This window comes from Adiantum capillus-veneris, chromosome 11 (genome assembly GCF_014529385.1).
Source record: "Adiantum capillus-veneris isolate H3 chromosome 11, ASM1452938v2, whole genome shotgun sequence".
NCBI lineage: Eukaryota > Viridiplantae > Streptophyta > Polypodiopsida > Polypodiales > Pteridaceae > Adiantum > Adiantum capillus-veneris.
This window is the reverse complement of record NC_140941.1, coordinates 139,962,875-140,107,053: the sequence shown is the minus strand read 5'-3', so window position 1 is coordinate 140,107,053 and position 144,179 is coordinate 139,962,875. Positions and strand designations below refer to the sequence as shown.

The window sequence follows — 144,179 nt, the reverse complement described above, 5'->3', positions numbered from 1 at the left end:
TGTGTGTGTGTGTGTGTGTGTGTGTGTGTGTGTGTGTGTGTGTGTGTGCGCGCGTGTGCATATATCATCTGAATTGACAAGTGATTGTGTATATGGGTGCCAAAAAGTCATCAATTTGCGAGGTTGTGGACAATCGAATACAAAGGTAGGGCCCTCCATTTGGGTCAAGGGAGGAAAGAGAGTTAGAGATGAAATGAAATGTTAAACCGTCTTCAAAAAGCGTATGAGACTAATTTTATACAATTCTTATGGATTTTAATCCAATGCCTGGGTATTAAAATAAAATGAAGTACAGTGAAAGACTGAAAACTAAAAACCTACAATTGTCAGATTAAAATCATCAAGCTCATCTTCAGTGCATGTGGGTGCCCGGCATCGAGCGTTGTGCGAGAAAGTATCGCATTGGTTGCTGAAGAGCTTTGTCGATGTCCGATGCTTCCATGCCATCGACCATCGACCAAGAGGGAAAAGAGAAAAAATTGAAATGAAATGTGAACATAAGCATCTTCAATCTGTGTGAATCTAATCCAATGACTGGGAACAAATTAAAATGAAGTAAAGTGAAATCCTGAAAAACTAAAACTAAAAGCCTAAAAATGTTAGTCTAAAATCAACATTATCATTCAGGTTGTCCAAGAAAGTATTGCAGCATTTGTTGAAGAGCTTCGTCAATGTTCGACTCTGTAGGTAGTTGTACTCGGAGGGGAAAAAGAGGGAGAGGGAGAGAGTCTGATGGTTTCTCATACGGTCCCCAAAAGAAGTGAGGATAGTCTCACTGATTGCATCTTCATCTTCTGCTTCACAATTGTCCAGCAATTCGGTACAAAATGAGAGGGCAGTACCGGCCTTAGTACATGTATGATTAAGCAAGGGACGGTGTAAGGCTTCAGTAGGTGCAGTAGATATTGCAGCAGGACAAAGGTCTTGCAGGGCATTTCCGAGTCCCTTACTATCTGCACATGTAACTCCTTGACGTAGTTTTCATTGGCTCGATTTTGTGAGAGAAAGACCTTCACCAAGGCCTCTAAGAGTAAATTCCTTGAATGCAAAGTAATGGGCGCTGCAATGTCGCACTTGCATGAGGCATGGCTGAGAAAAGGCCATTGAAGAGAGTTCTAGCTTGGCAACCATGAATAAAATATATGGTTTGTTTGCCTGGATTAGAGAATTCAAGAATCATAAGGCAATATGGTTCTCAACACCGCCATCATCGGGTTCTGCATCATCAATTGGGGCTTGGTACACACACGAGGAGGAAGCTACTCTATTGTCATCTTTGTCAATAGAGTTAATTGATAGAGTTTTGTTAGCTTTAGCAACCTGCAGCAGTCCACTGCCAGTGCACCATAGTTGATGTCTGGTTTGGCCACATGATAAGTTGAGGGAGATTGGGATCTGTGGGAATGAAGGCAACCCGACATCCATATTGGTACTGTTGAAATCCAAGAGAAACTCTCACTTTACTGAGCTGCAGAGAGAGAGATTGATTGTGTTGTGGACGTAAGGGTGGTTTGTTGGAATGTGGGTGCCACAAGTAAAGAGGGGAGAGAGAGAGAGAGAGAGAGAGAGAGAGAGAGAGAGAGAGAGATGTAGTCATACTGCAGAGATGGCCACTTTTGTGTGTATGGTTTGGTAAACCACAGCCTCACGGGAGTGGGAAAAGAGAGAGAGAGAAAGAAAGAGAGAGAGAGAGAGAGAGAGAGAGAGAGAGAGAGAGAGAGAGAGAGAGAGAGAGAACGAGAGAGAGAGAGAGAGAGAGAGAGAGAGAGAGAGCTACAGTTGAAGAAGCTGCATGCCCTCTGTGGGTGTGTGCACTTGTATACTGTAACAAAACGAGCGAGATAGAGTTGGACTTCCTATGGGGATGTTATCACCGCCTCTTGTGTGGTAGGTTCCCCAGCTGTGCACGCACGTGCGCGCGCGCGCGAGAGAGAGAGAGAGAGAGAGAGAGAGTGTTCACTTGCAGAGATCAGAGATAGATGGAGGGAAGCGCCGGTTGATTGATGACTTAGGGGATTCACTCTCTATAGAAAAGGACATGCCACCTGCGAGTGGAGAGTCTTGGAAAACCCCCTATTTACGACTCATGTGAAGTAGAAATGATCCCCCTTTCTATACTTATACGACATGTAGTTACTAAAATTATTGTACCCCTAACTTATATATAAGGTTTGGTATAGTTTATCACCTTCAAGTTTAAAAAACAAAACTCGATGCCATACTTGTATTCTCTTTATAGGGGCATGTAATTGGGTAACCACGTGTAATTCACTAGCAATAGTTGGCTTGTTTACTATTAAAAAATCCCTTATTTGAATAACTATATGTATCTTATCAATGTCTTCCACTACCCCCAGACACCTCTTATCACCCTTGAAGTATACATTACAACCCCCCTCCCTTATGTTTTAGTAATGAAGGAGAAATTATTAGGGGACTACCCCTAACTTAACTTATAAGCCTATTTAAAATCCCAAACAACCCCCTTCCCTTGCACTTGCATGGTACGAAAATTTTCTCATGATGAATTCCCCAAGATTGATCATATGTGAGAGAGATCTCTTGGTTGATCATGCAATGGTAGAGAGAGAGAGAGAGTGTGTGTTGAGCGACTGTGAGGAGGAGCCCGTCCTCCGTGTGTGATTATTCGGAGGGGTGGTTGCATGCATATATGCCACTCACAGAGAAAGTGTGGGCACTGCTGAGCGATGAGAGAGAGAGAGAGAGAGAGAGTACCCGCTTGTTGATGAGGGAGACCTATAGAGGGTTGGTAAGCCGGGCTTGGTCACAGACTCACAACGTTTGTGGCCAGTGCCGCAGGATGTTACAACTGCAATATGCAGGTCACGCGTTTGCAATGGTTTCACACAAGGGTCCGCATCTTGATGGCCTCAGACACCACTAGGCTGCGCTAGTTGGGATATTGTGTGAAATTGGGACTCTGTGACCTTCAATAATGGCTCAAGTGAAGATCCGCTAATTGATTTGGCATCAATCTCTAGTATGGAATCTCTTTGGAGTTACAACGCACGACCACAATTTGATTCATGTTCTTCCATCTTTCTAACTCATGTGCTAAGCCACAGAAACTCATTTACCGCCTTGTTCTTCCACATATTATATACATAGTTCTACTTACGTGAAAATTGGGTGTATTCTTCTTCATCTTAGCTCCACCTCTTCCTGCACAATGGTTAGAATAAAACCATTTATGTCATCTACTGATTTTCATCAGATTCTGCTCCAAAAATGAAATCTGATGCCTTTAATTCCTGCAGACATATGTATTCAGGCTGCAAATTCAAATCAGCAATCCATTTTCTTATACAAATTGCCCTTGTAAGGTCGAAAAGACCCTTACAGTTCAAAGAAAAACTAGATGTGGCCCCACTCATTTCTTATGAGATTTAAAGGGTTTGACAAAAGAAACCGAGGCTCTGTTGGGGTCATTGCTTTTCTCCTTTTTCCTTTTGGTTTTGATTTATGGTTGGGGTAAGGTCTCTTCCTCTACTTGTGTAATCAAAATGTCCATAGAGGGGTTTGGAGAATGGGACAAATTATCCATAACCAGATTATCCTGACCTTGAAGTTCTTGGACAAAGTTATCTTGATCACCAACTGCATCTACCGCCTCCTTTACAGGGCTTGGGTTATGGAGGAGAGTAGCTTCAATAATAGGTTCACTCTTTGAGGACTCAAAATCTGTGTTCATCCTTCTTGAATTGTGAACTGGACTATCAGGAGGGGAAATATTCTTATTAAGGGGTTGGACCTCATTTTCTTGGTTTGAGGTTGACCGTTCCTTGGAGTTTGCTTGAGTGTTCTGAGAAGATGAGAGATACCCCTCCCCAGGGGGTCTATGCACAAAATATACAATTTACACTTTTATACAATTAATATACATCATAGTTGCAGAAGCATTTGCATAGGGGAGGAGGTCTCAGCACCCGACCAAGCATGGAGTTTAGGCCATGACCCGGACTACATCCAGAGGTACCTAGCGACTAGTGCTACCCCTGAATGGGTGTTATGAATGAAAGAGTACTCAAGAAAAATATAACATTGTGGAGGGTGAATACATGTGTACACCGCGTTGTGGGAAGAGAGAGAGAGAGAGAGAGAGAGAGAGAGAGAGAATATAGTGGAGGGTGAAATAGAGTGCACAGAGACATGAGAAAATGACAACAAAGAATCTTTAAATGCCCCGTCTAAATGAAACAGGCAACCATGTTTTAATGCAATGACAAAATCTAGGTATAACATAACATCAAAAAATTTATGACAAAACAACTAGAAGAGCACCGGACCCTGTGTAGGGATCGACCGGTCCACCCATCCACTTCCGCTTTACTACAGAGAGAGAGAATTTCACTTCCTTGGGAGCGAGCCAGAACACCTCCAACCTACCTGAGCGAGACATATGCTCACGCCGCTTCGCCTCCCTCCATGAACTCGATCTCTGAAAGGATCCCAAGTACCAATAGGTGGTACGGTATCAACACCAACCATACCAGTTTAGGTGCCACGCCTCTTTGATGCCCAGCACTAGGTGTTTAGGAAAAGCCAAGGCAAAATCCCCAATGTGTTAGCCGTGTAGGTCATTCAACCCTCGACGCACTAACCATATAGATGAGCTTAACAAAAAGAAGAAGACCTAGGCAACACCCACGATCCAGCAAATCCCCAGGTCAACGACCCTTTAGTCTAAGTCTAAGCGATGTAGGTGATCCTAGTCTTGTAGCGATGCTGCCATGAGAAACATAACATGTGAGTCCAATCACAATAGCAGTTTCCATATGCACAAACAATCTTTTCCAAGCAGTTAGATTGTACAGGGTCTCTACCGTTACACATCTACCATAAACCATCTAGATCACTTCATGATCCCATTCACAAAATTATAAACCATAATCCAATCACCTCACATGGGTCAGAACTCCACCCAACGTGGGTGAGGCACGACCAATCCTGCATAACCACTTTAGAACATAACATGGCTGCAAAAATTTCGATAGCATTTCAGCAGCATAACCATATCTAGAAAAAAAAACCATGAGCCACACCGGCTTACACCATAGAATATCAACCATAATCCATAAGGGAATCTCAGCCCTTAACCATGACTCATAATCACACTGAACCAACTTCCACACTTGGAGTTTGACATAACCTCTGCAATCAAGCGGAGTCCACACACATATGACCCTTAAGACATGATTCTTTCATGCATAAAAAGAGTCTGACCAACAACTAATCATGATATAAAAATCCAATTTTGACAACATCCAACCATGCAAAATTGATGCATCACATCTACACTTCACCTCCCTAGCACATAGAGCTAGTTTTGACCTAGAAAGGTGGAAAGCAATCATAACGATGCATATGAGGCATCCACATCAATCCATGAGTTCCCATACATCACATGATAACATTCCATCACCATTAACATGATGCAAAACAGCTCCGACCTTTAGGTCAACCATAAACCATAACTTCACACCTATGCAATTTTTCTTTTTTTTGCATTTTTGGGAGTATGCAAATGAAAGTATTTGACCTCAAACCAATGCATCAAGCTCTACACTGATTGCGAGATATACCTAACTTGGTTAGGGCGAAGGAGATTTGGGTCGTTTTCAGCGGATGCGACGTCGTGCTTGGCATTACCTTGGTCGACATATATGCCAAATGTGGTGCAATTCATAAAGCACAAAAAGTGCTTAAGGAGGTTCTTATCCGGGATGTCGTCTCTTGGAATGCACTAACTGCAAAATATGCCCAACTTGGGCAAGGACAAGGAGCTATGTAACCCCTCAATTAGTCAGACATTTGGCACTCAAAACCATGTTGATTTTGTCATGCAACAGCCTTCAAAATAAGTAAGATGGTGCCAACTGCAGAGATCGCAAGGTTAACATAAAGAAATTTCCATATGTTTTGTTGACCCAGCTTTAATAGCTCTACCCATCAACCCCTTTTGCACCCAAGCAGAGCGTAGACTTCACATGTGATGCAAAAATCCAACCTACAGTAACAAGTCCCTTCAACATGGAAAAATCCATGGCCAATAAACTCTAGAGTTCCCATTGTAATGGAATTGATATTTGGTTAGATCGCGTATATATACTTTACACAGAAGGAAGATTTTTTTTAATATATATATACTACTAGCGGGAGCAGGCTATTGGCATACTTACCAAGCATGAGTAGTCAATTGGTGAAATCCAGAGAGGGCAAAGAGGCAATTGGGTAGCAGTTTCCATGAAGGAACCTTTCAATTATATTATTGTTAGCCTATATGCATCTAATTCAATCTCAAAAAGAGCAAGGCAGTGGGTAGAATTAAGTGAGCTCCAAGGTCCTCTTAGGATGATTGGAGATTTCAATATGGTCACTTCTTAAATGACAGGTATAAAGCTTGTGGAAAAACCATTCAAGGCTCTGAAAAAAAATTTGGGATCAACTAGCAGATAGCCAAGCTCTAGTGGATACTTCTGCAGGCACAGGATTTACTTGGTCTAACAAACAAGTGGGTTCTTTCTTCAGATCTACAAGGCTAGATAGAATTTACATGTCGGCCAACCTCATGCAAGATTTCTGGTTGGTGAGTAGCAAAACTGACTCCTCCTTGCTTTTATCTGATCATAAACTTGTGATTTTTGAGCTACAAAAAGAGGTCCATGTATACAAAGCTAGTTGGCCCCACTTGGACAGTACATTATTTAAGTTGGCATCAGTAAAAAAAAAGATAGAGCAGATCTTTAAAAATGCATTCAGTCATCGGTCTAGTTCTTTTTTTTGCTTGGGAAGAGGCTATTAGAAACACTCAGAAGGCTCTTACAGATTTCAAAAGGAAGGCTAAGGAATTAAGGTTTGGCAGAAGGATGATGATAAATCAATAGATCTCTTTGCTAGAGAATCAATCTCCTAATGACATGTCATCTCTTGAGCTTTTGTCCCTAAAAAACCAGCTTAGAAGGGAGGAGCTGCTTGAAGCCCAAGGTGCCCTTGCCTGGACCAGAGAATTTTGGGTTGGCAAAATAGACAGGCCTTGTACTGAAATGTTTGCATTATTAAAAAAGAAAAAATGCAGAGATTTTATTCCTTTATTGAATGTAAGAATGGGAATCGGGCTTCTCCTCAAAAGGAAAACTTGGAGTTTGCAAGGTATTTTTTTTCCAATATCTTCTTTGTATTTCTGCTGAGAAACAAAGCATCACTAACGCCAAATTAAAAATTTCTCAAGTAAGAAAAAAAACAGTCTCGAGAACTGTGGCAAATATGTTGGATTTACCTTCGAGTGAAGGAAAAATCAAAGAAACTATTGGAAAGTTAAAACCTGCTCCTGGTCTAGATGGTGTGCTTAATGAATTTTACTTCTTGTATCAAGATTTTATTACTCCCTATCTTCTAATGGTCTGGCAAGAAGCCCTGGCTAAAGGAACTCTTTCCCCCTTTATCAATGCTGGTGTAAGTAAATGTATTCACAAGAAAGGCTCAAGAGATGACTTGTCAAACTGGAGACCCATCACATGTCTGACCTCTGCCTATAAGATATCTTCCTTGTCCTTAGCTAGAAGACTTAGTCCCTTGATGGATCAGTTTATTCTTAAAGAACAAAAGGTTTTCATCCGAGGCGAATGCATTCTTGATGCTACAATTTCCTGGTGGGAAGGAATTGAGTATGATGAAGAGACAGAACAAGATTTTATTTTTTTCAAAATTGACTTTGTCAAAGCCTATGACAGGATTGCATGGGAATTCATCATACAAAGTCTGTTTGACATGGGTTTGGGGAAAAGTTTTATAAGATTTGTTCACATTCTGTTTGGGAATGCCTCTGCCAAAATCTCTATTAATAGCTCACTGACAGACACCATCTCTCTCCACAAATTAATAAGACAGGGGTACCCTTTGTCTCCACTCTTGTAGGAAATAGCTTCTAATGCTTTAGGTTGGCTCATCAAGGATGCAATTAGTCAAGGAAAACTGGAAGCAATCACAATTGCAAGTGTAGAGGAGCAATTGTGCCTTTATCAACAATTTTTTGATGACACTAATGCACTGGTGAAAAACACCCAACAGTCAGCAGAAAGTTTCTAGTCCTGCCTTAACACTTTCTTTCTTCCTAGTGGATCAATCAGCCATGAAAAAACAGGCTTCCAAGCAGCCTTGTCCAAACATCATAAGTCAAGCAGGATGTAAACCGCTTAAGGATGGGCATTTTCAGATTACTTGGAATTCCTATGGGCTTTAAGGTATCTCTCAACCAGAGATGAGACTGGGTGCTGGAAAAATTCAGGAAAAAGCTTCACTTTTGGCAGAATCATCATCCCACTTTATCTTCAAGGGTCTTTGTACTTAACCATTATTTGTTGTCTTCTTTGGTATTTTTCTTATCCTGCTAGTCTCCTGCTCAATACCAAATCAATAAGGTATTCTCCCTTTCAAAGAGATTCCTTTGGGGAGGATCAAAAGATGTCAATAGAATCCCAAAAGTTTCTTGGTAGGTATGCTGCAGTCTAAAGATCAAGGTGGTCTTGGAATCTTGGATGTTCAGAAGCTTTCTAATAAGCTAGCAAGCAAATGGATCAAGAGGGCAGCAGATTCCAAAGATTTTTGGGCAATTCTTCTCAAAAGAGATACTCAGTCTTTTTACATTCAAGGATACAGCGCTTGGACTGGTTTATCTTTCCAAGAATTGCTAACTTCTAATGTGGATTTTGTCCCTAGAGCTTCTGTTATTTCTTGTAGGTTCTGGAAAGCATGGAATTTGATAAAACAAAAATGGAATCCTCCAACTAGCTGGCTCTGCTCAATTCAATTTTTCATGTAGGAATCAATTTGGTTTGGCAAAGCTGATGTCAAAGGAAATCTTGTTCTAACTAGAAAAGCTCATAAATGCTTTAAAGTGGGTATTAGATGTTGGAAAGATGTACAAAGATGGGCACTTCAGATGGGCTTTATCATGGTATGCAAAGCAATGGTCTTATAAGTTCAAATGCCTTTGGGCATTCACCCTCAACATAAAGCACGGTTGTTTGATGTGGCTGATACTTCATCAAGGCCTCTGGACAGGTTCTTAAGCAAAAAAGCTAGGATTTGCTGATGGCATTTGTCCCAGATGCAAGGAAGTTGAAGAATCTTTGAATCACATGTTCATTCACTGTAAATACAACTCCCACTTTATTTTTCACCTACAAAATGTTTTCAGGGTTGAAAGGGATTGGAGATCCATTTTGCTTGGGGAATGTACTTTCAGTGATGTTCCACTCTGGACCTGTATCAGAGAGGTCTTTCTACACCACATTTGGAAGAAAGAAAGGAATAATGCTAACTTTGGCCATTCCTTCTCCTACTCTGATATCCCCTTGGCCTTTACTTTCAAAGTTACTATGAAGGAGATTCTCAATCAGGTAAAAGAAGCTGCAGATGTCGAGGTATCAACCTTTCAAAAACTTCTCAGATGGTAGAGATGGAGAAAAGTTATTCTTGCCCATTATGATCACACTAGATTGTTTCTTATTTTTAACTACCTCAATGTATGAGTTCAATTAGTCTGGATTCCCCTTTCCATTCCCAAGGGCCTTTTTGTATTTCTTTCCTTTTATTGATTCAGTTTGTTTTCCTTAAAAAAACAAGTGAAAGGGTCATGGTGGCTTTCTAAAACAATAAGAAATGATAAAAGCATTAGGTTGAGTTTATCTAGAATTATATAAGGTAAAGCAATGTTTAGGAATATCTCTTTTTTTATTAAAGGAGTGAGATTCCTCCTTGCAAAGAAGCAAACCTAAAATAATAGTCGAATGTTTGAATTTGCAAGATTTTTTAACTAAGCTCTCACATATTTCACCATTTTTTCCCCTTTACCATGGTTTGCTCATTTAGTGTGTGTGTGTGTGTATAGTGTATGTGTAAAATAAATAAATATATATGTGTGTGTGTGTATGTATCTATACTAAGTATAATGGGGGAAGGGATTCCGGCCCTCCCCCCCTACACGTGGCATAAGCTCTTCATTTCTGGCAGTGTTCCCTGAAGCCCGACGATCGTGCAGCAAGACAGATGGAGAAACAGAGACTGTTTAAGCCTAGGCTAGAGAGAGAGAGAGAGAGAGAGAGAGAGCCTCCAATTGGAATCAATTGGAGAGACTGACTGACTGACTGGCAGCTCGAGAGTCGAGACTTCTCACACCTGCAAGGCTGCACCTATACTCCTCAAAAGTCGTCAGAACGAGAGAGTGAAAGAGCCACAGGCTGAGGCCGCCGGTAGTGCTCTCTGAGGTAGAACGGTAGAGAGAGTTCCGGCCTGAGGCTCTGAGCAGTGCACAGAACAGAGAGAGAGCGGGGATAGATCCGGCAACTGCATGCTTTAGTGTAAAAACCTAAAATTTAGTCATTTAATATAAAACTAAAAGAAATTTAATATACTTTAGTGTAAAAACCTTCAAATTTAGTCATTTTACGTAGGTTTGCCAAGCTTTTAAAAAAAAAAAAATCGAGCAGTGGTCAGGATGCGAACGTAAAGAGAGAGAATGAGAGAGAGTCAATGGTGGCTATCCAGGCTTATGCAAGTTGTGTATGAATGTCGAGAGCCAGGGAGAGAAAACTTGAAGAACAGAGAGAGAGAGAGAGAGAGAGAGAGAGAGAGAGAGAGAGAGAGAGAGAGAGAGAGAGAGAGAGAGAGAGAGAGAGAGAGAGATAGAGATGGATGCACGGGTCTGGCCAATCGCACGGCCTCAGGGTCGAATAGTGTTCGAGAAAAATGTTTCTCAGCTTAATATCGTGCCATTTTCAATTCTAAAAATGCCTGTTGAGGGCAACGGGAAAAGGACAAATTCCACCCCAAGATAGAGAAAAATAACCTAATTTTTTAAAATTTCCTCTTGAAAATTTAAGAAACGGAATTTTGTATGTTTGGAAGAATGGTTTTTCTTTTTTAAAATTTCCTCTTCGCAAATTCAAGAAATGAAATTTTGTATGTTTGGGAAAATAGTTTTTCTCGAACAATAGGCCCTGGCAAGGGGAAAAGGAGAAATTCCACCACAGAATAGAGAAAAATAGTGACGGGCCAGGACAATCGCGGTGCCTCGGGCTCGGGCAGTGTTCAGGAAAAATGTGTCTCAGCTTAATATCATGCCGGTTTCAATTTCAGAACTGTCTGTTGAGGGCAAGGGGAAAAGGAGAAATTCCACCCCAAAATAGATAAAAATAACCTTATTTTTAAAAATTTCCTCTTAGAAAATTCAAGAAAGGGAATTTTGTATGTTTGGCAAAATGGTTTTTCTCGAACAATATTGGGCCCAAGCAAAGGGAAAAGGAGAAATTCCACCTCAAAATAGAGAACAATAGCGTAAAAATTTGAGAAAATAACCTAATTTTTTTAAATTTTTTCTTTGAAAATTCAAGAAAGGAAATTTTGAATGTTTGGGAAAATGGTTTTCCTCGAACACTGGGCCCGGGCAAGGGGAAAAGGAGAAATTCGACCCCAAAATAGAGATTAATAACCTAATTTTTCAAATTTTCCCCTTTGCAAATTCAAGAAAGGGAATTTTGTATGTTTGGGGAAATGGTTTTTCTTGAACATTAGGCCCGGGCAAGGGGAAAAGGAGAAATTCCACCACAAAATGGAGAAAAATAGTGACGGGTCGGGACAATCACATGGCCTCAGGCTCGGGCAGTGTTTGGGAAAAATGTGTCTCAAGTTAATATCGTGTCGTTTTCAATTCCAAAAATGCATGTTGAGGGCAAGGGGAAAAGGAGAAATTCCACCCCAAAATAGAGAAAAATAACCTAATTTCTTAAAATTGCCATTTTCTATGTTTGGGAAAATGGTTTTCCTCGAACACTAGGCCCGGGCATGGAGAAAAGGAGAAATTCCACCCCAAAATAGAGAAAAATAGTGTAGAATTTTGAAAAAATAACCTATTTTTTAAAATTTTCGTCTTCGTAAATTCAAGAAAGGGAATTTAAATGTTGGGGCGAATGGTTTTTCTCAAAAACTGGGCCTAGTGTTATCATTTTCTCAAACATACAAAATTCCCTTTCTTGATTTTGCGAAGAGAAATTTTAAAAAAATAATGTTATTTTCTCAAATTTCCCTTCCCCCATTATACTTAGTATAATGGGGGAAGGGATTCTGGCCCTCTCCCCCCTACACGTGGCGTAAGCTCTTCATTTCTGGCAGTGCTCCCTGAAGCCCGACGGTCGCACAGCAAGACAGATGGAGAAACAGAGACTATTTAAGCCCGAGCTAGAGAGAGAGAGAGAGACTAGGAGCCTCCAATTGGAATCAACTGGAGAGATTGACTGGCTGACTGGTAGCTCGAGAGTCAAGAGTTCTCACACCTGTAAGGCTGCACCTATACTCCCCAAAAGTTAGCAGAACGAGAGAGTGAAAGAGCCAGGCTGAGGCCGTCGGCAGTGCTCTCTCAGGTAGAACAGTAGAGAGAGTTCCGGCCTGAGGCTCTGAGTAGTGCGCAGAACAGAGAGAGAGAGAGAGAGAGAGAGAGAGAGAGAGAGAGAGAGAGAGAGAGAGAGAGAGAGAGAGAGAGAGAGAGAGAGTGGGGATAGATCCGGCAACTGCATGCTCAGGTCCTGCAGGCCCTGAGTGCGAGCCAGAGAGAGAGAGAGAGAGAGAGAGAGAGAGCGCCCGACGAACGGCGAACCTGAGGAGTCATCAGTGCTCAAAAAACCTACGCTTAGTGTAATAGCATCTACAAATTTGAAGGTACGAAAGCCTACAAAATTGAAGGGAAGAAAAACTAGAAAATTAAAAGAAATTTAATATACTTTAGTGTAAAAACCTTCAATTTTAGTAATTTGATGTAGGTTTGCCAAGCTTTTAAAAAAAAGTTTTTTTCGAGCAGTGGTCAGGATCCGAACGTAAAGAGAGAGAATGAGAGAGAGTCAATGGCGGCTATCCAGGCTTATGCCAGTTGTGTACGAATGTCGAGAGCCAAGGAGAGAAAACTTGAAGAACAGCGAGAGAGAGAGAGAGAGAGAGAGAGAGAGAGAGAGAGAGAGAGAGAGAGAGATGGATGTACGAGTCGGGCCAATCACGCGGCCTCAGGATCGAATAGTGTTCGAGAAAAATGTTTCTCAGCTTAATATCGTGTCGTTTTCAATTCTAAAAATGCCTATTGAGGGCAAGGGGAAAAGGAGAAATTCCACCCCAAGATAGAGAAAAATAACCTAATTTTTTAAAATTTCTTCTTCGCAAATTCAAGAAAGGGAATTTTGTATGTTTGGGAGAATGGTTTTTCTTTTTTAAAATTTCCTCTTCACAAATTCAAGAAATGAAATTTTGTATGTTTGGGAAAATGGTTTTTCTGGAACACTGGGCTTGGCAAGGGGAAAAGGAGAAATTCCACCACAAAATAGAGAAAAATAGTGACGGGCTAGGACAATCGCGGGGCCTCAGGCTCGGGAAGTGTTTGGGAAAAATGTGTCTCAACTTAATATCATGCCGGTTTCAATTCCAGAACCGTCTGTTGAGGGCAAGGGGAAAAGGAGAAATTCCACCCAAAAATAGTAAAAATAACCTTATTTTTTAAAATTTCCTCTTAGCAAATTCAAGAAAGGGATTTTGTATGTTTGGCAAAATGGTGTTTCTCGAACAATATTGCGCCCAAGCAAGGGGAAAAGGAGAAATTCCACCTCAAAATAGAGAACAATAGTGTAAAAATTTGAGAAAATAACCTAATTTTTTTAAAATTTTTCTTCGCAAATTCAAGAAAGGGAATTTTGAATGTTTGGGAAAATGGTTTTTCTTGAACACTGGGCCGGGCAAGGGGAAAAGGAGAAATTCCACCCCAAAATAGAGATTAATAACCTAATTTTTAAAGATTCCCCCCCTTTGCAAATTCAAGAAAGGGAATTTTGTATGTTTGGGAAATGGTTTTTCCTTTTTAAAATTTCCTCTTTGCAAATTCATGAAAGGGAATTTTGTATGTTGGAAAAATGGTTTTTCTTGAACACTAGGCCCGGGCAAGGGGAAAAGGAGAAATTCCACCAAAAAATGGAGAAAAGTAGTGACGGGCCGCGACAATCACATGGCCTCAGGCTCGGGCAGTGTTCGGGAAAAATGTGTTTCAAGTTAAGATCGTGCCGTTTTCAATTCCAAAAATGCATGTTAAGGGCAAGGGGAAAAGGAGAAATTCCACCCCAAAATAGAGAAAAATAACCTCATTTCTTAAAATTGCCATTTTCTATGTTTGGGAAAATGGTTTTCCTCGAACACTAGGCCCGGGCAAGGGGAGAAGGAGAAATTCCACCCCAAAATAGAGAAAAATAGTGTAGAATTTTGAAAAAATAACCTATTTTTAAAAAAATTCCTCTTCGTAAATTCAAGAAAGGGAATTTAAATGGTTTTCCTCAAACATTGGGCCCAGTGTTATCATTTTCTCAAACATACAGAATTCCCTTTCTTAAATTTGCGAAGAAATTTTTTAAAAAAATAATGTTATTTTCTCAAATTTCCCTTCCCCCATTATACTAAGTATAATGGGGGAAGGGATTCTGGCCCTCCCCCCCTACACGTGGCGTAAGCTGGGCCAGCGCAAGAAGAAAAGGATAAATTCCACCCCAAAATAGAGAAAAATAGTGTAAAAATTTGAGAAAATAGCATTATTTTTTAAAAATTTCTCTTCGCAAATTCAAGAAAGGGAATTTTGTATGTTTGAGAAAATGATAACAGTGGGCCCGCGCAAGGGGAAAAAATGAAATTCTACCCCAAAATAGAGAAAAATAGTGACGGGTCGGGACAATCACACAGGCTCAGGCCCGGACAATGTTTGGGAAAAATGTGTCTGAGCTTAATATCGTGTCATTTTCAATTCCAAAACGCCTGTTGAGTGCAAGAGGGAAAGGAGAAATTCCACCCCAAAATAGAAAAAAATAACATGATTTTCTAAAAATTCCTTTTTGTAAATTCAAGAAAGGGAATTTTGTATGTTTGGCGAAATGGTTTTTCTTGAACATTGGGCCCGGGCAAGGGAAAAGGAGAAATTCCACCCCAAAATAGAGAGAAATCTATACTATTATAAAAGGGGGAGGGATTCCCCCCCTACACGTGTGTAAGCTCTGCTCTGCTCTCTCTCTCTCTCTCTCTCTCTCTCTCTCTCTCTCTCTCTCTCTCTCTCTTTGACTCGATGATCCTCGCAGTTGTGGGCATCTCGATCTCCCAATCTCAGTGGCCCTGTCAGTCAGTGTACCTATGGTAGAGGTAGACTCTGAAGTCTGTTGTGATGCTCTGCTCATCTGAATGCCACATATGTAGTCCAAAAGAAATCAGTGATCTCCCTCTGTGAGTGTCTCCTACTGTATGGTCTCCGCAAGAGGCTCTCCCTATGTCTGCGCAACTCCAATCAAAATAGCCCAAGGCGTGTCTGATCCTGGTATCTCATTACTTTGGACAGTGGTCCAAAACCCTCTCTGAATAGGTAGTGGAAGCAAGGGGTTTGAGGGTAAAAGGGGCCATGCCGCCGCCGAAGCAGAAATTCCACCCCAAAATGGAGAAAAATAGTGATGGGCCAGGACAATCACATGGCCTCAGGCTCGGGCAGTGTTTGGGAAAAATGTGTTTCATGTCAATATCGTGTCGTTTTCAATTCCAAAAGTGCATGTTGAGGGCAAGGGGAAAAGGAGAAATTCCACCCCAAATAGAGAAAAATAACCTAATTTCTTAAAATTGCCATTCTGTATGTTTGGGAAAATGGTTTTCCTCGAACACTAGGCCCGGGAAAGGGAAAAAGGAGAAATTCCACCCCAAAATAGAGAAAGATAGTGTAGAATTTTGAAAAAATAACCTATTTTTTAAAAATCCTCTTCGTTAAGAATTTGAATGTTTGGGAGAATGGTTTTCCTCAAACACTGGCCCGGGCAAGAAGAAAAGTATAAATTCCACCCCAAAATAGAGAAAAATAGTGTAAAATTTTGAGAAAACAACATTATTTTTTAAAATTATCTCTTCGCAAATTCAAGGGAATTTTGTATGTTTGAGAAAATGGTAACATTGGGCCTGGGCAAGGGGAAAAAATGAAATTCCACCCCAAAATAGAGAAAAATCGTGACGGGTCGGGACAATCACACGGCCTCAGGCCCCGACAGTGTTCGAGAAATATGTGTCTGAGTTTAATATCGTGTCATTTTCAATTCTAAAACACCTCTTGAGGGCAAGACCCCAAAATGGAAAAAAATAACCTAATTCTCTAAAACTTCCTCTTTGCAAATTCAAGAAAGGGAATTTGTATGTTTGGCGAAATGGTTTTTCTTGAACACTAGGCCCGGGCAAGGGGAAAAGGAGAAATTCCACCCCAAAATAGAGAAAAATCTATACTATTATAAAAGGGGGAGGGATCCCCCCCCCCCCACACGTGTGTAAGCTCTGCTCTCTCTCTCTCTCTTCTCTCTCTCTCTCTCTCTCTCTCTTTCATTAAAAACAATAATGAAAGTATGCATAACCCAACTCAACACTAGAGCTTCTTTTGAAAAGCCAAACTTTAGTAGTATCTCTAATACCAACTTTTTCATTTGTATTACGAGTGTTGAGAGAAAGCTAACCAATGAAAATTTTCCCCTTTTTCGTAGCTGGGCTGCAAGTTCTCGTCTCTTTACAATTTTAGTAGTTTCAAATTTCAATTTAGGGAAAATACCCCTCTAACTTTAGGAAATTCTCAAAATACCCCTCAAATTTCAAAAAATTCCCAAAATACCCCTCATATTTTGTCATAAATTCCCAAAATGCTCTTCAAATTTTCCAAAATTCCCAAAATATCCATGGTTGTGTGAGTAAATTTCTCAAAAAATAAATGTTTTTGTAGGTCTTCACAAGAAGAGTGATTGTCTATCGTACAAGATGCTAAAACTACAATTTTGATGCTAAAACTACAATTTGAGTTGTTTACGTAGGCTTTGAAGATGAAGCTTCATTATTTTGAAACATAATTGCCTTTTTTGTGATGGTAATCGGTGACAAATTACATGTTGAGCACTCAAAAACAGATCTCAATTGTCAAAAACGAATGAAGATTAAAAAATCTTGAACAATCCAACCAAAATAGATACAATGATATCTTGAGAATTTCCTCAAATTAGAGGGGTATTTTGGTAATTTTCCCTTCAATTTAAGTGTTTTACATTCCTTTAAGTGGGAAACGGATTTGAAGAATAAGTAATATCACTAAAACTACAAATACAAAGCGGGACCCGGCTCTAAAGGACAGCGGTTGTCGAATAAAATTCAGACACGTAACACTGAAATTAATAAAGCCCGGTTGGGAGTGCTAATGTGCTGGTTAGGCGAATCAAGAGGTGACACGAAGGACATGTAGTTTGTCGTACCACACAAGTCTCCTCGTCTCATCTCTCCTCGCGCGGGCTCCCTCTTTCCTTCCTTCACAAGACATACACACACACAGACGCACGCGCCGCGCACTCTCTTAAAACCGCGCACTCTCTTAAAACAATCTCAGGCAGAGTATATCCGTTCCGCCATTGCTCACACCTTACAGGATTGATTGTTTGCAAATTGAATCTGCCTTGATACTCGTAACTACTTAGAATTTTTCGCATCGCTTACGAAGCCTGCATTCTGAAGCTTCCATTGAATCTCGCCATCTTCAAGAAGGATCGTTTTCGTCAAAGACAAGTCTTTCTTCGCTTTCCAGGTATGCCTGGTCACTCTTACCATGTGTTGGGTAGCACCTTCTAAATATGTGTGCACTCACATGGAATAGATCTTATAATACAGGTCTGCTTTCTTGCTCATTCAATGGACATGAAGACACTGTTCTTTTTGGGTGTGCTCTTCATTCACATGGCCATGACAATGGGAGATTTTTATGACATTACCGTTCAAGGGGAGCCATCTTTGCGCACAAAATGCGAGAGCTGGAGAGTGAATGCTGAGATAGGAAATGCCATTGGCTGGGTTGTCATACCTTCTGGATGCGAGGCCTATGTTAGGAGTTACATGCTTGGAGGTCAATACTTGTCTGATGTGGATTTGATGGTTCAGGAGGCAATGTCGTATGCAAGCAAAGTGCAGCTTGAAGGCGGTGGCAGAGATGCTTGGGTTTTTGACATTGATGATACCGTACTTAGCCACATTTTGTATTACTCAGAACACCATTTTGGGTAATCCTGGCTTTCTCTTCAAGATGATTGTACATGGTGTTTTTGGCGTTTTGAAGAAGTTAACTGACTCATGAAATTGATCATATGTAGAGCCAAACCTTTTAACAGAACATCATGGGTGGAATGGGAAAACTTGTCTGCGGCTCCAGCAATTGAATCCATTGCATTGCTATACAATCAGTTAATTAATGAACATTGGAGTGTATTTTTTCTAACTGGAAGAAGTGAGAAGCGGCGAAATGTAACCGAAGAGAACCTCCAGCGCGCTGGCTTCACAAAGTGGGCAGGGTTATTTCTTAGGTCTGATAATGTTTAACCTTGGTGGTACAGCTTCTTCCATGTTTATTTTCTGATGCATTCTCATTTTATTGCAGGCAGGAGGGTGAGGACACGTTACCAGCAAAGGTGTATAAGTCAGCCAAAAGGCACGAGCTTGAAATGGGAGGCTATCGAATTTGGGGCAACATGGGAGACCAGTGGAGTGATCTAACTGGCTACTCGACAGGGGAACGAGTTTTTAAGGTTGTGAATCCAATGTATTGTATACCCTAGCTGGACGTTTTCTTTGCTTCCACGGAACAACTGGCTACTCGACAGGGGTATGAGTTTTTAAGGTTGCGAATCCAATGCATGTTATACCCTAGCCGGACAGTTTCTCTGGTTTTGTTCCATAAAATGGAAGGCAGGAAGGGTTATGAAACCAAAAATGCAATCTTATGGTGGTAAAAGTCACAAGTTTGCATCTTTGGCTCGAACCAATTTTGAGAAGATTCTTCAAAAGACAGGAAATCCTGGTGTTTTGATCAACAGGATCATACGAAATTGTAACTATCTATTGTACAAACTTTGCCATACCTTTAGCAGTTTCCATGTTAAACTCTCACATGGGAAGCTTCCATCTTGTAACAAAGCGAATCATAAGTATATACACCCTGAAAAAATTGTTAATGCTTTTTGACTGATTGTATTTTTATTTCAGCTCCCTAGTCTCACATTGTAGTTTGCACATTTTTCTTAGCACTTTGCCTTGTTGCTAGGCTAGTGCTGAAAACTGATGTTCTCGATAAGCGAGTGGCATGTTGCAAGGTTCAACTATTATGTGCTCAATTTCAAGACTCGAGTAACATGTTCCTGACAGAGCTGAGGACGCCTTTTTCTTCCGCTTGCAATCTGTACGTGACCATGACACATATACAAAGTAAAGTTTTGGAGCACTGGTGCCATCATATGAGGTTCAATCCCACAGTTTGGCATTCCAGTATGGACTTACAGGAGGAGTTTTATGCACAGGTTTTGGAAAGTGGTGACTCAGATAAATGGATGTGGCTTGCTAAGGTGCGCAAAAGCTGCTTGCTCACTCCAGGGTGATTTTATATGAAATTATTAGCAAAGCTCTCCCAAGCTTGCTAAGTTTGAGTTGAAGTGTTTTTGTAGTCTTTCCAAGGCATTGGTTTAGTGAGTGCTCCTCACATTTCTATTTGATTTCAAGGGAGATCAGCACATAGGGCTACAATGATCAATATCAAGGCTGCTTAGAGACTGACTCGCCACCAGGGACGCTCGCATTGGCTTTAACTTCATTCACATGGTTCGTTGCAAATCCTTTTCACTTTGAGATAGGCCACAGTCCACTGCATAGATTTTGGACTTTATGTTTTGGCAGTAGGGAGAAGCTGGCTTTGTCATGTGTAGCCTTAAACTTCTGAACGTATTTCTTGTTATGTTATCAAGACCCTGGGTAAGGACGGAGGGACTCTTGATAATTTGCTTTCTGCGATTATCGAGACGTAGAAATTGTCACATAGAAAGCGGACCTTATACAGGATGCCTTACCAGAGGTGGACCACTGTTGTAGATTCTACTTGGGTGAGGTGACTTGCTTGGTGCGAGAGGGAGCAAGTGTTATGGGTGTGCCCGGGACACTCAAGGTGACACCTTCACCAAGTGGCCGAGGGTCCGCAACTTAGAGCACACGGATTGGGAGGCTCGCGTCTAGTCGACTTGAGTCCCCTTTGGCGGCTCATGATGGGCTCGTTCAAAAAACAGCCCGAGATCACTTATAGCTCGATGCGTGCGGGAGCCATCTTAGCACCGCGTGTATTTAGATTGAGTGCGAAGGCGTCTTTAGGATCATGTTGAGCGAATGAGGTATTCGGGCTTTGAGCGCATGTCTAAGAGGTGCCTCTAGAACTCGCTCAGGCCACTTTGGACAAACTTGAAAAATCACCGAAAATGTCCCGGCCTAGAGTCATTCTTTACAGATTACCGAGTACAAGAGCACATCTAGGCTATTAAGGACCCTCTACCCTATACTATTAAAGATATTCATATGGATTTAGACATAAAAGGGCTATTTTCGATTTAGAAAAAACACTTTTCTTATTGAAGATTGCTTGTAATATGATTAAATCTATTATTCATAAAGGAGGCCATTTACTGTTAGTAAATACTGATCCTTTATGCAATGAAATAATAACAAAAATGGCAAAAAAAACCAATTAAAATCATATTAATTCTAAATGGATTGGTGGTTTTTTAACTAATTGGGAACATATGAAACATGAGAAATGCTTAAAATCTTCATCCACGCAGCACTCTAGCCCACGTTTGGTCACCCCATTTGCCATCCCTTCAAAATGGCAAACCAAACGACACATAAGTCTACTTTGATAACTGTAACGGTAGCCGTTACCTTTACTTTATCAACGTTTTCTTGTTTTATTAACGCAAGCAAGCAATTCTATTTTTGCTTTCGTTTGCTTTCTCTCTTTTTAGAAAAGCAACAAAAACAACAAGCGTGTTCTTAAGCCATCATGAAAACATAAATAGGGTTAAAAGTTACTTGATGCTAGCTGCAGCTTTATTAGGCTAGGCCGAATCTGTCGACAACTGTCAATCGCTAACGAGGAGCGCCTTGAGCGCGCGTTCATGAATGTGCATAGATGATCTCGAAGAAGAAGTGGAGGTCTTCGTGTGAAGTACTTAAACGTCCAAACGGACATTCCGTACGAGTGTAGTACCGATGAGACTCGCCACGACAGCCCCGAAATTAGGTCTATGGAGTCCCCGTTTGAGGCGGACTCCCCCGATACCTCCACGTTAATAAATGGAGGGGGACACTCCGTTACTAAGCGCTCTCAAACCCAATCACGCGTCCGTAATAGCCAAACGATGAGTTGAGGAAAAAATAAAGGTCAGGACTATACCCCATCGTTTGTCGTCCCCAAACCCAATCCACTATGCGCCCCGCGGCCTCGAGCCGTGGATTGCCAAGATCGGGTGGTCACGTCCCATTGTCACCCCGAGGCCCCCACTTGAGCGGAGCTTAACATACACTCTCCCCTTAGAAAACTCTCGTCCTCGAGAGTAGTATCGGTAGGGCTTGAATCTCCCTGGTTGATGCTTTGAAGGGTGTAGAACGTCGTGCGTCTACTTATTGCAAAAAGTGGTCGCTTGTGAGCAATCTTATTGAGAATGGCAGTGTCTATCTCATAGCAACCGTACTGGTTCAAAGGCAAAAAATTGTGAGTACCGAGTCCGCTTGGCACCTTTGATGGGGCTTGAGGGTAAGAATTTACATAAGGTGGCATAGACCACGTGCTACGTTGATCCATGCCGAGGAACTTGTCTATTCCAGATTCATACATGATGCTGCATTGATGATGCAGCTCTCATCTTTGAGTATGAGAACCAAGTCGCGTTGATTCCCACTACTTCTTTGAAAGCCGTTTTGTATGTCTTCGTGCTTGTTCCTTCCTGAATGGCGACAAATGTCCACTTCGCATTAAGCTGAGTCGATTACATGGGAACGGGAGTAGTGTGCACCAAATAGATTTATTCGCTTCGCGTTCCATGGAGAGTAAGGTACTGTGCCAAATCGAATCCTTAGGCTTGATTGCCGAGGCTATACTCTACCTACTGAAGATTTGGCCTTTGGACTTTCCTTCTTGAAGACTTACTCGAGTGCTCTTGTAGACCTTGAAGTCTTGATCTGAACCTTACCTGCTTGACGAAGTAAGGTATGTTTACGAGTCGTCTTGAGCGCCGACCCACTCCACCAAACCAAATAAATAAAGTCTATCCGATTTTCTCTTTACCATACAAGTCAAGGTTTTCCTGAGAATTGCCGCCTGACGAGGTAACTCCCATTGATTCCTTGAAACTTTGCCATACTTCAGAACTCGGTTGAACCTGAATGTTCGGATCTGAGTCTTGCAAACTTGGAAGCAAGACTTGAAGTAGGTAACTCGTAGAGAAGAAGATGGCCGATCCACTTCTGTCCTTGCTAGCCTGCTTTAAGCTTGTCCTTAATTGAGCCTGAGTGCTCGAATCTGAATGTTTTGCTCTTGAAGAACTTTGACTTGTTCTTCACAAACCTGTCTTCATTGGCCACCGAAAACAAACCTGAAAATCACTCATCTTGGGTCTTCATGCTTTCCCTTGCTTGGATCAGCTGCAATCCTGATGAAGGGTTATTTGTGGTCGAAGAAAAAGGATGTAGGTGGGGGCTCCTCTCTTGAGCCCGATCTGGTTTCACCACATGCCTTTTGTACCTGTAATGGCTCCTGTGTGAGCCGGATGTAGGCATATCTGCTGTCTTTACCTTGGGTGAGCTCCTCTCTGAGCCTGGATATAGGTATCTTTGCTCATTGGATCTATGTCAACCCTTGAGTTGACATAGCCTTGGTTGCCTTTCATCTAATGAAGATGAGTCCACTCTGCTTGGGCTAATATTGGCTTTGGTTCATGAGCAGTGCTATCCTCCGGGACCATCATTACTGGAGGCATTACTCAACCTCCGGCCTTCTTATGAGGGGGCCTTCCTCATGTGGTAATTGCGTTGAGTCGTCTTTATGGGGGGCTATCCCCGAATCTTTGTGCTGAAAAAGATGCATGGCCTACCCGCTCGCGCAGGCCTCCAGCTTCGCTGTTTTGCTCGGTTCCTGCCTCCGAAGTACCCGCCTTCGCTTTGGTGCTCAGTCCACCACACCTGGGTCATCCGGCTTCAATGGATGCATGGTCCATCCACTCACACGTTCCCGGCTTCGCTGTCTGTTTTGCACGGTCTGCGTAAGTCGACAGGTTTAGCAAGCAAGCATACTTTATTCATGTCAAAAAGACTATTAAGGCACACCAAATGACAACTCTCTTCATTTCACAGATTTCCAAATACCATGGATTGGCAACATCCATCGTGTTAGATAGAGATCTTAGAATGACCAGTAATTTTTGGAAAGGTCTCTTTGAAAATCTAGATACAAGATTGAATTTCTCTTCGGCCTATCACCCACAATTAGATGGCCAAAGTGAGATTGCCAATCTTACGATACTCGATCTACTAAAGACTTATGTTATCGAAGTAAATCAACGCTCACAATGAAAAAAGTACTTACGTCTTGTAGAGTATGCGTACAATAATACTGTACATACTTCTAGGAGAAAATCACCTTTTAAAATGATTGAGGGAAGACCAAAAAGTCCCTTGCTACTTAAAGTACATGGGAAGATCTTCGTTTCCGATGAGTATAGCCGTGACCTATAAGAATCTTTTCAAAAGATTAAGGAGGCTATATCCATCTCTCAACAAAGGCAAAAAGTTGTTGTGCTAATAAGCACAAAAGGGACTTAACGTTTAAAGAAAACGATTGGGTCTTACTTAAGTTTCCCAAAGCTCGATTGAGACAAAACGATGGGCAAAAATCCAACGGGCCATCAAAAGTATTATGCTAAATTAGCAAAAAGATACTATGGTCCTTTTCAAATCTTGAAGCCAATCAATGAGATGGCTTATCAACTCAAGTTGCCCAATCATTGGCTCATACACAATGCTTTTCATGTGAGCCTACTTAAGCCATACAAAGGAGAACCACCAAGTGAACCAACTACTGAAGACCCTCCAGAAATTGAAGACCAAGAAGAGGTGCTACAACCCGAAGCTATCCTTCGGCATGAAGACAAGGTACTACGACATGGTAAGAGTATCTTATTAATTTAAAAAATTATCCTTTTGAAGATGCTTAGATGGATGCAAGGAATACAACTTAAGGATAGTATGAACCTTGTCAATGCTTACAATGCTACATTAGAGTAAGAAAATGTACAAATTTCTTTCAAATGACCAATCTTTTTGTCTTATAAGACTAGTTCTGTTTTTATTGTGCACAAATTTAAATAGTATGCATGCTTAGAATCATGTTTATGATGACGACGTCTCTCAAACACCATGTAGAATTTGTCACTCTACTTGGGAGAATGAAATGGACTAAAGAGCAGAACATGCTCGGCAGTTATGTCTCCCAAGCAACAAATGGATTAGTCATCCATCTTCGAATGATGTCGTAGGGTAAAAAGCAATTCTCTATCCGTTAAGAAACATTGACTAAAATGACTATGGCTTTATCTTTTCTACCTCATAGTTGAGGACGACTATGATTTCAAGAGAGAGAGGTAATGTCAAAAAATCTAATATCTAACCAACCCAAATGATTTTCTCATATTAAAATAATCATTTAATGTGGGAGAATAGACAGAAACAAGGATTAGAATATAGACATGTGCTTACAGGTCTATCTCAACATGGGGCCAATGGTAAAGGGGTCCAAATGAGAGATGATATGTCGAAGAGCAAGGCTAGCCAATGGAGCTTAAAAACGTTAGGGTTAGCTTCATTGAAGACCTCACAATGGAAAAAGTACTTACCTCTTGTAGAGTATGTGTACAATAATATTGTACATACTTCTATAGGAAAAGCACCTTTTGAAATGATTGAGGGAAGACCAAAAAGTCCCTTGCTACTTAAAGTACATGGGAAGATCTTCGTTGCCGATGAGTATAGCCGTGACCTACAGGAATCTTTTCAAAATATTAAGGAGGCTATATCCATCTCTCAACAAAGGCAAAAAGTTGAGGCTGATAAGTACAGAGGGGCCTTGAGGTTCAAAGAAAATGATTGGGCCTTACTTAAGTTTCCCAAAGCTCGATTGAGGCAAACGACGGGCAAAAATCCAATGGGCCATCAAACGTATTATACTAAATTAGCAAAAAGATACTATGGTCCTTTTCAAATCTTGAAGCCAATCAATGAGATGGCTTATCAACTCAAGTTGCCTAATCATTGGCTCATACACAATGATTTTCATGTGAGCCTACTTAAGCCCTACAAAGGAGAGCCACCAAGTGAACCAATTATTGAAGACCCTCCAGAAATTGAAGACCAAGAAGAGGTGCTACAATCCGAAGCTATCCTTCGGCATGAAGACAAGGTACTACGACATGGTAAGATTATCCGCCGATAGTATCTTATTAAGTTAAAAATTTATCCTTTTGAAGATACTAGATGGATGCAAGGAATATAGCTTAAGGATAGTATGAACCTTGTTAATGCTTACAATGCTACATTAGAGTAAGAAAATGTACAAATTTCTTTCAAATGACCAACTTTTTTGTCTTATAAGACTAGTTCTGTTTTTATTGTGCATAAATTTGAATAGTATGCATGCTTAGAATCATGTTTGTGATGACGATGTCTCTCAAACACCAGGTAGAATTTGTCACTCTACTTGGGAGAATGAAATGGACTAAAGAGCATAACATGTTTGCGGCAACTATGTCTCTCAAGCAACAAATGGATTAGTCATCCATCTTCGAATGATGTCGTAGGGTAAAAAGTGATCCTCTATCCGTTAAGAAACATTGACTAATGACTATGGATTTATCTCTTCTACCTCATAGTCAAGGACGACTATGATTTCAAGAGAGAGGTAATGTCATAAAATCTAATATCTAACCAACCCAAATGATTTTCTCATATTAAATTGATCATGTAATGTGGGAGAATAGATGGGAACAAGGGTTAGAATATAGACATGTGCTTATGGGTCTATCTCAACTCGGGGCCAATGGTAAAGTGGTCCAAATGAGAGATGATTTGTCAAAGAGAAAGGCCAGCCAATGGAGCTTATAGACCTTAGGGTTAGCTTCATTGAAGACATCCAAATGCTAGTGTTTAAAGTCCTTTGACCTAGGTAAGCTAGGGCTGAGCTTGAGGTGGGAACCCAGTCCAAGCTTGAGGTGCTTGTCGTGCTTGATGACTAAGATGCTTGAGGTGCTTGCCGTGCTTGCCGACTAGGGAGCTTGAGGTGCTTGTGGGAACACTACCCAAGCCAGAGGTGCTTTGTCGTGCTTGCTGACTAAGGTTCTTGTGTTCCAAAAGTCAACAACCTCCCTACTCATGAGGGGGTAAAGCTAGGGGGATGAGAGAGAACACACACACACACACAAGGTAAACCCAAGACTCAAGAGGTAGCAAGAACACATGTCAAGCGCCTATCCATGTTGCCCTCATGGTGTGCCTAAAGCCTATTGGTTGTCCTTCCAAGGGGTCCAATGATAATTTAGTTGATTTAAATAATTATTTTTGTATTTATCAAGTCCTCTCTCTCAAAGGGAAAAGGGGGACACTTGTCCCAAGACTGCCCTTGTTGCTTGATATGCCTCTTGCATGTGATTGGCTAGGCCTGCAAGGGTCCAATGAGCTTCAAGCATGAGCTACAAGGGGGGGTCGACAAAAGCAAGAAGGGGGGCTGCTTGGGGGCTATACTCTCCCACACACACTCTCATTGTGTGAAGTGCAAAGTGCAAGAGCTCCATCTCCTTCTCCAAGCTAGTAGAGAAGTTGAGAGCCTACACCAACACTCTTGGCTATGGAATGCAAATCCAACCAAGAACCATGCTTCAATGCTTAATCTTGCCATCTTCTCCATCTTCATTGCTATGCTATTATGTATGCTACCAAGAATAGTGATGATAAGTGAGGAACTACTTCTTTCTCCTATGGATTATTTCTTCTTCCTCTTCCCTACCCTCGTTCCCTGCTAGCTCTCTCCACCTTTGAAGGTGTTTGAGGCCTTGGGATTGAGTCTTGGGATAGTCACAATGAAGAACTAGTGTACACTGCTCCAATCCAAGATCTTTCACTAGGCGAGCAAGCCAAATAGCTTCTTTGCGTGCCTCACTCAATGCAACATACTTTGCTTTGTGGTAGAAATGGATGTACAATCTTGAAGAACTGATCTCCAAGAAATAGCAGAACTAGCAAATGTGTAAATTTAACCGGTTGTTGATTTACAACTGTCAACACAGTCTACATAATCACTATCTACAAATCCCTGAATGGATGACTCTCCACGACCATAGCATAATTGTCTATATGCAGTGCCACCCAAGTATCTGAGAATCAACACAGTATGCATATTCATTGTCTACAAATCCCTGAATGGATGAGTCTCCACAACCATAGCAAAATTGTCTATCTCCAGTGCCACTCAAGTATCTAAGAATTGACTTGACAGCATCCTAATGCTTTTTGCTAGGGTTAGACATAACTCTACTGACGACTCCCACTGCATCTGCACTGCCAGGTCTTGTATCCACCATGACATACATGAGACTACCACAAGCTGAAGCATAAGGAATCTTATCCATTGCAGCTTTTTCCTCAGCAAATTTGGGATAGTCGTTCTTGCTAGTTTCAAATATGCACACAATGGAGTACTCAAAGCGTTCCCCTTCTGCATTTTGCAACGATTAAGAACCTTGTGCACATAATCTTTTTGAGAAAGGTACAACAACCTCTTCTTATGGTCACGAGTAATGCGCATACCCAAAATGTGATTGGCTTCAGCCAAATCCTTCATGTCAAATTGACTTTTCAGCTTGGTTTCAAGTTAGCAATGTCCTTCTTGGAATGACCAGCAATAAGCATGTCATCTACATAAAGGATAAGCATAAAAAGTTGTCCATTGGGTTGTCTTTTCATGTAAAAGAAATGGATCCTCATTATTGCGCTTATAGCCTAGGGAGCGCATAAACGCATCAAACTTTTGATACCATTGTCTGGATGATTGCTTCAAGCCATAGAGAATTTTTAGAAGCTTACGGACCAAATGTTCCTTGCCCTTTATCACAAACCCTGCAGGTTGCTGCATATAAATCTCTTCCTTGAGATCACCATGTAAGAAATCTGTAGGTGATCAGAACTCGTACTAGCCTGTGTAGTAAGTGGCTTGGGAGTTGTTTGGACAGGAGGTGATACATCGGAAAATGTCACTTTCCAGAATTCAACCTCTTTCACTGGCTATTTATGCATCTTAGTCTCATTAAAGACAACATCATTGCTACGGATCACTGATCGACTTTTTGAATCCCATAAACGATAGCCAAATTGACCATCTACACCATAGCCAATGAAGATGCATTTTGTGGACTTAGTATCTACTTAGCACTCAACTCCTTGGGTACATGTGCATAAGCTTTACAGCCAAATGTGCGAAGTTTTTCATAAGACAATTTATGTCTTGACCATAACTCCAAAGGTACATGAAACTGTAATGAAGCATGTGGTAATCTATTGATCAAATACACGGCTGTGTATAATGCTTCAGCCCAAAACGCTTCAGCATGTGATAGCATAGACATAATCCACTCTTGTATGGTCCTATTCGTTTGTTCCACAACAACACCATTTTGTGCAGGGGTATAAGGAGCTGTAAACTCACGCTTATTCCCCTACTTGAACAGAAGTCTGTAAACTCTTTGGAGACATATTCTCCACCATTTTCTGAGCGCAAAGCTCTATGCTGCCTCTAGATAATGCAAAGCAAGTGTATCGCTCCAAATATAGTGAGCTATAGTTTTGTCCTGAAGGCTATGCTTACATCTTGAAGGCATGTCGCCCAATCCAGTGCTCGAGGAGCTTCCTTTGCGGAGTGTGGGCTCTTGGAATGCAATGATTGCAAGATTTGCTGCATAGGGGTAGGGCTAGAAATCTCTAGCATGTTTTCAACAAATGCGAAGCGAGGCCTCTCTCCACATGCAATGACCTATGCATGCATCTTGAAGGAATGTGGCTCTACGCAAGACGGTGACATGGGCACAAAAATTCACAATTATATTGTTGGTCAGAGGTTGTTGGAAAAAGATATCATGCCGTGTCTTGGTCGAAATGTATGCAAAGCGATGGCCTCTCTCCATGCAATCACGTGCGCATGTATCTCTACGCAAGATGTTGATATGGGCATAATTATATTATCAGAGGCTGTTGAAAATAGATGTTGCACTTGGAATTTTCTTGATCGATATGTATGTCAAATGTGGAGCACTTGAGAAAGCACAAAGTAGCATTAATTTTAACGCAATACAAGGTAGTGTTAGTATTTTGTCCTTGTCCCTCCTCTTGCATTTGTAATATTTCTTCACCATGCAAGAAATGGTCACTTGTCCATTAGTTGTAAGTCTCACCTTTCGTTGTGGCAAGCTACATTTGAACATTGATGCATACAACACTCCATCAACTATTTCTAGTAGCGTGGATGGTTTGGCCTAAAGGTCCACCGCTTGTCCAACCTACACTACATTGTACTATGGAGAATTTGGTTTGAGATTCAAAACTTTCCTGCCTAAATTTTCATTCAAATTTAAAATTTCTCACTTAAATTCAAATTTAACCACCTAAACTTAAAATATCCTGCCCAAATTCAAATTTAGCCACCCAAATTCAAATTTGACTGCCTAAACTTAAAATATCCCACCCAAATTCAAATTCAAGTTTGCTAAAAAAACATATGATTATTCCACCTAAATTCAAAATATCCTACCTAAATTTAAACCATGACTAACTTAATTATCTTGCCTAAATTCAAAGTGGCTAATCTTGAATCACATTTTTGGACCTAAATACAAACATACTAGTTTGTATACATTTCAAGTTATCCCACTTAAAAATTGCTACCATATCAGAGCAAGTTGTATTGAAACAAGGTTCACCACATGTCCAACCTACATACCAAGAAGGATTGAGTGTACAAGGCATTGTTTGGAGGTCCTTAAAGTTCAATGGTTCATCACCTATCCCGCCTATATCCCATAGAGAAATGCGAACATCATGCATCCACCACATGTCTAGCTTAAGCTCTTGAAAGAAAGAAATCCCTAGCCCAGTGAATCATTTTTTTGCATCCCAATAGCATATCATCTTTCTATCCATGTATTGTTTGTTTACTTGTCCTGGTCTCAATTGTTTATGTTGATTAGGTAAATCACCAGACCACATTATTTTGTTGAAAAACAACATTACAATCTAATTTACAAATGGATTAGAGGGAAGGCAACTCAAGAGGGCTCCATCACTTGCAGCAATAATCGATCTCAATGAATCACACAAGTAAGTCATCCGTCCATTCAAGTTTACAAGTACTATAATGTTTTAGTTATCTTTGCTATTTATGTATATACTTATGTCTACTATGTAGGTTAGGTGTAAATGTCTATGAATAGTATGCATGACTATTACAATGAGATAACACACATTTGCAATTTGATTAATATATGCAAGAGGAAAGAGCATGAAGATAGCAAGAGTGATAGATCATGACTGTGTGTTTTTCTAATTTTTGAGAGAGTTAGCAAGCAAGAATGACAGATTTGACTGATTCATCAAGAGCAGAGAGAGAGAGAGAGAGAGAGAGAGAGAGAGAGAGAGAGAGAGAGAGAGAGAGAGAGAGAGAGAGAGAGAGAGGTGTGATAGATCATGACTGTGTATCTTTTGGATTTTTGAAAAAGATAGAGAGCACGGATGACAGATTTGACTATTTTTATGTATGTGTGCAAGATAGAGAAGGAGTCAATTTGGGAGAATATGTGCATTTGTGTGTATTTGTACATGTGAGTCACTTAGGGATGCAAACAACATTCAAAACTCTGGCTCAAAAACTCTGTATTTATGTACACACAAAAGAGTGACAGAGAACCTTTAAGTACACGTGGAGAGAGAGAGAGAGAGAGAGAGAGAGAGAGAGAGAGAGAGAGAGAGAGAGAGAGAGAGAGAGAGAGAGAGAGAGAGATGGGGACCTTTCAAGAGTTCTATTGCTTTGTCCACACTACACGCATTAGCACAAATTTGTACGACAATGGTCTCCTATCCGCGATGACAATTTTGTACCTAGTGTGCAATGATGGCCTCCTACCTGCGTTGTGAGCGGTGTGCATTGTCAATCCCTATGCGCGCACAAATGCTCTACATGCGTGCAATGTCTGTGTGTTTCTTTTGTGTTTTTGTGATCTGTGTGCACACAGTTCTTTGTGTGTAGGGTTTACTTACTAGAATGCCATGTAAGCTACAAAACATATTTTTATAGTAATATTGATATTGATAGCTTTTGTGCTTTCTAGTTTCCTACTGAGACTTTTAAAAATCACAAATCACATTATAATCAACAAAGAACATGATCCAACAGTAAATTAGATAGGATAGGTTTTTTTGTTAAGACATGGAAAATGGCCCTTTTCCAAAGCCCGTAACTCAAATTTTAACAAAAATTTGAAGAGGTTTGTGATAACTTAAAACAGTTGTTTTGAAAAGTTCTACGACCATCGGAGATCAAACTTTTTGATTTTGACTTCCTTTTCTCCAAAATTAGCTCGCAATTTTCAAAAGTCTAGAGAGAAGAAAATACAAGCACTTTTTTGCTTTCACTAAACTTTAGAGCATCAAACGGAGCCCAAAATGAAAAATTCCTTCGACAGTCAAAGATAAAAATTTGTTCTACATAAGGTGGACTATATTTTGTGCATACAAAAAAAAAAAAACTTTCATTAATATGCTCAAAATTGGTACACAAAAGGCGCGCTCAGAGAGGTTTAGAGAGAGAGTATAAAAATTTATAAAAACTATAATTTTTCCATGTGTTTATAATGAGCTAAAAACCAGTTTTAAACATCTACTACATGCACTTTTAAAAAAAGTTTATTATCGAAAACTACCCCCAGGAGGCTCATTCACCAAAACAAATTATTAGTACCGCTTACACACCTTATGTACACATGTTTTTGTGAGTCCAAAAGAAAGTTAAAATCCTTTTGTTGACACCATGTGCTATTTTACATTGACTTTAGTGAACTCCTCGAGTTGAAGTAATTAAAAATACACTCATTGTAGTCGTGTGGTTTTAATATTCATAATTTGTCAATTCACTACATTGTTTTTTAGCAAGAGGATTTGTCTTTTTAAGATCAACCATTGATCCATTCAATCATTTAGAACTTTGTTCCACCACATGTCCAAGCTTAAATCGGACATTCTCTTGATGGGAATTCTTCTCAAAGTCCAATTCTGTGAAATTTTTCTTTTTCTTTTCTTTTTTTCCTTTTCTTGGGGAGAGTTGGGGAAATGGGGACTCTCCAAGCAAATCATTGTCCATGAAATCTAGGTCCAACACGTGTCCAAGCTACATTCTGATATACCAAGGGGCTTTTGATTTCAATATCCATCACTGGTCCAGCCCCTTCTTCAACACTATTTCCATTAGTTTGCCTTAGGCATTGCCATGGAAACTAAGCCCACCACTTGTCCAAGCTACATTTTAATGTACCAAGGGGATTTTGATTTCAATATCCATCATTGGTCTTACCCCTTCTTCAACACTATTTCCAAAAGTTTGCCTTAGGCATTGGCCATTAAAACTAAGTCCACCACTTGGTCTAAGCTACACTCTAATATAGAAAAGGGCTATTGGTTTCAAGGTCCACCACTTGTTCAACCTTGCTTCCATTGTAAGAAACAAGGGCTACTTGTACATTGGCGGGAAGGTGTTCTAGGTTCAAGATCCACCCACCAATTGTCCAACCTTGCTTCCATTGAGAACCAAGGGCTAGACATTAAGAAGTAAAGTCCTCTAGTTGTCTATCTTGGGTATTGGCCATTAAAGCTAGGTTCACCACTTGTCCAAGCTACACTCTAATATAGCAAAGGGGCATTGGTTTCAAGCTCCACTATTTATCAAACCTTGATTCCATTGAAAGAAGCAAGGGCTGCTTGGACATTGATAAGCAAGGGCCTACAATAGCTCAACTCGAGCATTTGCCAATAAAACTAGGTTCACCACTTGTGCAAGCTACACTCAAATATAGCAAGGGTATCTATTGTCAAGAACCACCATGTGGTCCACCACTTTTCCAACCTTGCTTCCATCAAAAGAAGCAAGGGTTACTCGGGCATTGGAAAACAAGGTCCTATAGTAGTTCACCTTGGGCATTGAGCATTCACTAAAAGGTCCACCACTTGTCCAAGGTACACTATAATATAACAAGGGGTTGTGGTTTCCAGATAGACCACTTGTCCAACCTTGCTTCCATTGAAAGAATAAAGGGCTACTTGGACATTGGCATTAAAACTAGGTCCACCACTTGTCCAAGCTATGGTCTAATGAAGAAAGAGGGGTTTTGGTTTCAATATCCACTAGTTGGACCACCACTTGTTCAACATTAGCCTCCATTGCTAGATTTTCATATATTGGTGTACCAATGGTGGTTTAATCACAAGATCTACCACTTGTCCAACCTACCTAGATCTTTTGCATGTTGTAACATGGGAAATTTGAACTTGAGATCCCCCACAACCCAAGCGAAGCCCCATTGATGCATGGATATAAGAAAGACCCACAAATTGGAGAATTGAGAAACACGGTCAACCACTTGTCCAAGCTAAACTTGATTGGGCTCATCACATTGAGACTGGGTGGAGTTATAATGCTTATAACCCTCATGCATTTTGTAAAATGGAAATTATAAGTTTTTTGTTCAAAGCAAATTTATTTATGGCTATGAGCTTGACAAGTCCATCTTTTTCACTTACAGGATGGATTTCGAATCTGGGGAGAAAGTGCATATGATACTTGATGATGAAATTGTTGGTATTGGTTGTGTGTGTAGAACAGATCTAGATTCCACTTGTAGGGGTACAAAGATAGGACAAGGAAATGTATCGATACTAGTGGAGGAATGTTTGAAGGATATGGTTCCACATTTTCCTACAATGGATACTACAACTCTCCATGGTTCATTATGGAGTGTCGTTCAATGGCCTAATCTTCTTTTGCAATCTTTCATAAATTAATGATAATTTAATTGAAAAAAAAAGGCTACAATGGTGATGAACAAGGGAATCATTTTGATCCTCTAGTTCCATATGCAATACTTATAACACGCCCAAAATTTGAAACATTGATTTGAGAATCTTCGAGAAATTAAAGAATCCTATCAAAGGATGACACAATGATGCAGATTGTGAATGAAGGGACCATCTTATATGTATTTCCACATGATTATGTCAACTTTCAAGAACTTGGTATCGATTTTGTGGGTGTGGCTATTGAAAGGGCAAATGCAATCATTGAGAATATGGCTGAAGTGGACAGAATTACTTTGCTAAAGTGGCCCATCAAGCAGACAACCATGTTGAATGGGAGCCCATTACAACGCTTTTTTTCCTATTGATGGCATGCATGCTAGATGTGAGGATGTATCCAATGATGATAATGTTGAAAAAAATCTTGATGGGAGCAACATTGTCCCTTTGTCAAGGAAGAGACAATACACTTTCATCAACATGGCTCAAAAAGTGAGAGTAGCATCAGCTTCTGCCTTTTAACTAGCAACTGACTCAATTCAAAGGATTTCATACATTGATTGTAGTGGACAAAAATGTTGTCAGTTTGCAGACCATGATATGCTGACAAGGTTACGCAAAGAATTTTGGGGTCAGTCTCAGAAAGCACGTACTAACTATATTTATGATGTTCGTTCTGTTTGCTATTGAAAAGATGAGAAAATGTGATATCATTTCATGCTAACTGCCTCTATTGTTTGTTGTAGAGCATGGTATGAGCTACATGGAGTACCAAAGATATCATTTTATTGCTACACAAAATTTTTTAAAATGGTGTGCACCAATATGTGCATGAGAACACATGTACATTGAGAAGAGGACTTCAACAAAATAGTTTAGCAAGAGCATTGCTAAATGATTTTGTGGATAACAACTCTAAGAAGATGCCACATAGAAGTAGAACACTTCTAGATGGCTCAAGAGAGACTCAATTAGTGATTCCATCAACGTACAAACAAGTAGATACTTTAAGGGAAATCAACAAAACACTTGACCAAATGGACTATGATAAGAAGTTATCCCGGTCTTCTTTTTGTAGAATTTGGAACAAAGAATACCCACATGTCACTTTAACAAAGACGAGTGAGTTCTCTAAGTGCAATATTTGTAGTTCAATCAAATCAAGGTTAGAAGCTAAACCTTCTCTTGAAGAGAGATCTCTTCTTGTCAGAGAGAGAGAAATTCACATGGCACAACAAAAGAGCTATAGGATCTTATAGTATGCATGGTGCACATAAGCACAAACTCAACCACAAAAATACGTATGTATAATTCATGATAAGATGGATCAAAAGAATACTGTCATTCCTCAATTACGTATTGCTTCTAAAGGTGTGGATTCAGGATACAATTTGCAGGTGAAATTGATAGGTATGATAACTCATGGACATGGAGAAGGTCATTGCGGACACTTTGTCTATTTTGTTGATGTGTGTGTCTCTACAAGGGGTGTACAAGGGGTGGAGGGTATTGTGTAATCCTTGAGGCTATAGGGAGGCAGATAGCTTGCGTGCATTATTCCCCTCCTCCATCTTTTGATTTCTCTCTGATGTGTTTCAAGTTTGAGAATCAAACCAATTGATCTCCATGGAGATAGTGATTATATTTATAGGTCATGAAGATGCTGAAGAGTGGATTGCAAAATATCAATTGACTTTGATCCATGTACATCGATCGATTCCAAGTGAAGAACAAAAGTTGTCGATGCTGGAGTATGCACTTTGTGGTGGTTTCAGATATGTTCTGCAATATGTGGTAATTGTAATGCCTTTCAAGATGCTTTTTTGCAAAATTATGTTAAATTGGAGAAATGCAGGCGTTTATGGCAACAATTGGAGGGAATTATACATGCATAAGAAGGAGGTATGGCTGAATTTTGGATTTGCTTTGATGCTTTATGGCGGAAGTGGATCAACTCGGTGCTCCACTATAAGGTGATGACTAGAGAGCAGATTTTCTCAGAGGGTACTAATTTCTAGTGAGTCCTTTTGTTTGTACGTCTTTTGTGGGAGCCCTTTGGTAGCAGTCCAATGGAAAGATTTCTTGCTGGCAAGAGAGGAAGTTGCATCTAAGAGCACGTTTAGAAAAGACGACCTATTCCAGGTATGGATAGAATTGATAGCCTTTATATGTCTTCTTGTCAAAGAGAGCATGTTAGAGTGGAGAGCATTGAGGGCCAACAGGATGATAGATTGTGACTAGAGGTCACTCTATTGTGCTAGATACAGGTCTAGACTCTAAAGAGGTGGTTGTTCAACGTGTATGCCAATTCAAGTAGTTTTGGGCCAAAAGGATGGTTTTAATGCTTGCTGGTCGGCATGCATAAAAAGCTGAATGCATTTGGTGATCCTCGATGTGCTCTTTTGGCTCATCTTTACAAATTCCAGTTTGTGAAAGCTATGGGCATGTGAAGATTTCCTAGGGGCCAGTTTTGTTGCCTCCATATCAGCTTTGGGATGCATGCAAAGATGATCGTTTTCAGCTTTCATGTGAAAAATTCAATGGCCTCTGATACACGGAAATAAATTATTATTTTTTAGTGATGCTATGGCTAGCAGCAGGCCGTATGGTACTGGAAAGCCACCTACTAAAGTTAAAGGTGGAGTTTGCATGGAATCGGGAGGACTTTTAATGTGGGGATATAAGGTAGCATGCGTAAAGGTAACAAAGGCTTGGAAGGGAGAATGAACTTGGGCATGCAACTCAATAAATGAAGGGGACGAAGCCAACAAACTAAAAAGGAGTTTATCATCCAAGAAGCGTAGCCCAGTTGGTGAGACCTTTGCGATGTAACCACAAGGTTTGAGGGTTTGAGGCTCACGGGTTGTGTTTTCTCGTGTGTGTGTGTGTGTGTGTGTGTGTGTGTGTGTGTGTGTGTGTGTGTGTGTGTGTGTGTGTGTGTGTGTGTGTGTGTGTGTGTGTGTGTGTGTGTGTGTGTGTGTGTGTGTGTGTCTACAAGGGGTGATGTGTAATCTCTGGGCTATAGAGGGAGAGAGCTTGTGCTTGGTGTGTGTGCATCATTCCCCTCCTATAACGAGAGCGAAAATGAACAAGGTAATATGACATATGGCTACGAAACTTTTTTGCTCTCGACATTTTGTCAAGCATGTTTAATTGGCAAGTAGCTCATCATCTCTAGTTAGAGAAGACTTGATGAGTTTTTACTTACCCATATGGAAGAGTCAGTAACTCCAAACTGTTAGACTACACATACTCTCAGGTGAAGATTTGTTACATAGCTGAAGCCAAATCTGCTTAGTAATGGAGAATGTTAAGGCCATATTGCAAGGACGCCATTCATAAATAATTTAAGACATCCATGCTAAGGTAATTTTATATAGCATGCATATTTAATTCATACAAGTGAAGCATGACTAGCTAGGTCTAATACTCAGAGAAAAGTTTCCTTCCTATATTATATTGCATTTTATACATAGTGACGGCGTGAGTGAACAATTCCATAATGACTCATTATTACATTATGTGGGACGAGGTCTTAAGTAAAGGCACATGTGCACAGAAAGTAATAAACAAACTGTTGTTAGTTTCATTCCCCTAAGAAATTAGTTAAGGAAGTAAGTACATGGGCAATGATAGCCAAAGAAGTACAAGGGCAAGGATAGCCAAGGAAAAAGCAATTTACATCGAGGAAGAATTTTAGAGGGTCCAATAGTTCTCCTCAATCTCAAAAAAATAAAAACCTTTCAAAACATCTTAAGTGCGTAAGTGAAAGGTGAGTTTAGGAACTAAAAAGACCTATGAAAGTGAAAAGTCAAAAGAATAGCTTAGGAAATAAAAAGACCTACATAGGTAGAAAGTCAAAAGACATTTTGTGTCCATATAAAGAGGTGGTGTACTTCAAATTGGTGCATTTGTGCTTTTTGTCTCTTTTATTTTTCCTTTAGCGTTTTCTTCTCTTTAAAATATCCTTGCACTATGTAGGTAGTGATTTTATTTTATTTTGGAAGCCATTAGGAATACCTTACATTAATTTTGGAGAGTCCAATAAGTTGTGGTCCCTGTATGCAAAGTATATTTTATCACAGTAGGCAAGTTTCTAAGGAAACCAAAATAATACAAGCTCAAGACACTACATAGGCCATTGTGATTCTCATGATGATACCATTTCTGTGTTTTGGTCTAGCAGACCAATATTCTTGAAAGAGGAGTTCATTAAACTACATGGATTGCTTTACAATGTCATATGGGACACATTTGTCAAGTATCTAGGGAGTTGAACATGAATTTACATTGGCTTATTAGTTCCTTTATTTTGGTTAAGCAAATTAGGATTTTTGAAAGACGAGTTCAATTAGCTGCATGGATTGCTTTACAATGTGGTATGGGACACATTTGTCCAATATCTATGTAGCTTAATAAAATTTTCCATTGGATTCTTTCTATTTTTCTAGGTCAAGAATCCAAGGATCTTTGAAAGACTAGTTCACTTAGCTGTGTGGATTTCTTTACAGTGTGATATGGGACACATCTGTCAAGTATCTTTGTAGTAGCTGGGCAAGGGCAGTAGCTAAGCTTCCAGGTAATCAGCTATCATGGAGGACAATGCATCTTTTCAAGGAGTGGAGAAAATAGTAACATACTTTCCGTTCCATGGAGAGTCATAGGCTAACGAGTACTCTAGATGCCAAGACCATTACGATCATTAAAAGAATCTTCATATAGAAGAATTTTTTATGTATGACGGGGTTGCTATATTGACTAATATTTTGTCAGTGTCCTCCATATAGCTCTATAGTTTGTAGATATTGCAAGGAGCAATATGAGTTCCAAGTTTGGATCAAAAACCAAGCTAGAAGATGATAAGCTAACCATGTGCTAGAATTTCTTTTCTTTTCTAACTACATCTTCACAAGTGATCATTGAGGACAATGAGTTAAGCTAAGGGGGTGAGAACGTTAGACATCTGGCAGTAAAACCTTGCATATCTACAAAGTCACAAGCAGTGAAAGGTTAGTGAATCTACAAGATCTAGGACCAGCTAGAGTCTTTGGACAAGGCATATTTCTTGAAGATAGATCACTTGAAAGTATGTAAGTAAGATGGATGGCTAGGCATGTTAACTGTGACTGTAGTGCACAATGCCAAAGGTGCCAAGATTAGCCGGATTGCAGCAAGTAGCGAGGAATCTAGCCTATGTCCAAGGGTGCTTATAAGAAGGATATTTAATCCCTTTTGTCACATCTAACAATTAATCATCCACACACACATGCAAAAAAAACACAATACCTTTGTGAGTCTTTTGCACATACAAACAACGATTAGCATGAGCCATACTATACCCAATAGAGACTAGATATGTAACAACCCTCTCATTCTATGCTCTTGGCACTTGTTTCAATCTATATAATGCTTTCTTGTGTGCTTTCATACTTGGATATCAGCTTTGTGGTTGTGCTAGCACCATATATTAATCTCTTCGCAAGTATCCATGCAACACTATATTCTTTACATCCTTTTGAGAAAGCCACTATAAAAATTGCATGAATTGTGTCCATCTTCCCAAGAGGATCAAATTTCTTGTAATCAAATCCCCTATGCTTGTGCATTACAGCTTGTCACCAATATAGCTTTATACCTGCTGATTTGCATCATTATGCTTTACCTTGTACCCCCGCTTATAGCGGCTACTTTCTTGTACTCAAGCTAGTGGACCAAATCCGGGCCATCTCATCATCCATAAATTGCTCCCATTTGAAATTTCTAGAAACGTTCTCAAAACCTGTAAATATTACATCTAGCACAACCTTTACTATGTAGGCAATATGTTGAGCCACATAGCAATCATATGTCGAACCTTTCAAAGGATAACTCACTTCTCTATATCTCTGTTTTGAAGAAGAGGGAAAGAAATGAGCATGACCTTGAAGCCTCCTCAAACACTTCGAAAATCCAAAAATGGAAAAGGATAGCTGAACACTCCTCCCAACCATCCATGTGATAGCATATGGCTCTTAATAACTAGACCATAGGACCCTTGTTAAAGTACTCCCCCCTTAAGAGAGATTTTTTTAATTGAAAAACAAAGTGGATACTTCTCCTTAAGAACACTAGTGATTTGCCAAGTGGCACCTTGTTTTGGTTTTTCTTGCAATAATGAATTCCTGATGGTGCACAAGATGTGTCCACAATTCATGGAAAACCATACTCTATTTATGCTCATGTGGTAAATTAGGAGGGTTAATGAGGTCAATTAAAACGTCTCGATTAAGCACATTGTCATCGTAATGCAAGCATGATTGTAAATGACTTACTACATGAAATACTCAAATGTAATATATGAGTGCCATGTAATGCTCCAATTTATATGTCATTTGTCTAGCATGATTGATTATATTGAATGGACCACAATACCCTAGAGACAACTTATGAGTTGATCTATAGGTAGGAACCCTTAGGAAAACCTCGACATCTTCCATAAAAGTGACTTGATGATGATTCTTGTCAATACTTCTTGTATCTTTCTTGCACTTACTGAACATTTGGTTAATTGAACAAAACTTTATGGTCTTGGGTAAATTCCTTTGACTTGTTGAATTCTTTTAGTTGTGAACCCCACCGTAATTGGTGACGTAGATTGAAAACCAAGAAATAAGCATGAATGGACTAAACCTTTTAGTCACATGCTTGACACTATTTTAAGAAAATTCCAAAGGTAGTGAACATTCTTCTTAATTTGATTATTTCTTACTCATGTATGTCATTAACCTGATTTGTTTGGTCTAACCATCCCTCTCAAGAAGAGAAGAGATCCTCAGATGGAGTTGCATGCCTACACTCTAAAAAATACACCTTAAAACATCACAAACTTTGGAACGCAATCACTTGTACTATGTTATAGAAAACCATATAGCTTGTAAACATTTCCACAAATATTGTGCTTATTTGGGAGCCTTAACTGCTAACTTGGTAGGCCTAAACTTGCGCATCTTAGTTGAATGATCCACTTTTAAGTGAGTAGATATAGACTAAGCAAGATGAGAAGACACAAATGAGTAGTCGTAGGAAACCTTTCTTAAAATATGCAAACTCTATTCAAGTAGATACTACTTTTATCCCAATTTCTCAATTATCAAGTCACTTTGAGTTTAAGAATACAAGCAAATACATGCACAAGAGAGGAGCTCACTCGTGTAGAGAGGGGCATACTACGCCTAATTTTTGTGTCATCTTCTTCATGGTTCTAGCTTTTGGTGCACGTTATCTCTATGTATGAAAAACAGCAAGAACCTACATTGAGGGTGGAGCTCACTCATGCTTGGCAACAACCTAGATCCAATTTATGCACATCAACTCTGTTGTGTTCCTCTCTTTTTGTTGCACAAGATCTCTCTACAACAGCGTACATTGTAAGCAAGCCTACTCATCCTAAGCCTTACGACCAAAGTAAGGGCCAAGGAAAATGAGACACTCTCAAAGACACCATTGACTACCCTTGGTGTACCATTAGCACTATGGGCATAGGAGTCTTCTCCAAATTGGTCTTGCAATAAAGGGAGATTAAAACTCACCACATTAAGATAAAAACAAGTGTTTTTCCACTTGACCATTCACCTTCCTTGTTTCAAATTTCCAAAATGAGTGTTCATAGCCTGAAAGTTCCAAGTCCTCAGGGAAAGCCTTTTCTATTACATTATTTACTATTTTTTTCACCACCTACTTTTCCAACCAAATTCCCTGACCATCACATTCAACACTACACCAGGAATAACAGCCATTTGAGTGATATCAATCCATATTTTCCAAGGAAACTATAGCAATTGCTGCTTGTAAATCCACCCACTGAATAACTTGCATAGTTATTAAGAGAGTAATTAGTTGCCAAGAAGAATTAACTTTGAATTTTTAGAGACTGCTCTCAGCAAGCAACCTACTTCCAGCCCTAATGATAAAGATGAAGGAGTTGCAAAGGTTATATGCACAATCTTTGAGCATCAACAAACTATTAGAGAATCTTAGACCAATTGATGGTAAGAAAAAGGGGGAGCACATTTGTTCCTGGCTTAGTCCGTTTGATGATTACTTCCCTAAGGAAATATATTTTTTGAGCATGAAAAGTGTAAATGTATAGCTAACAACATGCCTATGAGAGCTCCTTTATGGTCATATGTTTTGGGAAATAACATCAAGGCTTCACACACTTTGAATTCATTTCGAAGCTTGATTCAATCTTTAGTTTCATCTCCATGCTTGTCGTGCTTGGATTAATTTTTCTTGGATCCAACATGACACTGTTTCCCACTATCACATAGATTTGGCAAACTTCTTTGGATTGCCGAGCGAGGCTATGAATGACTAATTATAGTGTACAACATCCATGGGGCAACACGTTCGTGTAGAGACCCAATGAGGCAACACTTGATTGTAGAGTTCCAATTAAGGCAATAGATGTCTCCAATTTAGAAGTTTCCCAATGCTTTCATTATATGGTGTATTGCACAGATTGAGAAGACACGGATTCTTCTGTAGACTACCAGCTGAAGCGCACAATTGATCTAGATAGATCACCAATTGATGCAATATGGTGTAGATTACTCACTAAGACAACACAATTTACTTATACCAATTGACGATTGAGATAGCACAATTGAGGATAGTTGCATTCAAACTTGGGTGTAAATAAAATTTAATTAAGGAGTTTTATTTTTTAACCACCTTGAATGATGAGACTTATGATAGAATGTGCGATTGATGTATATTAGAAAATGAGGATATAGGGAGTATAGGGACTCATTGACTTCAAGCAACGTCAATTGCTACATTGAAGACCGAGCTATTTAGCTTTCAATTCACAGGAAATCTCTCTTAATCCATACAAATTCTATTTTTAGTCAAGTAAATATTATTTTTACCCATAGTGAAATGTATCTCTTTAGTTTTAAGCTCACTGAAACTCATGAATACAAGCAAATATGTGCACAGGAGAGGATCTCACTCGTACATGCTAATTTAATTAGATATTAAGGTCTAACCAAAAAATTAACATTATGCCTGCCTATCTTTTAATGTATGCCACAACCTTCAAAAAAGAAAAGGTTCACATTCCCCTTGACATATTTGTTTCTTGCAGAGTAGTTGTCTCTCCTTACATTATGGACTGGTTTTTGAATTTCAATTAAGATATATGCTTTCCTAATATAATGGAAAACACCATCAACTACTATAGAGAAGCAACATATCTCAAGTGGCCAAGGAGATGTTCTCAAGCATTCACTAAGGGAGGGGAAGCTAGGTAGAAACAATCAAGTGGTAACAAAACTAATGTAACGTATAAAGTAGAAGGGAAGAAAGCCCTCATACAATATAATTGTGCATAAGGAGCTCAAGATTTGATATTTGTCCACTTCTATGATCCGGTTATATATTTCCTCTCTCCATAAGAATATTTTGAAGCTGTCCCGGATTTATATTGCATCTTAGGTGTATACTTTTTTATCCCACTTGTTGATATAAAACAGTAGCTAGATTAGTTAGTACATTGAAGATGCTACAAATGTGAGTTGTGAGCTCATGGGGCATCACTATGTTGTTATAGTTGGAAAAAAATACTATAATTGGATTGCTAGATACAAAAAACTCGAGGATTGAATATTACTAGACTTTGAAAGCACCTTGTATATTTACCTTCTTCTAATACTAGTGAAAGTCTTGTACCTATCCTTATGGTAGATAGATACTTTAATTTGGGAGATTGAGATTGAAATGAAAAGGACGCTGGTCTATTGTAGCCCAAAAAAGAAAAAGTTTGAACATAGAAATTTGCATGCTTATTGATGTATATGTCGAAATGTCAAATCTATCCATGAAGAATAGTATGATAAGTGTGTAAATCATCGAACTCCAATAGCATGATGGAGTTCTTTAGTAGGGTTGGTATGCAAGGACCATTGAAGCTTCTTTTGAAACTGTGAACATTAGTGGTCCAAAATATCATATTGTACTTATTAATAATGAAAGCATTATGTAACTAATCATTTCATATCCTTCGACTATGTCATGGGTTATACGTAGTGGACACCATAAATCTATGCAACAATGGATTGAAATCAATGTTGTCCACTAGAGATAAATGCACGTTATATCAACTCAACGTTTATCACTTGTGGAGTTCAAAAAATAGTAGCTTTTCAACCTCAATCTGGTTGAAGGTGCTTGAGCATGAATATTATTTCTAGTTCAGTTCTATTCTTATTTAAAATTTCTCAACGATTTGAAATGTTTAAATTGCTTTATGCTAGAAGTGCTATACATGACAAGGGGAGAGTATTTGTACTTGTTGCGTGTGTGGCAACATGTACACACTGGAAAATCATGCACAAAGATAACGTGCATGAAAGATGATGTGTACATATTAACTTCAATCTACATATGTATGACTACCCAATTCACTCACTTTTGCAATGTATTATTGAACAGCACACATTGTATAGCTGATTCATTATGGCTAATCGACATTTCCACAAAAAAACACCCATTGATAAATTTCCATTCTCACATTAACTTCGTAAATTTACAAGGTTTTCTTACAAAGTTTATGAGAAGGTTGAAAAGAGACCCTACCTGATGATCTGACCAGAACGTGACATTGCATTATTACCCTCAGTGTAGCTCTAAAAATGTCCACAATCAATGCCAAACACGTCCAATCACCTTTTAACAAACAAAGCACGCACGGTCCTTACAACATGAGCTCTCAAAAGTATAATTAAAAATGTCTTACTCAAACACACAGACGAATTTTCTTGCTCATTTATGTGTGTTGACCACCACCTCACTCTCAATTTTTGAACCCAGACAAAAGATTCCGCAAGACCTGTGTATTAATACAGTAGCTCTGTTTTTGCGCCAGGGATACAAATGGCGTAGGTTCAATTTACGGACACACAGAAAATTTTGCCAACCTACTTCTATGGCCGCTTGATGCAAGCTTGGGCAATGCTTGCCACTTAAGACACACTATACAAGCTTGAACAATGCTTGCCACTTAAGACACACTATGCATCCTTTGAGTAGGTATCGGGACAATGTAACTCGATCATAACCCTCCTCCATAAGGTCATAGTGAAATACTTTTGCAACACACACAGAACAAGTTCTAGTTAATTTAGTATCCTACCTGTTCTCTGATAAATTGGTAAATATCGGTCATCTGCCCCGTAACCACGGATGCCTCAGTTACCATAACTTTATTCACACAGTGCGTAAATTTGAAAGGCACGCCTTCTTTTCCAATGGAGACCTCACTTGTCATATCAGCTTCCGAAACTGCAGTCCTTGTTACACGCAATTTGTCACTGCATGCAGGAACCACAGCATGCAGTTTGACTCACTGAGTTTTAATACTTTAAAAAATGTAACAAACAAAAAACCTGAGAGTATATGAACAGAAAATTACATTTCTTTCTCAATTTGCTTGCAGACAAATTCCGTCGAATGTGCAGTTACTTTATCCATTTTGTTGGCAACCACCAAGATGGGAATTCTGTACTTCACAACCAAAGCTTTTGATAAAACATCATATAAATACCTGCAGCAACAGATAAATAACTTGTTCATGAGGGTTCGTTTAAAAAAGGAGCAAGGCTGCAAAAGGCTCAAGGAGACGGTGTCAAGAACATGAAATTTAAGCCCTAGTACAAATAATTACAAGAAACGAGACAAAAGGATACAAAATTCCTGCCTGCCAATGCATGGGTGTGAGTACATGGAAACTTGTGGGTATCTGTGTGTGCACTCATACGCCTGAGTGCATGTGGGAAAGTGCACACGTGCATGGATATACCTTCAAAGGAGAGAAAGCAGCACGAGACTTGAACAATGAAAGACCAAGATGCAACCCATTAGCCTGATTGTGTGTGTGTGTGTGTGTGTGTTTTTCTGATTTTAAACTAATACTTATACACAAAAGAACATAACAATTCAAAAGACAGTTGGCTTTAGACAAGGGACAAGGAGTAGCACAAAAACAACTCAGTCTTTGATTCATTTTTGTACATATATATGAGAATTGAGGTATCATTCTAGTGTTTTTGTACATGGGGTAATCTGAATGATTGTCTACAATGTGGCAAGGGTCAGGTACATCAGTGATGGACAGCAACTAGGCAAAAAAAGGTCCTAAGAAAAGATAAGAGTCCTCACCAGCATCCATGTATCGTTATCCTTGAATACGTATTACAGGTGTCGACAAACCCTATCAGTTGTTATCCATGTCCAACCTTTTTTTTCTAGACTACTATCCAAATGTTTGTGAATGTAAGAGACGCTATGGATATGAATTTTGTTTACTTCTCATTTGCAAATAAAGCCTCTTGCTTAAAGTGTAGGGAGTGTTGAAAGTGCGAAGCAGAAGGTGCCGGTAGGTGCGCGTCGCAATGTAGTGCAGGATTGGGGCAAGAGGCAGGAGGCGGAGTGCAGCAGAGAGGAAGCGCTAAAGATCGAAGCAGGGAGAGAGAGAGAGAGAGCTCACGTTTTTGGGGGAAACTCAATAAGTGAGTTTTGGGTTTTCCCACTTTTTTTTTTTTCCGAGAAAAAGATCCTTCTATTAGTTAATGAAAACTGCCCATTGGGCTACAACCACCTCTGCAAGAGAGGGCTACAACAAACATGATAGGGAGACTCTCCCAATGAAAGAAACAGCATATATACAATGAGGCTAAATCAAGAGATGGGAGGAGGGAAGAGCCATACAGGTGGAAAGTAGTGCCATCTGAGCACCCCCTGGACAGTGGTGTAGAAAGGCCCAGGGCGCCAGAGTCAAATTAAGGCTCGCGGCGCTCCCGCATGCGGTCAGATCTGCCTGTAGTCCCTCAAGCTGTCCTCTGAGAGTATGGATCAGCTCTAGCCAAAAGTCACGAACAGTCTCTGCTGGTGGCACAGAGCGATCCTCAAAGATGCGGAAACAGCGGGCCCGCCAGATGAACCAAAGTGCCAGGCCACTGATGAGCTCCCAACACTCCTCTCTCTCACTGCACCACCCCTGTGGAGTAAGCTCTGTAGCAGGCTGGAGTGTAGGTCGCCCCCCCCTGTATCACTATCATCCTGCTGGTGGAAGATAGCTCAAACTGAAGTGCCGGGCCCGTGAGAGTGGACCAAGCCGCTGCCTCCCAAGTGTACTGTCTAGCCGTGGAGAGAGTAGGCATCAGCCGAAGAACTCGTAGCCACACCTGCTGGGCCGAGGGACAGTCCCAAAGACAGTGACGCTGACTCTCCACCAAATGGTCACAGGCTGCACATGCGGCCGAGAGACCACTGTGCTGCAAGTATATGACGTCCAAGCCGAACAGTGTACTGAAAGAAGGGGACTCTTGGGTGGTCTGCAGAAGAGAAGGGGTCCCTCCATAGCCACTCACCAGGATCCCACTGTACTCGTGTCAGTGGACAACACTCCCAAGCCCATAGCCTCCAGTGTCCAGTCTCAAGAGCTGCTGGGTCACGGTCTATCACGCAAGTCCTCCCACAGATGCCCACAACTCGGATCCTCTGGAAGCAGCACTTTGCTACCCGCGGGGCCTCTACTGCAACTCGTTGTAGTCGTCCCCCACCCTGAAGCTCGAAGAACAGGCCTGGGACAATCTCTGAGCAGGCCCTGACTGAAATGAGAACCTCCAGTCGTGTGAAGGCTCCCATCCACCGGAATACTACTGGCTCGAGAGGCGTGAGCCACTCAGCTGGAACTGACTCTGAGATGTCCTGACACATGCTCTGCACCCCTCTCATGCCCTGTAGCTGGAAACCCTACACCTCTGACAAACCTGTGAACTCTAGCCAGTCACCTAGAGAGCGCGTTGGACCTGCTGCCATGGGACCCCAGGAAACATGAGGCCGACTACCAACCAAGTGGCCTCTCTGAGTGCTAACCATGGGGTTCCAGACAAGGGGCTGCCGTAGGCGCTCCTCCGTGCACGTCGGCTGTCTCTGCTCCAGGCTACGCCGTAAGAGCTGCCAAGATCGAAGCAAACTCACAGCGAAGCGGCCCTCCAGTCTCCTGCTCAAACCAACTCTGCATATCTCTGTAAAGATCCATCTGGTCGAAGGTTGCCAAGGGCCTCCTGACTGAGGCACCCTGGCATGAAGCCTCTGTAGTAATAACTCCTTGCAGGGCTCTGCAGTAATAACTCCTTCCTCGGACTATGAGCTTCCCACGAAGGGCTCTGCTCTGCTGTGCTGGATCAATGATCCCGAGCCCTCCCTGAGAACAAGGAAGCGTGATGACCGGCCAAGCCACCTTGGCTCGGGCTATCTGAGTGTCACATCCTGACGAAAGGAAGTTCCTGATCAGCCTCTCTACCTGGCTGATACAAGAACTCGAGAAGATCCAGCAAGAAGTGATGTACCACATAGTCGCCAACAACACTTGGTTGGCAACTACTACTCTACCAGCCAGAGAAAGTCGTGTTGAGCTCCAATGTAACAGCTTTCTCCTGATGGACAGGAGAAGAGGAGCAATCTGCTGCTCGGGAGACAAGTCCAAACCAACCTGACAACCCAAGTACCGAACTGCAGTCCCTGGGGGAATCCACTTGAAACCCTCTCCTTGCATCCAATCTGGCACAGGAGCACTACCAACCGAGAAAGCCATTGTCTTTTTCCAGTTGATCAGTGCGCCCGATGCACAACAGAAGGTCTCCAAAGCCTGCTCACATCTGTGAAGATTGGCCTCCTGGCCATCTAAGTACAAGGCTGAGTCATCGGCAAACTTAGCGTCCAGTAGCTCATCTCCCCGAATAGGGAATGCCAAGCCCCGTAGACCAACCTGCTGTGACACCAAAAATCTGCTCATCGCCTCCGCATAGAACAGAAAGAGAAAGGGGGCAAGAGGACCTGTCTGACCGAGCGTGTAAGCATGAAGCGCTCACCTCTACCTCCTGCCAAAAGCACCTGACTGTGAGCCTGTCTATACAAAGCTGACACCCCTCTGATCCAAGCATCTCAGAAGCCCATCCTGCGTAGAGTGCCCTCTAGAAAGTCCCAGTCAACTCTGTCGTATGCCTTCTCAAAATCGAGAAGAATAATCACGAGGTCCTCACCACGGAGCCGTGCCAGGGCAGAAGCCTCCCAGAAAGTAAAGATGTTGTCAAGGATACTGCGTTCATTGACAAAACCTGTCTGAGTCCCATGTATAAGGCTCTCTAAAAGTGGCTGAATCCTCAAACTCAGAGCCTTGGCAAGAATTTTGTAGGCTGAGTTGAGGATGGTGATGGGTCGCCACTGTCGAATCTCATCCAAGGAGCCACCCTACTTGGGAATGAGGTAGATCGGGCCCTCACTCATGCTGTCAAGCATCACTCCTGTGTGCAAAATGTATTGAAAAGCACTACAAAGATCTGGTCCAAGCAGGTCCCAGTACTCCAAGAAAAAGCTGGGAGTCAACCCATCCTCACCTGGACAGCTACCACGGGGGAGGGCCCTAAGAGCCGTGTGCAGCTCCTCAAGCTGAAGTGGCATCTCTAGCCTCTGGCGCATCTCCTCTGTCACAAGACATGGCATCTCTGCCCAAACCTGCTCCCTGCATGCATCCTGCCGCTCTGACTGGGGCTCACCAAACAGTAACTCACGGTAAGAGTCAGTAGCAACTGCACGTATATCCTCGGGCTCACAAGCTACTGACCCATCGGGCCTCCTCAACTGACTGACCTTGGTATGCGAGTGCCAAGGTCCCACCGTCTCAAAGAAAGCACCAGTCACTCTGTCACCCACCTGAGTCCACTGAGATGCCTGTCGATGGAAGGCAAACTCATGACGCCTCTCCTCTGTGCTAGCAAGCTCGTGTCGAGACTGTTGTAATTGCTCCTCCAACCATGGACTGTCTGGATGCTGCTCCTGCATCCTCTGTAATGAAGCAATGCCCCGTCTGAGACCCTGCTCCGCCTCTCTCGCTGGAGCCCAGCGAGCCAGAGACTCCTGAAGAAAAAAGTGGCTAATCTGAGCTAGGCCTGAGGCCACTCTGTCTGCAGGAGAATCCTGTCTGTCCATGCCCTCTGTCCAGAGAGCCTCTACCCTCTCTCTGAGTGCTGAGTCCAACAAGACCCGCTCTGGGATGCGAAGCATCGTGCTCCCACTCCTCTGCCTGTCTGCCACTGTGAGGGTCACTGGTGCATGGTCCGAGAAGGAGGTCCCTGCCAGGATGCCCACTGATCCTCCCAAGTCACTGAAGTGGTCACTAGTGTAGAAGCGATCTATCCGCGATAGATTCACTCCTCCCACTCTGCGGTCCGATCTAGAGAAGGCAAGACTGTCTGGGGGCCTCACAAAACCAGAGTGCTGCCATGCATCCGAGACCCTCAAAGTCATACATAACCTCTCCCAAGCTGCCAACTCGACTCCGTGCACAATAGCATGGCTGCCACCAATCCTGTCAAAAGGGTCCTCCAACATGTTCAAGTCCCCTCCTATGCACCAATGATCTGCCTGCGGCAGAGACTCAACAATCTGTGACCAAAACTCTGCACGAGCACTCCCACATTGGGCGCATAGATGTTCAGGAAATCCACAAGGCTACCCTGAACCTGCATAGTAATCCACTGGGCCCTGCCTGGCACAATAATCCCTCTGCCCACAATGGCCTGCTGCAATGAGTCCGCAATAGTCATACATACCCCACCCTGGATGCCTCCAGGTCCAAAAGCAGCTCTCCAAAAGGTCTCATATCATCCACGCAAAATCTGACCACATCGCCGCATGCGGCTCTCACTCATATGGTGCTCCTGAAGCATAAGGAGATCAATCTCTCCTCCCATAAGGCAGCGCTGAAGCTCCTGACACAATCGGCCCCGCTGACGCTGAAACTGGGGCCCACCTAGTCCCTGCACGTTCCATGAGACGATCCTCATGGGGAGCGAGAGAGAACAGATGCTACCGCAGCAGCTAAACGGGCTATCTTCGAGGCAGGCTTGGATGGGGAGTAATCCGCATCCGAGCGTCCTCTAGATAGGCGTGACTGCAGCGAGTGTCTAGCCGAATCCCAAGCAGAACGAGCCGTGCATAAAGCAACCTCCTCTTTCCAGGAGTCCTAATGAATGTATACATAGCAAGGCAAACACTGCGTATCAGCAAAGAAGTACACCACAATGTGCCTACATCCTGCTGAGTCTGGGGGTGTCACCGCAAACTTGGCCAATGGCCACAAAGTCTGCAGCATATCTGTAACTCCAAGTTCTCCCATGTGGTGAGAGAACTCTAGGATCTGTGTATGCAACCATCCCAACACTGAGTCAAGGGTCCACTCTGTCTCGGCCCTGCCACAGAGAGGGAAGGAGAAACCAACCGCTGAGTCCAAGGCCTCTGTCCCCCTAGCGGCAAGGAACAAGGCAGGCTGCCTCGTGGTCTGTTGCGGAGTCGCCGAGAAAACGAGTGAAGCCGTAGTCGAAGAAGTCCCAGCAGCGCCGGATGTCAATGCTCGTCACACCACGAGGGATAGCTGCTAGGGAAGATGTCTGAATCTGCAGAGGGGGCCGTAAGAAAGGCTGACCCTCTCTCGCTAGGCGACTCGTGGCAAAGGCGCTGCCAAGAGATCTCCTAGCTGCCGGAGAAGGCCCTGCCCCCTGGGTTGACTGGGGAACTGGAGTAGGAGGGGGGGGGGAGAAGGAGCTAGGGGGAGCGATGGAGAAGAGGGGCGGGATGGGGCAACAGAGGAAGGGGGGCGAGGTGGAGAGACGACGGGAGCAGAAGGCGGGGGGAAGGATGAGGAAGAGGGGGGGAACTCTGGGGGAGGAGAGGCTGTCGAGGGTGAAGCGGAGGTGGGGGCTGGCGCAGGGATCTCCTCCTGCTCAAGAGGACCAAAGCGGTTCCTCGTGGGAACCCACTGCTGCTGAGTAGGCGCCTGAGGGCCACTCTGAGTGCCAGGTTGACGCTGTGGCCCCTGTCGTCGTCGACCACGGGCCTGCTGCCACCTCTCCTCCGCTGGAGCCCCAGGCTCGGAGGGTGGCTTTGCATGTGTGCGTTGTACCGCTGGCTGTGGCTGCGGGCCAGCCCTGGCAAGCTGGGGCTGAGGCTGTGGTGCAGGTCGCGGCCTCCTCCGTGGACAGGTCTTCGCTAGATGGCCCATCTGTCGACAAGTGAAGCACTGGTTCAGGAGGCCCGAGTACTCCACACTCTGTCTAAACCAACCCCCACTCACCCGAGGCAAAAGGATAACCTTCGGGAGCGTGTGGGTATCTCTGACCAAAACTCGAACTGAGGGAATGCCAGCCGCCGTGGCAGCTACTGATGCTGGTGTACGAGGTGTCTCTAGGAGAGTCCCAATGGCGGAGCCGATCCTGGATAGAAGTGGTAAGTACTCCCTCCATAAACCCAGAAAGCAGACCGAGATGGGGATGTCTGCCTCCTCTACTAGAACATCCGAAGCCGGGTCAAAACCATGCCGCCACTGTCGAAAGTGGACACGTGATGCTCGGATGGCCAGTGGACTCATAGCTATGACCTTGGACGCCATCTCGGAAGTCTCAAACTCGATCTGATAGTAACCCCGTCCGAGAATCTGGACATCCAAGATCTTGCCCACCTCTGCGAGAAGGCGGGCCTGGAGAAGGTCTCGTAGCTCTCCTCTGCTAGGTCGGGTGCCGAGAATCTTGCAGATGACCGAAGTCGCCTGCAATCGCTCTACCTCTGCGGCAAGGCTCGCTTGCTCTGTCGGCGAGAGAGCAAGTCCGATGGTGGGCTCAGCGGGGTCGGGCGAGGGGGCTTCTGACGAGTCTCTCTATGGCGAAGCTGGAGCCTCCATCTGTGTCTACTGCTGTGGCGTAAGAAGACGGCGACACGGGAAGATGCTGCAATAAGGCACACAAAGCACTGCCCCAATGACTGACGCAATGCTGGAGGGGCCGAATTGCAAGGAGCTGTCGGAGTGAAGAAAAAACACGGGCGGGCAACGGACGAGGGGGGGGGGGGAGGGCAGCGGGCTGAGGCGGCTAATGCGGTAATGCTGGCAGTAGCGGGAGGGGATGGCGGGGGCGGCAGTGGCGAAGAGGCAGCACGGGCGGGCAATGGCGGGCAGGCAGCGTGGGACAGGCAGGCAGCGGGGCAGCGGGAGGGGGGGCAGCGGGCAGCGCTGAGGGGGGGAGGGGGAGCGAGGGCAGCGGTCAGCGCTGGGGGGATGGGGGGGGGGGGGGGGGGGGGGCGATGGCACAGCGAGGGGAGCAGCAGCAACGAGCACAGGGTCGTTTTGTTATTTTTTCACCTCAGTGTTTTTTGGAAATCGGAAATATGTTGGTTTTCCCACTCTTATTATAAGTGACTTTAAAAAAATGTGTCCAGGTTTAATATGAACCTGGACAAAGTATAAAAATGTACAAAAAGGAGTTATTTAGACCTTTAACCCAACAACCTCCCACTTAAAGGCATAAATGATGCCTTTAAGTTAACCAACTCCCACCAGCTGTATGCAATGCTCATGTTGAGCCTTAGCAAGACTCTTGGTGAGAACATCTGCAGGGTTATCCTATGTATGGATCTTAGTCAAGGTGACTAGACCATCCTCCAATACTTGTCGTATGAAGTGGTACCGCACATCTATGTGTTTGGTACGTGCATGAAACATGGCATTTTTGGCTAAATAGACAGCACTTTGGCTATCACTACCCAACACGGGTGTATGAGCAGGCATACCAAGTTCTTTTGCAAGTCTGCCCAACCAAATGGCCTCCTTTGAAGCCTCTGTGGCTGAAATATATTCAGCCTCAATAGTACTCAATGCCACAATTTTTTGCAACCTAGAACACCTAAAGACTGCACCACCAGCAATGGCAAATACATATCCACTGGTAGATTTCCTGGTATCCATGTCACCTGCCATGTCTGCATCACAATATCCCTGCAACTTCAAGTCACTTTTTCCATAGCAAACACACTTTGATTGTGTACCTTTCAAATATCTTAGAATGCATTTGACAGCTTCCCAATGCACTTTGCCAGGATTCGACATGTATCGACTAACAACTCCCATTGCATAAGCAATGTTGGGACGAGTGGCAACCATAGCATACATAAGAGAACCACAAGCTGATGCATATGGGATTCCCTTCATTGCTTTCAATGCCACCTCATCCTTTGCTAAGCTTAGTGTATGGAGGTAAAGGTACTCCAAGAGACTTAGCATCAGTCATATTAAATCTGTCAAGTACTTTTGCAATGTACCTTTCTTGAGATGAAAACATCAATTTCAGCTTTCTATCTCTTTTAATACGCATGCCCAAAATATGCTCTCCATCACCCAAATCCTTCATAGCAAATGCTAAATTTAGCTTACATTTCAGAGCATCAAGACTAGTCTTATGTTTCCCGGCAAGCAGCATGTCATCAACATAGAGAACAAGTATGATGGGACTACGATCTTCATCCCTTTTCATATACAAACAATGATCTGCATGGCTGCGTTAAACCCTTGAGACAGCATAAAAGTGTCAAACTTCTTATACCACTGTCGTGATGATTGTCTCAAACCATACAGAGCCCTTTTCAGTTTGCATACAAGTTCCTCACGTGTAGGAACTACAAAATCTTCACTTCATGTATATGTCCTCTTCAATATCACCATGCAAAAACGCTATCTTTACATCCATTTGATTCAATTCAAAATCAAGCACCGCAACGAGAGCAAAAAGGACACGTAAAGTTGTAAGCTTTACAACAGGAGAAAAGATTTCTTGAAAATCAATTCCTTCTTTCTGTGCATATCCTTTTGCAACAAACCTTGCCTTGTACTTCGGTTTTTCATCCACTATCTTAATCTTGTACACCCATTTGTTAGGAAGAGCCTTTCTCCCTTTCGGCAATGGCACAAGATCCCAAGTATCATTTGCATACAAGGATTTCATTTCCTCTTGCATCGCAAGCTTCCACTTACTGCTTGACTCACATGATTTGGCCTCTTTATATGTAAGAGGTTCACCCTCATCTGTCAACATTACATGATCCAAAGAGGGGTTAAATCTCTCCGATCGCCTTCTCAAACGAGTTGACCTGCGTACCCAATGATCTACATTCTCAGGCAACGGTTCTACATCATAAGGCAACTCATTTTCAGCTCTATCATGCTGCTAAAAATCATTTCCAGCCAATTCAGGTGGCTATCCATCCTCATTAGGAGCATCAAAATCATGTCCTACCTCTTCTAACTCTTTCTTGAAATACTTGCAATCGGGTTTCTTGTGACCCTTTCTGCCACATTGATAACAAGTGACATCCTTATCCTTTGTCTTGCTCTTACTTCTATTTTGAGTCTTGTTGCCCGCACACGCTTTTGATTTCTACCTCTTGCATTGTAGGCAAAACTGCTACCTTCCCCACTAGACTTGCGTCTAATCTCTTCATTTGAGAATAGACCCTCTCACACCGTCATACGTGAGGGTGGGACTGTTGCTCAAAGAGACAACCAAGGTTTCCTAAGTATCTGGCAATGTCATAAGCAAGAAAATAGCTTTCAGCTTATCATCAAATTGCCGAAGCCCACTGTCCTGCAACTGACTCAACACACCTGTAAAAGCACTCAAATGCTCAGAAGCTGACTTCGAGTCATCAAGCTGCATATTCACCAACTTTCGTATCAAATGCACCTGGTTCACAAGCGTGGTGTTTACATAATTGGACTTTAGCTTTTGCCATATTGCATAAGCAGAGTCCAAACGCTTGATGTCCGTCAAAATGTCATCATCGATAGCCATTTTGATGTAAACCATAGCCTTCTTATTCAACCTGGCCCACTCTTCGTTAGACAAACCTGGCGGCTTATTCTCTTCCAATGCATCTTCACAATCCTTTAAAAAAAGGATACCTTGTATGCGTTCTTGCCAGAGGTCGAAGCCTTGACAATCGAACCGTTTGATTTCCATCAAACTTTTAGTGTCAGATGCGGAAGAGGAAGAAGCCATTTTAATTCAACCACAAGTGTGTATACAAGAGAGATGCAATAGGCTGAAATTTCAGCAAATACGAGCAATCACAAGACTTTGCATACGATAGACCAAAATTTCTTTACATGAAACTGTCTAAATCTGAAATTTCAGCTGAAAAGTGCAATTTCAAGCACCTATACTCAGCTTTTCACTCAATTTGTACGACAAACATCAAAATTGCTGTTTTGACCTGTTATAACCTGTAAATCACCTGTTTTGACCTAAAAACAGCCTGTTTTGGGCAATTTTGACAGTTTTGGTGACCTTTTCGACTCCAGAAGCAAGGGGCTTCGCGATGGAAGCGAAATTGATCGCGGGAGAGCAATTTTAACTCGCTATCCAGCAGACTGCGCAGGGCTGTTTTGAAACCCTAGGGCTCTGATACAAGTTGAAAGCGAGAAGCAGAAGGTACCGATAGATGCGCGTCGCGATGTAGTGCAGGATTGGGGCAAGAAGCAGGAGGCGGAGTGCAGCAAAGAGAAAGCGCTAGAGATCGAAGCAGGGAGATAGAGAGAGCTCACGCTTTTGGGGAAAACTCAATAAGTGAGTTTTGGGTTTTCCCACTTTTATTATAAGTGACTTTAAAAAAATGTGTCCAGGTTTAATATGAACCTAAACAAAGTATAAAAATGTACAAAAAGGGGTTATTTAGGCCTTTAACCCAACAAGTGTCTCATTTAGTTCTTTTTAGAATTGTTTTCATTAAACTTGAGATCAAAAAGGTCATCAATCCTTTCCGATCCAAGTGAGATTTATAGGTTCTAAATAAGGTTTTTAATAATCCCAATTTTTAGTAAATATATAGATTTATTTACATAAATTAAGTTCTGATCAAAAGGCCACCACCCCATCTAATCCAGTGTTTCATCCCCCCTTTTTTTGTTTTGTTCTCATAGATTATTTTGAAAAATCAAAAAAAAAAGTTTATGTTTACAAAACCAGATTAGATAGCCCAAAATCCTAAGTGCTTCACTATTACTAAATTAGATGCTTTATTTCTTTCAAGACTAATTCTATAGAAATTTAAACAAAAACCGAGCAGTAAAGCTACCCCTCCTTTTTTATACCAAAAATAGCCAGAGTCGGCTCATTACTAGGAAAGAATCAAGTATTTCAACTAGATGCACAATAGGCCGAGTTGGCCATATAACCAAATAAGGTATACCCTGATCATCAATCACAAGGCAACTCGCCCACAGGCCCCCCCCTTTATTTTCCACACTTTCGCCTTCAGTCATCTTTTTTCTTTTTAATAAAAAAATAGCACATTTCTACGGAAAAGGACAGAGTGGAATGCGTCAAGCCAGAGTTTCTCCCATTTCTTATCAAAAACCACAACATGAGAAAAAGCTAAAACATCTTGCTCAATCAATCTCATGCTATCAATCAAATCCAAAAAAATATAATAAAAAACCAGCAATCGTAGCATTTGAACAATAGCCCCTTTTTTTTATTAAAAAAAAAATCATACTAGTTTTACTCAATTAAGCAAAGACAGACAGTTAATCAAGGAGGAAAAAAATCGTAACACCATAAGGAGATTAAAACTACGAATCAGTCAGCAAAGTGATGAGATTAATCATCGAATCATTTAGACAGCAGCAACTCCCAAAAGAACCAAGCACGTTCAGTTACCAACCTGCGAAGCCTCGTCTTGCTCGACCAGCTCCATGCAAGCAAGAAACACTCCACAAGGCAATGTGTTTGATAGCGACGAAATGCCCTCAATCTTTCTTTCACATACATACACCACACAAAAATGGCTAAGTGAGGGGCCTAAGCAACCCTCACATGTATTTACAATAGCTCGAGTGTACTGAATAGAGAATCCCTGCACGATCCGCCTATGAATGGTCCATGGCTCGAGGCAGTCGGTTTACCAAGATCAGATGCTAGGGGTAGTAGGTAGAGGTAGAGAGAGGTATGGATAGGGAGACTCACCCTCAGTAGTGCATCAGAGTTCATGTGTTTGCTACACAGTATGCAGAGGGTCCGAGATGAAGGGGAAAGAGAGAGAAATCGGGGAAACTTACCATGTAGAAGGTAAACAAAACAAATTACCATGCCCGCCTGTAATGAATGCAGTGTAATCCATCATGTCCAACCCATCATACCATGAGAGATCCATATGGGCTAAGTTCCCACGAGGGTTTAAGAGCAAGAAGGGGAAGGGGGGGGGGCGTGTGGTATTTGTAGGGGTGGTGGGTCTGTTGTTCCAACTTAATACCAGCCAGCTTGTTCCACAACTTAGTAGGAAATTAGAGAGTTTTTTCATCCAATACCTAGGAGAGAAAATACATATTTGAGCTGAGAGGGAGTCTCCATTACTAGGCTAACAGTAGGCAAAGCCTCGATTAGGTAAAGGGTTCCAGGGTCCCATAAACTATCCAAAGATAGTGTATCAAGTGAGAGGAAGTGTGCGGATATGGGGTTTAGGCTTGAAAAAACAAATCATAGCAGATAGTGATACGTGTGTGTGTGTGTGTGTGTGTGTGTGTGTGTGTGTGTTGTCACATTGTCTCGCATCTGGCACAATCATCTGCCTCTGAAGGAACGTGTTTTCTTGTGGCGCTGCTTGGTGGGAACTCTACCTGTTGGCAGTGTGTTACATGCTCAACATAGTGCGCCTTGCCACTGCCCCAGATGTCTTGAAGCTGAGGAGATTGTGCCACACTTTCTATGGCGTTGTCGCCACTCCAGAGCCTTCATTCGGCAAATGTTAACTGCTCTTCGGCTGCGTTTTCCTTCCGGCTCTTTTCACAGACGCTTTTGGCTTTTTGGGGTGCTCCAGTCACCGCATTCTCAGTTTGCAGTGTTCTTCACCTGGGTCAGATTTTGGACTCTGTGGGCCATCTGGCACCATAGAAACTCCTTCATGTTCCAAGGCACTTATGTTGACACCTTCCCCTATTTCAAATTATCTCTTGGTCAAGCACTAGATTTTGCTTATGACGCTGGAGACATTACTCTTGATGCCTACAGGATTTACTTTGACTGCTTCTAGCTTTCGGAGCCTCATAGTGCTCTGCTCTTTGTATCCCTTTCTTTTCGTGGGTTTTCCTCGCTTTGAGGTTTCCCACTTGTAAAATAATCAAAGCAGATTTACAAAAAAAAAGGTTGTCACGCACACACACACACACACAGAAGCGAGGCTTACCAGACAATCATAGGTGTAAAAACCCCTCAAGATCGTCATGGGAAACAAATAATTTCCCTAGAAATTTCTCCCTCAAGATCTTCATCGGAAACAAAGATGAGGGTAAATCCTAAGGTTTGAACCAAGAGGAAATGTACATGTGAATGGGGCTAAGATGGAAAACCGGGAGTCGAATATCCAAGAAGGAACCACCTTAATCTGTTAAGAGCTTCGCATCTCTCTGGATTCGTCAAGTTGGTCCCCCTATCTCCCAGGAACATGTGATAGGAAGTGAGGGCTGTTTTATTGCTGTGCCCCGCCTAGTGAGGTAGTTTTCTCATGTCAGAATCTATTTTGCCATGTAAAGCTCAGGGTTTTGGCTCTATCCGATGCCATATAGGCATCCTGCAGGCTGGGAGTATTTTTCCCCAACCTTGCCTATTTTTTTCCCTCAGCTAAATGAGCCTCTGGTGCCCTGTTTCCCTCATTTCCTTTTTTTTGCCCTATTTTACTAGGTAGTGGGACTGCGTGTGTGGGTCGGGCAACCACCTGCTAATGCTCAGGGCTAATCGGGTGTTGTGGGCTGATGCTGGGCAAAAAGCCATGGGTACTGGATGTGTCGGTGAAAAACGCCAGGTGGGACTTGTGCTGCTGGGTACTGGTATTGCAGGTACTCGGATATGAGTGGAGAGGTGACCCCCAGCTGGGTCGAGCATGCTCATGAAAAACCCACAACTTGCTAAAATGCTGCTATATGTCGCTTATAAGTACTTATAAGCGGTGCTTCGTATGCATATACTGTTGACTAATTGCAAAGTGAAACAGGCAAAGAAATCATTATTGACATACAATTTAAGGGCAAATCTATCCCACTTGAATGAGCTTCTGCCATTTTCAAATTAATGAAATCCAGTCTCTTTGTTTACTCCATCTACTTGAATGAAGATGATGAAAATAAGAAATCAAATTTATTAGACTTGGAAAAAGAACAACAAGAATTTTTGCAGGCCCCAAGCTGACTGTTTCTCTAAGGGTTTGACTGGAGAGCTACCTCCTAAGTGACATGAAGATCACACAATTGATTTGATTCCCGGCAGTTCGCAACCAAACCGGCCACCTTACAGAGTGAGCAGAGCCTAGAAGTTATGAACCAAGTGAAAGAACTTCTTGAAAAGGGTCTAATACGACGGAGCACATCACCTTATTGTTCACCAATGCTTCTACTAAAGATGGATCATGGAGATGTGCATTGACTACAGAGCTCTCAATACAATCGCCATCAAAAACAGGTTTCCACTTCCCAGGATCAATGGTATACTTGACAAGCTACAGGGGTCTACTTATTCAACAAAATCGACCTGAAAAGTGGCTATCATCAGATCACGATCGCTCCTCGAGATGTATACAAGACCACGTTCAAGACATCCTTCGGATTGTACGAGTATTTGGTGATGCCTTCTGGTCTCACAAATGCTTCTGGAAGGTTCGATAGGATCATGGACATAATTTTTAGAGAGCACAAGTCATTTGTGGGCACCTTTTTCGACCACAATCATCGTGTTCTCAAAGAGTGAATCGGATCATAGACACCGTCTCTTACAAGTTTTTGAGGCACTATGGCGAGTCGCGACATACATTAGAGGTCAACGGGAAAAAGAGCGCATTTTCCTACCAAAGATACACTTTTTGGGACACATCGTCTCAGTAGAGGGTGAGAACCCATGTGTGTTGCACAAGGGATCACATCCTCTGTAGAAGAAGAATCGTTTTGAGCTCTGATACCACTGTTACAGACTTGGACAATCCAAGCGAGAAATCAAAAGTAACACATGAACATAAACTGCAAAATCATTGAACTTTAAGAGAGAGAGAGAGAGAGAGAGAGAGAGAGAGACTAGCGCCCCTTCTGGTATTTCTTTATTATTATTCTCGCAAAGTACAACTCCTGAGGGTCCAACTCTCTCCAAGACTCTACGTCCATATGCTCTGCGGAGAGGTGACCCCAAGGGCACTTATAAATAGCACAAGGGATGCCCAAGAGAAGAGCCCCAAAAGCACTTGATCCAAAAGCACTACAACCAAAAGCAGCTCGCCAAAAAACACCATGCAAAACTGCCAAATCTGCCAGCAGCGCGATTTGTAAAAATCTGTACAGCCTGCCACGTGGTGCTGTCAGCGCACATCATGAAATTCAGTACAACCTGACACGTAAGCATGTCATTGCGTTTTACGAAAATCTGGCTCAGCGTTCAAGCTTCTGATATTTGGTTTTAGGCCCCTCGAACACTACTCCAAAAGTTGGTAGAGGTTAGGATTAAAATCCCTTACCCCCCTCCCTCTGTTTTAGGCCCCTCGGCCACACTTACGAGGGGCCACACTTACTGGGTTGAGTTATTTGGGGTTTCAGTTTCTTTTGTCCACTCGGCCATTTCTCTTCCAGTTGGGCACGCCATGTATCACTTTGTGACAATCTGCTCAAAGAGCACCACGCAAAACTGTCAAAATCTGCCAACAACGTAAATCGCAAAAATCCGTACAACAATGCCACGTCAGCACTGCCAACGCAAATCACAGAAATCTCCGCCAGAGATCAAGCTTTTGATTTCTAGGGTTTTAAGCCCTCTGCCGGTGCTCCATGAGTTCTTTAAGTTGGTGGGTTAGGTTTTTGAAATCCTAACCCCCTTTTAGGCCTTTCCGCTGCAGCTTCTTTGGTTCTTCTGGTTCAGTTTCCCTTGTCCTCTCGGCCACTTCTTTCCAATTGGGCACGCCATGTCATCACTTTCTGACACGGTGCATGATGCGGTTGACACATCTGGGAATATGTGTCGTTTTCCTCAAGCAGCTGCACAACTCGGTTTGAGCAACAAGCTGGTTGCTTTCCTGCTCATTCTGCCACTGACCAATGGATGTCGTACGTCGAATTGGACTCTATGGGACACACCTTTTGTTGCCATTTCTGTCTGCAACATTTATGCTTCTCTCCTGTCTAAGTATTGGCTTGCTGACCATTGTAATGCGCTAAGGTCTTTGCATAAATTTGATCGATGGAGGAGAAAGGCTCTTATTGTAATTTGGAAGAGCCATTTGCCTCTAAAGAAACATCTGTTTCGATGGCACTGCTTGCCAGGAATTCTCCCTGTTGAAACTCTCTTTAATGCGCCTCACATCAGCTCTTCTTGTTGTGTCAGATCTTCAGCCTGTGATGATACTGTCAGACACCTGCTTTGGGATTGTCGCTTTATGAGGGCCTTCCTTGACCGCATATAAGCTTGTATGCGCCTCCACTTTCCCTCAACAATTTTCCACAAACGTTTCTGGGCTTTTAGCATTCTCCCAACTTCCCTTCAACGATTTGGGGCCTTCCTCACATAGGTCAAATTTTGGTCTCTATGGTCTTTGTGGCGCCAACACAATTTTTGCATGTTCCATCAGCATGATGCGGATTCTTTTCCTTTCTTCAAGAGTTTACTTAAGCAATCCTTACATTTTGCCCTTGATGTTGGGGACATATCCCCAGATATCCTTCAGCTCTCCTATGTATGCTTTTGAGGCCTTCACATTACGGAACACTTCTGTGTTCTTTCTTTTGTATCTGATCTTTCTGATGGGTTTCCCTCACTTTGAGGTTTCCCACTTGTAAAAAAATATGTGTGTGTGTGTGTGTAGCATTTCTAAATCTATATAAATATACGCAAACGAACACCAACTGTTCACAGCCAACAATTCTAGAAAAGTACGGTGGCTTTGCACAGTAATTTATTTGCAGTTGAAAATAAATTATGTACAAGGTAATGAAGATAACAAAATACAGCTCAAGAATCCTTAAACCCAAAGTTTGGGAAATCTTGTATCACACTACGAGATCCACCATTTGTTAAGAACTGGACGTTTTAATCAAGGAAGGTAGCCCTCACCTGCACCCATAGCCACAAGAAAACTATTCGTTAGCACATGACTGTACGCAGGTGATGCAGGGCATCCCAGTTGTTATCCATGTCACCTTTAAAAAAACACATAGTTCTTAACTAGTATATTGTTTATATTTGAAAAAACATTTCTTTGGCATTTTTGCCAATCTAATACAGAAAAGTGAACACTCATAAAGCATCTATGTATGTCAGAATTTCCAAATTTATAAACCTGAGCTCACCCCCTTTTTTTATTTTTATTAAAAAAACATTATTTCTCAAGAAATATTTATGCTTATCATGTCATGTCTGCCTTACTGTAGCCCAAGCCAGATGTAAACTGTTTTTTATATATATATATATATCAAGCCCTAGATGAGTTAGTCCTTAGATGAGACTCAAACCTGTCGAAAAAGAAACGACAAAAGATTCACCAGCAAAGATCAGTTAAAGGGAATTATATGACTTTCCTTATCATACCAAGGCCTTAAAAACCAACTTCTAGAAGCTTTTATGTATATACTGCAAGATGTTAGGTATGAATCAGTTAATATATACTTGAGTGAAATTAGGAAGCCAGTAGATGAAGACCAGCAAATTCTATTGAATAGCTGAGGTTCAAACCAACCAAGACCTTCAAACCTCAGTCACTATGTTGAAGTAATGGTAAGTCACCGAACACTATCACTAAACTTCATAGTATGAGATGTATAAAAGACCAAGTAACTTTGCAACCAGCTTAATCCGGTATGTGTTGCCACACTTTAGCTCCATAGACAATCCGGTATGTGTTGCCACTCTTAATCAATCCAGTATGTGTTGCCACTCTCAGCTTTTTAAAGAATTAGAAAAAGAGCAACCTATCAGAAGCTAGTACTAAGTAAATATAAAATAGTTTTTAGCAGATTCAGTGAGATAGGCATCTGCTCTAAAAAACAATTCGATCTTACTAGTAGGTGATGTAATATGGTAGAACCAGTTAAGTCAATTTGCAAAACCAAAATTTTCTCCTACACGTGGTTATGAGATACTACTTACTACCAACCAAATATCAGACGACAGGACACCATTTCCGAAACCTATATTAAGTGCCCTCAGAATAATCTACAGCTGATTCAATAGAATAGGTACCAGAACTAGAAAGTGAATCAGTCAAGGGACTGTCCTCTTACTGAAAGGACCTCAGCAAAGTTGTGTTACAATAAACCAAAATATCTTTTCAACTTTATAAGATCATTACGGCTCATTTTTTTGTGAATTTCTGGTATATTTTTTTTCTCTGCAGTATCCCTTTCAAGAGTACATTACATCTAATGAGTAGTTTTTTAACAGAACATAACATCATCACCCATATATACAATTCCTTTCCTTTGAGTACCATACAATCCTCTTACCTCAGCAGTCAAACTCCCTTATACCAGGCAGTCTCTCCATTTTTCTTTTTTTATAAAAAAAAAAATTAGATTATTCCTCAGAAAACCAGTTTTATAGCACTTTTTTCGGCAACCAGACATATTACCATCATCATTCAAAAAAAACCAGGTATTTCTCAATTTAACTGAGCCATTCACACTTCTTCCCTTAACAGTAAGAGTCAATTTCCAGAACCAGGTTATATATCTATTCTTTTGTTTATTTTACAAAAACAAACACTATTAGTCAAAAGAGGGTTACAATTTCCTAACTATCCCAGAGCAGACATGTACTCCCACTAAAGTCTCTTCATTCCAAGTCTCTTCATTCCAAAAATTCGGTACCAGTATTTTGAGTTTATTCAGTCTGAGGTCAGCACATGTAAAAATTGTACTCCGACTCTCTTTACTATTACAACAGACATAGGTTTCCAACATTACATGCACACTATTTTTAGCTTATTTTTTTAGATATTTGTGAATTTCTGGCTCTATGTAAAGACCAGCGAGACATACATCAAACAATTGAATAATCCCAGCTAACATTACCTTTTCCAATGCAGTCCGCTCCCTAATCATGCCATTCGACATGCTCAAGTCATATTATTCCATAGCCGACAGTGTCAGACTAATCCCCTCCAAAAAAGATATAGCATACAAAACCAGTTTTTATTTCCCCTTCCTCTGATTTCACGGACCCATACCACATAAGTCAAAGAAAAACCATAACTTTCATCGATGACAAAGCAAGCCAATCTTATATCTCCTCTTACTCCTTTTACACACGAAAGCTCAGTATTCGGAAACGAATTAACTGGTTTTTTTTTTTTTTTTTTAACTTTCTCAAAACAGTCTCAACAAAGCTACACAGTGTTTATAGAAATTCCCTAGAGCAAGACAGAAAATTTCTGTTAACCTGAAGATTAGGAGACGATGACACCTCCACAATGGCTTTCTCCGATTTTTTCGGCATGTTTGAGCCACAGCAACCAGTAGATAGAATACGCACAATTTTGAACTAACACACGCAGAGAAATGATAACAAAGCACGCTGCTATGTGAGTATGATAACTCACCTTAGAAGTCATATTTATATAGTTGATGCTCCTCTGTAGCAGATGGGACAGTTGAGTTGGACAGGTCATGCCCACAATCGAGGAAGTCAGTCCAGGCACGTACACCAATATCCCCCATAGCCTAAGATCCGGAGGCAGAATCCGGAGGTTAAGAGGTAAGATTCCTCAATATCAGCACCTACTGCTCAAGGGAAAAATGGCGGGGAAGACTATCATCGCAGACCATTCCTCAAAAACCTAAGCGGTGGCGTGCAGTAGATGCAAGAAGGACCTCAAGCCACGCTTACAACAAATTAAAGATTTGTACTGTGACCAACACAATGTGAAGCCAAGTTGGACAGTCCACCTCAAACTATGATAACATAAGATAGCATATATTCCCATAGTCAAAGCCCGGTTTTATCCACTAGAAGCGATTATATTCGGTGTCGGGTATTTAAACCCCAGTAGGTATTTTTATCTGCTATCCTAGCCTGACCTTAAGTTTTATCATTTCCTTAGTGTAAAACACCTTTCTACACTATGAGTATATGATATTTTTTGGGAAAACTTTCCAAATCATAATAAGTCTTAGGAGTTAATAAACTGTTTTTATTCTAAATGGTTGTTTAAATAAATTTTAAAAAAACAAATCTCGAGTATCATTTCCAGAGTAAGTGGTTTTTAACTATTTTGTTTTAATTTAAATGCAAAGCCCGGTCAGACAGACTACATCACCCCAAGGTAAAATTAAATAGCAATAGTTCCCATATTCATACCCAGGTCTCTAGACTCATAGCTAGTAAGCTGTATCAGGTCTCGGGTATATATACAGAGTAGGTATTTATACCTGCTATCCATGCCCTATGCTAAGCTTCCGCCCGCACACTAGTGTGAAAAAAACACCTTTTTAAGTGTGAGAGACAACACCATATTAGGCACACTTTCCTATTTCAAAAATGATTTTATTAGAGATGGTTGGTCAAATATAAAACCCCAAGTATAGAGTATCATTTCCAGAGTTTGGCATTCTTCATCTATTTTGCATCCTTGGTGTATTATGGCCTACTGTCATGACCAGGTTTTTTTCATAGCAGCTGCACATCTCTTTATGTCAAATGAATCTATACATCAAGCAACATTACTCCGTTATGAACAGCATCTATTCCCGCAGTTAGGAACTTCTGTTTCCCAAACAAAGTGGTGGACATATCAGGACAGAGTGACCAGAGTGACACTTTGGGGTCGTGAACATTTCAAGAATAATATCCGATTGGCGATGTTTACTTAAGCAGTGGGTCTAGGGCCTAAGTATTATTATATCGAGCATTCCATAAAGCCTGGTTTTTCAGATCGGCTATATCTGCTAGCCCAGTTTCTACCTCCTCAGAAGATTTTCCTATACCGTAGTTATGGTCATCAGCTACGAGGATATTTTAATTGTACTCACCACACTCGGGAGTATGGAGTAGCCTTGGCGACTCGTATCGTGCCTTTGACAGAGAGGCCAAATACTTGCTTCTACTGTGACAGTTGTTTGTGTGATCATGTGATGGGCGGCATAATAGAGATGTAGCTGCAAAGCTCATTAGCTAAGCTTTTTTTTGTCCCGTGACAGCTTTTTTTTTTTTTTTTTTTTTTTGTGTGTCCAGATTGTAATGTATACTTGGTCCTGCAAACCTTCAACCGGCAAAGTCAGAGACTATGGTAGCCGTGAGCAGGGAACCAGAAAAAGAGTCTAAAAGGGGCCACCTAACACCAGTCTACCAATAAAGGATTTACAGACTGTGGGTCCAAATTAGAGCTCCATTCCTAAGACAATTTCCTAAGCCCGCATCCCGGTTTCCCCCAGAAAGGAAAAACCTTATGTATAGGATGTGTGTGTAGCTGTTTAAATCTTAACTAATAAGACATAATTGAATTTTTACATTCAAAAGACAGCTGGCTAAGGAATAATGAATAGATATGTACAAATAAAACTCAGTATCAGAATTATTTAGGTACAATGATTGTAGGAAAGAGATCCTCTTTCAGTAAGACCAGTAGTAAAAGAACTTCCCCGTTCCATAGTGAGTACTTCATTAAAGTAAGGTTGCTTGCCAATGAAAAGAAAACCCTTTAAGATAGAATAGAGTCCTTACCTGCATTTATCCAAACAAAACAACAATTCAGTTAGCCTTGGATGTGTTTTAAAGCTATCAATGGACCATATCAGTTGTTATCCATGTCCATCTTATAGGTTTTAGTTACTTTAGACAAGCTAGGTTATTCATTAGAACTCGTATGTTTAGCAATCTTTTCTTATTACTTCACAAAAGAGTGTTACAGTCTACTTTCTAAATAGTGAAGTCCATTAAGAGTCAAACTATTTCGAGAGCCATAGCTCAGTAGCTATGTAACCATATACTTACCTTCAGAATTAGTAATCCCGTGGTATCAAAGGTACCCCTTTAGACAAAGGGATGTGAAATCCGACTACTTTTTGTCAACCAAAGGTATCAGATGAGGGTGACGACTACCTCGTTTTTTATAACCAATAAGATACCAGTATAACCGGTCAGTAGAGTAGCAAGACTCCTTCTTCTTAATGTGGAACCTCATTTTTTAGAGCAATAGCTTGCAAGCTATACCAAAGCCGAAAAGAAACCAGCCATATACTTACCTTCATCATCCCCAAGATATCCATATGTCATTAGCAACTTTTTAGGAACAGTAGTGTCCCAAGAGATTAAGAACAGTAGCTCGGTTATTATGCCAAGAGCCCAAAGTAGCTGTTTATATACTTACCTTCAGAATTAATAGACCCATGATTTCATTATACCAGCTATTGGCATCCTTTTAAACAAAGAAAGGTAATATCCGACCAAGTTTGTGCAAGGCATCAGTTTATTTTTTCCATACTGTGTAACAATCAAACGAATAACTCTATTTCCCAATGATAAAAAAACCAGTTAAAACTGCAAAAAAACCAATCATTATGCCGGTTTTTGTAAGGTCCTGCAGCGGCTAGAATCAAAGCCTAACGACCAATTGGCCATCACCAAATGTTGCCTCCATTTACACAGTCGGGACAAAAAACCAGTTCCCCGTCAAGCAATATACATATCCAGATGTAGCAGATGTTAAGAACGGCCATCAGGCCAAGCCAAACTATCACACTCATACACACATATACACACATAAACACACATACATATAACAATTTATGCAAGGGTGAGGTCCTGCAGGCGGCTATTTACAGAGCCATTTACACCATTCTGTGACGACCCCCACATTCTATGCAAGCATTCCCTTCAACAGAAAAACCACAAATCGTCTCAAGTCCTAAGCCATTTATGCCATGGCTCAATAGTTTGTCCTTCTTATGTTTATGACTAATAAACAGTGTATAAATCAGATGGCACCAATTACCAACCATGCATAGTATTGCAACAACAAACAAACCAAAACCGAAACTTGTAGTAAGGTAGAACATAACACCTGTGTTGCTTGAGCTGCAAGCTCCATTTCTTTAGCACGTTCAAACAGTGGCGAAAATAAGCAGAAAAAAAGACCTAATCCAAGGCTAAGTGAGGGCCAGAGTATACCCTTACCTCAGTTTATATAGGATGGTGTGCACGCTCCCAGAGCCAATAGGATGAATGCATTCGGCCGCCCTCAACTACGCAATCCTGCAAGTGCCATCGCCTGGGGAGGGCGACAGAGAGTGGACAGGGGCCGCCTACCCCATGTGATGATAGCACTCATTTCTTCACACTTTGTTTAAGCGGGGGTAATGTCCCATTATAAGGCGGTTTTTATTGGCATAGCAAAAAGGTATCACTACTATGTAAAAATGGGGGGTGGGGGTTAAGGAGTTATGACCAATATACTAGTGTGTGTGTGCGCGCGCGCGTGCGTGCGTGTGTGTGTGTGTGTGTAGAAATCCGGGTTACTTTTAGCAAATTCCATGCTACCCCTAGTACGTATGTATAATCCTGCATTTGAAGGGCATTTGGAGTGGTCGATGAGATGAAGGTTGAAGGGTGCTTTAATCAGTTCCCCTTTGTCCAGGAACTGTCCACCTTTAAGAATCTTGAGGTTACAGTCTTCCACAGTTGAGGCAGGAAGGTTAGCAAGGTACACCCAGGTTTCACTAAGAATTGGAGCCAAGAAGGCTTTGTTTGGCAGAACCCACAATTGATGGTCAACTCCGAGAGACTCAATTTCTATTTGTCTTACTGGTAAGACAGGAAAAACTTTAGAGATTTTTGGTACCATCTCAAGGAGGTTAACATCATTGAGGGAGCAAAGATTATTTTGAAATTCTTTTACTGCTTCCAGTGCTGCACTATCTCGACAGAAGATGCCACCAGTTGGAGGGATGGAGGGGGTATTTGGTGTGCAGACAAACGAGGGGTTAAGCCCACATAGTTTTCTAAGGAAGTTAGATAACTCAGCGCCAGAGGAGGAGAACATAGCAAGCTCTTGCTGATATTGTGAAGCTAGCACAGGAAGTTCGGCAATATATTGGGACAACAAATTAACATCTTCTAAGGGGTCTTTGTCCAAGCCAGAATTTTAACCCAATCATTAAATGACAACATATGCAAGACAGATAGTTTTTTATCGGAGGCAAGTTGCCGAATCATAAATAAGCTGTGAAGCATCCAAGCTGCTAATACATTTGAGGACAAGAGAGGAGGCCACAGAGAGGGGCTCCGAGGTTAGTTCCAATCCTTGAGAGAGAGCAAGAGTCTGCAAAAACAGTGAGGTCAAATTTACTTCTTCTTGCCATAGTATGTAATACATAATTTGGCTTTCCTAGCAAAGAAAGGTCTAGTTCTAGTAGCCAAGGCATTCTTTGGTTTATGGTCTTTAAGGTAAAGCTTAATCTGATCGAGAATCTTTGCATGATTCTCAGGGTTGTGATTAGTACTCATGCGAGCTGTCATTCTATAACGTGAGCAATCCTGAAACAGAGGTGACATAAAAAGTAGCAAAGTGTCCAGATTGTAATGTATACTTGGTCCTGCAAACCTTCAACTGGTAAAGTCAGAGACTATGGTAGCCGTGAACAGGAAACCAGAAAAAGAGTCTAAAAGGGGCCACCTAACACCAGTCTACCAATAAAGGATTTACAGACTGTGGGTCCAAATTAGAGCTCCATTCCTAAGACAATTTCCTAAGCCATCATCCCGGTTTCCCCCAGAAAGGAAAAACCTTATGTATAGGATGTGTGTGTAGCTGTTTAAATCTTAACTAATAAGACATAATTGAATTTTTACATTCAACAGACAGTTGGCCAAGGAATAATGAACAGATATGTACAAAAATAACTCAGTATCAAAATTATTTAGGTACAATGATTGTAAGAAAGAGATCCTCTTTCAGTAAGACCAGTAGTAAAAGAAGTTCCCGGTTCCATAGTGAGTACTTCATTAATTAAAGTAAGGTTGCTTGCCAAAGAAAAGAAAACCCTCCAAGATAGGATAGAGTCCTTACCTGCATCCATCCAAACAAAACAACAATTCAGTTAGCCTTGGATGTGTTTTTCAGGTATCAATGGACCATATCAATTGTTATCCATGTCCATCTTATAGGTTTTAGTTACTTTAGACAAGCTAGGTTATTCATTAGAACTGGTATGTTTAGCAATCTTTTCTTATTACTTCACAAATGAGTATTATAGTCTACTTTCTAAATGGTGAAGTCCATTAAGAGTCAAACTATTTCGAGAGCCATAGCTCAGTAGCTATGTAACCATATACTTACCTTCAGAGTTAGTAATCCCGTGGTATCAAAGGTACCCCTTTAGAAAAAGGGATGTGAAATCCGACTACTTTTTGTCAACCAAAGGTATCAGATGAGGGTGACGACTACCTCGTTTTTTATAATCAATAAGATACCAGTATAACCGGTCAGTAGAGTAGCAAGACTCCTCCTCCTTAATGTGGAACCTCATTTTTAAGAGCAATAGCTTGCAAGCTATACCAAAGCCGAAAAGAAACCAGCCATATACTTACCTTCATCATCCCAAGATATCCATAAGTCATTAGCAACTTTTTAGGAACAGTAGTGTCCCAAGAGATTAAGAACAGTAGCTCGGTTATTATGCCAAGAGCCCAAAGTAGTTGTTTATATACTTACCTTCAGAATTAATAGACCCATGATTTCATTATACCAGCTATTGGCATCCTTTTAAACAAAGAAAGGTAATATCCGACCAAGTTTGTGAAGGCATCAGTTTATTTTTTCCATACTGTGTAACAATCAAACGAATAACTCTATTTCCCAATGAGAAAAAACCAGTTAAAACTGCGAAAAAACAAGTCATTATGCCGGTTTTTGTAAGGTCCTGCAACGGCTAGAATCAAAGCCTAACGACCAATTGGCCATCACCAAATGTTGCCTCCATTTACACAGTCGGGACAAAAAACCAGTTCCCCGTCAAGCAATATACATGTCTAGATGTCGCAGATGTTAAGAACGGCCATCAGGCCAAGCCAAACTATCACACTCACACACACATATACACACATAAACACACATACATATAACAATTTATGCAAGGATTTAGGGTTCTGCAGCAGCTATTTACAGAGCCATTTACACCATTCTGTGACGACCCCCACATTCTATGCAAGCATTCCCTTCAACAGAAAAACCACAAATCGTCTCAAGTCCTAAGCCATTTATGCCATGGCTCAATAGTTTGTCCTTCTTATGCTTATGACTAATAAACAGTGTATAAATCAGACGGCACCAATTACCAACCATGCATAGTATTGCAACAACAAACAAACCAAAACCGAAACTTGTAGTAAGGTAGAACATAACACCTGTGTTGCTTGAGCTGCAAGCTCCATTTCTTTAGCACGTTCAGACAGTGGCGAAAATAAGCAGAAAAAAAGACCTAATCCAAGGCTAAGTGAGGGCAAGAGTATGCCCTCACCTCAGTTTATATAGGATGGTGTGCACGCTCCCAGAGCCAGTAGGATGAATGCATTTGGCCGCCCTCAACTGCGCGAGCCTGCAAGTGCCATCGCCTGGGGAGGGCGATAGAGAGTGGACAGGGGCCGCCTACCCCATGTGATGATAGCACTCATTTCTTCACGCTTTGTTTAAGCGGGGGTAATGTCCCATTATAAGGCGGTTTTTATTGGCATAGCAAAAGGGTATCACTACTATGCAAAAATGGGGAGGGGGGGGGGGCGGGGGGGGGGGGGGGGTTTATGGAGTTATGACCAGTATACTAGTGTGTGTGTGTGTGTGTGTGTGTGTGTTTTTCATCTCTATGTATAGAGAGACACACACACCGACCCACACAAATGCGTACATGTAAATAGGTGCATATACCTATACAAATATGAATACATATTATATGTACATGTGTGTGTGTGCACGCACGCGCACGTGCACACACACAAAAAATCATTCTGTAGTCTTCGGGCCCATCTTTATCCATGTCTTTGTACTGGCACGCTCTACACTGTGTCAGGCTAAACATTCACTGAAGTACATGAAATTCCCTATATGGGCACCGCACCGGAAAGTTTCCCATTAAAGATTAGTTGGATCAATACTTATCATAGAGGATTCATACGTGCACAATAAAATTGTTCTATTGAATCATTTTCTCGCTTTACAGTTTGGCTAAAATAGTCACACACACACACACACAAAGAGAGAGAGAGAGAGAGAGAGAGAGAGAGAGAGAGAGAGAGAGATCTTGTGATTTGATATAGAGGTCAAAGTGTAGAGCTTCGGGATCTAGATAGTTAAGGAGCCATTTAGGTCTTCCAACTAAAGTAAACTAGCAAAGCATTGCTGCCACTTCAACATTTTCTGAACGAGATTTATGTCATCACAATAGCCCTTAGTGATACAAAAATCCTTTTGAGCATGGAAAACTTTGCAAAGAAAAATTAAAACAAGAACATGTTGCACGTACTCTGCATTTGCTCGGACATTTGGTATGAAATCTGCTGCATCCACAAGAAAAATAATTGCTCCCGCTTCTTTTAAATACTCATCTAACTTTGCTCTTAGTTTCATGTGCCCTGGAAAATCTGAGAGACGAACAGTCTTGGCCTTCCCTTGCTGCCATACAACACCGACAATACATATGTTCTAACATTTCTTGTCTACCAAAAATGAGATTTGCAAAGAGTAAAACCTAACAAGCCCTCATTATATGTTGGTTTGAGATACAATACGCAGACACATGGTGCTACTCTCTGTGAATTTCTTGACATATGGACAAGGTAAATATCAGAAACATGCTCCCATCACCTGTGTGCACAACACACATTCTTTTAATGATGCAGGGGTACTTTCTCGAGGCATCACCTCAGAGCGCCCCGCCCCCCCCCCCCCCCCCCCCCCCCCCCCCCCCCCCCAAAAGACACATCATCCATGCATGCAAATAGAAGACCCTCATAAGCTACATTGATCTGAGAGACGAACAGTCTTGGCCTTCCCTTGCTGCCATACAACACCGACAATACATATGTTCTAACATTTCTTGTCTACCAAAAATGAGATTTGCAAAGAGTAAAACCTAACAAGCCCTCATTATATGTTGGTTTGAGATACAATACGCAGACACATGGTGCTACTCTCTGTGAATTTCTTGACATATGGACAAGGTAAATATCAGAAACATGCTCCCATCACCTGTGTGCACAACACACATTCTTTTAATGATGCAGGGGTACTTTCTCGAGGCATCACCTCAGAGCGCCCCGCCGCCCCCCCCCCCCCCCCCCCCCCCCCCAAAAGACACATCATCCATGCATGCAAATAGAAGACCCTCATAAGCTACATTGTTCAAATCTGGAGTTCAACTACTGCACTTTAAAGCAATGCCATCTTGGCAACCATTGTGCAAAAACTTCCACCTAATCAACACACATTCTCTTAATGATGCAGAGGTACTTTCTCGAGGCATCACCTCAGAGCGCCCCCCCCCCCCCAAGACACATCATCCATGCATGCAAATAGAAGACCCTCATAAGCTACATGTTCAAATCTGGAGTTCAACTACTGCACTTTAAAGCAATGCCATCTTGACAACCATTGTGCAAAAACTTCCACCTAAAACCGATTGAAGAAGATCATGTTCATGCAACTTGATGACAGCACTGTTTCTCTCTTTTGTGCTCGTGTGCACAATGTGTGCACCTTGATTTGATATTCTCAAGTTACGGAGTCACAAACCTTGATAGAATCAGTGTGCAAAGGAAAACGTTCTATATTTGCTTCCATTGATGTGACTGTTCCTTTGTGGATTGATCCATCACGCAACTGCAAGCACAAAACAGAAGATTTGTGACAACCAGGACAAGAAGAAAAAAACAATGTGTGTTGGCATGTAAAGGCATGCAATTAGCCTTCTTCATCTTCCACTAGGGGAAGCAGCCAGCTTCATGTCCCCCTTGCCCCTGGCCTTACTATTATCAAAACATCACCTTTACTTGATTGTCAACAGAAAAGCTGAAACAATACTGCAAAGACATAATTCACGTGTTTTAGCATTTGCTAGCATTGGAACTTCACATTATATTAGTATCAAACTTTGTTGCAAAGAGATTTCATCTATATGCTCTTGAGTTAGACCCTTAAGTTTTAACACCCATCTTTTCTAAGGTTTTATGTACATCACTCCATAGGTTACTGCTTTTTTGGCTTCTCTCTTGTCCACCCTAACCTTTGACTGCTATTTTTTTAAGGAGATTCTAGAGGGGATGATACCAATACAACCTTTCATCTACTAGGATCAACCAACTCTCACTCTTCTCATTGCAACGGAAGGCCAATGATAGGTGCTTTTCTTTTTCCAGAGAAAAAGATCCTTCTATTAGTTAATGAACTGCCCATAGAGCTACAACCACCTCTTCAAGAGAGGGCTACAACAACCATGATGGAGACTCTCCCAATGAAAAAACACCATATATACAATGAGGCTAAATCAAGAAATGGGAGGAGGGAAAAGCCACACAGGTGGACGGTAGTGCCATCTGAGTAAACCCTGGACCATGGTGAAAAAAGGCCCAGGACGCAGAGTCGAAGGAAAGCCTCTCTGCGCTCCCACATGCGGTCGGAGTTTCCCTAGAGTCTCTCGAGCTGTCCTCTCAGAGTGTGGATCAGCTCTAGCCCAAAGATCGTGAACAGTCTCTGCTGCTGGTACAAGGCAAGCCTCAAAGATGCGGAAGCAGCGGGCCCATTAGATGAACCAGAGTGTCAGGCCACTGATGAGCTCCCAGCACTCCTCTCTCTCGCTGCACCACTCCTGTGGAGTAAGCTCTGTGGCAGGCCGGAGTGTAGGTCGCCCCCCCTGCATCACTATCATCCTGCTGGTAAAAGATAGCTCAAACTGAAGTGCCGGGCACGTGAGAGTGGACCAAGCAGCTAGCCCCCAAGTGTACTGCCGAGCCGTGGAAAGAGCAGGCATCAGCTGAAGAACACGAAGCCACACCTGCTGTGCCAAAGGACAGTCCTAAAGACAGTGACGCTGACTCTCCACAAGATGGTCACAAGCTGCACATGCGGTCGAGAGACCACTATGCACAAGCCAGCTCCCAACTGCTGTAGCTCTGTGTGCGACCAGCCACTGAAACAAAGTGAATCGCCTCGGCTATCTGGAGTCCCACAACCTCTCCCAAAAAGCTGCCAAGAACTCAGCTGTGAGACCCTCCTCCTGCCAATGAGGTGCTGCAGCAGGGCGAGCCTCTCTCTGTGCCGCCAATATGTGACATCCCAGTCGAACAGTGTACTGAAAGAAAGGGACACCTGGGCTCCAATGTAACAAGTTCCTCCTGACAAACAGGAGGGGGGAGCAATCTGCTGCTCCGGAGACAAGTCCAAACCAACCTTACAGCCCAAGTACGGAACTGCAGTCCCGGGGGGAATCCACCTGAACCCCTCACATGGCATCCAATCGAGCACAAGAGCACTACCAACCGAGAAGCTCACTACCAACCGAGAAAGCCACTGTCTTTCTCTAGTTGATCAGTGCGCCAGATGCACAACAGAAGGTCTCTAGAGCTTGCTCACACTTGTGAAGGTTGGCCTCCTGGCCATCCAAGTACAAGGCTGAGTCATCAGCAAACTCAGTGTCCAGTAGCTAATCTCCCCGAATAGGGAGTGCTAAGCCCCGTAAACCAACCTGCTGCGACACCAAAAACCTGCTCATCGCCCCAGCATAGAACAGAAAGAGGAAGGAGGCAAGAGGGCAGCCCTGTCTAACCGAACGTGTAAGCATGAAACGATCACCTCTACCTCCTGCCAAAAGTACCTGACTGTGTGCCCGTCTGTACAAAGTTGACACCCTCTGATCCAAGCATCTGAGAAGCCCATCCTGCGTAGAGTGCCCTCCAGAAAGTCCCGGTCAACTTTGTCGTAGGCCTTCTCAAAGTCGAGAAGAAGAATCACCAGATCCTCACCACGGAGCCGCGCTAGGGCAGAAGCCTCCCAAAAAGTAAAGATGTTGTCAAGGATATTGCGCTCCTTGACAAAACCTGTATGAGTCCCATGCATAAGGCTCTCTGCATAAGGCTCTCTAGAAGTGGCTCGATCCTCAAACTCAGAGCCTTGGCAAGAATTTTGTAGACTGAGTTGAGGATGATGATGGGGCGCCAGTGTCGAATCTCATCCAAGGAGCCGCCTTCCTTGGGAATGAGGTAGATCAGATCCTCACTCATGCTGTCGGGCATCTCTCCTGTGTGCAAGATGCACTGAAAAGCACTACAGAGATTTGGGCCAAGCAAGTCCCAGGACTCCAAGAAAAAACTGGGAGTCAAGCCATCCTCACCTGGACAGCTACCATGGGGGAGTGCACTAAGAGCCGTGTGCAACTCCTCAAGCTGAAGTGACAGCTCAAGCCTCTAACGCATCTCCTCAGTCACAAGGCAAGGTATCTGTGCCCACACCTGCTCCCTACATGCATCCTGACGCTCTGACTGAGGCTCTACAGACAGTAACTCACGGTAAAAGTCAGTAGCAACTGCACGCATGTCCTCTAGCTCAGAAGCAACTGACCCATCGGGCCTCCTCAACTGACTGACCTTGGCATATGTATGTCGAGGTCCCACTGCCTCGAAGAAAGCACCAGTCACTCTGTCACCCACCTACGTCCACTGAGATGCCTGTCGATGGAAAGCAAACTCATGGCGCCGCTCCTCTGTGCTAACAAGCTCCTAGCGAGCCTGCTGTAACTGCTCCTTTAACCAAGGACTGTCTGGATGCTGCTCCTACATCCTTTGCAAGGAAGCAACGCCCCGTCTGAGACACTGCTCCTCCTCTCTCGCTGCAGCCAGGCCAGCCAAAGACTCCTGGAGAAAGAAACGACTAAGCTGAGCTAGTCCTGAGGCCACTCTGTCAGCAGGAGAATCGTGCATGTCCAAGCTCTCTCTCCAAAGAGCCTCTACTCGTTCTCTGAATGCAGGTCCAGCAAGACCCTCTCAAGGATGTGAAGCATCGTGCTCCCCCTCCTCTGCCTATCTACCACTGTGAGGATCACTGGTGCATGGTCGAAGAAAAGAGTCCCTGCCAGAATGCCAACTGTCCCACCCAAGTCACAGAAATGGTCACTAGTGTAGAAGCGATCTATCCGCGATAGATTCACTCCTCCCACTCTGCAGTCCGAACGGGAGAAGGCCAGGCTATCAAGGGGCCTCACAAAGCTAGAGTACTGCCACACATCTGAAACCCTCAGTCATACAAAACCTCTCCCAAGCTGCAAGCTCAACTCCATGCACAATAGCATGGCTACCACTAATCCTGTCAAAAGGGTCCTCCAACATGTTGAAGTCACCCCCTATGCACCACTGCTCTGCCTGCGGCAAAGACTCAACAATCTGTGACCAGAACTCTGCTCATGCACTCGCCACATTGGGCGCATATATGTTCAGGAAGCCCACAAGGCAACCCTGAAGCTGCATAGTGATCCACTAAGCCCTGCCTGGCACAACAATCCCTCTGCCCACAATGGCCTGCTACAAAGAATCCGCAATAGTCATACATACCCCACCCTGGATGCCTCCAGGTCCAAAAGCAGCTTACCAAAAAGTATCGTCTCGTCCACGCAAGAGCTGACCACATCGTCTAATGCGGCTCTCACACAGATGATGCTCCTGTAGCATAAGGAGACTAATCTCTCCTCCCACAAGGCAACGCTGAAGCTCCTGACACAGTCAGCCCCTCTGACGCTGAAACCGGGGCCCACCTAATCCCTGCTCGTTCCATGAGACAATCCTCATGGGGAGCAAAACAAATGCTGCCGCAACAGCTAAACGTGTTATCTTCGAGGCTGGCTTGGATGGGGAGTAATCCGCATCCAAGCGTCCTCTAGATAGGCGTGACTGCAAAGAGTGCCTGGCCCAAGCCCAAGTAGAGGGAGCCATGCGTAAAGCAACCTCCTCTATCCAGGAGTCCTCATGAATGTGTACATAGCATGCCGGGCACTGCGTATCAACAAAGAAGTGAACCACAATGTGTCTACATCCTGCTGCATCTGGAGGGGTCACAGCAAACTTGGCCAATGGCCACAAAGTCTAAAGCATGTCAGTAACTTCTAGGTCTCCCATGTGGTGAGAGAACTCTAGGGCCTGTTTCTGGAGCCACTCCAACAATGAGTCGAGAGTCCACTCAGTCTAGTCCCTGCCGCAAAGGGGAAAAGAGAAGCCAACCGCTGAGTCCAAGGCCTCTATCCCCCTAGCTGCAAGGAACAGAACATGAACCCTGAAGCAGGCTGCCTCAAGGTCTGATGAGGAGTCGCCGAGAAAGCGTGTAAAGTCGTAGGCAAAGAAGTCCCATCGACGCCAAATGTCGAAGCTCGTCAGACCACGAGGGACTGCTGCAAAGGGAGACGTCTGTACTGTAGAGGGGGTCGCAAGAAAGGCTGTCCCTCTCTCGCCAAGCAACTCGTGGCAAAGGCGCTGCCAAGAGATCTCCTAGCAGCCGAGGATGGCCCTGCCCCCTGGGTCGACTATGGAGCTGGAGCGGGAGGGGAGGTGTAGGAGCAGGGGGAGGCGGGGGAGGAGAGGGGCAAGGAGGAGAGGCGGTGATGGGGGCAGGAGCAGGGACCTCGTCCTGCTCAAGAGGACCAAATCGGTTCCCCGTGGGAACCCACTGCTGTTGGTCAAGCGCCTGAGGACCACTGTGAGTGCCAGGCTGTCGTTGTGGCCCCTGCCGTCGTCGACCACGAACCTGCTGCCATCCCTCCTCCGCTGGACCCCCAGGCTCGGAGGGTGGCTCTGTCACAAGATGGGCACCACGTGCCAGTAGAAAAAGAACAAACTGAACAGACTTTTAGCACTTCATTAACAACTGAACTGAAAGAGAGAGAGAGACGACACGCGACACGAAGTGGCGGAATTCCACCCCAGAGAGTATTGGCCCCAAACCTTGGCCCCCCTTTCGGTATTGCTTTATATTGCATCAACACAGTACAAGCCGGTACTCCATACTCTGCACCTTCTCCAGGAAGCATGCCAGACAATGAGCCCTAGCCTCATATTTAAAGGCCCTTGGCCTGAAAAGCAGTTACAGTAAAAAGCCTTTAAAACTCAAAAGCTTCTTGTCCAAAAGCAAAGCCAAAAACTGCCAGCGTAAACCACGGAAATCCGTACAGCCTGCCACATCATCAACCAGCGCAAAAAACGGAAATCTGCCCTTAGGGTTAGGGTTAGGGTTTCTGCGGTTTTAGGGTTTCTGTCAACAGAATTAGGGTTTGCAGGTTTTAGGGTTAGGGTTTCCATACTCTGCACCTTCTCCAGGAAGCATGCCAGACAATGAGCCCTAGCCTCATATTTAAAGGCCCTTGGCCTGAAAAGCAGTTACAGTAAAAAGCCTTTAAAACTCAAAAGCTTCTTGTCCAAAAGCAAAGCCAAAAACTGCCAGCGTAAACCACGGAAATCCATACAGCCTGCCACATCAGCCAGCGCAAAAAACGAAAATCTGCCCTTAGGGTTAGGGTTAGGGTTTCTGCGGTTTTAGGGTTTCTGACAGCAGAATTAGGGTTTGCAGGTTTTAGGGTTAGGGTTTCCAGAATTAGGGTTTCAGCAGTTAGGGTTTTTGGCAGAAATTAGGGTTAGGGTTTTTGCTCTCGGGCAACCACGTCATCACTTTGTGACACTTCTTTTGTTACTTGTTCTTCTTAGGGTTTAGGCCCCTCAGCCGGCATCTGTAAGTTAGCTCCATTCTTTAGGCTTTTGACACGTCAGCAGTTTGTTACAGGCTCTGCATGTGTGCTCTGTGTCACAGCCTGTGGCTGCTGGCCAACCCTTGCAGGCTGGGGCTGGGGCTGGGGTCGGGGCCTCCTCCATAGACAGGCCTTTGCAAGATGGCCCATCTGTCGACAAATGAAGCACTGATTCAGGAGGCCCAAATACACCACGCTCTATCTAAACCAACCCCCACTCACCCGAGGAAGTAGGACGACCTTCGGGAGAGTGTGAGTGTCTCTAACCAGAACACGAACTGAGGGAATGTTGGCTGCCTTGGCAGCTACTGAGGCTGCCGTGCGAGGTGTCTCCAGGACAGTCCCAATCGTTGAGCCTATCGTGGACAAAAGTGGTAGGTACTCCCTCCGCAAACCAGGAAAGCACACGGAGATGGGAATGTCTGCCTCCTCTACCAGAACATATGAAGCAGGGTCAAAACCATGTCTCCACTGTCGACAGTGGGCTCGAACTGCTCAGATGGTCAAGGGGCTCCTAGCAATGACCTTGGACGCCATCTCGGAGGTCTCAAACTCGATCTGATAGTAGCCTCGTCCAAGGATTTGAACGTTCAAGATCTTGCCCACCTCTACGAGAAGGCGGGCCTGGAGAAGATCATGCAGCTCCCCTCTACTGGGTCTAGAGCCGAGAATCTTGCAGATGACGGAGGTCGCCTGAAGGCGCTCCACCTCTGCTGCGAGGCTCGCTTGCTCTGTCGGTGAAAGAGCAAGTCGGATGGTGGGCTCAGCTGGGTCGGACGAGGGGGCTTCTGAAGAGTCCCTCTAGGGCGAAGCATGAGCCTCCATTTGTGTCTGCTGCTGTGTAGGAAATGGGAGAGCGTGAAGACTAACACCTGAGAACTCGACGAGTAGAGTCCAAACGAGAACTCCACTGCAGGGCTGAACAAGTGAGGCCTTCGGGGGGGGGGGGTGGCTAAAGGTGCGCAAAGGAGGGGGCGTGTGTAGATGGAGGGCAAAGTGTGTGGGGGCAGCGGGCAGCGAACGAGAGGGGGGAATTCTGGCTAGTAGAGGGTGGTGTGGGGGAGCGGGCTGGACAGCTCGCTGGCTGGGCGCAAGCAAAGCAGCGCGCAGGACTGGGACAGCGCGCAGGTAGGGGCAGGCGGGGGGCAGCGCGCAGCGCGAGGCCGGAGGGGGGGAGAGGAGAATGATGGCGGGGAGGGGGGGGGGGGGGGGGGGGGGGGGGGGTGTGGGAGCAGCAGCGAGCCCAACGTTCAGGGATCATTAACCAATGATAGGTGCTTTCACATGGGTTTATTTTCTAACAAGGAAAAATCTTCTTATTGATATAAACACCTCAAGGGCACAATCTCGAGATAAATTTACAAAGCATCGCGATCACCACACAGATGTGATCCTCATAAGGTTCATGAGATACAAAAAGAACCAAGACTACTTGGTTTTCAAAAAAGTCTCTCACATCTTCTAACATATACATTTTCCTATAATCCAAGAGGTGGAAAATTCTCCTTGTACTCTGCTATGAGCACAGCAAGAGGAATATCATCTCTATCTAAAATGCATGAAGGTACAACAAATCCCCAGGAGCCCTATCGGGCTCAAAAGAGGCAGGTGGTAACCCTGCTGATGAAGAAGCCTGAAGAGATGGATCCTATGGAGGATCCCTATGCCTGTAGAAGTGTCTAACTGGAGGAGCCTTTGTTTGCCTCTGTCGCCTCCTCTTCTTTGCTTCTCTCCTCCTAGATCTCTCAGCCTATGACCTGCTTTCACATGGATTACCTAGGTCTCAAAAATGTTTATCTTCAGTTTGCATTTTGAGTGCCAGGTGGCAGGCACTATGCCGATGGTCACCTACCACTGCCACCTCATGCGACCCTGCAAAGTGCCTCTAAATAAATTGCTCCTCGTTATCGTAATTTCACCTTACAATCTAGATTGATTGAGATGTGACAGTATTGACTTCTTTTGCTTGACACGCAAGGGCCCAGCAGATAAGGCCCTTTGAGAGTCTGGGAAAGCAAAAGCACAGCCAGAGCGCAGTTGTCTACTGACTTTCGGTGACCCAAACAGGGCTGCCATTGAGCTGAGGGGGGAGGGGAAGGTCCACGATCAGGGTGGAAGGGGGTAATTACTTGGCAGGCTGATGGCAAAGAGGGCACCCTACAGGGAAGAGGGCTGCTGCACACTCCGCCAAAGATGTTCCCTGATTCTTTCCAAAATGCCCGGTGCTTCTTCTATTCATATTGATGATCCTAAACATGACCCAAAGGTTCTCGGTATACTTGCAGGCCAATCGACGTGATGTAGGGAAAACCAACCTTGGTGTGAGCGCAAGGCCACCAAGGGGTGCATCGGCAAGAAGGAGTTTGAACCTGGGTAAGAGGAAAGCCTTCTTAAACGCAGATTGTAAGCAGTACCAAGTACCAAGTACCAAGAACCCCATGTACCCAAGTACCAAGAACCCAAGTACCGAACAACCCCAAGTACCCAAGTACCCCAAGAACCCAAATACCCCAAGTACCCAAGTATTCAGTGCATGGTCATCACCAGAAGCGGAATGGATACTTCATGTGAAGGTAATGAGAGTGGAGTTGGAGGAGAAGAAGTCTCTACACCAAGGGGATTGTTCCCCGATCATCCCCCATCCCCATCTACGCCATGAATTGCACCAAACCCTATGGAGACTTTGGTCAAGTTGATGATGGAGATGATGCTACAACAAGAGGCTCAGCGTGCTGCCATGGATAGAGACCTTGAAGAACGAAGGGCAGCTATGGAGCTTGAGCATGAGCAAGCAGGCGAAGCTCAGCGCATGGCAGCTGAAGAAAGAACGGCAGCTATGGAGCTCAAGCGTGAGCAAGCACGCGAGGCTCAACGCATAGCAGCCGAAGAAAAGCGAGCGGCTATGGAGTTAGAGCGAGAGGCGTAGAGGGACCAACGCATGCAGAAGGTGATCCTACAAGTACTCCCCCCGAAGACCAAGCCACTCAAGGAGGCCGGCTAGTCATCACGTAACATAGATGAGACGACGACTCCAACAATCCAGTCACTGAGAAGTTGACGTTCATTAAGTATGATGGTAAGATGGATGTTTCTGTGATTCATTCTTGGTTGCATCAATTCAATGCTTACTTTGCGACTAACAAACAAACCAACAACAGCAAAGTTTGGACTGTTTTCATGTACCTAGCGGGTGATGCCATTAATTGATATCAAGCTTCGTAAGAGTCACAGTTGGCCCAGCATCTTGAGCATGCCGCGGATGGCGTACCCTTCTCTCTCAGTTGGGTCGACTTCCAAGACAAGCTCAAGGCTCATTTTATGCCACCGCAGTACCTTGCTCGGTTAAAAAGAAGATTGTCGCAACCTTAAGCAAAATGGCATTCATGTTATGTCTCTTTCTAACCGTATTTTACAGATTGGCGTTCAATTGCGAAAATCGGATGAGGATCACAAGGAGGTTTTCTTTTCGGGCTGGACGAGTACATCAAGTTTGATGTGCAAGTCTTCGACCCTACGGACTACAATGACGTCGTCAGAATCGCTCTAGCACAAGAAATAAAGCACAACAAAGGTAAGCCGAAGCAAAACAAGTCAAGTACCCCTCAGACCCAACCGAATGGTAAGAACAACGGTAATTCTTCCTCTTCTCAATCTTCTTCTACACCTAGAGCACAGCACTCTTCACCTCATAGTGAGAGTAAAGGAAAGGCTAAAACTCAAGAAACCCCTAAGTTGACACCTGATTAAAAATCTACTCAAGGAACAATAGCAGGTTCGTTAAGTCTTGAAGAACGCATCGAATATGGAAAGGAAGAAAAATGTTTTGAATGTCACACTAAAGGTCACATAAAAAGAGTTTGTCCTTAAAAAGCACCTAAAGAACCCACAAAATGTCACACTAAAGGTCACATAAAAAGAGTTTGTCCTAAAAAAGCACCTAAAGAACCCACAGAATCCACATCGTCTGTTAACACAATCAGTGAGAACATTGATGTGTCCCAAGTTTCTAATGATCATGTAGATGAGTCTCTCATTAAGAGTTTTAGTCATGTGAATAGTCAACGCATTGTAATCTTGTTTGATTCAGGTAGTATGGATGATGTGATTAGTGACTCTCGTGAAGAGCGCACGTTTAGAAGCTTTTCCAATAGATCCCATTGTGATCTCTGGATTTGCTCATGGCATGCACTCTTCTTTCACACATAAGTGTCCTAATGTGACAATCTTTAGTTCAAAATGTCGGTTTTCATCGTAAGTTTGTGGTTTCTCCTCTCAAGGATGTGATATGATTTTTGGCATCAAGTGGATTAAGGATTATGATCCACAAGTTAGTAGGAAAGAAAACACACTCTCTCTCAGAGTCTAAGGAGCACCTCCCGTGGTTCTTCGCTATGACAAGAACATTCTGTCTTTGGCAGAAGACGCAGCAGGAGCTTCCCGCTCAACAGGCAACTTCTCAGCAATACCCCCCCTCAGCACCCCCAGCAGATCACCATCACCAACCACTCACTTCCGTTGGCGTTTTCTACCACAGCAGATCCCCAGCATCAAGTCCCATCCCCTGGCGCTTTCCTTCTCCCACAGTATCGCCATCAAAGCTGCTATGCCTGGCGTTTTTCAACTGCTGCAGATCAGCGTTCTTCTAGCATATAGCCAAGCGTTTTGGCAAGGGAAAAGCCAGCAGGTCAGCGTTCTTTATTTCAGCCCCTAACCGCCGCAGATACACACAGATTCAGCCTTTAGCAAAGTACCAGATCAGCCCCAGAAAGGTTGCAGAAGTTCCCCCATCTTTAGCCCAAGGAAACGCAGCCAAAACAGCCATTTTCAGCCACCGAAACAGTCCCGAAATTCAGCGATTAGAAGATCTCAGATTCCAGCCATCAAGTCGTCGTCGTCGTCGGCATAGTCCAAGTTGCATCAGTCCATTGCATAAGCATTGTACACCTTTGTGCAATCAAAGTAGACCACTCTCGCCGACGAGAGTGGGGCCTTCAGAGGAGGGTTTTACAACCTCTCAGGTGTCGTATCTCTTCTCTCTCCTTCTCTCAGTCTCATTCACTTGCACGCACAATATCCACTCACTTTGTTCGTGATCATAGCACTCTCCATAAGACGGAAAGCTCTCTCTTTCCCTAAAGAACTAAAAGGAACCTTGAGCAATAAAGATCACTAATCTTGAGAAAACACAACATTCATTCCGTTGCACCTTACATTGGTATCAGAGCTTTGGAAGTGTTCTGCATTACTCAAGGAAAGAACCACAAGAATTTTTTTTGCTTGTTGCGGTCGCGCAAACCCAAGTTCGCTTGGGCGTGTCGATTCCTAATCGTGTTTTGTTGAAGAGTGACAAGAATCCCAATAAAGAAGGGCTTGTCCAGCCTCCCCTTGTGTCTCTTTTCACTCATTGGGAGCGGACCGTGCACTTAGCGGCCGGCCAATCGACGTGAGGTGGGAAAAAAGCAACCTTGGTGTGAGCGCAAGGCAGACAAGGGGTGCGCCCGCAGAAAAGAGTAGAACTCAGGTGACGAGAAGATCCTTCTCCAACGCGATTTGCAAGCGAAAGAACACCTCAAGAACCTCAAGACCCCCAAGAACCCAAGTTCCTCGTGAACTTAAGAAACCAAGACCCCCAAGAACCCAAGTTCCTCGTGAACTTAAGAACCCAAGACCCTCAAGAACCCAAGTTCTTCGTGAACTTAAGAACCCACGATTGCAGAATGATCATCCCTCGAAGCGGAATGGATACTTCCCTTGGAGGTGATGAGCATGAGAGAGGCGAAGAAGAATTTTCCCCCCCCGGGAGGTTTTTCCGACCCTCCCCATTTTCCATCTACGATAAGGATTGCACTAACTCCTATGGAGGCTTTCAACAAGAGGATGATGGACAAGAAGTTAGAAGAAAAAGCAAGAGATGCCGAACGAGAAGCAGAAAGAAAAGCCTACGAAGAAGACATGGCAGCCATAGAGCGTAACTACACAAAAAGAATGGCAGCCCTAGATCGCGAGAACAAAGCAATAAGGCAAGAGATGTTGCGACTCTTTTCTCGAATGCAGGCACAGATACAACAAGATCGGGAAAAGGAGACTCTCTCCGTCTCTCCTCCAAAGCATGATACACAAGATTTGCATGATTGTGTGAAGCATGATGATGATTTGAATGACAATGATAAGCATGATGATTTGGATGCCAATGATTTGCATAATGATTTGGATGACAATGACAAGCATGATGATTTGATTGATAAGGACAAACATGATGATTTGCATGATCAAGATGTGATTTCTCACAAGCATGATGAGTTACATGAAGATGATGTGATTGTTCACAAGGATGATGTGTTAGTGGATGCTTTTCCTAGCGAAGCTAACCTCGTTGTAGATTCGATCAATCACCAAGAATCGATCTTGGCTTTCGAGTCAAGGTCCATAGATCCCCCACAAGAAGATTCGATAGATCCCAAAGAACCGATCTTGGCTCTCGAGCCTTGGTCCAAAGCACCATCACAGGAAGTATTATGTGTTCGCATGATTGATACGCACGCATTGTTCGAGCGTTTCATTCATGAAGGTTTCCTGTATTTTAGTCAACATCGTTATCTGATCCCTTTTCCTAGGCATGACATATTGTATGTTGAACACGTTTCTCTCATGGATGAGCACGAATGTATGCGGATTGTTCATGAAAAGCTGAAAAGTTTGTATCTCAGGAAGTCACATTCCATGTCTCTTCCTTGGCATGACACAGTTTCCGAAAGAGCACATGATAGTATGAGCACCAAGCATGGGCATTTCCATTGTGATTTGCCACAGTTGATTGATTTCGATCAAACAAAAAAGATTCAACCTCATTGTTTGCATGTGTTTGATGAACGGTTTGTCACTCCGTCTCTATGTTCATCGACATTGCATACACAGTCTTTAGAGAAGACAAGATTTTTTTCCTTCACTTTACATGGAATGGGTATGTTCATGGTTTTGTGTTGGAGATGGTTTGAGGAATTTTCAGCCATGGAAATTCTTGAAGACGAAAGAAGTAGGATACTCGACGAAGTTGAAGCATTCAAGGAGCCACAGAAAACTTTGAGTCGCTTTCAGCGCAGCCCAAAGAAGCAAGCGTTGCAGACCTTTATGAAGTTCAAGTACCGCACGACCCACACATTAGAGTGGGCCGGCGAAGAGTCCCTTCCAGGATTCCGGATGCTGTTGGCGATCTCCCTCGACACCATACAGTTCGGTACCAGTACCTCACTTTGAAAAGGAGGGGATGTCACGTGACACATCCCAACCCTATGTGTCCGTGGACAAGCTACACCACATCACGGTTCAGTCAGTTCAGTCAAGTCTAGATTAGCAGTGATCTGGCACTTTTGTGAGTCTATTCGTAGTCAGATTTCTTCTTCTTGACAAGAATAAAACGGACCTACTTGCTGAACCTGCAAATAATTGTCCATATACCATCATTTCTTGTCAGCGTTCTTGGAAGATCAAAGATAAAATCCATAGCAATGCTTTCCATGTTAGAGTTACACCACCGTTGCTTCGCCATTTTGTACAGCTAGTGATTGTCCCAGGTTGGCCACCCATTGCACATCATGTAGATTGCATGGGCGGACACTTTTGAGCACGTGTCCGACCGGTCATTTTCTCAGCCTGGCTGGGTGCACACATTTTTAGCCATTTTTGGGCTTTTATGTTTTTTGCACCAGTTACACATTTTTGCCCTACCTCAACCTAAGATTGTATTAATAGAATGCTTAGGGTCTTGTAGTCATTCAGATTGTGTATTGAGAGCATCATTTGCAGAGCACTTGTGTTTTCTCTCTCTCTCTCTCCCTCCAGCGTTTTCGGCGCGCGTGGCTCGCACTCTTTCCGCTGCTCATTCTCACATGGTATCAGTCGCCAAGAAGCAGAGAATCTGCATCGACCTCTCCTCCTAAGGCTAGCGCTAGCACTTCTGCCGGTTTCCACCGTAGCAGAACTCCAAAACGCTGATCAGCGTTTTTCAGCCCTAGCGTTTTTTGCAAGAACAGCAACGTTTTTGCACTTGCGGCCTTGATCTGCATCCCTCTCCCTAGCGCTTCCCTCTTGCAGCAGAATCGCACCAAACCGGCACCAAACATCTGCTAGCGTTTTTGTAACACCTAGCGTTTTTGGACAGATCTGCGATTTGTAGATCTTGCTGCGTTTTTCTGTGTTTTGTTGGCGTTTTTGGTGATTTGCGGCGTTTTACACAAAACGCTGATCTTGTGCACCTACGGGAGCGGCCAAGGAACACCCAGGAGTCTTCTACACTCCCTGGAACTTGCAGATCTACACCTTAGCACCATTTTCGATACTTATTACTTGCTGTTTTTTTCTCTGTTTTCAGCACCTCGATGGCTGAAAAGTGCGAGAACCCTCTCCTCTGATACTCTGCGACGCTCCAGCACCAACCGGTGGCGTACAGGCGCGCTGAAATCTCTATTACAGCAGCATTTTCAGCACCCTCTGCAGCGTTTTTTGGGCGGACAGCACGCTGAATTTTTACCTCTTGTGCGGTTGAACCATCCCTTGCTCGTCACGACACCATCCATTGGTTGTCTGTGTGGTTATCTTGGATTGCTACAGCCTTGGGAACGGTACCTTCATCGACAACTTGCGATCTTAAATATCTACCTTTGGGACTTCTCTCTGGGCACGCAACATGTCGACTCCGAAGCAGAAGGGACAACAACAACAGTCCCAAAAGGGGGCCACTTCCACTTCTGCGACTACGTCGGCATCTGCCAACGCTACATCCAACAATTACGCCCTCACCCAGTTTGCTAAGGAGAAAGCTGGATTTACACAACTATTCTGTGTGGAGGACACGAGTCCGCACAATTATTGCCTACCATCGACTCTGGGAATGGTTGAATGATTTCACCCATTCGGCTACTCAACCTTCCCTTCCCACCGCCATTCAGGCCCAAATCGACGAGTGGGTGGATCGGGACATACGAGTCTTCACCTTTCTTATGATGAACCTCTCGGATCACATCAGGAAGGAAGTTTCCAAAGAAGAGCATGCACATCCATTGTGGAGACGGATTCTTGACCAGTTTGAGGAGACCTCGTTTGCCAGACAGATCACACTTGAATGGAAGTTGTACAACCTCCAGTTCAAGGATTTCAACTCACTTGATGGGTTGACCCGCCGCATGCGGGAACTCTGGGACGACCTTGTTTCTGCCGGAGACCACACCACCTCGGCACGCATGGCTGGCCTCTTACTATTCAAGCTTCCCCCACGCTTTGATCCCTATTTTCAAAGTTTGCTCACACCTGGACGTACCTCTTTTCCCACTTGGGACAAGATTCTCCCTTCCCTTAGACAGATTGAGGGGCACTCCACTTTTCGAGCTGGAGGTGCTGTTGATGCAGAAGGAGCTTTGATAGCTCAAGGAGGTAACAAGAAAGGTTAAGGTAAAAAGAAGAAGAAGAACAAGGACATCGAATGTTACCATTGCCACAAGAAAGGGCACAGAGAATCAGAATGCAGAAAGAAGAAGCGAGACGAGGCCAACAGGGAGAAACAGACAGCCTTGACTGCAGTTGTAGCCTCTCACGAGACGGCGGGGACCGCTCTTGTCACGACGATGGACCACGCTCTTGCTACATTGCAGTCAGGTACTTGGGTTGTTGACATTGGAGCCACCACTCACATGACTCCCCAACAGTCATGGTTTAGCTCTCTCAGGGAAACTCACAGGCAGAACGTCACTATGGGTGACAACCATGAGATTCCAGTGTTTAGCACAGGCCAGATTACCCTCTTTCGTTTTACCTCAGACCCGAAGTTCAGTTTAGTAGAGGCGCTTTACGTTCCGAACATGGACTTCAACCTCCTCTCTGGGTCGAGTTTGGACTCTCAGGGAGCTAACATACACTTTGGGAGTAGCATAGTCACCATTTCTGATTCAATGACAGGTACTATCCCTGCACGCGGCGGTGAGCGCGATGGTTCCTGTCACGAGTCTGTGGCAACTAACTTTACTTGTTGATTTCTTTTTGGGGGAAATTTTATTTGACTTGTTTTAAGGCACCCCTCTGGAAATGCCAATGCCCGAGTTGCATGGTGTGAGGCGGATAGTGAGAGTCAAGGCCAGACCGCCAGTGAGCACTAAAGTTGGACAAATGGATTAAGGTTAGCCACGGTGGGGCTACGAATATAAATCACTTGATAGCTAGCCGACATTGCATTTTTCGATGAGGTTCCAATGGTGATTGATGGTCAGACGACCCGTGTGAGTGCCATGGAAGCATCTCCTGAAATTTAGGGAACTGCTATTTTGGACCAAAAAAAGTGTTCGCGTCATTAGCTCTGGAATGACAAGGGAAACATTTTATCACTCTGTCGCGAAGTCAACTGGGCAACCGGTCGGGAGATTTTTAGGCGGCAACCCCGAAACGGAAAAATGCGTGTAATTGTGCCAAGTGGCACATTTTCTGTGCACTTTCCTCATGCAAGAAGAGAAGGTAGCGCTGAATTTATAGCTGGGAGGCTCATTTTGGAGTTCTCAGTCACAGGTTAAGAGCTATGGAGTGCTTTCTTTCCCTCTTATGTACAGTGCAATGCCAGGAGTGATGCCCTACACGCTACGCACTGCTCTATCTCTCCCCTACGAGCAGTTATGTTATGCCCCTCTAGTGGGCTTCTCATTTGACCAATGTACAACTGTGGGGATTTATGCTTCTATGCCGAGGCAAGAGCCTCTCTGAACAGGAACGGGTGTAGCTAACTGCTACACCAAAGCAGGCACCGGTGAGGGTGATAACATCACCACAAAGGTGCATTTTCAGTGCTGCGTATTCGCTGAAATTGGATTGTTTTGCAGCCGTCATGATGCCGGGAGCATTGGGAACAGTGCCCCACTGTTAGACGACAGTTCAGGGGCTGTTTAGGGCTGAAAACAGAGGAAAAACCAGTAATTACAGCGTGCTGTAATTACTGTTTTTGCGCAGGAAACAGGGGGTTTATGATATTAGAAACGAGTAGGAGCTTGGGAAACTGTCCAGGGCAAGTTTTGGGGCCGTTATGCTGCCAAAATTTTGCCTGCACAGGTGCCATCTAGCTGGATGTACATGAAAGTCTCAAGGACTTGGGTTTTGTAGCTTATTCCTCATTCGTGAAGAGTAATAAAGAAATACCGAAAGGGGCGCCAACCTTTGGGGCCTACAGGTGTCACTCTTTGCTTGGGAGCATTCTAGCTTCCTGGCCGTGCTTTTGTTTTGAAGTGTAATTCCAGTCTCAGTTATAGGTTCCTTTTAAGTCATTGCTTTGTGTCGTATACTCAAGTGTTAAAGAATCGGGTGAAAGCTAACGTCTACCGCCCTACAGGCCGGTTTCAGTTCCCTATACTGCCTCACTACTCTTCTGTCTAGAACCACGGAGTCTTCTTCTCTATGGCATGCACGATTTGGACACCTATGTTATCAACAGCTTCAACAGACTGCTAGGACCTCTATGGTGGAGGGTTTACCAACAATACGCTCCTCATCAGGCGTATACGAGGCTTGCCAGTTGGGCAAGCAACACAGGGTTGCCTTTCCGAAGCAGGCATCCAATAGAGCTTCGGCACCACTCGCACTAGTTCACATTGATCTATGTGACCGATGAGCACTTCTTCATTTTCTGGCTCACAGTTTTTGCTTGTGCTTGTGGATGATTTCAGCAGGTACACTTGGGCTTGGTTCCTAAAGCTCAAGTCGGAAGCTTTCAATTTCGTTCGAAATTGGAAGACGATGGTTGAAAAGGAGGACTTGCACGTCAAACGTATTCGCTCATACAGAGGGGGTGAGTTCACCTCAAAGGACTTTGCACAGTGGTGCAAGTCAGAGGACATCCAGCACCAGCTGACTACTCCTTACACTCCTTCCCAAAACGGAGTTGTTGAGCGGAAGAATCGGACTATCATGGAGATGGCTCATGCGATGCTTGCGCATGCTTCTTTGCCCCGGGTTTACTGGGCAAAGGCGTGCAACACGGCGGTTTACATCCAGAACCGTTCTCCTACCCATGCTTTGTAGGACATGACTCCTTATCAGGCATACTACCGGCGCAAGCCCTCGGTCTCACACTTTCGAGTTTTTGGGTGTCCGGCCTTTGTCCATGTGCCAAAGGAGAAGCGACAGAAGTTAGACTTCAAGGCGAAGAAGCTCATCTGCCTGGACTATTCACGAGAGTGTGACGGATATCAACTTTATGATCCCGACGCCAAGACCACCACAGTTAGCCGTGATGTGACTTTCATGGAGCTCTTCAGCACACCTGCAGAGGGGGCAGCATCCAAGCCTATACCTTCCCTACCTCCTCCTCGTCCACCTCCTACACCTGATCCTATCCCTGTTCCTGTTCCTGTTCCCTCTACACCGCAGTCAATTACTTCACCCGATCATGCCATGTCAGATTCCGATTCTGATGTGGATGATGGTTCTCCTTGGGTGGAGGCGGTCCCACCTAGCAAGGAGAAGTTAGTTCCTGGTTAGCTCTACTCTACGGTTTCTTCCTCTGAGTCACGAAGTTACCAGACTCGCCAAACCCTGGACAGCCTCGACATTCTGCATGCCTCAAGAAAAGGCTAGTTTATGATGGCGTAGAGTTCGTGAACTTTGCACTCATGTCTCAGATTCAAGCTTCACCAGTTGAGCCTTCCTCGATGGAGGAAGCACTCCAGCATGATTGCTGGAAGCGTGCCATGCAGACAGAGATGGACGCTATCGAGCGGAATAAAACCTGGACTTTGGTTCCCAAGCCCAACAAGCGGAAGGTGGTTTCTACGAAATGGATTTTCAAGACAAAGTACAAGGTCAATGGTTCCCTCTACAAACACAGCGATCAAGCGTGGACTTTGACGAGACCTTTGCTCCCACCGCTCGCATGACTACCATACACACAGTGTTTGCTCTCGCATCCAACTTTGGTTGGTCTATCTTCCAGATGGATGTCAAAAGTGCGTTTCTGAATGGAGATTTGGATAAAGAAGTTTATGTGGAGCAACCACCTGGGTTTTGTATACCAGGCAAGGAGGATTGGGTCTATCAGTTGTGGAAAGAATTGTATGACCTGAAGCAGGCTGGAAGACAGTGGTACCTCACACCTTACCAGTTTCTCGTGAAGTTGGGGTTACGGTGTACCTCATCAAATTCCAACTGTTATGTTGTCTCTGATGGCTCTTTGGTTGCAATAGTGATTGTCTACGTGGACGATCTCATTTTCACACGCTCTTGGACCAGCAGGACCAAATTGATCATGAAAGCTATGGAGACGCATTTCGAGATGACTGATCTTGGGCTTCTTCAATATTTTCTTGGATTCCAGATTTTTCAGACACCAAACGGCATCTTCTTTTCTCAGCGCAAGCATGCGAATGCTATCCTGGAGAGATTCCAGATGACAGGCTGCATACGGATTGGCACTCCTCTCGAGCCCGGAGAGAACGTATCGTTTCACAATCCTTCCCCACAGATTGGCTTGGAGCAATACAGGAATGTTGTTGGCTGCCTCGTCGTATGGTTGACTTATTCCCGACAAGACATTTGTTACACAGTTTCTGTCCTCGGTTCCTTCAACACCCGACCTCGTCAGCGACATTGGCAGTGTGCCCAGCGTACTTTGCGGTACATCAGCGGCACCTTGGACCATGGTGTGTTCTACGGTCGCTCCAAGGGTTGCACATTACTTGGTTGGTGCGATTCAGATTGGGCAGGAAATCCAAATACTCGGCGCTCTACTACAGGAGTAGTTTTCACACTCGGCTCGGGACCCATTTCATGGAGCAGTAAGCGGCAACCCACCGTTGCACTATCTTCTACAGAGGCGGAGTACAAAGCAGCTTGCTATGCTGCTTGTGAGGCCATATGGCTACGGAGATTACTGGGAGAGTTGTGTTTTCCCCAGACTGCTACGACTTGTCTTTTGTGCGACAATCAGAGTTGCATTGCTATTGCCAAGAACCCTATCTTTCACGCTCGGACTAAGCACATTGATGTGCAGTACCACTATGTTCGAGAGCAGGTTTTGGCTGGAGATCTTCATTTAGAGTATGTTCCTACAGCGGACAATGCAGCAGACATCTTCACGAAGGCTGTACCTCAGCGGACTTTGGCTTCTCACCTTCGACTCATCTGTGTTGTCTCAGCATCCGGTGCTGAGAAGGGGTGTTAGAGTTACACCACCGTTGCTTCGCCATTTTGTACGGCTAGTGATTGTCCCGGGTTGGCCACCCATCGCACATCATGTAGATTGCATGGGCGGACACTTTTTAGCACGTGTCTGGCTGGTCATTTTTTGAGCTAGCTGAGCGCACACATTTTTAGCCATTTTTGGGCTTTTATGTTTTTTGCACCAGTTACACATTTTTGCCCTACCTCAACCTAAGATTCTATAAATAGAATACTTAGAGTCTTGTAGTCATTCAGATTGTGTATTGAGAGCACCATTTGCAAAGCACTTGTGTTTTCTCTCTCTCTCTCCCTCCAACGTTTTTTACGCCCGTGGCTCACTCTTTCCGCTGCTACTCTCACATTCCCATGGCTTAATAGCTTTGGTGCCTTTTGCCTGTCAAACTTGACCTTTTGGCAAATCACCCATGCTCGCATGAAGGCATCCACATCTCTCCTCAAAGTAAGCCAATAAAAAAATGTCTCTACCGCTTTAACTGTCGCATCAATACCACGATGCCCTGCATACGGTGTGACATGACTTTCTACCATGACCCTATGTTGCAATGGTCTGGTGACACAAAGTCTGCCATGCATCATCATAAAACCATCCTTGAAGAGGTAGTGCTCATGGCGTTGCCCATCTTGCAACTGTTAAAAGATCTTTGCAAAATCTTCATCAGAAGCATATTGTTCCTTCATGTCATCAAGCTCATGATGATAAGGAATTGACACAGCTGAAATTTGTGGCTTCCTTGATGACGCATCAGCCACCACATTCTTCTTGCCTTCCACATGCATAATCTGGAGGTGGAACATAGAAAGAATGTTTGCCCATCATATATGCTTTTCGGATAACTTTGAATGTGTCAAGAAGTATCGCATGATCTGATGGTCTGTCTTGACAACAAAATCAACACCTTATAGGTAGTGCTTCCAACTAGAGAGCGCATGAATAACAGTAGCTCTTTCTCATAGATTTGCATAGCCCTTGCAAGATTCTGCTCTCATAAGCTACTACCCGACTATCTTGCATTAGCACTGCTCCAATGCTGTTGCCACAAGCGTCACACTGGACCACAAATGACTTCCCAAGATCTGGTAAAACAATCACGGGATCTGTAGTCAACTTTTCCTTTTAGAGACTGACTGAAAGCTGAAATCTCTTTTAGGGTCCATCTAAAAGTGACCTCTTTCTTTTGCAAAGCATGAAGAGGTGAAGCTATCTCTGCCAAATTCCTGATAAACCTTCTATAGTATGAGCACAATCCCGAGAAGCTTCAAACATTGTGCACAATCTTTAAGTTTGACCATGCTTCAACCTTTGCGGGATCCATTTGGACACCATCCTTTGACACTATGTGGCCCAGAAAGTGGATCTCTTCCCAGAAGAATTCATTTTTCTTAGGATTGACAAGTAACCTGTGACTACGCAGCTCTTCGAACGCAACGGTCAAGTGACGCCCTATGCTCTTCTTCATTCTTCAAATAGACTATCATGTCATCAAAGAATGTGCCAACAAACTTTGGTGCGAGTAGAAAATCCGGTCCATCATCCTATTGAACGTAGCAGGAGCATTTGTAAGACCAAATGGCATCACTTGGAACTCATAAAGACCAAACTTCGTTCTAAACATAGTCTTATGCACATCCTTTGGCCTTATACGAACCTGATGGTACCCACTCTTAAGGTCTATCCAGCTAAAAATTGCAGCACCCTCTAAACAGTCAAGAATATCATCAATCCTTGGAATAGGAAACTTGTTCTTGATAGTATTTGAAACCGGCCCGTGGGGCGGTAGGCGTTGGCTTTCACCCGAAATTCTTTACTTTAGACACACACAGAGTACTTTGCAAAGGTTACCTGCAACGGGGATTAACACCTAAATACACACACGGCTCGGAAGCTAGAATGCTCCGAGCAGACGCCGACAACCTGTTGGCCCCAAAATTGGCGCCCCTTTCGGTATTTCTTTATTCTTTAACAGAGGGAATAAAACCTGTGATCTCCTACAAGCTGCCCCGCACAATCTAGCCTAAGAAACACCTGTTCTGGCCCGATTTCGGCAACATAACTGTACTAGGACGCTTCACAGTCAGTATCCCCACGCAATAGGTGACTTTCCCGACGCATACGGACACTTTGCAAAACCTGGAGAGAATCTGCAGCACGCTGAATTCTCTGTTTTCTGCCCCGAAAATGCGTCAGTTCACCTGTACAGCGGTCCCCTCGCGTCCCCGAACCTCTTGGGGGTATTAGGGTCCGTTTAGGGCCGAAACCCTAAACCTGCAAAAATACACAGCAGGCTGTAATTCCCTGTTTTGGGCTCCGTTTCGCGTGCCGGTCGCATCTGTAGCAAGATCTCGAGCTCCCGCACCTGTAGGGCTACTTGCCCTTTGAATCGGACGAGATTTCTGGCGTGAAACCTCTCCGAATTCACCTGTACCTGTGGGGGATTAGCCGCTAGCTAATCCAGTACCTGTGCAAGAGGCTCTTGCCTCGGCAATCGCGCATGAACCCACATAACTGTACATTGGTCAAATGAAAAGCCCACTAGTGGGGCATAAGATACTGCTCGTAGGGGAGAGAGAGGGCAGTGCGTAGCGTGCAGGGCATCACTCCTGGCACCGTACTGTACATAAGAGGGAAAGGAAGCACTCCATAGCTCTTAACCTGTGACAGAGAACTCAAAAATGAGCCTCCCAGCTATAAATTCAGCGCCACTTCTTGATGCATGAGGCAAGTGCACAGAAATGTGCCACTTGGCGCATTTACAAGCATTTTCCCGTTTCGAGTTCGCCGCTTAAAAATCTCCAACTGGTCGCCCAGTTGACTTCGCAACAGAGTTGTAAAATGTTCCCCTAGTCATACCGGAGGTAATGACGAGAACACATTTCACGGCCCAAAATAGCAGTTCCCTAAATTTTAGGAAATGATTCTGTTGGGCTCCCTGTGGTCATCTGACCATCTATCCTCATTGGGACCTCATCCAAAAGTGCAATGTGGCCCAACTGTCGGATACTTTCTATTGGTAGTCACACCTTGACTTTAGGCCTTTATTGAGTTCACTTCCTAGTATCCACCAACTTGCTAAGTGCGACGGGTGGACCTATATGATCTTTCTCTGAGCCTAGACATCCTTTTACCATACGAATTCCAGTGCCGACCACTTACCCATCTGCAGGTGAAACTACCGTTCACATTGGCCATGCAATGTCCGACCGTTTGCTACTTCAAGAAGAGGGTCTCAAAAATAAAACAAAACCCCTTGGAAAGAAACCAACAACTAAAGTTAGCAGTTGCCACGTCCTCGTGACATAGTTAACAGTTGCCACGTCCCCATGACATACCCCCCTCTTGAAATCGTAAACGTCCTCGATTGCATACCATAAATACACGCCACTGATGATCTTGTGCTATCAACACTCTTTTCTCATCGCATGTATCCGCAAGAAAGTCATAACGCATAGATACAAATGACTTAATGAGGCCTTCATACTTTTGTCATTTCCATCTATTACACTGAATTCATATGTACATTTGATGTACTAGCTCTATCATTACCCCTCCTTTGCACACGTTGGGTTGGGGCATAAGTAGGTTGTAACCCAAAGGCTTCAAGGTAAAGCTGCAATACATTTGGTGACTCTGACAGTTCATGCTCTTCCATCCACTTTGCATCCATAGGCGGGTAGTTTTTGAACTTCACCAAATAGCGTCTTGCAACTTGTCCTTTAACTTTTCTGTCCTTATGTGCGAAAACTTGCTCAGGTACCAGGATCTCATCAAGTTCCTCAACTTCTGGCTGATCCTCATCTGGCATATCTTCTGGCACATCAACCACGAAGGGTCTTAGAAGACTCACGTGAAACGCATTATGAATCTTCCATGCATCAGGCAATTTCAGCCTGTAAGCCACATCGCTGATCTTGTCAAGCACTTGAAAAGACCCATAGTAACGCATGCTGAGCTTAGGAAACAGCCGTTCCTTGCCCTTCATCTTCTTTAACCTTGCCTTTTCAAACCTTAACAGAACCCAATCACCAGGTGATAGTAGCAATTCACGACGGTGACGATCAGGAGCCTTTTTCTGCTTTGCCTGAGTCTTCTCCAAGGCAACTTTAATCTTCTTATACATCTCATCCATGTCCTCAACGTATCGATCTGCCTCAAAGATCTTGTTCTTTGTATGCAAAATGGGAGGAACCTTTTTGCCGCCTTCAACAATCTCAAAAGGTGCTTTGCCAGTAGACGAATGCACCGTATTATTGTACGCATACTCAAGCATAGGCAAATATTGTTCCCACTTGCCCTTATTATTTGAGACATAGCATTTCAGCAGATCTAAGACAATAGAATTAGCCTCTTCTGACTGTCCATCAGTTTGTGGATGAAACGAAGACGAGAACTTGAGCGTAGTGCCCATGTTCTCAAACAATCCTCTCCAGAACAAACTGGTCATGCGAGGATCACGATCACTGATAATCGATTGTGGCATACCATGGTACTTAAACACATTGTGCATGAACAAGCGTGCCATCTGATCAGATTTTATCTTCTTCCTAACAGGGATAAAATGGGTATGCTTGCTTAACCTGCAGATAATGGTCCATATACCATCATTCCCTGTTGGCGTTCTTGGAAGATCAAAGATAAAGTCCATAGCAATGCTTTCCCATGGTTTATCCAGAATCGGCAATGGTTGTAACAACCCTGGTGCCTTTTGCCTGTCAAACTTGACCTTTTGGCAAACTATGCATGCTTGCACAAAGGCATCCACATCTCTCCTCAAGGTAGGCCAATAGAAGAATGTCTATACCGCTTTAACTGTTGCATCAATGCCACGATGCCCTGCATACGGTGGGACATGACTCTCTTCCATGACCTTATGTCGCAGTGGCCTAGTGACACAAAGTCTGCCATGCATCATCATAAAACCACCTGAGGAGGTAGTGCTCGTGATGTTGCCCCCTCTTGTAACTGTTCAAAGATCCTTGCAAAATCTTCATTAGCAGTATACTGTTCCTTCATGTCATCTAACTCATGATGATAAGGAATTGACACAACTGAAATTTGTGACTTTCTTGATAACGCATCAGCCACAACATTCTGCTCGCCTTCCACATGCATAATCTGGAAGTAGAACATGGAAAGAATGTTTGCCCATCGCATATGCTTTTCGGATAACTTTGACTGTGTCGAGAAGTATCGCAAGGTCTGATGATCTGTTTTGACAACAAAATCAGCACCTAAGAGGTAGTGCTTCCGGCTAGAAAGCGCATGAATCACGGCCAAGAGCTCTTTCTCATAGACTTGCATAGTCTTCTCTGGCCCTTGCAAAATTTGGCTTTCATAAGCTACTACCCGTCCATCTTGCATTAGCACTGCTCCGATGCTTCTGCCACACACGTCACACTGGACCACAAATGACTTCCTAAGATCTGGCAAAACAATAACTGGATCTGAAGTCAACTTTTCCTTTAAGAGACTAAAAGCTGAAATCTCTTTTTGGGTCCATCTGAAAGTGACCTCTTTCTTTTGCAAAGCGTGAAGAGGCGATGCTATCTCTGCAATATTTCTGATAAACCTTCTATAGTAGGAACACAATCCCAAGAAGCTTCTGACATCGTGCACAGTCTTCAAGTCCGGCCATGTCTTGATAGCTTCGACCTTTGCGGGATCCATTCTAACACCATCCTTTGAGACTATGTGGCCAAGAAAGTGGATCTCTTCGAGGAAGAATTCACTTTTCTTAGGATTGACAAGTAAACTGTGACTGCGCAGCTCTTCGAACACAATGGTCAAGTGACGCCTATGCTCCTCTTCATTCTTCAAATACACTATCATGTCATCGAAGAACGTTCCAACAAACTGTTGATGCAAGCGGAAAATCCGGTCCATCATTTTGTTGAACGTAGCAGGAGCATTTGTTAGCCCAAACGGCATCACTAGAAACTCATAAAGACCAAATGTCGTTCTAAACGCAGTCTTGTGCACATCCTCTGGCCTTATACAAATCTGATGGTACCCACTCTTAAGGTCTATCCTACTGAAAATTGCAGCACCCTCTAAACGATCGAGAATATCATCAATTCTAGGAATAGGCAACCTATTCTTGATGGTATTCTTATTCAACGCACGGTAATCAATACACATGCGGCATGAGCCATCCTTCTTTTGCACTAGGAGCACTGGGGAGCAACAGGGTGAAGAACTAGGCTGAATCAGCCCCTTCTCTAATAACTCCTCAACCTGGCCCATAATCTCTTTCTACTGCGCCGCGCAAACCCTGTAGGGAGGTCTATTTGGTGGGCTACACCCTGGCACCAAATCTATCCGATAATCCTCAGGTCTCTCTGGCGGCAATTGCGACGGTAATGAATCAGAGAAACGGTCACTAAACTCTCGCAAAAATTCTTACCTTTCTTTATCTAACATAGATAAATTTCACTGACAATTATCTGAGACATCAAGTGCAAAAATCAAGTACACAGAAAGATGATTCTTTATTACAGAAGTGATAGCAGAAGCAGATACAATAGGGACTGACTCTCCTTTAAGCGTTACATCCAAGATGTGAGTTTTGCCCCTATGCTGTATAGTGATCTTTTTGTTGTAGGCATCCAAGACTCCATGCACTCGGAACATCCACGGAATCCCCAACAGGGCGTCACAACCTTCCAGCGGCATGATGTAAAACTCTTCTGTGTCCACATACGACTGAATATGCAGACGCAGTTTTCCAATGATGGGAGTAACACACTCTGAGTGGCCAGGACATGCCAACCCTGCCTCTGCTGTGTACCCCATCTCTTCAGCTCTGATACCCAGCCTATAGCTAACTCTGGTGAGATAAAGTTGGCTTTGGCACCTGGATCAAAGAAGATGAGTGTCGTATGATCCCTAACTTTACCCCATGCCATGCATAATTCACTGGAATCTGTGCTGGGCCTGTCACCCACCATGTCTGGCACTAAACCTGCCGTGGTATAGGCTTCTTGCCTTTCTGGTCTTCTTTATCCTCTGAGTCAGCTTGTCTTTTCCTTTGTGGACAATTGATAGAAAAGTGACCAGGCTGCTCGCATATAAAGCATTTGTTCTCAGCCATTAGGACCTTCTTTTCCTCGAGCGACTTGCGCACAAAAGGCTTCCTTTTCTGTTTCTTTCCCTGCGCTCTAGAAGTCCCGGCTGAATCCTTGTCTTTGGTGGCCTTTTCTGACCCCTGTGACGCATCAGGAGTTTTCACAAAGGGCTTCTTCGCTGAATTTTTCTTTTGCTGCCCTCCTTTGTCGCTGCTCGAAAATCCACTGTTCTCTCCTTTCAACAAGGCAAGACCAGTGTTTGCAACTTCCATAAGCTGAGTGAGAGTAGCCACTTTGTTCTTTGTACAGTAATCGTGAGGCCCTTTAGGCAGCCCACAACAGTACTTCTCTATCTGCTCTGTCAATGGCACAAATCTGTAGGAGGTCACTGAGAGTAACGCTTTACAAAACCTCCTATTGTACTCCAGCAAGCTCTTGCACGAAGCTGAAGTAAGCTGGTGCCAATCTGTCATGACGTCGGCTTCAAATTCATTTGACAGCCAAGCAGATGCAAACATTTGCTTGAAGTAAACCCAAGTGGCAGGTGCCTATCCTTGCATTAACAATGTCGTCCACCATGTAAGCGCATTGTCCTTTAAGAAAGTGGCAGCTTTCCTGACCTTCGAGGCCTCTGTAAAATTCCCTCCAGCATAAGCTGTATCAAACTGCTGGAGGAAAGTGAGGGCCTTTGTCTTATCCTCGAAACCACTGAAGGTACTGAACTTTACAGCTGCACCACCTTCTTTGTAAGCCTTCGGCTTCTCTAGTGCCCCCAAGTTGTCATAAGGGATGGTCTGCAACATGGGCACTGTAATAGGCATGATCGGCACATCTTGGCCATTCACATTTTGCGTCAGAGGTGGCTGCTGTCAAGAAAAACCAGCCATGCCAAAATGACCCTGTGGCACCCCAAACTGGCCGATACTACCATACATGGGGTTTGGCATGATGCCTTGCATACCCCCAAACACTGTTCCTGGCATGTACGGCTGACTTCCAGGCGCATAACCAGCCATACTTTGGAACACTGATCCACCCCCGAAATACCCAGGATGTACCGTGGGTGGTGGAAAAACTGAGTGCATAGCCTGGTATCCAGTTCCCTGTCCATTCAAGACAGCAAGCTGGCTCTGAAAGGTGGCGGGCTGAACTGGCATAACCTGTGGAATAGGCGCTCTAGCCACCTGTTCAAGCACAGGAGCAACCTGTTTTGGAGCCCCAGACTTCGCAACATGCGAGTGTTCCCTTTCCTCCTGAGCCACATGAAGTACCTGGGCTTGAGCATCAACAAGCTCCGTACGCAGCGTAGGTTGCCTATTTTGCTGTTGCACTGGTGGCGCTTGCAAGAACTCCGGATTCTGCACCAGCCTTGAAAAGACAATCACAGCGGCAACTAACTAAGTCTTGAAAGCATCATCCTCAAGTTGCCCAGTCATAAAGCCCTGTACCCCGCAACAACCATACCAGCGTTTTCAGTTTTCAGCCAGCCATACACTTAGTGTTTTTCAGTTTTCAGCCACCGTCGTCATCGACGATAGTAGATCAGCCCTTAGCCTCGCCGCATTCGCAATATTCCATCAGCATCCATAGCGATTTCAGGTTTCAGCCCATTAGCCTCGCAATCTCAGGCTTCAGCACCTACCGCAAGCATCGTTGTCGTCGTCAAGCATCTCAGCATTTAGAACCATTGTACCAGACTTTGTTCAATCTAAAGCAAATACCTCTCTAGCAGTAAAGAGGGGGGCCCTTGGAGAGGGGTTTGGGACCCCATCTGGTGTCAACTCTCTCTCTCTCTCTCTCTCTCTCTCTCTCTCTCTCTCTCTCTCTCTCTCTCTCTCTCTCTCTCTCTCTCTCGCGGGATAGTTACCTACGACGTTAAAACTCTCTTCTTCTTCTTCTTCTCTCTCCTTGGAAGAGAAGAAGGAATTCTTGAGAAAGAGGCCTACTCTCAAGAGATAGGTATTTTCCTCGGTGATGACCTCTCTCTCTCTCACAGCTTGCGCATATGAGAGAGATAATGCCAGAGATTACGGCGGCAAGGGAGAAGGGAAAGATGGCCTTTTACAGAGATGGTCGGGTGGTGATTGTAGAGCGGCGCTCTACATGACGGTGTGAGACCTATGGGACCACACTGACGATGACTACTTGGAATTGTAATGGATCTATGTGGTTGGACGTTGGTGCCTTTGAGGACAGTTTCAGAGACATGGACATTGTTTTCTTCTTAAGGACACATAAGGCCCCTAGACAGCTTATGCCACATGTGGTCGGATACAGATGGGAGACGGTCCACAAGACAGTCGCGAGATCGGAGCATGGGAGTAGAGGTTCAGGAGGAGTAGCACTGCTATTTAGGGAGGAGTTGCAACCACTACTACATATTGTACGGAGAGATGATCATGCTAGATACATGTGGGTGAGGCTAAGAGGTGACACAGGCCGAATTTTATACATTGCCATATAACCGTTCACATGACAGAGAGCAAACGGAGTATGGTAGATACCTCACCGATGACGCCTACACATGGGTTAGCCATACTTAATGGCTTACAGCGATTTCTTGGAGCAGCCGGTTTCACATGCTTTCCACACAGACACGGGGCCACTTCAGTAGACTATGTATGTTATGGCACAGCCGAGCTTTATTCCTTGTATTCAGGATTTCGTAGTGGGAGCCAGACCAGTGGGCGTAGCAGTGGATCAAACACTTTTGACATTGCCTGTTTCATTTCAGTATAGTACAACCCAGACATCAGGAGACAGGTCACATACCCATTATACATTTACACCAGAGACTGACTCGGTTTCTACAAAGGAGATCTATAGCCGTCTATGCACAGCTGGTCCTGGCCTCTTAGTGGAGGAGTGCACCACTTTCACTCCACTTTACTGACTCCGACACTGCATGGTGCAACATCAGTGGCATACCCACACTCTCAGTCGGTGGTCAAAGGCGATATTCTGGGAGCATGCCCTCAAATAGTTGGTATGATGAGGAGTGCAGAGAGATGAGAGCCCAGCTTCAGAGGGATCTTCTTTTAGAAGTCACCACTTACGGACAATCTCGAATTACTTCCCGGCGCCTTGTGCGACGGAAGAAACGAGCTTACTTGGCCCAAATGGAGCGAGACTTATATCAGTTGTTCTTGAGTAGAGACTCAGGAGAGGCTTGGCGATTCTTTCATGAGCACTCCTCTCCCCCAGTGATTACTTGTCCTAATATGTGGGGCCAGTATGCCTCATCGTTATATACGGTTCCTTGACAGGACCCCCTTCCAAATCCTACAGAGCCATGCCCACCTAACAGCACCTTCTTTACCACTGAGATGGTAAAGAGAGCCATTGAAAGGATGAGGACGAGCAAGGCATATGATCATAATGGTCTAGTAGCAGAGCATTTTACACATCCTAGAGATATGCTCGTAGAGGTTCTTGCAGTGTTGTTCAATCGTGCTATGTGTGAGGGGTTACCTGAGACTTGGAAGTTGTCTACTATTGTGCCTATCTTCAAAGCAGGTGATCCTACAGAGCCTAGAAATTACCGCACTATTATGGTTGGGCACACATTGGCACGGTTGTATGCATCCATTCTTGAGCAGCAGTTGAGTATTGGGCAGAGGGTGAGGGTGTACGAGCAAAGGGCCAGGCCGGTTTCAAGAGGGGTTTCTCCACTCTTGATCATATTCTGACAATCAGAGCCATCATTGAGGAGGGCAGGTCACATGCGAGACGGATTTATTGCAGCTTTGTGGATTTCCGCAAAGCATTTGACATGGTACCGAGAGCTCGATTGATGCACAGACTACAGGAGATAGGGTGCCCATAGTGTTAATTTGGGGGATTATGGCTCTATACAGATCTGTACGCACTCCGGAGGGGATATCTGATTTAGTTCACTGCACCATTGGGGTGAAACAGGGTTGCCCATTGTCTCCTACTCTATTTGGTATGTATGTTGATGAGGTGTCTGATTACATTGACAGAGAGGGTGATAGAGGTGCCCAGCTGGCAAGGACATGGATCTCATTGTTGTTATATGTTGATGATATTGTGTTCATCTCTGACTCACTAGAGGGTATGCAGCGGCAATTGGATGCATTACACAGTTTTGCAAAGGATAGTGGATTGTCTATAAACCTTGGTAAAACCAAGGTTATGGTGTTTAACACCACACCACAGTGGATCAGGAGATCAGCACCGACTTTCACATATGGTCAGGAGATTGTAGAGTATACAGATGCATAGTACATACACTTACCTTGGGGTTGTCTTCACTAGGCCGAGGTTTTCTTTGGGGAGAGCCCCACACCAGAGAGAGAGAGAGAGAGAGAGAGAGAGAGAGAGAGAGAGAGAGAGAGAGATGGTGCCAGAAATAGAGGCAGAATCCAGATGGGGGCCTCCATGTTTCAATGGCCCTTTTTTTTCATTAGTGGCTGCCCACTCGAACACTTTTCAAAGGATCTAACCCTGCCAAAAACCATGCTTACACAATCACAACCCAAGCGTCCTTGGATACAACCTCATGCACAGAGGCAATGCTAACATAGACTACTTTATAGAGCACCATCTGCTTTCCCCAAAAAGCAACTTGCTTTTTTAGAAAGCAACCGCATTTCCTCAAAGCTTTCTCAGAACCCATCTTCATTCAAGTGCTTGTCTCGTTTCTTGTGCACAACTCTAACTCAGTTCAAAATCCTTCTGACTATGGAATATTCCTTACCGATGCCCATGTCACCCACCGTGTGACGCAACAAGAATACCCATCATTTAGTCTCTCACCGAACTTACAGAACAACTCCTTCGCAATGCTCTATGTCATCCATCCCGTGATGCATCAGAGATGTCCATTCCAGATTGTTGAATACTCCTTCTCAATGCTCTCTGTCACCCATCTGATGCGATGCATCAAAAATATCCATTCTTGGTGGCCTACACAGATTCCTGTTCACAATGCCCTCATCATTACTCTAAATGACGAACTAGAAATATCTCTACTCGGATGAAAACCCTCTCACTTATGAATCCAGTTATTTCCAAAAATTCATTTAAAATTATATTTCTTTCAGATAAAGCTAATGTAGGAACACAATGCTTTTCATATGGGTCTCCTAAACCTTTTTGAAGGTGATGTGCAAGAAGACTAGATGAACAGCCTGAGGTTGACGGGACACAGGAGATTATTCAACCAAAGCAAGAGTTTGCACGCAAGGAGCAGGAAGCTGAAGGCAAAGTGATCCAGAGATACTCGGTCAAGTTCGAAAAGTAGCCTACCTTGGATGCTGAGTGATTGGAGAGGGATTTGATAGATCATTGAGGCTTTTGGAGTCGAACCTTCCATTCCAAGAGTTCATGCCGTACATGGTGCAATGCCTGCTACATTGGAAAAACTCCACTCCCATCAAATAGGTCAATCGATCAAGGTTTATAGTGGTCTAGAGGGATCCTTTATGTGACAAGTGCATTTCACTTATTGAGCTATTGAGCTACACATAAGTAACACAAAGCTCTAAAGAAACTCTCCACGAAAAGGTAGTTAGGTGCGATAAATGCCATACAGTAGGTATGGGTACAATACGTGTATTGTTCATCATTCTCGGATAAGGTACGTAAGGTACGCAATGAATTCAAATTTACAAAAACTTATTTTCGATTTCTAGCATTGTTTAATCTAAGATTAAAGTTCATATAGACCGTGTGCATTAAAAAGATAATTCAAGTAGGCCTACAAATGATGCTATTAAAATATAAAAAATAACTTGAGAGCATAAAGTATGAGCTGCCAATGGATGCAACCAAGCTCGCCGAGATCTATGCACAAGCACAAAGATTAGCATTGCAATTATAATAAGCGGAAATTGAATGGTAGATGTAAATTGGGCTTGTTTATCAATTATAAAGAGAGCGGGTAGTGTGAGCAAACAAATCCCGAAGTTGATCCAATCATGCTCAATGGAGAGCTTTTGATCAAAGAGGCAAGCAATTATCGATGTGGAATTTTGAAAGGAGCTCTTTCAAGTTATTCGAGGTTTGTCCGTAGCTTGAACGCGCGCTCGCTGCTGCTGTAAACTCCACGCTGCGCCATCGCCACCCAAACACCCCCCCCCCCCCCCGCTACCCGCTGCCCCCCGCTCGCCTGCCCCCTCCCGCCCGCCCTCACCCCCCGCTGCTCCCCCTCGCGCTGCCCCTATCCCAGCACGTCCGCCCACCCTCAGCCCCAGCTGCCGCCGCCCGCCCTCAGCCCCAGTTTTTTCGCCGCCTGCCCGCTTGCCCCAGCCCGCTATATCCCCCCCCCCCCCCCCCCCCCGCCTCGGCCCGTTCGCCCGCCAGTTTGGGTCCTCCTCCTCAGATACTCCCTGCAGTTCGGCACTTTCGGCATTTGTTTCAACTCCTTGGAGCAGTGTTGGCGCACCCAATTGCAACACCCTTCCGTTGTCCCCTCCTTACGCCACAGCAGTAGACACAGATGGAGGCTCCAGCTTCGCCACAGAGGGACTCGCCAGAAGCCCCCTCGCCCGACCCCGCTGAGCCCACCATTCGACTTGCTCTCTCACCTACAGAGCAAGCGAGCCTTGCCGCAGAGGTAGAGCGATTGCAGGCGACCTCGGTCATCTGCAAGATTCTCGGCACCCGACCTAGCAAAGGAGAGCTGCGAGACCTTCTCCAGGCCCGCCTTCTCGCAGAGGTGGGAAAGATTTTGGATGTCCAGATTCTCGAACGGGGTTACTATCAGATCGAGTTTGAGTCCTCCGAGATGGCGTCCAAGGTCATAGCTATGAGTCCACTGGCCATCCGAGCATCACGTGCCCACTTTCGACAGTGGCGACATGGTTTTGACACAGCTTCGAGGTCATAGCTATGAGTCCACTGGCCATCTGAGCATCACGTGCCCACTTTCGACAGTGGCGACATGGTTTTGACCCAGCTTCGGATGTTCTAGTAGAGGGGGCAAACATCCCCATCTCAGTCTGCTTTCCGGGTTTACGGAGGGAGTACCTACCACTTCTTTCCAGGATCGGTTCCGCCGTTGGGACTGTCCTGGAGACACCTCGCACGGCAGCATCAGTAGCTGCCAAGGCGGTTGGCATTCCCTCAGTTCGAGTTTTGGTCAGAGATACCCACATGCTCCCGAAGGTTCCTTTTACCTCGGGTGAGTGGGGGTTGGTTTCGACAGAGTGTGGAGTACTCGGGCCTCCCGAACCAGTGCTTCATTTGTCGACAGATGGGCCATCTAGCGAAGGCCTGTCCACGGAGGAGGCCGTGACCTGCACCACAGCCTCAGCCCCATCCTGCCAAGGCTGGCCCGCAACCACAGCCAGCGGCACAGCGTACGAATGCAGAGCCACCCTCCGAGCCTGGGGCTCCAGCGGAGGAGGGGTGGCAGCAGGCCCGTGGCCGCCGACGCCAGGGGCCACAGCGTCAGCGTGGCACTCAAAGTGGCCCTCAGGTGCCTACTCAGCAACAATGGGTTCCCACGGGGAACCGTTTTGGTCCTCTTGAGCAGGAGGAGATCCCTGCGCCAGTCCCCACCTCCGCTTCTCCATCGACAGCTGCTCCCCCCCCCCCCAGAGTTCCCCCCCTTTGCCTCATCCTCCCCGCCTTCTGCTCTCGTCGCCTCTCCACCTCGCCCCTCTACCTCTGTCGCCCCATCCCGCCCCTCTTCTCCTCCACTCTCCCCCCCCTCCTGCTCCAGTTCCTCAGTCGGTTCAGGAGATTGGTCCCTCTCCGACGGCTAGGAGATCTCTTGGCAGCGCCTTTGCCGCGAGTCGCCTAGCGAGAGAGGGTCAGCCCTTCTTGCGGCCCCCTCTGCAGATTCAGACATCCTCCCTTGCAACCATCCCTCGTGGGCTGACGAGCATTGACATCCGACGCCGCGGGCACTTCTTCGACTACAGGTTCACTCGTTTTCTCGGCAATTCCGCAGCAGACCATGAGGCAGCATGTTTCAGGGTCCATGTTTTGTTCCTCGCCGCTAGGGAGACAGAGGCCCTGGACTCAGCAGTTGGTTTCTCCTTCCCCCTCTGTGGTAGGGCCGAGACAGAGTGGTTACTTGACTCAGTGGTGGGATGGTTGCATACACAGGTCTTAGAGTTCTCTCACCACATGGGAGAACTTGGAGTTACAGATTTGTTGCAGACTTTGTGGCCATTGGCCAAGTTTGCGGTGACACCCCCAGACTCAGCAGGATGTAGGCACATTGTGGTGTACTTCTTTGCTGATACGCAGTGTTTGCCTTGCTATGTATACATTCATGAGGACTCCTGGACAGAGGAGGTTGCGTTACGCACAGCTCGCTCTGCTTGGGCTTGGGCTAGGCACTCACTGCAGTCACGCCTATCTAGAGGACGCTCGGATGCGGATTACTCCCCATCCAAGCCTGCCTCAAAGATAGCCCGTCTTGCTGCGGATTACTCCCCATCCAAGCCTGCCTCGAAGATAGCCCGTCTTGCTGCTACGGCAACATCTGTTCTCTCTCGCTCCCCATGAGGATCGTCTCATGGAACGTGCAGGGACTAGGTGGGCCCCAGTTTCAGCGACAGCGGGGCCATTTGCGTCAGGAGCTTCAGCGTTGCCTTGTGGGAGGAGAGATTGATCTCCTTATGCTTCAGGAGCTCCATCTGTGTGAGAGCCGCATTCGGCGATGTGGTCAGATTTTGCGTGGACGTTATGATACCTTTTGGTCAGCTTCTTTTGGACCTGGAGGCATCCAGGGTGGGGTATGTATGACTATTGCGGACTCATTGCAGCAGGCCATTGTGGGCAGAGGGATTATTGTGCCAGGCAAGGCTCAGTGGATTACTATGCAAGTTCAGGGTGGCCTTGTGGGCTTCCTGAACATCTATGCGCCCAATGTGGCGAGTGCTCGTGCAGAGTTTTGGTCACAGATTGTTGAGTCTCTGCCGCAGGCCGATCATTGGTATATAGGAGGGGACTTCAACATGTTGGAGGACCCTTCTGACAGGATTGCTGGCAGCCATGCTACTGTGCATGGAGTCGAGTTGGCAGCTTGGGAGAGGTTTTGTATGACTTTGAGGGTCTCGGTCTCGGATACATGGCAACACTCTGGTTTTGTGCGGCCCCCAGACAATCTTGCCTTCTCTAGAGCGGACCGCAGAGTGGGAGGAGTGAATCTATCGCGGATAGATCGCTTCTATACTAGTGACCACTTCAGTGACTTGGGGGGTTCAGTGGGCATCCTGGCAGGGACTTCCTTCTCGGACCATGCACCAGTGATCCTCACAGTGGCAGACAGACAGAGAATTGGGAGCACGATGCTTCGCATCCCAGAGAGGGTCTTGTTGGACTCAGCACTCAGAGAGAGGGTAGAGGCTCTCTGGACAGAGGGCATGGACAGCCAGGTCTCACCTGAAGACAGAGTGGCCTCAGGCCTAGCTCAGCTTAGCCACTTTTTTCTTCAGGAGTCTCTGGCTCGCCGGGCTGCAGCGAGGGAGGCGGAGCAGCGTCTCAGACGAGGCATTGCTTCACTACAGAGGATGCAGGAGCAGCATCCAGACAATCCATGGTTGGAGGAGCAGTTACAGCAGGCTCGACAGGAGCTTGCTAGCACAGAGGAGAGGCGTCATGAGTTTGCCTTTCACTGACAGGCATCTCAGTGGACTCAGGTGGGTGACAGAGTGACTGGTGCTTTTTTTGAGACAGTGGGACCTCGGCACTCGCATGCCAAGGTCATTCAGTTGAGGAGGCCCGATGGGTCAGTTGCTTGTGAGCCCGAGGATATGCGTGCCGTTGCTACTGACTTTTACCGTGAGTTATTGTTGGTTGAGCCTCAGTCAGAGCGGCAGGATGCATGCAGGGAGCAGGTTTGGGAACAGATGCCATGTCTTCTGACAGAGGAGATGCGCCAGAGGCTAGTGATGCCACTTCAGCTTGAGGAGCTGCACACAGCTCTGAGGGCCCTCCCTTGTGGTAGCTGTCCAGGTGAGGATGGGTTGACTCCCACCTTTTTCTTGGAGTACTGAAACCTGCTTGGCCCAGATCTTTGTAGTGCTTTTCAATACATTTTGCACACAGGAGTGATGCCTGACAGCATGAGTGAGGGCCTGATCTACCTCATTCCCAAGGAGGGTGGCTCCTTGGATGAGATTCGACCGTGGCGCCCCATCACCATCCTCAACTCAGCCTACAAAATTCTTGCCAAGGCTCTGAGTTTGAGGATTCAGCCACTTTTAGAGAGCCTTATACATGGGACTCAGACAGGTTTTGTCAAGGAACGCAGTATCCTTGACAACATCTTTACTTTCTGCGAGGCTTCTGCCCTGGCACGGCTCCGTGGTGAGGACCTTGTGATTCTTCTTCTCGATTTTGAGAAGGCGTACGACCGAGTTGACTGGGACTTTCTAGAGGGCACTCTCAGCACGATGGGCTTCTCAAATGCTTGGATCAGAGGGGTGTCAGCTTTGTACAGACAGGCTCACAGTCAGGTGCTTTTGGGCAGGAGACTGGAGGACCGCTTCGCTGTGAGTTTGCTTCGTTCTTGGGAGCTCTTACGGCGTGGACTGGAGCAGCGACAGCCGATGTGCACGGAGGAGCGCCTACGGCAGCCCCTCGTCTGGAACCCCATGGTTAGCACTCAGAGAGGCCACTTGGTTGGTAGTCGACCTCATGTTTCTTGGGGTCCCATGGCAGCAGGTCCAGCGCGCTCTCTAGTCACGCGCTCTCTAGGTGACTGGCTAGAGTTCACAGGTTTGTCAGAGGAGGTGCAGGTTTCCAGCTCAGGGCATGAGAGGGGTGCAGAGCATGTGTCGGGACATCTCAGAGTCAGTTCCAGCTGAGTGGCTCACGCCTCTCGAGCCAGTAGCACCCCGGTGGATGGGAGCCTTCACACGACTGGAGGTTCTCACTTCAGTCAGGGCCTGCTCAGAGACTGTCCCAGCCCTGTTCTTCGAGCTTCAGGGTGGGGGACGACTACAACGAGTTGCAGTAGAGGCCCCGCGGGTAGCAAAGTGCTGCTTCCAGAGGATCCGAGTTGTGGGCATCTGTGGGAGGACTTGCGTGATAGACCGTGACCCAGCAGCTCTTGAGACTGGACACTGGAGGCTATGGGCTTGGGAGTGTTGTCCACTAGCACGAGTACAATGGGATCCTGGTGAGTGGCTATGGCGGGACCCCTTCTCTTCTGCAGACCACCCAGGAGTCCCCTTCTTTCAGTACACTGTTCGGCTTGGACGTCATATCCTTGCAGCACAAAGAGAGGCCCGCCCCGCTGCAGCACGTCATTGGCAGGAGGAGGGCCTCACAGTCGAGTTCTTGGCAGCCTTTTGGCAGAGGCTGTGGGACTCCAGACAGCCGAGGCGCGTCACTTTGTTTCAGTGGCTGGTTGCACACAGAGTTACAGCAGTAGGGAGCTGGCTTGTGCATAGTGGTCTCTCGGCCGCATGTGCGGCCTGTGACCAGTTGGTGGAGAGTCAGCGTCATTGTCTTTGGGACTGTCCCTCGGCCCAGCAAGTGTGGCTACGAGTTCTTCGGCTGATGCCTACTCTCTCCACGGCTAGACAGTACACTTGGGAGGCAGCGGCTTGGTCCACTCTCACGGGCCCGACACTTCAGTTTGAGCTTTCTTCCACCAGCAGGATGATAGTGATACAGGGGGGGCGTCCTACACTCCAGCCTGCTCTACAGAGCTTACTCCACAGGAGTGGTGCAGTGAGAGAGAGGAGTGTTGGGAGCTCATCAGTGGCCTGACACTGTGGTTCATCTAGCGGGCCCGCTGTTTCCGCATTTTTGAGGCCCGCTCTGTGCCGCCAGCAGAGACTGTTCGTGACTTTTGGCTAGAGCTGATCCATACTCTCAGAGGACAGCTAGAGGGACTACAGGGCAGCTCCGACCGCATGCGGGAGCGCCGCGAGGCTTTCCTTCGACTCTGGCGCCTTGGGCCTTTCTATACCATTGTCCAGGGTGTGCTCAGATGGCACTACCGACCACCTATGTGGCTCTTCCCTCCTCCCATCCCTTGATTTAGCCTTATTGTATATATGTTGTTCTTTCATTGGGAGAGTCTCCCCATCATGTTTGTTGTAGCCCTCTCTTGCAGAGGAGGTTGTAGCCCTACGGGCAGCTTTCATTAACTAACAGAAGGATCTTTTTCTCGGAAAAAAAATTATCGATGTGGAAACCGGCTAAGTTGAGAGCGAAATCAAAGACTTATGCATGGCAAATTGATTGACACACATCACAAGAGTGGATAGTTGCTCCAAGAATATATCCCATCTTCTCAAGAAATTAAGCAAAAGCAATGATTAGGTGGCGGGGCTTGTTACAATAGGGCTAGTTAGAGAAAGAGAGGGTCTATTAGGCATAGTAACTAGGGCTAACCCTACGCTAGCAAAGGTCTAATAACAATAAGTTACATTGTGGTGCCTGCAAAGGATACCCCCAGTGGCAGCCCACGAGGACATCTTCAAGGTAAACCAATAACAATAGAGAATGTCACAAGAGAAAGCTCAAACTTCGCCATGCACAAGATCCAAACAACCGCTTGCATGTGCCACCTATTTCACTTCCTCGATAGTAGCATGTTACATCCAAGAACTAGCCTATGCAACCATTTTCATTATCTCTAGTACCACCATTTCTCAGCTTGCAGCTTACCTTGTCTCACACCAGCACAATTATTGCCTCAGCTGCCAAATGCAGGACTGTGACTCACAATTCAAAAATTATGCAGAACTGTGACACATGTTGCTTGTGGTAGATATCTCTCAACCCATAATAGATATATAGCCATGTGGCTTGAAAATTTATGTATTCTGCAATAATGGAGAATTATACCTGATAAAAGAGCGCAGTCTTTCCAGATCCACTTAATCCTGCCAGTAAAATGGTATCTGATTTCCTCTTTTTGAACGAGAATTGGGCAACTGCAACAAAAGAAAAGGGTGGGTAAGACAGATGGACATAGAAAAGGGGAAGAGGAAAAATTAGAGATCCATGAAGGCATACAGAGAGCTCCGACAAAGAAAGTGATCAGCAAAGCAGCGATGGCTGTGTAGAGCCCAACAGGCATGGAAATGCCCATATCATTGACAAGATTTTGTAGTTTTTTGTCCATGGCTTGTTTCCACTCCCTGCTCGTCATTGCTCCAACCTCTGAATTCTGTAGATAACTGAGCCACTGAGTTTGGAACTAGGTAGTTACAATGTGTAGTTATGAGAAGCATTCTACCTTTCTATGTGCTATGGAAGCTACAATAGTTTGCAAAGGCTCTAGCTTGTAGCATTCCTCTCTTGTAAAATCACTAAAACTAGTCATGATTAATTGTACCTTTTGTAGTTTCTTATAGTTCAGCGGAAAACCATGCACAATGATCTTTTGATAAATGAGTTTTTTTAACAAGGACATATACATGTAAACCGGAAATTGTCCAAAAGCTTAAGATAAAATGCGAATAAAATGTGTAATCATGCCAGTAAGATCGATTCCATCAAACTTAAAACAAAATGAATGTGCAACAGATTTAGAAGGCGCTAGCAAGCGCCACAATGGAACCCATGATGTCTGTTGTGTGTATTGCACATATGATAAGAGTGACCAGGCATACCTGGAGACTTGTCTTTGATGTTCAGAATTCTGGCTTCAAAAACAGTGCGAGAAGCAACCTTGAAGCAGACACACAAAGCTCGTTTGCAGTAACGATTTGCAAACAAGTGAACAATGGCCCAACGGAAATCTTTTCTGCGAGTTGAAAGTAGTCGCCCCAAATTAAACGAGAGTGCCATCGTGAGGAATGGTTAAAGTAAGTAAATCACGTGTACCTGTACTTTGTGTCGTAAATTAATCTCAAAGTACGTGTACACAAGTTATCAATCTTGAAAAATTAGATAACGATTGTAATAAAACTTCTGTAGACATGGGTTCACAAGATCATGTTCAATGAGCATGTGCTCGCATGCAGTGCCCGTGAAAAAAAAAAAAAAATTAGTCTTGCTTATTGGCCTTGCCAAAGAAATTTGTTGACATAGTTTAGTATTAATGTGTTGATGCGGTTTAGATAGATGGGTTGTTGTGAGTTAGAAACATGTTGTTTAGGATAAACAACAACACACTATAAAACTAGCTGTGAACAACAAGCAATGGCAAACTCTAAAGATTGAAATGTACTACCAACCTAGATAATGAGCAGTGATATCGTCTGACTATGAAACGCGGAGGACTCCGCTATTGTTGAGCTACAACAAAACAACATGGGTAGTTAAACGTATGCGTCATGCAATAAGCAAAAGAGAAACAATGTAGATCAAATAGTGCGCATTACACAAAAGAGCCATTCAGAAGTACGATGGAGCGTCTGCATTGTGTCTCCTTAAAAGTAATAAGGAACGGAAGTCGTGTCCTACCCCCCCCCCCCCCCCCCCCCCCCTAGACAAGTTGTGTCGACCAAGCAAACACATAGACATGGAGTCTTTGAAGAGGATTACAAACCTCGAAGTTGCTTATTATATCTCCAGAATGTACAGTGCTACCATATGCTTGTATATCTATTTTCACCTTCATCCCTTGCCTTCGATCATGACCATGAAAGCCTGCAAGCTACACAAGCAGCCATGATCCATGTCACATGAAACCCTACCTACGTAAACATTGAATGGCTCAATTTCCTGTATGGATGCCCCTTGAAGAGCTATTATATTGATCCCTCCTAATTTTCATCCTCCATCATCATTACCATCATATATCCATACGATCGTAATGTTGATCATGTATACTGTGAGCTCGATCATCATCTTTTTGCAACTTTTCTCTTGTGTTGACTGTTGCGCTCACTTCTGCTTTTATGTTTACCATCATTATTGCTTCTACGGTATTCCACTTCTTCCAAAACAATTCAAACAACTCAGACTGGCTAGAGCATATGGCCGTGTAACAATAGAGACATTGTGGATGCAAAGATTGTTGCTCGTGGACCATGCTAAATAGGAGGGCATACATAGGAGGGAAAAGGTTGATGATAAACTATGATGACTCTAGTGTTGAACAAGAGAGGCATTGTAATGGAAATGGCCTATGAACTTTGAGAATAGCGGAATTAAGAGAATTAGAGTGAGCATTTTTGTGAGATTACTTTGAGAACATAGGTGGTAAACTTAATTGTTGATAATAGCAACATAAACATAGTACTTAATTAACTTGGAATGAACAATACTTTTGCAAGAGAGAGAGAGTATTAGAGAACATGACAATAGTTGAGAACTAGATTAACTTAAAGCCAGTGGTCCCCCCTCCAAAAGGCGTTTGTATTATAGATTCTCCCATCAAGAGAGACTTGTTACAATACAATCTTTGTGTTCCTTGTGACCTAGGTGATGCTATGAAGATGGAAAGCTTCATGCATCACGAGCATAACATAAACTTTGCAAAAAGCATTAACTATCCAAAGGCCTCAAACACCTTCGAAGGTGGAGAGATCTAGCAAGGAATGAGGGTAGGGAAGAGGAAGAAGAATCATCCATAGGAGAAAGAAATAGTTCCTCACTTATCATCACTCTTCTTGCTTAGCATAGCATAATAGCATAGTTGTAAAGCCCTCGGTGGGAATGCCTGGAATGAACCTCCCAACCTCCCATTAAATAGTCATACCCTATCCACACTTGCAGTCTGCCCCTTGGGCCTGGTCCTTGACCATTGGGCATTGCCCATAGCATGACATTACTCCCCCCTTGGAGAAGCATTTTTGTCCTCGAAAACAAGAGTGATGATACACTAATGTTTTCCACAGTGGCATCCTGCAGGGATCCAGTTGTTTGCTTGACCGAAACATGGTTCAGGAGGAGGTTCAATGAAACCAAGAGTAACATCTTGATTTTCCATATTGTTGTCCTATTGCAACCGTCTTGGTGTAACCGTTGCATAGATAATATACCGTATAAACTCCATTTAGAACTCACTTGAGTAAGCTAAATGAGTTATCACAACTAAGTTGTACCTGAAAGAGTACCTCTTTTCACTTTCCTTAAAAGTAACTTGCTGACGTAACTCATCAGCCAAGTTTAAGTCCGTGACTTGTTATCTTCTTGTATCAGTAAACAACCCCACCATAGCTAGTGTTCAAGGTTGAGAACTTGAATTATACATGAAGGGACTAAACTTAGTCGCAAACATGCTTTAACTTATGATAAGCAAACTCCAAGTAGAGCAATAAATTCTTACTAATTGGATTTCTTGGTGCTAACGTACGCAGAGTGCATATCCTTTAGCACAAGATTACATTTTGGAATCTGCCTATCCTCCTCGGATATGTAATCTACCTATCCTCCTTGGATAACGGGCGGAACTGAGGTGTTTTCCCCCACGGTGTATAGATAGTGTTCCCAGATGATTGGTAAACGGGGATCACAATATCATACAGCATTGTTGAGCAAACAACAATGTCCTGAATAACCATCTTGGTTATTGTGAAAAATCCACAAGCACCCAAACCGAGCCATGACCTCTATTGGTGATTGGTAGACCCAAAAGTAAGCACATAGAGATATTGCACATAGACTGCAAAATGCTACATAAGCAACTAATGTGATGAATATACATGTCGCGCCAAATCAATCTTTGCTAAACAGTAGGGCCCATAACACCTAGTGTGCATACATTTAGCAAAAAACGGATTTGAACCTATATATCCAGGATCATCCTTGCCAATACTTATGGCGAATGTGATGCTCCTGGGACACATTAAAGGTTGAGAACTTGAATTATACATGAAGGGACTAAACTTAGTCGCAAACATGCTTTAACTTATGATAAGCAAACTCCAAGTAGAAAGTCTTAGTCATTAGTCTACGTTTCTTACCGGGTAGAGGATCCCTTTTCACCCTGCAACATTATTCCAGAATGGATGACTAGTCCATTTGGTGCTTGGGAGACGTAGTTGTCGCAAGCAAGTCTGCTCTTTAGTCCATATCATACTCCCAAAGTAGAGTGACAAATTCTACTTGGTGTTTGAGCGAGTCGTCATCACAAACATGATTCTAAGCATGCATACTATTTAAATTTGTGCACAAAAGAGGATTAGTCTTATAAGACAAAAACATTGTTCATTTAGAAAGCATTTACATTTGCTTACTCTAGTGTAGCATTGTAAGCATTGACAAAGTTCATACTATCCTTAGACTGTATTCCTTGCATCCATCTAGCATCTTCAAAAAGATAATTTTTGAACTTATTAATACGATACCATCGGATAATCTTACCATGCCATAGTTATTTGTCTTCATGCCAAAGGATAGCTTCAGGTTGTAGCACCTCTTCTTGGTCTTCGATTTCTGGAGGGTCTTCAATAATTGGTTCTCTTGGTGGCTCTCCTTTGTAGGGCTTAAGTAGGCTCACATGAAAAGCATTGTGTATGAGCCAATGGTTGGGCAACTTCAGTTGATAAGCCATGTCATTGATTGGATTCAAGATTTGAAAAGGACCATAGTATCTTTTTGCTAATTTAGCATAATACTTTTGATGGCCCGTAGGATTTTTTCCCGTCGTTTGCCTCAATCGAGCCTTGGGAAATTTAAGTAAGACCCAATCATTTTCTTTGAACGTTAAGGCCCTTCTATGCTTGTCAACAGCAGATTTTTGCCTTTGTTGAGAGATGGATATAGCCTCCTTAACCTTTTGAAAATATTCTTGTAGGTCACAGCTATACTCATCAGTAGTGAAGATCTTCCCATGTACTTTAAGTAGCAAGGGACTTTTAGGTCTTCCCTCTATGATCTCAAAAGGTGCTTTACCTGTAGTAGTATGGACATTATTATTGTACGCATACTCTACAAGGGGTAAGTACTTTTCCCATTGTGATTGTTAATCTACTTTTGTAACATAAGTCTTTAGTAGATCGAGTATCATAAGATTGGCTATCTCACTTTGGCCATCCGTTTGTGGGTGATAGGCCGAAGAGAAATTCAATCTTGTACCTAGATTTTCAAAGAGACCTTTCCAAAAATTATTGGTCATTCTAGGATCTCTATCTGACACGATCAATGTTGGTAATCCAGGTGTTTGAAAATCTGAGATATGAAGATGGTTGCCATTTGGTGTGCCTTAACAGTTTTTTTGACAAGAATAAAGTGTGCTTGCTTGCTAAACCTGTCGACTATTGTCCATATTCCCGTATTCCCATGGATAGACTTGGGTTATTCAAAGATTAATCCATGGATATACTCTCCCATGGTGAATTAGGGATTGGGAATAGCTATAGTAATCCATGTTTCTTCCCTCTATCATACTTAGTCTTTTGGCATACCACACATTTTGAAGCATACTCTTGTATGTCCACTTTCATGGTAGGCCAATAGAAGTACGTCTCTACTCCTCGAAGAGTAGGTTGAATGCCTCTATGCCCTGCATAGGGAGGAGCATGGGATTCATACATGACTTTCTCATGAATTGAGTGGATAACACATAGCCTATTGCCATGGAGAAGATAACCATCCTGCAAGGTGAATGGTTCCTCTTTCTTCCCCAAAGCAAGGGCTGACATTACATCTTTAAAGTCAAGGTCAGTAGCATACTCATCTATCATAAAAGGTAGATCATTGTGAGTTGCTATAGACACCGCATTGACTTTTGGTCATCGTGAAAGTGCATCGGCCACTTGATTGTGCTTATTAGTAATGTGAGCAATATGAAAATAAAACTGCGAAAGAAAATTTGTCCACCTCATTTGTTTGTCAAAAAGCTTGGTTTGCGTCAGGAAGTACTTGAGACTTTGGTGGTTTGTTCGTAAAATGAATGGAGTCCCCAATAAATAGCGTCGTGTCTAGGGCATGTAGAACAGCTAAAAGCTCTTTCTCATAAATTTCCAAGACCCGTACATTCGTATTGAGCCTTAGACTCTCATATGATATGGCATGCCCTTCTTGAAGCAAGAGTGCTCCAAGGCACAAGCATCACATTGGACCTCAAATGGCTTTGAGAGATCCGGAAGCATGAGGACTGGTTGAGAGGCAAGCTTCTCTTTGAACTTGTCAAAAGCATTTTGCTCCTTAGCAATCCATGAATACTTAATGTTCTTCTTTGTTAAGTCATGTAATGGTCCTGCTATTTGAGAAAATTTTGCTATGAAGCGTCTATAGACTGCACACATACCAATAAAGCTTCTTAGCTCATGTAGATTCCTTGGATTAGGCCATGCTTTTATTACCTTTAACTTTGATGAATCCATACGGATACCATCTTGAGAAATAATATGACATAAGTATTGAATCTCTTGAAGGAAAAATTCGCTTTTCTTATGGTTGAGAAAAAGCTTGTTCTCCCTCAATGCTTGAAAAATCACTTGGAGATGTTGCTTGTGTTCCTCCAAGGACTTCGAGTAGATGATGATATCATCAAAGAACACTCCAGTGAACTATCAATAGGGTCTAAATATTTTCTCCATCAAATGATTGAATGTGGTTGGTGCATTGGTCAAGCCAAAAGGCATGACTAGATATTCATAAAGACCAAATGTTGTACGAACGTGGTCTTTATGATATCTTCATCCACTATCCTTATTTGATGATAGCCACTATTAAGGTCAATCCTACTGAAGTAGATAGAGCCTTGTAGCTTATCAAACAGATCTTCTACACGAGATACAAGAAATCTGTTTTTGATAGTGTATGATTTAGTGCTCGATAATCCACACACATACGTTATGTACCATCTTTCTTTTGCAATGAAAGGACTGGAGAACAAAAGGGAGAGGAGCTAGGCCTCACCATCCCTTTGTCTACCAATTCTTGTACTTGCCTCATGATCTCCTCTTGTTGAGCTTGGGAAACTTGATAAGGAGGCTTGTTAGGCGGTGAGCTTCCTGGTAGGAGCTCAATTCAATGGTCATCATCCCTTGTTTTGGAGGTAAGTCCAGAGGGATATCATCAATGAAAACATCTTGGAATCCATTTGGAAAAGTAGACAAGTCTAACTCTTTTTTATTTGTACCATTTTCATTTGATAAATCATTAGCGTCATTAGTGGATTCTTTGACAAAAATCATGTACGCAGAAATCGAGCTTTTTATTGACTTATCAAAAGCTGGTGAATTTTCAGGTGGTATAGTACGACCACACTCATTAGCATCTATATACATGTTATTTCCCCTGTAGGTGAAGTAGATTCTCCTTTCAGGGAACTTCATGTTGCCATCCATGCGATCAAAACATGGCGCCCCTAGGATAGCATCCTCATGTTGGAGAGGAGAGATGAAAAAGTCTTCTTTGTCAACATAGCTTTGGACATGAAGCCTCGACTTCCCAATCAAGGGAGTAACAGAGGTTTGCTGTCCCTTGAAAGTTGTGTCAGTCTTTACAATATCTCCCATCTCGAAAGCTTGAATGCCCAACTTGGTGGCCAACTGTGTTGATATGAAGTTGTGAGTAGAGCCAGGGTCAAACAAGATGAAGGCATCATGCTCCCTTACCTTTCCCCAAGCATAAGAGAGAGATGATCCTTTGCAATGAGCATCCTCTTTTGGAGCTTCGATAGTGGAAGCCCTAGGAGTCTCATTGCGAGCATTTTTCTTGGGGCAAGAACGATAGCCATGTCCTTGCTCCCCACAATTAAAACACTTATGGTCCTTGTGAAAAGCTTCAAGCTCTTCATGAGAGAGTTTGTTTTTACCTTTGTAAACTCCCTTCTCCTTGGACCTATTGTTGTTGTTGTTGTTGTTGTTGTTGTTGTTGTTGTAGGAAGTGCCTTGGGAAGAATTTTGGGCATTGGTTTTCCCCTTTGCATCATTTTTGTCCTTGTTTTCCATGGGCTTGACATTCTGTCTAGCCCCTTGTTGGAAATTGATGCAAGAAGCAACCATGGTGTGGTGGATTACTTCGGTGATAGAACCAGGCCATTGGGAGTTGACATACTCGGCCATTTCTTCAGGTAATCCCGCACAAAATTGTTGCTTTTGCTCGAGAAGTCTATCTTTGGAAGATAGTAACCTTAAGATGTAAATCCCAAAACTTGTCCACATATTTGTGAATAGACTCATGTGAGAGAAGCTTCAAACTGTGCCATTCGGTAAGTACTTTGTCCTTTGCATTGCTTGCAAGTAATTGCTTCATGATGGAAACTTGTAGAGTTTTCCATGTCTTTGGGGCTTCACCGTTGCCACAAGGCTAGCCCACCATTGATGAGCCGATTTCTAGAAATGCATAGCTACATGGCATAGCTTGGAGGACTTCGTGAAGCCGCATCAAATTGCTGGATGAAGGCCAATACTTTGTCGGTGGTACCAAAGGTGCCATCATAGGTGAGAAAAGGGATACTCTTTCCTCCCTCTTTGAACTTCTTGAGCTTTTGTGATCTTTGCCATTCAGGGTATGATTTGCGATGTCCTCCCCTCTTGTATTCTCTAGGAGAATAGCCATAGCTTTTGTCAGGAGACGAGGAAGGTGAAGAAGAAGGAGAAGAGGCTGACCTCTTTCTTGACCTTTGTTTCCTCTCTTCCCTTTTGGAGTGATGAGGAGAAGGACTATGTGTTGGTCGTTTCCTCATGGAAGAAGTTGCGATCGTCTAGACCGTCGTCGTCGTCTTCATGGAGCCACATCTTCAGAGGAACTTAGGGACTCATTACTTTCTTGTTCTTTGGATTCCTCCTCTTGTATGGGAGAGAGTCTTCTTTTGGGGGTCTCATCAAGAGGCCTCCTAAGATCTCTCTCCTCTGGGAGAGGAAGGGAAATCCCATAAGCAAGTAGTTGCTGAGTAACTTTGGCTTGCAAAGTAGGGTTGCCCATAGCTTGATGCAACCTAGTAACAAGATAATTGATAAACATGGGGGCATCATCATTAGCACCTTCATGTGAAAAATCAAAGTTATCAATGTTCATTCTACTCTCTTGGTTATTGTCAGCCATGCTAATTATAATTATGTGTTTACTTAGTGTATTCTTTGGCAATTCAAAACCTTAGTTGCTACTCCTATTAGCCTTTGAAAATAAGCACTTAAGTATCTACACATACGGCTCGAATTGGTTAATTATAGAGAGTAGTGGGGTGGGTCTAACATAGCAAAGTTGCCAAGGGATAGCTCCTTTTGGACCTCTTATGGCTCAATAATGGTAAATCCATAGGCAAGTCTAAAAAGACCCCATTATTAAGACCAAAGCTCCCGAGTTGTGCACCATATCCCACATAGTGGCCTCAACAAAACCGATAATAGATCCCAGTCCCACTTACCCTAGTATAATTAACAAAATCAACCATTACTAGGCTACTTAAGGACCTCTCTTCTTAAGCAAGAAAAGAGAAACCAAATGCTATGATATCGATGTAATGGAAGTGGCCTATGAACTTTGAGAATAGTGGAATTAAGAGAATTAGTGTGAGCATTTTTATGAGATTACTTTGAGAACATAGGTGGTGAACTTAATTGTTGATAATAGCAACATAAACATAGTACTTAATTAACTTGGCATGAACAATAATTTTGCGAGAGAGAGAGAGAGAGAGAGAGAGTATTAGAGAACATGACAATAGTTGAGAACCGGATTTACTTGGAGCCGGTCCCCCCTCCAAAAGGCGTTTGTATTATAGATTCTCCCATCAAGAGAGACTTGTTACAATACAATCTTTGTGTTCCTTGTGACCTAGGTGATGCTATGAAGATGGAAAGCTTCATGCATCACGAGCATAACATAAACTTTGCAAAACGCATTAACTATCCAAAGGCCTCAAACACCTTCGAAGGTGGAGAGAGCTAGCAGGGAATGAGGGTAGGGAAGAGGAAGAAGAATCATCCATAGGAGAAAGAAATAGTTCCTCACTTATCATCACTCTTCTTGCTTAGCATAGCATAATAGCATAGTAATGAAGATGAAGAAGATGGCAAGCTTAAGCATTGAAGCATGGCTCTTGGTTGGATTTGCATTCCATAGCCAAGAGTGTTGGTGTAGGCCCTCCACTTCTCCAAGAGTGTTGGTGTAGGAACTCCACTTGTCAATAAGCTTGGAGAAGAAGATGGAGTTCTTTGCACTTTGCACTACATACAATGAGAGAATGTGTGTGTGTGTGTGTGGGAGAGTATACGCCCCTCTCATGCTTGGTCCACCTCTCTCTCTCTCTCTCTCTCTCTCTCTCTCTCTCTCTCTCTCTCTCGTAATATTTAATTTATATCATCTGAGACATGTGTCCTCTTTTTCCTCTTTGAGAGAAAGAACTTGATTTTTTTTTTTTTATGCTTCTAAATTCTCATTGGACCCCTTTAAAGCCTATCCAATAGGATTCAAGCACATCATGAGGGCCACATATGTGGAGAATTTTGCCATGTGTCTTTTATGCTTCTTAAGTCAGTTGGTTTGAATTGAACACTTCAAGCACTTAGTCAATCAAGCATGGAAACCGTTTATGCCTCTTGAGAGTTTATCTTTGAATTGAACACTTCAAGAACCTTAGTCATTTTAAGCATAAAATCACCTCAAGCTTTGGGCAAGGTTCCCACAAACACTTTAAGCACTTTAGTTAGCAAGCCGACAAGCACCTCATGCTTGCGAAGGGTTCCCACCTCAAGGTCAGCCCTAGCTTGCCTAAGATCAAAGGACTTTTAACACTAACTTTTGGAGGTCTTTAATGAAGCTAACCCTAAGGCTTTAAGCTCCATTAGGTAGCATTGCTCTTTAACAAACCATCTCTCGTTTGGACCCCTTTAACCATGGCCCCGTGTTAAGACAGATCCACAAGCACATGTCTATATTCTAACCTTTGTTCCCGTTTATTCTCCCACATTAAATGATCAGTTTAATATGAGAAAATCATTTGGGTTGGTTAGATATTAGATTTTATAACATGCCTACATAGCTAAAATTTGCTAATATGGTTTAGTATTGATGCATTGATGCAGTTTAGTATTGATGTATTGTTGCAAATAAAAAATAGTATGTTTACATATGTAGATGATATTTAGAGAATAATTAAAAAGCGGCAAGATGATCATCAAGGTGGTCACTATGCTTGCGATGTGCCATGGGAACAAGTTGTTGAAAGACAAGTGCTAGGCCTATCTTTTTTTTAATACAGATTAATCTTTTGGCATCAGGTCTTTTGCAAAGCCACCCCCAACCACAACATCCTTTTCTACAACACCATTAGCGTCATCAATCCCCCTCCTTTGCCATTAATGCTTTGTAGCATGTCATTGCATTTGCATTGGTTCTCTACTACCCCTTACTAACTTGCTCCTCGACCTGCAGGATGAGGATGACAGCCTTGCCATCGATTGCAATGACCAAGGTCTGCAACTCATTTAGGCCCATTGCAAAACAAAGAGGCCTAACTCCATGGGAACAAGTTGTTGCTAATTGTTGTGAGGCATCCTGATGCCAAAAGATTAATCTGGGCAAAATAGAGATATGCCTAACGACTTGTAAATACTCATCTTGTCTTGAGAAGAGCTGGATCTGAAGTTTATTTACGTAGACCCTCTCCATCCAGCTCACCACATACTAACTGCAACCCACCTGATGACCAACGTTCGCAAAAAAACCAAGATTTAGTGTATTTTGAGCTAAAATTGCAAAATCTCACGTAGATGATGACCTTGCCTCAACAAAAAAATTTAAGCACCTATCGCTCATAGATTGCAGATTGGTAGTCCTTGTCGCTTAAAGATTGAAGGTAGCCGGTGGTTTGCAAGTGGATGGAAGGTCGCAGGCACACATTCTGGCTATAGAAAACTATCATAGATGGATGCAAGATGTACGCGCTCGTTGTTGAGAGTGAGCGTTTTAGTAGGCGTTGAATTACACTAGCAAGTGATTGAAATAGCATTCAAAAACCAATCGATTTCTATTGTATCAAGCTGCTTTATTTGCTATCATGATGTTGTTGTATTCTACAAAAACCATCGGATGATCACAACAAAATAAGGGTTGCGATTATGCAACGTGGTTGACTCTAGGTGTTGATTTGGAGAAAAGCCCTTAGGCCAACCAAGTAAGAACAAAACCATACATATGTGTTGCACAGAGTGGCGCCGTCCGTTGAATCACCTCGATAGTCCATTTATTGTCGATTATCGTGGGATTTTGTTTTAAAGAAGAAGAGAGTGGCATTGTCCTTTGAATCACCTCGATAGGCCATTTATTGTCAACTATCGTGGGATTGTGTTTTAAACAAGAATATTCCTCCATTGTTACTCCCTTTTGAGACAACACGATGTCAATTAAATGATCTTTAGCACTTAAAAGGTTTGTTGGTGTGATCTCTTAATGTAAAAACTAGCAAATATGGCACTACTTCTAAGCACAATGTTCATACATATATCATGATACTTTGTGTCAAAAAAAAATTTATACTAGGTACTTTGTTGCACCACCAAAAGTGTTATTCCACAGCTAGACCTTTGTAGGAATACTATCCGCACCATCATGCATGAAAGCACTTGATAAGTGGAAATAAGGCTAGACTTGCATCAGACAATCTCTACCCAAAACACTCAATTTTTGCATCACATACTACCATCAACCTTGTAGTAATAACCAAGAGAGTGTTGGAATAAGGGTTGTGGACACACAATGTTAGAGAAGAAGGAGAAGCTAAAGGGTGCACAACTTAGGAAGTATAGCCTAGAGTGCAAGTACAAAGTTAAGTTAGCTCTAGGAAGATGGGCATACATATAAGGAAAACTTTGAGAGAGAGGAAAAAGTGCCGCTACCATCTTAAATGTCCACACACTATCTCAACACGGGGCCAATGGTAAAGGAGCCCAAATGAGAGATGGTCTATCAAAGAGCAAGGCTAACCAATGGAGCATAAGACCTTAGGGTTAGCTTCATTGAAGACCTCCAATAATGTGTGTAAAAGTCCTTTGACCTTAGGTAAGCTAGGGCTGAGCTTGAGCCGCGGGAACCCGACCCAGCTCGAGGTGCTTGTCCTGCTTGTCATGCTTGATGACTAAGGTGCTTGATGATTGAGGTGCTTGAGTTGATTGAGGTACTTAATGATTGAGATGCTTGAGGTGCTTGACATGCTTGAGATGTTAGGGTTGCACTTGAGGTGAGAACCCAGCCCAAGCTTAAAGTGCTTAAGGGCCAAGCTTGTGGTGGGAACTGGGCCTATGCATGAGGGGTTGAGCTGTCAAAAAGTCAAAGATTCAATCCCTACAAGGAGGGGGCGAGCCCTACATGAGGGGGGGTGAGAGAGAACACCCACACACTCACACAAGGCATGCATGGTACAAAGAAATCAAAAGGGACACTTGTCAAGTTCCTCCTCATGTTGCCCTCATGGTGTGCCTAAAGCCTATTGGTTGGCCACCCAAGGGGTCCAATGATAATTTAGGGGATTTAATTAATTGATTTTGCATTTATCAAATCCTCTCTCTCAAAGGGGAAAGGGGGACACTTGTCTCAAGGCTACCCTTGCTGCTTGTAATGCCTCCTGGTTATGATTGGCTAGGCATGGAGGGGTCCAATGAGCTTCAAGCATGAGCTACAAGGGGGGGTCGACCCAAGCAAGCTAGGGGGTTGCTTAGGGGGTATAATCACCCACACACACACTCACAAACACTCTCATTGTGTGCTAGGTAAGGTGCAAGAGCTCCATCTCCTTCTCCAAGCTCCTTGAGAAGTTGAGAGCCTACACCAACACTCTTGGCTATGGAATGCAAATCCAACCAAGAGCTATGCTTCAATGCTTAAGCTTTCCATCTTCTCCATCTTCATTACTATGCTATTATGTATGCTAAGCAAGAAGAGTGATGATAAGTGAGAAATTATTTCTTTCTCCTATGGAATACTTCTTCTTCCTCTTCCCTACCCTCATTCCCTGCTAGCTCTCTCCACCTTCGAAGGTGTTTGAGGTCTTGGGACTGAGGCTTGGGATAGTTAATGGTTTCCACAAAGTGCATGTTATGCTTATTGCAAGAAGGCTAATGGTTTATTGCAAGTATATTAGTTACTTAATGCAAGTAGATTAATTGTATTGCAAGGAAGATTAATTGTTGCTTTAGACACAAGTTGATGCATAAAAGTATACATCCTCATGTACTCAAATGATTTAGAGAACACAAAGACTAATGATGTTCACGAGTTCTTGATTGTTTTCAAGCTAAGATTGATTGTTGATATTATGCAAAAGCTTGGTGTATGAAGCTTCCATCTCCATACTGCCAAAGAGGTCTCAAGGAACACAAAGACTGTATTGTACCAAGTCTCTCTTAATGAGAGAATCTATAATAAGAATGCCTTTTGGAGGGGGGACCGGCTCCACATAAATCCAGTCCTCAACTGTTGTCATATTCTCTAAAATCTCTCTCTCTCTCTCTCTCTCTCTCTCTCTCTCTCGCAAAGGTATTGCTCATGCCTAGTTAATTAAGTGTTATGATTAAGTTGCTACTACCAATTAAGTTCACCATCTATTCTCTCAAAGTTGCTCACTCTAATTCTCTTAATTCCGCTATTCTCTAAGTTCATAGGCCATTTCCATTACAGGCTATGGCGTGCCCTTCTTGGAGAAAAATAGCTCCAAGGCAATCACCACAGGCATCACATTGGACCTCAAATGGCTTTGAGAGATACGGTAGTGTAAGCACAAGTTGAGAGATAAGCTTTTTGAAAGCATTGTTCTCCTTGGTGGACCAACTATACCTAGATTTTTTGTTTGTTAGTTCATGTAATGGTCCCGCGATTTGTGAGAACTTTTCTATGAAGCATCTATAGGATGCACACATACCTATAAAGATTCTTAGCTCATGCAGATTCCTTGGATTAGGCCATCCTTTTATTACCTCTAGCTTTGATGGATCCATTTGGATGCCATCTTGAGAGATAATGTGACCAAAATACTGAATCTCTTGTGAGAAAAAATCACTTTTCTTTCAATTAATATAAAGTTTATTCTCTCGTAAAACTTGAAATATTACCTAGAGGTGTTGTTTGTGTTCATCTAATGAATTAGAGTAGATGATTATGTCATCAAGCTATTCAGACCTCACCGAACCAATAAAGGTTCAGTGAGGCCTGAATAGCTTCTCCATCAAGCGGTTAAATGTGGCTGGTGCATTGGTCAAGCCAAAAGGCATGACATTGTACTTGAAAAGACGAAACGTAATGTGAAATGCGGTCTTTACAATGTCTTCATCAACTATCCTTATTTGATGGTAGCCACTTTTTAGGTCAATCCTACTGAAGTAGGTTGACCCTTGTAGCTTATCAAATAGGTCTTCTACTTGTGGAACAGGAAACCTATTCTTGATAGTGATCCTATTTAGTGCTCTATAGTCGACACACATACGATATGTGTCGTCTTTCTTTTGCACTAATAACACTGGTGAACAAATGGAGATGAGCTAGGCCTAACCATTCCCTTCTCAACTAACTCATGCACTTGCCGCATAATCTCCTCTTATTGAGCTTGGGAGACTCTATAAGGAGGTTTATTAGGCGGTGAACTTCCTGGAAGAAGTTCAATTGCATGGTCATCATTGCCTCGTTTGGGAGGTAGTTCACAAGGGATATCATCGATAAAAATATCTTGGAACCCCTTGAGGAAATTTGGATAACTCTAATTCCTTTTGATTGTTTATATTTTCTTTTGCTAAAGCATTAAGTTCATTTTGAGCATCTTTAACAAAAATCATGTACACAAAAATAGAGCTCTTTATTGACTTATTGAAAGCTTGCTTATGTACAAGAGGTATAGTACTACCCAACTACTTAGCATCTATGTACATATCTTTTTCCCTGAACCTAGAGTAGATTTGCCTTTTAGGGAATTCAACATTGGCAGCCATGCAATCAAAGCATGGTGCCCCTAGGATTACATCCTCATGCTTGAGAGGAGAGATTAAAAAATCTTCCTTGTCCACATAGCTTTGGACATGGAGCCTCAATTTCCCAATTAAGGGAGTGACTGAGGCTTCTTACCCCTTGAAAGCACCATTGGCAGGTAGGACATCTCCCATCTCATAGGCTTGGATGCCTAGCTTGGTGGCCAACTTTGTGGATATGAAATTGTGAGTAGACCCAGGGTCAAAGAGAATAAAAGCATCATGTTCTCTTACCTTTCCCCAAGCATAGGGGAGATCCTTTGTGATGAGCATCCTCTTCTTGAATTTTGACCAAGGTAGCTCTAGGAGGCTCATTTTGTGTATTCTTGTGGGGGCAAGCAACACGATAGGCACGCCTTTGCTCCCCGCACTTGAAACAACGGTTATCTTTTTGATAACACTCTAGCTCTTCAGGAGAGAGTTTGTTTTTTCCTTTATAAACTCCCTTCTCCTTAGCTTTGTTGTTGTTGGCGTTGCCTTTGGGAGACTTTTGGATGTTGTCCTTCCCCTTAGGCTCATTGCGGTCCTTGTTTTTGGTGGGCTTAAGATTTCTCTTAGCCTCTTGTTGGAAATTGTTTCCTGAAGCCACCATGGTATGGTGTATGACTGCAGATATGGTGTGTGGCCTTTGGGAGTTAACATACTCCGCCATATCCTCGGTTAAACCTGCACAAAATTGTTGTTTTTGCTCTTCAAAATCCATCTTTTTGAAGATAGTGGCTTTGAGATGTAAATCCGAAAACTTGTCTATATTTGTGAATAGATTCGTAGGGAGAGAGCATTAAGCTTCGCCATTCAGTGAGTACTTTGTCTTTGGCATCAGTAGCCCAAAAACTGCTTCATGATGGAAGCTCTTAAAGCTTTCCATGTTCGTGGAGCTTCACCGTTTGCCCGTAGGATAGACCACCATTGGCTGGCGAACTTTTGAAAATATATGGCTACATGATGTAGCTAGAGGACTCCGTGAAGCCCTCATCTCCAAACGCCGCATTGAATTGTTGGATGAAGGCCAAGACTTTGTCTGTAGCACCAAAGGTGCCATTGTAGGTAAGAAAAGAGATGTTCTTTCCTCCCTCTTTGAACTTTTTGAGCTTGGACGACCTCTTCCAAGCGCCATAGGATTTCATATGGCCTCTTCTTTTAGGTGGTTTAAGAGATGCACCATCACTTTCTTCAAAAGAGGAAGAGTATGAGGAGGATGGAGAAGAGGGTGACCTCTTTCTCGCCTTTTTCTTCCCTTGTTCCTCCTTGTCTGCACCTTCACTTTCTTCAAAAGAGGGAGAGGATGAAGAAGATGGAGAAGAGGGTGACCTCTTTCTTGCCTTTTTCTTCTCTTGTTTTCTCTCATCACTCTTTGAATTATGATGTAGAGAAGTATGCGATGGTCTTATCCGTTTAGGGGGTGTTGGAGAGCATTTTGCCCGCCGTCTTCGTGGAGCCATCTCCGCTGAAGTAGCAGGAGACTCACTTCTTTCTGGTTCTTTTGGTTGGGGCTCTATCATTGAAACTTGGGTTCTCCTTTGGGAAGGAGATGCATCATCGAGTAGTAGATTCTTGATCCCTTCGTACGGCTATCCTCTTCTTCTTCCCTTATCGGAGAGAGTCCTCTTATGGAAGTCTCACTAGGAGCTTTCCTAGGTACTCTCTCTTCTTGGTGGGGAGTTTGGAGAATACCATGGGTGTGCAATTGCTGTAGCACTTCACCTTGGAGGGATGGGTTCCTGGGGCTTGTTGAAGACTAGAAACAAGATATTTTACAAGCATAGGGGCATCATTAGTTGCTCTTTCATTAGAAAAATCAAAGCTATCAACCTTCATTTTAGTCTCTTTTCCCTTATCAGCCATACTAGCAAATTTTAGGTGAATTTTTACTTGTACTTTGGCACTTCAAGCCCTAGTTGCAACTCCTCTTTACCTTCAAAGAGAAGCACTCAAGCATCTATACCCGTGGCTTGAATATTATTGATTGCAAGAAATAGAAGAGAGGGTTGAACAGAGCCAAGATACCAACGGTTCCTGTCAAGCTTCTAATAGCTCAATACTGGTCAAGCCCCGTAGGACTCCATTATCAAGACCATAGCTCTTAATGGTATCCCCGTTAACTGCATAAAGTAGGCATGCTTCAATAATGAAAAATCCCTATTGTACTTACTCTTTTGCAGTTTATAACACCAACCATTTGTAGCAAGCTTGAGGACCTCTCTTCTTGAGCAAGAAAAGAGAAACCAATAGCTCTGATACCAATGTAACATTTAATGCACTAGTAACTTGTGTGTAGCAAAAATTGATAACATAGTGAGCATTTCATTAAGAACAAGTTCCTAATGAGCATAGAGAGAGTACTTAATTAGAGAAAGAAACATAACAATTTACACCTAGCTAATTTGGCATTGACAATACTTGAAAAAAGAGAGAGAAATAGAACAATTGACCAGAGTTGAGGACCAGATTTACATGGAGCCGGTCCCCGCTCCATAAAGGCTTTGTATTATAGCTTCTTCCATCAAAGGAGACTTTTGTACAATACAATTCTTGTGTTCCTTGACAAAACTCATTGGTGCAATGAAGATGGAAGCTTCATGCACCAAAGTATGCTTGAAAAACACACCTAGTGTCCCTAGCCTCACTCCCAAGACCTTACACACCTTCAAAAATGGTGAGAGCTAGCAGGGAATGAGGATAGATTGAGAGGAAGAAGAGGTATCTTACGAGAAAGAAGTATTCTCCTCACATAATCACTCTAATAGCATAACTTAGCTTAGTAATTAGCATGGTAGAGGAGATGAGCATGCCATTGAAGCTTGTCTCTTGGTTGGATTTGCATTCCATAGCCAAGAGTTGTTGGTGTAGGCCTCTACTTCTCAATGCTTGGAGAAGGAGATGGAGTTCTTGCTCAACACATAACATGTGTGTGTGTGTGTGTGTGTGTGTGTGTGTGTGTGTGTGTGTGTGTAGGAAAGTGTGTAACTCTAAAAATGCCAAGCTCTCTCTCTCTCTCTCTCTCTCTCTCTCTCTCTCTCTCTCTCTCTCTCTCTGTCGACCCCTCTTGATTTTTGCTGATGCTGGCCTCTCATTGGCTCCTGCAAAGCTTAGCCAATCATAGATTAGAAGCATAATTGATAGCCTTGTGACATGTGTCCCCCTTTCCCCTTCTGTGAGAGATTTAGGTAATTAAATAATTCAACTAAACTCTCATTGGACCTCTTAGTCTTCTGGCCAATAGGAATCAAGCAAGCAAAAGGGTTGTTGAATACTCATTGGACCCCTTGGTAGACTGTCCATTATTCCTCTAGGGAGCTTAATTTCTATAGGTTCTTTTATCAAGCACTTTTAAATTGATTAGACAAATTTTACTCTAGCCTATTTCTCATTGGTCCACCTCTATGGCCATCCAATAGGATTTGAGGGGAGGTTGGGGGCAACTGACCTAGGAGCCTGACATGTGTCCAGGTACTTTCCCCATATTAAATGACCAGTTTAACATGAGAAAATCATTTGGGAGTTTTATATATTAGTTTTTATGACATCAATGATATTTGATAGCTAAGCTTCACATGCTATCTCTTTCAATATTGGGCAATCTCATGATTGTCAATAAGATGTAAGATTTGCCAAGGACGATTCTCTATGAAAACTTAACAAGGTCGATTCTCTTTTGCTCTGATATGAGTACATGTTAGCTAAGAGCAATTACGCTCAGTCTTTCTCATCTCTTTGATGAACTTATGCAAAGCAAGGCTTCAATTTTGGGCATTTTGCCTAGAAGCTTCCAAAGTTTGGAATATGCTCATAGCATACAAACTTGGGAAAAGTTGGCAACATATCTACGTGTTTTTAATTGGAAGGTGGTATGAACCAAGCCTCAAGGGAATACAAGGTACATCCGGACACACTATTTTTATGATATACATGCATGACATGCCAATATTGTGGTCTCGTTCCACTAAAGCATGGTTTATGCTTCCACTATAACATCAGCTACTCTATTTAGAAAGAATTGAGGCTGGTATATTTACTTGTGATCGTTGTATATAACTACAACGGCGGGAAATTTCTGTGCACAAGGTGCTAGCAATACAGTTGATACTTTTTGGGGATAGCAATTAAGCATGGCCTCGCTATCAAGAAAATATTTCATGGGACGACATGAATATGTTAAGAGAGCCTCCAGTAGGTAATCTCTTCTTGCAAACCAAAAAAAATCTAATATGACTACTTCCTTTGGGGTGTTATGAGTCATTCTCTTATGTTCAAGGAGAGATATGATCATTTTGAGATTTTGTTGTGATTCCAACTATGAGACGATCTATGCTTAGTTGCAACATTGATTGTGTCTCTTAGAGTAGTAATTGTAGGGGTATGACCCAACTAATATACAATAACTCCATAGGTGTTGAGGTTCATAATTTGATCTCATCACAATTGTACTTTCAAGGAAATAAGTCCACAATCTACCAAGGGATAGTTGACAAGCTCAACTTTCCAAGTTGATTCCAATCACTAGTAGACATAATAGCCTATGTTGGTCATCGTTGGCTGCTAGGTTGAGCAGTTTTCATACAGAGTTTAACCAAGAGGTTTGACATTCTTGATTTACCAAGGGATTTGGATTGCAAAGGCAACACCCAAGGTTACCAGTGCAATATTACTTGATTTTCACTAATCTTTCAATTAGTGTTGCTAGACCTTTTCAGTGGGAGAGTTGGTCATGTGCATTTGACTATGGGTAAGTGAACGCTATGTTCAACCTCTAGGTACACATCCGATTTGGTTTTACTTCATTTTTTCATATGCTTAATTGATTTCTCAAGTAGGATGTAAAAGATTTAGTACTTACATTCACTTTGCTCTTCAGAGACATGACAAGGTCATGTAGGAGCAAAGAATTTTGGGTCATAGTGTCCGGAATACATTTTTGCACTATACAGCTCTGGATCTACATGTGGGGATTTGTTTGGCACATGTTATCACATGGGATACAGCATGGTCTAGGAATTCATGGAGTTGGTTTAGCCAATGTGGAGCAAAGTTTATGAGGGTCCCTCTCACTCATTGTTGCAGGAGAGAATCACACCACCTATAAAGTGCATGCAGCACTACCTTGATCAACATAATGTCAATCAAGGACACAGATGACACGTTAAGCACACAAAGGCAATCTCTATAGCTTGTTAGACTGAGACCATCCCACACATACAACACTCTAGAAGGCCAACTAAACCGAAATCAAGAATCTCACTGCTCTCAACTACACCACCCAACCACATACACACAAACGGAAGGAAACTCACCAAATCATACCAAAATTGTACAAAACTTAAGGAACACCATCCCCTCATTAGGATACACCTACACCAAATCCTCTACACTCAAAATCCTCACTCCAAACCCATCTGCTGCAAACCCGAATCAAGAAAGAGCAGAATTTTGAAAGTGCCCAAACATGAAATCTATGAGTACATATGCATAGCTTATGTCTCCATGATTCTAAGTACTACCTGCATGCAAAAAACAAACATCATTTGATACACTTACGAGCACAAATAGCTCATAGATGCATTAGCACGTGTGCTCCATTTCACATGGAATGGTTGGCGTTGTTGCATAACTCTCTCCGAGTCTATCGCAATGGTGCAGTCGGATCTCCAATGCGATGAGTGAGTAGGGAGTAGTGTCAGGATGAAGCTGACGCTCTCTCTTTCTCTCTCACACATAGTTGACGACAACACAATACGATGATTAAGATTAAAGTTCTATTTACTAAATGACCTAGGTACCTCATATACTAAGGCTACCATAGAGTAAACCAAAAATAGAGTTCAACGGGTCAAATGGATTTGTATTTACAATCTGGAAGTGCCATATCACCCCGGCTTCTGCAACCAGAATAGCTACTTATCACAAATGATATTTTTAACCATAATCCCCATCATTTCATAACTCTCAAAAAATAAGACTTTGGTACAAAAATTGAGTTATGCCGTATTGTTGATCCATGGGTCAACACTCCCCCCCTCCAAATTCATGTCATCCTAACATGACTTGATTATCAATGTTGGTGCGGTCTTTGTTGTTGTTTTTGCTTTTTTCGCTCCACTACTTGTACATTGTCTTTTGGATGCCTCTATAAATTCCTTACTAGAATCTCTTTTGATGTCCAGTGCTTGTCGGCCTTACTATGACTTCAAGAATGACTTAAGGCTTTGAGTCTTCAATTGTCTACCTTTTGTGTCTGCTCTTCTTCATTGGGGACTTCTTTGTTCCTGCATCAAGTTAATCAAACTCGCATTTGCCACTGTTAGCTTTTTGTGTTGTGTAAATCATTATATTGCTTCTACTTGTTACATGACTTAATTAAAGCCTAACAAACCCCAGCTAGTTCCCCAAGTTACTAACTTGCTTCAAGAAGGGCTTATTCGACATCATTCATGGTAGATGACCATCTATGAGCTATCATTGTCCATTTGTCCCCAAAACTCATTAACATGATAAACAGGGTATGTAGATGGCTATCATGGCTTCAGATTTGAAAAATTTCATCTTTGGCTAGGGGTTAGACTTCTATTGTTTTTCAAATTTTCTTCACCCTTAGCTTGTATTCTCTGTTCATAGCCTACTAACAAAGTTTGGTTTGATTTGGACTTGTATTTGACTTTATAAGCTAACTTTTTGGATATCAGTCTCAAAAACGATTGATGGGTATCTTTGGCACCTTCTGGCTGCTGAACTTGAAATGAATTATACTCGAGCATCCTCTAGACATGTAGAACCAATACTGATGACCAAAATTTGGCTTGACCTCTGGTTGCTCATGCAGACATCTATCACGATAGATGACTAAATTATCATTTTTGCCCCTTTTTTTTGTTTGTACGGTTTGTCCCTTTTGTTTGTTAGGCTTCATTAAGTCACATACAAGGTAAAAGATTTATTGTATAAAGATCTACTCCTTGTATACGGCCTTGTAGTCACGTGAAGTGTCTAATAGGCAACTTTACACTTGATGGGTGCTTTCATTTAGTTGCATCACCAACTTTCTTTGTCCTTGTAGGCCATCTTGAATTTTTATGACCATTCTTAGTCATTTTTGGCCTCATATTGTTGTTGAAGACTGATCGGCATTCTTTTCTTACCTCTGACATTAGAGCCTTGTGCATATGGCTTTTGAGACATACCTCGTGAAGTATTGTCGTTTTCGTGTACCTTCTTCTCTTTGTACTGCTTAGGCATCTCTTTAGTCTTTTCTTCATCTTATGGATTTTTTCCATGTTTTTTCTCAAGAAAATCTAAAAAAATAACTAAATAAAACAAAAAATTAACTCAACAAAAATCAAATCATTCTAATAGAATTATAAATGCTATGTACACTGTACACATGTCCCTAGGGGCTCATAAATGGACTTTGTTCCCATACTCCTCTTGTAACGCTATTATGAGGGCATATATTCTATATTTTGTCAAAAAATTATCACAATCAAACAGAAAAATGCAATGCAGCTCACAAAACATTTCCCTCTAATATTAATAATATTAGGTCCGCATTTAGAATGCCTCCCTCCCTCCTATTTGGAGTCCTCTTGGACGGCAGGTTATCGTCAAGGGTATGTGCTATTCTTGGGCAATTAAAAATTATGCAAATGCAGGCCTTGCAATGTAGCTTTATTATGCATACATAGTCAATGCATGGAAAAAAATTATGATGTGCAAGAGTTGGGTATAAGCAATTTTCTTATTGGTATTTGTTGGCGAGGCTTCCTATCCTAAGCAATGTGATGGTCTTTGAAGCTCCTGTGCCGTTTTCTTGATTGAAGGTTGTAAAGATTTTTTGAAGTCTTACTTATCTGTTTGATGCTTCTTTGTGATCCACTTTAGCCTTGTTGTTGGTTGTCGTATTTGGCATTGTTCCTCAACAATGGGTTCTGGCTTGACCTTCAGTATCCATAGGTATTCTTGATTAGTATATGCTATGACCAACTTCTTTGGTAGCCAAATGTGCTTTGTTCTAATTTTCAGAGTCCACTGTGATGACCTTGATAGTTGCTTCTTCTTTGGAGTGGGTCTACATGACTCTCTTGCAGGGCTGGCTTATTTGAGGATCCAAATGTATTCTTTACATTTTTGTGCTTAGATCATGTTCTTTGGAACCCATATATGTTTGTAAAATCCACTTTGTCTCAAAGGTTTTAGCCTACTTGTTTGAGATTTGGACTTCCTCTTTGGTTGCCTCTGGTTATTTTTCTTTCGAGATTTTCTTGTGCAATTACTTTATCTCCTAATCCGTAAGCCTTGTGTAGCATGCAGTGGTGAAGTGAGTGACTTGCTCTCTTCTAATTGTATTGTAACCTTAGGAGGAATTGAAAGAATTCAAGCGGCGGTGCGGTGATAGTAGTTTTAGTGGTTTTCTTTGGGACCCACTTCTTTGTGATTACTGGCTATTTTGTTGATGATGCTCGTTCAGGAACCCATACTTGTCCTTGCTTTGTTTGTGTTTGAAGAGACTTCTTTGGAATCCACCTTGCCTTTGTGTGAGTCAGCAGTGGTCTTTGCTTCAGCCCTTGTATGCTTGGTTGGGGATGGGATTCAGACTTTGGGACTTGATACTTTAACCGTTTTGGAATCCAAATAAACTCATGACCTCTTTGTGCTTGAGTCAACTTCTTTGGAACCCAAATCTGAGCTGCAAAAGCTTGCAGCTTTGTGATTTTCTTAGCCATTCTTGCATACTTTGATCATTTTTCTTTTGGTGTTGGATCTAGTGATTTTTCATCAGAGATCTTCATCTTCTTAACCCATACCTACTTTTGGCCGAATTGGCTCTTTGGTATCCATATTTGTCAAAAAAATTGGCCTTGACTTGTTATTCTTTGCTTTTGGCATGCCATGGTTACGAAAGCTGCTAGTGATAGTGATGACCTCAGTTCCTAGTAGGGGATGTCATAAGAATCATCGTTGTCGCTACTATTCTCAACAAGGTTGAATTCTGACACTGTTTTCTTGGTGGTTTGGCTGGTTATGGAAAGTTAATGTTTGTTTGCTCTTGGATTGCAGTTTTTGGAAGGACTTTTATAGCCAATTGATTAGCATGTTGTTAGCTCATTTTCCATGGCCGTCTTCTTCTTGGCTAAGTCTTTTCTTCTTGTATAGGAGCCACGCATTCTCAATGTTTATTCAAAATTCAATCTTAAACAGTGGTCAAATAAGGACATTACAATATAAAGCTGAGCTTCACAAAAATTATATGTTTATTTGAAATTCAAAAGTACAAAGAGCACTCCAAGAAGGAAAAAATTACATGAGAAACTACATAGATATTCCAAAATAAAAAATGTTGACATTGTTATAGGTGCCCATTAGATAATGGGATTCCTTTAGTATTAAAACCTCTGGTTAAAACATAGTAGCAAAAAGATGATAGCAATCCATTTACTCCCAAACAAACAGGAAGAACATGCTCAAAATGATATCCTTACGACCAAGTTAGCTGCTTATTTGTCTTTTATTATGTAGGGATTTTGCATCTTTGTCCACTAAGAGCTTGAAACAACTTAACTCTTGTTAGTGTTGTTTGATGCATCAATTCATGTGACATTGTATTCAGGCCCAAAACTTGTTGGAAAACATAATGTAGATGCTTACATGGTACATAATTTATACGCTTGCTATCCCTCTTTTGAAAATATTTACAAGTGCATCTAGGAAAGGCTAAAAGTGCCATTGAATAAGTAATCCCCTTGGCAACTAAGCCATCAATGCTAATATCGAATACACGTAGCTCATTACACAGTATTATGAAATCTCAAATAACCTACACATGTAAACTCCTAGCTTTCTCTATGTTGTCCTAGAAATATTTTGTCAACTTTGATCTCCATTTCACAATTTTACCATCTCAATACTTTGGGTGAAGGCCACTTGGAGACTTTAAAGGAGTTATTGCACTTGAAGACACAATTGCAGCTTTTGAGCTAGAATTAAGCGCAAATCCATTTGCTTATAGCATGGAAATATCATGTGCTTGTAAACTTGTTCCCTCACCCCACAATCCACACACCAAGTGCTAGTCGTAAAGGACCAACAATAAGGTCACCCTGAACTTCCCAAGTATAAGTACAAGTATTACAGAACCATAGACAACACTCCCCTGACTGAGTTTTTGATATGGATATCTTCCACAACCCCAAAAGCAAGGTGTAGGGACCCCTTGTCTAGAATCTCTGACACCACCATTGATATATCGCCCACATCAATATCTTTGTCTAGGAAGCTTCCCAAAGCATGTGCTTTTCCTTCCAAGCTCAGTGTGATGAATTGCCCAAATTGTCTTTGCTACATGAGACTCCATACAACTTGTTTCAAAAAAATTGGTTGTACCTTTTCTTTCATTGGACAGTTCTGGTAATATAGTTAGGCTTATGACTATCCTCATCCAAAACCACATGTGGATCGGCAAGGATAGGTCTCCGCTTTCGAACACTATGTTGTGCCATAGTTTCACATTGCATCTCAGATGACTGGATATCCATCTCTTGAATTGATAAGTGAGTAAGATCCACCAATCAAATATTTTCCCAATATAGAAGCATTGCCTCAATTCTTGAATCTATCCATCAAATCTATCCCTTGTCAATTGATGTTCTCACACCTTTTAAATATGCATTGTACTTCACACTTTGAAGTGCGACCATAGCCATGTTTGAACTTGTAGCCGCATACAATGAGATTTGGTTCTTATAGCCCACACTTTCTCTCATACTTGCATGCTTGCTTTCAAAAAAAAATGTGTTACACCTTTTTACATCTCGAGACACAAACCAAGAACCCCAATGAAATTCTCGACATCCCATCATGCTAGCCAAGCTGCAATACTTGGTATCGTAGTTTGAATAGCATGTCCGTCATGCCAAAATGTTCTTATTTCAATCTTGAAGTGCATGTTTCCATTTATGACAAAGTGTTTTATGCTCTTCTTGAAAAGAAGGAAGAATGCATTTTTGTGTATGGTACACCATACTTTTCTCCCAATGAAAGATACAAGATCATTCTTTTTCAAGACATTTCCCATTGGGCCCACCAAACTAAACAACATGAAATGCAATTCAATTTGCATCTGCTTCATCTACCATAAATCCTCTAAACTTTGGCTTCTTGTATTCATTCTTTTGAGCCATGTCATTTAGGATATTCTAAAATTCAATCTGTGCATTCTTATCCTCAACTATAAATTCACAAGTTACAATTGTTAAAATCTCTCGGACATACACGGATCATACACAAGTGCAGACATTGTGGGCCACCATTGCATGATGTACTCTATGTACATGATCAAAGTGCACCCACAACTCTTCCAAATTTCCACCTTGCCTTATTCTATTGACAAGGTCTAAACCACTACCTAGTCCCAAAGTTGACATTTTGAATACATGAGGCTAGAGTTCTAAACATAGTTGTCCTAAAAAAAGCACACTATGAATATATAGATACCTGCATTGTTTTTTGATGTCAAGAACTACCTCCAAACCCATGCTAATAATATTTTTTTGTCTCTTGAATTCAAAAAGAGATCTTTCTATTCTCCTTTTAAATTAACAAAGGCATGACTGTATCCAATATCTCAGCAAACTCATTGTCTCCAATTGTGTTGATTGTGCAACTATTTCATGACCCATCAAAACATCAAATATCACATCTTGTGTCACTTTTGTTTCCAATTATTTGGAAGTTGTGAAAGGGTTAGGCGTAGCACAGTCACATAATTTGTCATCAATGAATTACTCTGTTGAAATACATCCAGGAATTTTTCCACAATGCAAACATTTCAAGTTCCCATAACCTTAAGTAAGTCCCTCCATGGTGACAAAATGCATGCAGCCTCTCCATTGTGTTTGATTATGGATACCTAACGTTGAATAATATGGACATCAATAATCAAACACCAAAGATGTCCACAACATCTACTAAACCAAACAACTCGTGGAGATAGTTGTTGCTACATGTAGCATACTATGACCAAACATGCCCATCACTTTTCTATTCCATACCACCAGACATGATTGAAAGTGAACCACATGGAGGAAACTCAAAGGAAACATATCCATCATACGATTCGGGTAGCTTATACATCAATAAAATATTTGTCACTTTCTTCAATGCTACATATAAATTATTGTTCAATGGAAGAATTTTTATAACATCAAGCACACTCTCTCAGTCAACTTTTGGACATTCGCAGTCATCCAAAGTTGAGTAGGAGACATTTCAAAACCCACTGGTTTTGAGCAACCAACTAATAGAACTTTATTGCACAATTTATAAAACTGGTTGCTCTCATGGTCCGGAACAAACCCTTCCTTACCACATAAAAGAACAAATGGTTCTAGCATTACATATGTTTTCAAGAGATTCAAAGACCTTAATATAAATGTGTCCATTGTACACAATTCAATAGTCATTTCTAATTAAATGTATCTCTCTTTGGAGAGAAGGATCATCTTTTGACCTCTGGAAGGTCCAAATACTATGGTGTGTCTACTCATTGGAAAAGAGAAGATGTTAGTTTATGCAAAGGTTTCTTACTTGTCAAATGGGCTGTTTTAATGCATCCATGCAAGACCTAGTGCTATTTGGTTGAAGTTGAATTTGCAAGCTGGGTCATGGCACAACCTCCAAATCTCCATATATTTCCTTTGTGTCCAAAGCTTCATAGTCTTACTTTGACACTAGACTGACTCTTCAAACTTTGTCCTTTCAATAGCATTTTTCATGTGGTTGGGTCCGCATTTAGAATGCCCCCCCCCCCCCCCCCAGTTGGAGTCTTCTAGAACACCAGCGTGTGGTCCAAATTGTGTTGTGCATAGCTAAAAAATTGTATGTATGCATAGCCTTGTTTGGATGTATCATGATAATGATGTCAATGCAGTTTAAAACACTCTGCTACATAAGAGGAGGGTCCTGAGCGGAGTGCTCAAGGGATTCTAATGTTGAGGTTTCCCACATGTTGTTTCTCACCACAATTTTTTTCTCAAACAAGGTCTAATGAAGACAATCCTATAATGCACCAAAAAGAATTATCCAAAATTATAAGTTTACCGCTATCGGCGGACTTTCCTAGTCTAACCAAGTGAGCCTTTGCAAAGGTTTCATATTTGATGACCGCACGGTTGGCAATCAAAACTGTCCCTATTGCTAACCACTAGGGATATTGCCTCAGATGCAAGTGTTGCTAAGCATAGATTATTCTTTGCTAATTGTGGTATGTCCTCGCTAACCGCAAGCTCCATTTGGCATGAACATGCCCTATCAGTGACTTCCTTTTCTAGGGATATTTTTCCATAGTTATCAAACAAGTTTGCCCTAGATCAGTGACTTCCTTTTCTAGGGATATTTTTCCATAGTGATCAAACAAGTTTGCCCTAGATCAAACAAATATTTTT

General features: G+C 43.3%; 2 protein-coding genes across 2 annotated transcripts; one reads left to right on the top strand and one right to left on the bottom strand.

The window, feature by feature from the left end:
* The first annotated feature begins 17,372 nt into the window (after window positions 1-17,372).
* On the top strand, window positions 17,373-19,120 carry LOC147448118 (acid phosphatase 1-like). Its single transcript, XM_086523978.1, has 4 exons — window positions 17,373-17,671; window positions 17,755-18,140; window positions 18,231-18,440; window positions 18,515-19,120. Exons 2-4 carry the CDS (start codon window positions 17,776-17,778, stop codon window positions 18,690-18,692), a joined length of 753 nt encoding a protein of 250 aa, XP_086380104.1. The 5' UTR covers window positions 17,373-17,671; window positions 17,755-17,775; the 3' UTR covers window positions 18,693-19,120.
* Window positions 19,121-44,960: 25,840 nt separating this feature from the next.
* On the bottom strand, window positions 44,961-115,767 carry LOC147448117 (uncharacterized). Its single transcript, XM_086523980.1, has 8 exons — window positions 115,564-115,767; window positions 115,110-115,118; window positions 114,965-115,006; window positions 114,794-114,882; window positions 74,761-74,847; window positions 73,493-73,641; window positions 45,554-45,685; window positions 44,961-45,452 (listed from the first exon to the last, which is right to left on the bottom strand). Exons 1-8 carry the CDS (start codon window positions 115,739-115,741, stop codon window positions 45,263-45,265), a joined length of 876 nt encoding a protein of 291 aa, XP_086380106.1. The 5' UTR covers window positions 115,742-115,767; the 3' UTR covers window positions 44,961-45,262.
* Window positions 115,768-144,179: the final 28,412 nt, after the last annotated feature.

Excerpts from the sequence above, each read along its gene's own strand:
- LOC147448118 (XM_086523978.1), top strand. The coding sequence starts at position 17,776 with ATGGACATGAAGACACTGTTCTTTTTGGGTGTGCTCTTCATTCACATG. Across the intron at positions 18,141-18,230 it reads TACTCAGAACACCATTTTGG|AGCCAAACCTTTTAACAGAA; the intron begins GTAATCCTGGCT and ends GATCATATGTAG. Across the intron at positions 18,441-18,514 it reads TGGGCAGGGTTATTTCTTAG|GCAGGAGGGTGAGGACACGT; the intron begins GTCTGATAATGT and ends ATTTTATTGCAG.
- LOC147448117 (XM_086523980.1), bottom strand. The coding sequence starts at position 115,741 with ATGGCACTCTCGTTTAATTTGGGGCGACTACTTTCAACTCGCAGAAAA. Across the intron at positions 114,883-114,964 it reads TTTCTTTGTCGGAGCTCTCT|TTGCCCAATTCTCGTTCAAA; the intron begins GTATGCCTTCAT and ends CTTTTGTTGCAG. Across the intron at positions 74,848-114,793 it reads AGACTGCGCTCTTTTATCAG|TTGCGTGATGGATCAATCCA; the intron begins GTATAATTCTCC and ends TTGTGCTTGCAG.